The sequence below is a fragment of the Urocitellus parryii genome, chromosome 4 (assembly GCF_045843805.1).
Source record: "Urocitellus parryii isolate mUroPar1 chromosome 4, mUroPar1.hap1, whole genome shotgun sequence".
NCBI classification, from domain to species: Eukaryota; Metazoa; Chordata; class Mammalia; order Rodentia; family Sciuridae; genus Urocitellus; species Urocitellus parryii.
This window is the reverse complement of record NC_135534.1, coordinates 9782920-9927098: the sequence shown is the minus strand read 5'-3', so window position 1 is coordinate 9927098 and position 144179 is coordinate 9782920. Positions and strand designations below refer to the sequence as shown.

At 37.1% G+C, this 144179-nt stretch overlaps 2 protein-coding genes across 2 annotated transcripts; one reads left to right on the top strand and one right to left on the bottom strand.

Annotated features, from left to right (window-relative positions):
- The first annotated feature begins 33560 nt into the window (after positions 1–33560).
- LOC113189233 (solute carrier family 25 member 33) lies at positions 33561–34396 on the top strand. Its single transcript, XM_077796900.1, is given in 2 exon segments — positions 33561–33738; positions 33741–34396. Coding segments are annotated over 2 exon segments (834 nt in total).
- A 35381-nt stretch (positions 34397–69777) lies between these two features.
- LOC144254482 (steroid transmembrane transporter SLC22A24-like) lies at positions 69778–108572 on the bottom strand. Its single transcript, XM_077797693.1, has 10 exons — positions 108171–108572; positions 107242–107345; positions 100319–100473; positions 100051–100219; positions 98199–98322; positions 87089–87204; positions 73102–73316; positions 71380–71488; positions 70740–70943; positions 69778–69838 (listed from the first exon to the last, which is right to left on the bottom strand). Exons 1-10 carry the CDS (start codon positions 108570–108572, stop codon positions 69778–69780), a joined length of 1659 nt encoding a protein of 552 aa, XP_077653819.1.
- Between the last annotated feature and the right edge of the window lie 35607 nt (positions 108573–144179).

Below are 144179 nucleotides of genomic sequence, written 5' to 3'. Positions count from 1 at the left end.
TAACCAAAAACAGAATAAAGTGTAACACATAACTGGTTTGGCCTCATTATTCTCTGAAGTGGAAAATCCCATGTCTTCCACACTTGTACTTCTCTTTTTCCTTAAATTTTAAGTTTTATTTATTGCTTGTTTTTAAGGTGTACTACACAATGTGTTTGATGCATATAGTGAAATGATTGCAAAATAACATATCCATCACTTTCCATGGGTACTTTTTTCTTTCCTGGGATAAATCCCACTTGATCATGGTGAAACTCCCTACACTCTGCTATTGGATTTAGTTTGCTATCATTTTGTTGAGGATTATTGCACTGATGTTAATCAAGGATGTTGACCTTAACCTTCTCTCTTGTATTCTTGTTTTTCTTTGGTGTAGAGTAATGTTGACATTGTAAAATGTGTTTTGGGGTATTCTCTTTTCATCAGGTTTTTGAAAAGTTTGAGAAGTTTTGGTATTAGTTCTTTAAGTGTTTGTTGAATTTAACAATAAAGACATCAGGTCCTGGACTTCTCTTTGATGAGATGTCTAAAAACATTTTTATTTCAATCTCCAAATTCATTATTGGCCTATTCACACTTCCCATTCTTAAATGAATCAGTCTTGGTAGGTTGCACGTGTTTAGGATTTTATTTCATTTATTTAGGTTATCCAACCCTTTTGTCTGATGATGTGAATCTTCTTGACACCTGTGCAAAACCACAAGGGTTTTTTTGGGGGGTGGTTGAGTGGGGATTTGACTAGCAGGAAAACTGTCAGATTGGATGGAAAGGAACAGGAGCAGAAAACAAAAGAGAAATGAACAAAGGGAGAGCCACTCTTGTAAAAGCTAGAGTTTGGACTGCTGCAATGAAGGGATCAGAGGACAGAGGACTGAGCCCCAGATAATTATTCTCAGGCCTTAAAACCTAGTAGAACTTACTCTTCTCTATCCCAAATATATTTTAGACTAGTAATACCTTCATTCCTCTCATTCTCTGCCTTTAAAAATGTTTTAGTTGTAGAAGGACCTTTATTTTATTTGTTTATATGTGGTGCTGAGATTTGAACCCAGTGCCACACAGATGCTAGGCAAGTGCTCTATCACTGAACTACAATCCCAGGGCCTCATTCTGTTCCTTTTGGAATGAGAATATCTATCCTATGTTTGGTCCATCATTTTATTTTGGAAGCACATAACGTTTCCCCTAGTCTTTCAGGTCTCTCTCCCATTTCTAAATTAGATGATAAGATGATAAAGTTTGGGACACTTTGAGTTGATATTTAGTTAAAATTTTGGAATTAGAGTTCATTCTGTAATGAGTTATGACATTTGTGGAAGTCAATATGGGATGAATGCACATGTAATGTATATGAATTTGGGGATGTCAGAGGGTGGGTTATTGTGAATTTAACTGTACAATCTAAAGATATATGTTGAATCCTAAACCTGGGGACCCATGAGTGTGGCCTTGTTTGAATATAGGTTTTTTGCAGATATAGTCAAGTTAAAAAGTCAATACTGATTTGATTGTACCCTTCTAATGACTGGTGTCCTTATTGGAAGGGAACTTTGGACACTGATAAATAGGTAGAACATCATGAGATGATGGAGGTGGAGATTTGAAGTTTTTTTTTTTTTCACAAGCCAAAGAAATCCAATAATTTTCAGCTAAGAAGAGGCAATGAGTGATTTAAAAGCCTCTAGAGCTTTTAAAGGGAGCATTGCCCTGATGACTCCTCGATTTTTGACTACTCAACTCCAAAATCATGAAAAAATAAATTTACATTCTTTAAAGTCACTGAACCTGTAGTACTCTATGACAGCCATAGGAAACTAATATGGCCCCATTTCTTCCCATTCTTTTCATTGGCTGCTTTCTTGAGAATGCCACACTCAAAAATTACTGAAATTCTATCCGTTTTTAAACTGCTCCAGACTCTTTCTCACCTACTGGGTTTTAAGCAATGTTCTGATCTCATCTGAATAGCATATTTTTTAGTTATTACACAACCAACTCTCAGTAGTTCAACAATTGATAAATATCCACTAAGTGTCACCTGAAACATAACTTTCTCCAGGATGCTCTCTTAATCCCTGTACATTATAGTAGGACTCCTGCTTCACCATCCTTTTACTCTCCTTTCATCATTTAGCACAGTGGCTCTTAATTTTGGCATATGTCAATCACTCAAGTAAATTCCCAAAGTGCAAATTCCTGGGCCATGCATAGAATTACTTATTTAGCTGGTCTGTGTGGAATGATCTGGTTCCTTTTACTCATTCATATGTGTGAAAAATCCTCAGCTGGCCTGGGGTTGTGGCTCAGTGGTAGAGCACTCATGTAGCATGTGGAAGCCCTGGTTTCAATCCTTAACACCACATAAAAATAAATAAATAAAATAAAGGTATTGTGTCTAACTACAACTAAAAAATAAAATATGAGAAAAAATATGTAGGAGCTGCTCCTGAGTGTGGAGGATATTATAATAGTCACATGACTCCAGTTTTGTATTGAGTGTGATGCAAATTCACTTGAGGGCATTTGAGATTATGATCCCAGTGACATTAGCAAAAAGAATAAAAAATCATGGGCCAGGAAGTGAATTCTGTCAGAAATAACTAGGAAAATTTTGGTGCAGTTCTTAAAAAAAATGTGAGGGCACATTATCTTGATAGAGGTAAGAAGAAAGCCATATGAAGGGTTTGGAATTTTCCTATGCTTCCAGCTTGATTTAGGGGCTCCTTAAAGACTATCAGGTTTGAACAGGTTATTGTTGGCAAAGAATGTCTTTATGGAGATAGAACATAGCTTCTGCCACGAATTCACACACCCAGCTTTATCCTAACATCACTTATCCATCAACATTTCCTTCCCCAATTCTTTAGAAAAGTAATATTAACAGTATCTTAGGGGTTTTGTTAGTTCAGGCAGAGACATTTTTCATTAGAGTCAAAAGGGGAATTATTTAAAATGTTTCTTCTAATAACTGATAAATGCACATATTAAATTCCCCTTCTGTAAATGTCCCTGACTTCAGGGACAACTATAACACCAGAAGGAACTTGTAGTTTAATAAAATAAGTAAACAAAAGTATACCTGCTAAAGGGCCTAGAGTAGTATCTATCCTTTTTGTGCCAGGTTAAGAACTCCAAGGTCAGCCCTGGTCCTAACAGATTCTCCTCCTTCCCTGCCTGCAACAAGTCTTATTTGGGCTGGAAGCAGGCCTCCAGCTTTCACAGCAGCTTCTTGTACTCCAAATTCCAAGATCATAGAGGAAAATAAAGCCTGTTTCTGGCTGCTCTATGACATGAAACCAAGAAAGCAGACAGGCAGAGTTCTCCACAAGGTCTTGCCTAGGTAGAACACAACACCACAGAGAGTGTGAGAAGACCCCTATACAGTGGATTTGAGCAGAAATCACCAGTGCTACAACCATCTGCACAGAAATCAGAGCCTCTGGGCTCAAGTAAGTCTCCAGACTCCACACCCACATCCTGCAGTTCTGGCTCACACAGGACTCACAAGCAGATTAGCAGAAACACCTGTCAGCACCTCTGCAGAATTCCAGACTGTGCTCAGCTCTCATGCAGGTCACTCGGATGCTACCTATCCATAGCACAAGTCCATCGTCCAACTCCTCACACTTCACCAGACACCTGGCCACATAAACAAATCCAAGAAGCAAAAGATCACCTCAACAGGGATATAGAGGTTCTTAAAAAAAAAACAAACAGAAATCCTTGAAATGAAAGAACTAATAAACCAAATTAAAAACTCAAATGAAAGCATCACCATTAGAGTAGACCACTTAGAAGATAGGACATCAAACAATAAAGATCAAATAGATTATTTTGAAAAGTACATAGACCACGAAGATAGGACATCAGACAATAAAGATCAAATAGATCATTTTTGAAAAGTACATAGACCACACAGCCAAAATTATAAGGATCTATAGCAATTTTCCTCTAAAGTAACAATGTTTATATATGTTCAAACTTTTTTTTGTTTGTTTTTTAGAAAGAATACATGCTAGGTTATTTAGCATTACATTTTGGTTAAAAAAGTTAAAACAATCAATTATGTTAGTGTTATATTTTGGTTAAAAGATCAGTTAAAACAATCAATTATGAGTTAAATTAAATCCAGATGGAATGTTCAATATAAAATATTAATTTTATTAACTAATGATTTACCTCAATGGACATCTAACCAGGAGTTGAGAGTGATTTTAAATTTATAAAATTTGGGAAATGGATTTGGGGCTGAGTGGTGGCATGGGAGAATTAGTATTCCTTCTGACAAAGCAGTTTACTTTCTTTATCTTATTTTTCATTTATTTAAACATATTTTAAGAACATCATCTGTGCTTGCTAGGAACACAGAGTTCAAAGAACATAATAAGGATTTCTAATGGTCTCATATTTCTTCCAAAAAGGAAGAGTTCAGTTTGTGAGGAAAGGATGTACAACATGCTGTAGAAGAATCGATAAGATGGTGTTTGTAGTACTTAGTAAATGCAAAGTAGTCTCAGCTGTAGAGATGAGGTTTCAACCAGGTATCCAAGGATGAGTGAACCCTCCAGAGTTAAAGAAGGGTAGGTGGAATTAAACACTGGGAAAATATCATTCCAGGCTGAGTAATAACAAGCACAACTATGAACAGAGGGGCAGAGGAACATGGGATCATTGTGCAATCAGTGCTTTCTTAACATAGTCAGATATTAAAGAGGGTACATAACTAGAGAAGAGATTTTAAATGAATAAACAAAAGAATCAACTTTATCCTGAAGATCAAATGTTGATTCCTCAGTTGCTTAATAACTACCCTTGAAGAAATGATAATGAGACTTTGTTCTGGAAGTGATCATGAGGCAGGTGGCTCAAAACTCAGACGTGAAGAATCTTGTATCATGGATCGGCAGATGTTTCCTGTAAGGTCTAGGAAATGACCTTTAGATAATAAATAATTTAAGATCTGTAGACCAAGATGCAAAGTTGAAGCTATTACATAGGTATTTATATAAAAAAGAAAAAGAAAATTTCCATATTTTTTGTTATTTTCCATAATTCATTTCCCAAATTACTTTAAAAAAATTATTTATTTAATTTGTAACATAGGACAGCAGAATGTATTTCAATTTATTGCACATGTATAGAGCACAATTTTTCATGTCTCTGGTTGTACACAAAGTAGAGTCACACAATTTGTGTCTTCATATATGTACTTAGGGCCATGATGTCCTTCTCATTCCACCCTCTTTCCTACCCCTTTCCCCTACCTAAAGTTCCTCCATTCCTCCCAAGCTCCCCCTCCCCTTCCCCATTATGGATCAGCATCCTCATATCAGAAAACATTCAGCATTTATTTTTTTGTGATTGGCTTACTTCACTTTGCCTAATATTCTCCAATTCCATTCATTTACCTGAAAATACCATAATTTTATTTTCTTTTAATACTGAGTAATAATAACATTGTGTATATACACCACATTTTCTTTATCCATTCATCTACTGAAGGACATCTAGGTTGGCTCCACAATTTAGCTATTGTGAATTATGCTGCTATAAACATTGATGTGGCTACATCATTATAGTATGGTGTTTTTAAGTCCTTTGAGTATAAACCGAAGAGTGGGATAGCTGGGTCAAATGGGAGTTCCTTTCCAAGTTTTCCAAGGAATCTTCAAACTGCTTTCCAGATTGGTGGTAATAATTTGCAGTCTGACAAGAAATGTATGAGTGTGCCTTATTTCCCACATCCTCACCAACAATCATTGTTGCTTGTAGTTTTAATAACTGCCATTCTGACTGGAGTGAGATGAAATCTTAATTTTCATTAGCATTTCTCAAATTGCTAGAGATGTTGAACATTTTTTTCATATATTTGTTGATTGATTGTATATCATCTTCTAAGAAGTCTTTCTTCAATTTCTTAGCCCATTTATTGATTTGGTTATTTGCTTTTTGAGTGTTAAGATTTTGGGGTTCTTTATATATCCTAGAGATTAGTGCTTTGTCTGATGTGTATGTGGTAAAAATTTGCCCCCATTCTCTAGGCTTTCTATTTACCTCATTGATTGTTTCTTTTGCTGAGAAGAAGCTTTTTAGTTTAAATTCATCCCATTTATTGATTCTTGATTTTATTTCTTGCACTATTGGACTCTTATTAAGGAAGTCAGGGCCTAGTTAGACATGATGAAGATTTGGCCTTACTTTTTTTTTCTATTAGGCACAGGGTCATGGTCCTTGATACACATTGATTTAATTTTTGTGCATGGTGAGAGATAGGGGTTTAAATTCATTTTGTTGCATATGGATTTCCAGTTTTCCCAGCACTATTTGTTGAAGAGGCTGTCCTTTCTCTAATATATGTTTTTGTTGGCTTTGTGTAATATGAGATAACAGCATTTATGTGGGTTTGTCTCTGTGTAATCTATTCTGCACCATGGGTCTAAAAACCTATTTTGGTGCCAATACTGTGCCATGTTTTTTTTTATTATTAGTTGTTCAAAACATTACAAAGCTCTTGACACATCATATTTCATACATTTGATTCAAGTGGGTAATGAACTCCCATTTTTACCCCGTATACAGATTGCAGAATCACATCGATTACACATCCACGTTTTTACATACTGCCATACTAGTGTCTGTTGTATTCTGCTACCTTTCCTATCCTCTACTATCTACCCTCCCCTTCCCTCCCCTCCCCTTCCATCTTCTCTCTCTACCCCATCTACTGTAATTTATTGCCACCTCCAGAAGCCCTAGGACTCTATTCCTGTCTGTAGCATGGGATGGTATATAAGTTTTTATTACCCAATCCTTCTTTGAATCTCATATTTTGTGTTACTCCTATGTATATGTACACAAATAAGTATGTTTTTCTCACAATCTGTCTCATGTTAACCAAAAAAAATATATTATAGTGGAGAGGAAAGCCACTGGTTCCTCCCCAACACAGTCAATTCTGTGAGGCTTCTGGGGGAATCCCTGACTTAGTACCTGCCCATCCTTAAGAGCAGTGCTGTGGTTTTAAAACAAGTCCAGAAATTCTTTAATACATTTTCTGTCTAAAGGGAAGCCTAATTTTCTTTCTTCTTTTTATTGTTGGTCGTTCAAAACATTACATAGTTCTTAATATATCATATTTCATAGTTTGATTCAAGTGGGTTATAAACTCCCAATTTTACCCCTTATACAGATTACTGTATCACATCAGTTACACTTCCATTGATTTACATATTGCAATTCTAGTGTCTGATGTATTCTGCTGTCTATCCTATTCTCCACTATCTCCCCTCCCCTCCCCTTTTCTCTCTCTATGCCCTCTACTGTAAATCATTTCTTTCACTTGTATTATTCTTCTCTTACCCCTCCTTTCCTCTTATGTGTAATTTTGTATAACCCTGAGGATCACCTTCCATTTCCATGCGATTTCCCTTCTCACTCCCTTTCCCTCCCACCTCTCATCCCTGTTTAATGTTAATCTTCTTCTCTAGCTCTTCATCCCTACCCTGTCCTTGGTTACTCCCCTTATATCAAAGGAGTCATTTGGCATTTGTTTTTTAAGGATTGGCTAGCTTCACTTAGCATAACCTGCTCTAATGCCATCCATTTCCCTCCAAATTCTATGATTTTGTCATTTTTTAATGCAGAGTAATACTCCATTGTGTATAAATGCCACATTTTTTATCCATTCATCTATTGAAGGGCATCTAGGTTGGTTCCACAATCTTGCTATCGTGAATTGTGCTGCTATGAACATTGATGTAGCAGTGTCCCTGTAGCATGCTCTTATTAGGTCTTTAGGGAATAGACCGAGAAGGGGAATAGCTGGGTCAAATGGTGGTTCCATTCCCAGCTTTCCAAGAAATCTCCATACTGCTTTCCAAATTGGCCACACCAAATTGCAGTCCCACCAACAATGAACAAGTGTACCCTTTTCCCCACATCCTCTCCAGCACTTGTTGTTGTTGGACTTCATGATGGCTGCCAATCTTACTGGAGTGAGATGGTATCTTAGGGTGGTTTTGATTTGCATTTCTCTGATTGCTAGCGATGGTGAGCATTTTTTCATGTACTTATTGATTGATTGTATGTCCTCATCTGAGAAGTGTCTGTTCAGGTCCTTGGCCCATTTGTTGATTTGGTTATTTGTTATCTTATTGTCTAATTTTTTGAGTTCTTTGTATACTCTGGATATTAGGGCTCTATCTGAAGTGTGTGGAGTAAAGATTTGTTCCCAGGATGTAGGCTCCCTGTTTATCTCTCTTATTGTTTCTTTTGCTGAGAAAAAACTTTTTAGTTTGAATAGGTCCTATTTGTTGATTCTAGTTGTTAACTCTTGTGCTATGGGTGTCCTATTGAGGAATTTGGAGCCCAACCCCACAGTATGTAGGTCGTAGCCAACTTTTTATTCTATCAGATGCTGTGTCTCTGATTTAATATCAAGCTCCTTGATCCATTTTGAGTTAACTTTTGTGCATGGTGAGAGAAAGGGATTCAGTTTCATTTTGATGCAAATGGATTTCCAGTTTTCCCAGCACCATTTGTTGAAGATGCTATCCTTCCTCCATTGCATGCTTTTAGCCCCTTTATCAAATATAAGATAGTTGTAGTTTTGTGGATTGGTTACTGTGTCCTCTATTCTGTACCATTGGTTCACCCGCCTGTTTTGGTACCGGTACCATGCTGTTTTTGTTACTATTGCTCTGTAGTATAGTTTGAAGTCTGATATCGCTATACCGCCTGATTCACACTTCCTGCTTAGTATTGTTTTTGCTATTCTGGGTCTTTTATTATTCCATATGAATTTCATGATTGCTTTATCTATTTCTACAAGAAATGCCGTTGGGATTTTGATTGGCATTGCATTGAACTTATAGAGAACTTTTGGTAATATCACCATTTTGATGATGTTAGTTCTGCCTATCCATGAACAGGGTATATTTTTCCATCTTCTAAGGTCTTCTTCTATATCTCTCTTTAGGGTTCTGTAGTTTTCATTATATAAGTCTTTCACCTCTTTTGTTAGGTTGATTCCCAAGTATTTTATTTTTTGGGGGGATATTGTGAATGGAGTAGTTGTCCTCATTTCCGTTTCAGATATACAGGAATGCATTTGATTTATGCGAGTTGATTTTATATCCTGCCACATTGCTGAATTCATTTATTAGCTCTAATAGTTTCTTTGTAGACCCTTTTGGGTCTGCTAAGTATAGAATCATATCATCTGCAAATAGTGATAATTCAAGTTCTTCTTTTCCTATTTTTTTATGCCTTTAATTTCTTTCGACTGTCTAATTGCTCTGGCCAGTGTTTCGAGAACTATGTTGAACAGAAGTGGTGAGAGAGGGCATCCCTGTCTTGTACCAGATCTTAGAGGGAATGCCTTCAATTTTTCTCCATTCAGAATGATGCTGGCATGTGGCTTATCATAGATTGCTTTTACAATGTTGAAGTATGAGCCTGTTATCCCTAATTTTTCTAGAGTTTTGAACATAAAGGGATGCTGTACTTTGTCGAATGCTTTTTCTGCATCTATCGAGATGATCATATGGTTCTTATTTTTAAGTCTATTGATGTGGTGAATAACATTTATTGATTTCCGTATATTGTACCAGCCTTGCATCCCAGGGATGAATCCTACTTGATCATGGTGTATAATTTTTTTGATATGTTTTTGAATCCGATTCGCCAGAATTTTATTGAGGATTTTTGCATCTATGTTCATTAGAGATATTGGTCTGTAGTTTTCCTTCTTTGAAGTGTCTTTGTCTGGTTTAGGCATCAGGGTGATGTTGGCCTCGTAGAATGAGTTGGAAGTTTTCCCTCTTTTTCTATTTCCTGAAATATCTTGAGAAGTATTGGTGTTAGTTCCTCTTTAAAGGTTTTGTAAAACTCTGCTGTATACCCATCCGGTTCTGGGCTTTTCTTAGTTGGTAGTCTTTTGATGGTTTCTTCTATTTCCTCTATTGTTATTGGTCTGTTTAGGTTGTCTATATCCTCCTGACTCAATCTGGGCAGATGATATGACTTAAGAAATTTATCTATGCCTTCACTATCTTCTATTTTATTGGAGTATAAGGATTCAAAATAATTTCTGATTATCTTCTGTATTTCTGAAGTGTCTGTTGTGATATTACCTTTTTCATCCTGTATGCTAGTAATTTGGGTTCTCTCTCTTCTTCTCTTCGTTAGCATGGCTAAGCGTCTGTGGATTTTATTTATTTTTTCAAAGAACCAACTTTTAGTTTTGTCAATTTTTTCAATTGTTTCTTTTGTTTCAATTTCATTAATTTCAGCTCTGATTTTAATTATTTCTTGCCTTCTACTTCTTTTGCTATTGTTTTGCTCTTCTTTTTCTAGGATTTTGAGATGAAGTATGAGATCATTTATTTGTTGGTGTTTTCTTTTTTTAAGGAATGCACTCCAAGCAATGAATTTTCCTCTTAGAACTGCTTTCAATGTGTCCCATAGATTCCGATATGTTGTGTCTGTGTTTTCATTTAACTCTAAGAAGTTTTTAATTTCCTCCTTGATGTCTTCTAAAACCCATTGATCATTCAGTAACCTATTGTTCATTCTCCAAGTGATGCATGATATTTCCTTCCTTCTTTTATCATTGATTTTCAGTTTCATTCCATTATGATCAGATAAGATGCATGGTATTATCTCTACTCCTTTATATTGTCTAAGAGTTGCCCTGTGACATAATATATGATCTATTTTTGAGAAGGATCCATGTGCTCCTGAGAAAAACGTGTAACTACTTGATGTTGGGTGGTATATTCTATATATGTCAATTAAGTCTACGTTTTTAATTGTGTTATTGAGTTCTATAGTTTCCTTATTTAACTTTTGTTTAGAAGATCTGTCCAGTGGTGAGATAGGTGTGTTGAAGTCCCCCATGATTATTGTATGGTGGTCTATTAGACTCTTGAACTTGAGAAGAGTTTGCTTGATGAACATAGCTGCACCATTATTTGGGGCATATATATTTATGATTGTTATGTCTTATTGTTGTATGGTTCCCTTGAGCAGTATGTAGTGTCCCTCTTTATCCCTTTTGATTAACTTTGGCTTGAAATCTATTTTATTAGATATGAGTATGGACACTCCTGCTTGTTTCTGCAGTCCATATGAGTGGTATGATTTTTCCCAACCTTTCACCTTCAGTCTATATATATCTTTTCCTATCAAATGCGTCTCCTGTAGGCAGCATATTGTTGGATCTTGTTTTGTGATCCATTCAACTAGCCTATGTCTCTTAATTGGTGAGTTTAAGCCAGTAACATTTAGGGTTATTATTGTGATATGGTTTGTTCTTCCAGCCATATTTGTTTATTAATGTTACTAAACCTGATTTGTTTTCCTCTTTGATTACTTTCCCCCCTTTACTGTCCTACCTCCCACTGTTGGTTTTCCATGTTATTTTCCATTTCCTCTTCCTGTAATATTTTGCCAAGGATTTTTTGAAGAGATGGTTTTCTAGCTGCTAATTCTTTTAACTTTCATTTATCATGTAAGGTTTTAATTTCATCTTCCATCCTGAAGCTTAATTTCGCCGGATACACGATTCTTGGTTGGAACCCATTTTCTTTCAGTGTTTGAAATATGTTATTCCAGGATCTTCTAGCTTTCAGAGTCTGTGTTGAGAGATCAGCTGTTAACCTGATTGGTTTACCACCAAATGTAATCTGCTTCCTTTCTCTTGTAGCTGTTAAAATTCTCTCCTTATTCTGTATGTTGGACATCTTCATTATAATGTGTCTAGGTGTGGATCTCTTATGATTTTGCACTTTCAGCGTCCTGTAGGCTTCTAGGATTTGGGATTCTGTCTCATTCTTCAAGTCTGGGAAGTTTTCTCGTATTATTTCATTGAATAGATTGTTTATTCCTTTGGTTTGGAGCTCTGTGCTTTCCTGTATCCCAATGACTCTTAATTTTATTCTTTTAATATTATCCCATATTTCTTGGATGTTCTGCTCATGGTTTCTTAGCAGACTTGCTGAGCTGTCTATGATCTTTTCAAGTTGAAATACTTTGCTTTCATTGTCTGATGTTCTATCTTCTAAGTGATCTACACTGCTGGTAGTATTCTCAATTGAGTTTTTAAGTTGGTTTATTGCTTCCTGCATTTCTAGGATTTCTATTTGTTTGTTTTTTATTACCTCTAACTCCCTGTGAAATTGACCTTTTCTTCCTGGATTTGTTTATGTAGTTCCTTGTCAAAGTGATCTTTCTTTGTCTGATTTTGCTGTCTCATGTCTTCCTTGAGACTCCAGATCATCTGAAGCATGTATATCCTGAACTCTTTATCTGACTTTCCATCTTTTGCAGCTATTACCTCTTCTAAAGTTGAGTTGACCTGCATTGCTTGTGGTCCTTTCTTTCCTTGTCTTTTCATACTGCTCGCGTTTCTTTCTGCTTGGTGAAACTGTTGTGTTTTTGAAATTTCTCCCCTATTTATTTATATTGCTCTTGTATAGTAGGGAAGTCTCCCTTGCACTGCGGGTAGTGGCTGTGCTCCTCTTCTTATTAGGGTGATCTGTCTACCACACTGGTCGGTCGCAGGTCTGCCCACCCTGCGGTTGCGGGTGGCGGCTCTGCTCTGCCCCCACTCCAATTGTGGTGACGTAACTACCATGCCCTCCGGTCGTTGGTTCTGATCTGGATGTGGGCGGCGGCTCTGCTCGGCCCCTACTCCAATTGGTGTGACGTGGTGTCTACCACGCCTGCAGACCTCTAGGCCTGGTCCGCCAGTGGGTCGAAGGTCTGCCTACCTTGCGGGCTCAGGCGGCAGTTCTGCTCAGCACGCCACGCCGGTGGGTCACTTGGCCTGCTCTGGGCGCAGGCAGCAGCTCCACTCTGACCCCTGGCCCCCACAGCGCCCAGCAGGACCCGGACCGAGAAGCAGTTCCCCAGCCCTGGGCCAAAGCAGCTTCGGGAGCCAGAACCCGGCCTCACCGATCCCGGCGCACGCTCCGCTAGGTGCAGGCTCCAAGGAGCAACCCCGTGGGTTCCCCAGCCCCAGGCCAAAGCAGCTCCGAGAGCCAGAGCCCAGCCGCTCCGAGAGCCAGAGCCCAGCCGCTCCGCTGGGCGCGGGCTCAAAGACACAGTCCCCGCGGGCTCCCCCGCCCCGGGCCAAAACTGTTCGGGAGTCAGAACCCAGCTGCCCCGAGTTCAGCGCAGGCTCCACTTGGAGCTGGCCTCAAAACGCAGTCTCTGCAGGTTCCCCAGCCCTGGGCCAAAGCAGCCCCGGGAACCAGAATCCGGCCGCTCAGAGCCTGGCATAAGCATTGCCAGGAGCGAGTCCGTGGGAGAATTCTCCACAGGTTCTCCAGCCCCGAGCCTGAGCAATCTGTCTGCAAGATGCAGTCAAATACCAGCCTGAAATCACCTGTTCCGTAGCTGAATGAGCTGAGATCATTAGAAAACAGGGATGATTACATCAGTTCTCCAAGATGGCGGCTGCTGTCCTCCTCCATGGTCAGACTGGTGTCGAGAATCGAACTGGACCGCTTTTCTCCTCTGTCTCAAAGCCGGAACTCAGCACTAAGCATGGCCATTTCACCCCTGGCAGAAGCCCCCAGAATCCGCATCGCTGAACCCCCACTCAGGCACCTCGCCACTTCCCAGCGAGCCGCAGACTCCAGCTGTGGGGCGGTCCGCTGATCAGGCAATGCGACCCTGTGCGGAGAAATCGCCCACAACCGAGCCCCCGCCGCCGAACCTCACGCGATGGAAATCTGTCCACTAGATTCTGGAGCACCTCAATTTCACTGGAAATTCCCAACAAGATAGCCTTCAGCTGTTTTACGTGGTCTTTCTCCTGCACAGTGACGCGGCGCACTGGGGTGATGCACTCCCTTCGCCGCCATCTTCTTCTCCCTCCTGTAATTCATTTCTCTCTCTTGTTTTTATTCCTTTCCCCTCACTTCATCTTATATGTAATTTTGTATAACAATGAGGGTCTCCTTCCATTTCATGCGATTTCCCTTCTCTCTCCCTTTCCCTCCCACCTCACATCCCTGTTTAATGTTAATCTTCTTCTCATGCTCTTCCTCCCTGCTCTGTTCTTAGTTGCTCTCCTTATATCAAAGAAGACATTTGGCATTTGTTTTTTAGGGATTGGCTAGCTTCACATAGCATAATCTGCTCTAATGCCATCCATTTCCCTGCAAATGCCATGATTTTGTCATTTTTTAGTGCTGAGTAATACTCCATTGTGTATAAATGCCACATTTTTTTTTATCCATTCCTCTATTGAAGGGCATCTAGGTTGGTTCCACAGTCTAGCTATTGTGAATTGTGCTTCTATGAACATTGATGTAGCAGTATCCTTATAGTACGCTCTTTTAAGTTCTTTAGGGAATAGTCTGAGAAGGGGAATACCTGGGTCAAATGGCGGTTCCATTCCCAGCTTTCCAAGGAATCTCCATATTGTTTTCCAAATTGTCTGCACCAATTTTCAGTCCCACCAAAAATGTACAAGTGTACCCTTTTCCCCACATCCTCGCCAGCATTTGTTCTTGTTTGACTTCATAATGGCTGCCAATCTTACTGGAGTGAGATGGTATCTTAGAGTGGTTTTGATGTGCATTTCTCTGACTGCTAGAGATGGTGAGCATTTTTTCATGTACTTGTTGATTGATTGCATGTCCTCCTCTGAGAAGTGTCTGTTCAGGTCTTTGGCCCATTTGTTGATTGGGTTATTTGCTTTCTTATTGTTTAATGTTTTGAGTTCTTTGTATACTCTGGATATTAGGGCTCTATCTGAAGTGTGAGGAGTAAAAATTTTTCCCAGGATGTAGGCTCCCTATTTACCTCTCTTATTGTTTCTCTTGCTGAGAAAAAACTTTTTAATTTGGGTAAGTCCCATTTGTTGATTCTTGTTTTTAACTCTTGTGTATGGGTGTCCTATTAAGGAATTTGGAGCCCGACCCCACACTATGTAGATTAGAGTCAACTTTTTCTTCTATTAGATGCAGAGTCTCTGTCTTGATATCAAGCTCCTTGATCCATTTTGAATTAACTTTTGTGCATGGCGAGAGAAAGCAATTCAGATTCATTTTGTTGCATATGGATTTCCAGTTTTCCCAGCACCATTTGTTGAAGATGCTATCATTTCTCCATTGAATGCTTTTAGCCCCTTTGTCAAATATAAGATAGTTGTAATTTTGTGGATTCGTCTCTGTTTTCCTCTATTTTGTACCATTGGTCCACCTGCCTGTTTTGGTACCAGTACCGTGCTGTTTTTGTTACTATTGCTCTGTAGTATAGTTTGAAGTCTGGTATCCCTATACCGCCTGTTTCATGTTCCTGCTTAGAATTGCTTTTGTTATTCTGGGTCTTTTATTTTTCCAGATGAATTTCATGATTGCTTTATCTATTTCTACAAGAAATGCCGTTGGGATTTTGATTGGCATTGCATTAAACCTATAGAGAACTTTTGGTAATATTGCCATTTTGATGATATTAGTTCTGCCTATCCATGAACAGGGTATACTTTTCCATCTTCTAAGATTTCTTCTATTTATCTCTTTAGGGTACTGTAGTTTTAATTCTATAAGTCTTTCACCTCTTTTGTTACGTTGATTCCCAAGTATTTTATTTTTTTTGAAGATATTGTCAATGGGGTGGTTGTCCTCATTTCCATTTCAGAAGATTTGTCACTGATATACAGGAATGACTTTGATTTATGCATGTTGATTTTATATCCTGCCACATTGCTGAATTCATTTATTCGTTCTAGTAGTTTCTTTGTAAAACATTTTGTGTCTGCTAGGTATAGAATCATGTCACCTGCAAATAGTGATAATTTAAGTTCTTCTTTTCCTACTTTTATTCCTTTAATTTCTTTTGTCTAACTGTTCTGGCCAGTATTTCGAGAATTATATTGAATAGAAGTGGTGAGAGAGGGCATTCCTGTGTTTTTCCAGATTTTAGAGGGAATGCCTTCAGTTTTTCTCCATTTAGAATGATGCTAGCCTGAGGCTTATCATATATAGTGTTTACAATGTTGAGGTAAGTTCTTGTTATCCCTAGTTTTTCTAGTGTTTTGAACATAAAGGGATGCTGTACTTTGTTGAATGCTTTTTCTGCATCTGTTGAGATGATCATATGGTTCCTATTTATAGTCTATTGATGTGGTGAATAACATTTATTGATTTCTGTATTTTGAACCAGCCTTGCATCCTAGGGATATATCCTACTTGATGATGGTACACAATTTTTTTGATATGTTTTTTTTTTTATCCAATTCACCAGAATTTTATTGAGTATTTTTGCATCTAGGTTAATTAGAGATAGTGGTCTGTAGTTGTCTTTCTTTGAAGTGTCTTTGTCTGGTTTCAGGATCAGGATGATGTTGGCCTCATAAAATGTATTTGGAAGAGCTTCTTCTTTTTCTATTTCCTGAAATAACTAGAAAAGTATTGGTATTAATACTTCTTAAAAGGTTTTGTAAAACTCCGCTGTATACCCATCCGGTCCAGGGCTTTTCTTGGTTAATAGTCTTCTAATGGCTTCTTCTATTTCTTCCTTTGTTAATGGTCTTTTAAAATTGTGTGTATCTTCCTGACTCAATCTGGGCAAATCATATGACTTAAGAAATTTATGGATATGATATCTTCACTATCTTCTATTTTATTGGAATATAGGTTTTCAAAATAATTTCTAATTTTCTTCTGTATTTCTATAGTGTCTGTTGTGATATTGCCTTTTTCATCACGTATGTTAGTAATTTGAGTTCTCTCTCTTCTGTTCATTAGCATGGCTAAGAATCTGTCGATCTTATTTATTTTTTCAAAGAACCAACCTTTAGTTTTGTAAATTTTTTCAATGGTTTCTTTTGTTTCAATTTCGTTGATTTCCACTCTGGTTTTAATTATTTCTTGCCTTCTGCTACATTTGCTGTTGTTTTGCTCTTCCTTTTCTAGGGTTTTGAGATGAAGTGTGAGCTCATTTATTTGTTGTTTTTTTCTTTTTTTGAGGAATGAACTCTGGGCAGTGAATTTCCCTCTTAAAACTGCTTTCATTGTGTCCCTTAGATTCTGATATGTTGTGTCTGTATTTTCATTTATCTCTAAGAATTTTTTGATTTCCTCTTTTATGTCTTCTGTAACCCATTGTTCATTCAGTAACATATTGTTAATTTTCCAGGTGATGCAGGATTTTTCCTTCCTTCTGTTATCATTGATTTCCAGTTTCATTCCATTATGATCAGATAAGATGCATGGTATTATCTCCACAACTTTATATTTACTAAGGGTTGCCCTATGGCATAATATATGGTCTATCTTTGAGAAGGGTCCATGTACTGCTGAGAAGAACATATATCCATTCATGATGGTTGATATATTCTATATATGTTGGTTAAATCTATGTTATTGATTGTGTTATTGAGTTCTATAGTTTCTTTATTCAACTTTTGTTCGGAGAATCTGTCCAATGGTGAGAGCGGTGTGTTGAAGTCACCCATAATTATTGTGTTGTGGTCTATTTGATTCTTGAACTTGAGGAGAGTTTGTTTTATGAATGCTCCAGCACCATTATTTGGTGCATACATATTGATAATAGTTATGTCTTGTTGGTGAATGGTTTCTTTTAACAGTATATAGTGTCCTTCTTTTTCCATTTTGATTAACTTAGGTTTGAAGTTGATTTTATTCTATATGAGTATGGCCATCCTGCTTACTTCCAAGGACCATGTGAGTGGTATGATTTTTCCCAACCTTTCACCTTCAGCCTGTGTATGTCTTTTCCTATCATATGAGTCTCCTGAAGGCAGCATATTGTTGGATCTGGTTTTTAATCCAAGTTACTAACCTATGTTGCTTGATTGGTGAGTTTAAGCCATGAAGGTTTAGGGCTACTATTGATATATGGTTTGTACTTCCAGTCATGTTTATTTATTTATTTATTATAATTTGGCTTGTTTTTCCTCTTTGGTTATTTTCCCCCACTTTACTGAGTTACTTCCCATTGTTGGTTTTGGGTGCTGTTTTTCATTTTCTCTTCTAATAGTGTTTTACTCAAAATGCTTTGCAGTGCTGGTTTTCTGGCTGCGAATTCTATTAATTTTTGTTCATCATGAAATATTTTAATTTCATTGTCAAACCTGAAGCTTAATTTTGCTGGATACAATATTCCTGGTTGGAATCCATTATTTTTTAGCATTTGAAATACGTTGTTCCAGGATCTTCTTGCTTTCAACGTCTGTGATAAAAAATCAGCCGTTAACCAAATTGATTTACCCCTGAATGTAATGTGCCTCCTTTCTCTTGTAGCTTTTAATATTCTCTCTTTGTTCTGTATGTTGGATATCTTCATAATAATGTGTCTTTCAGTTGGTCTATTATGGTTTTGTATGTTTGGGGTCCTTTAGGCTGCCAGGATTTGGCAATCCATTCCATCTTTCATGTCAGAAAAGTTTTCTAAGATTATTTCATTCAACAGATTGCTCATTCCTTTGGTTTGGACCTCTATACTTTCCTCTATCCCAATTACTCAATTTTGCTTTTTTTATGACATCCCATATCTCTTGAATGTTTTGCTCGTGATTTCTTACCAGCGTTTCTTCGTTGACTATACTCTTTTGAGTTGATAAACTTTGTCTTCATTATGTGATGTTCTGACTTCTATTTCATCTAGTCTATTTGTAATATTCTCATTTGAGTTTTTGATTTGGTTTATGGTTTCCTGCATTTATACCATTACTCTTTGATTTTTTTTTAAATCTCTATCTCCTGGTAGAGTTCATTTTTTGCTTCTTGAATCTGCTTATGTAATTCATTTTCAAAGTATTCTTTCATTGTTTGGACTTGCTGTCTAATGACTTCTTTAAGATTCCATTCCATCTGAGTCAGATATGCCTTGAGTTCTTTCTCTGTCCATTTTTCTGATGCTTCTAGGTTCTCCTGTAAATTTAAGTTGTCCTGCATTGTTTGTAATCATTTTTTCCCTTGTTTTTTCATGGTGTTCACGTTACTTTCCAACTCTGTTTAACTGCTGTGTTTCTGTTTTCTCCTATAAATTTGTTTTGGTTTTGTATATCTCTGGTCTCTTCTTTGTGGTGGAAGTCTATGTCTAGAGGTGTTGGGCTTTATTGAATTTAAAGCTGCTTCATTCAATTCATAAAAGGCTTACAGATTCTGTAGGCATACAGTGATCTGTTATTTGGTCTTGGGACTTTATGTTTAGGTTGGGTGCTATGATATTATGAAGGTTAGTATGTCTTGTCTAGTTTGGAAGATTGCTCTAATGAAGGGGGATATTAACAGGTGAATGGATCAGGGTATTTGGTAATAGCTAGATGTTTAGAAGCCCTATAGATAGCCTCGGAACATTCACCTACTTGCATTTAGAAAATTACACATAATGAAAGTTGTAATGCTTGAGATGAAAGTTAGAGGGAAGGGGAAGGAGGAGTCCTTAAATAGAAAGAGGGAGAGAAAAATAGGTGGAATAAAAGAGAAAGGAAAGAACAATAAAAATTGAAAAGGGAAAAGAAAAAAAATGATAAATGAATTCTTAGAGTTCTAATTTCTTCTCTTCCAGTAGGTGGAGCTGTGCCCTCTGAGCCAAGCTTCTGCCCTCTATGTGCTGGCAGCAAAATTTGTAAGGTGGCTCCTCTTCCCCTACTGGGCGTCTCTCCAATTCTGTTAGTCCAGAGCCATTTCTCTTCTCCGCCCCTCCCCCCTTCCTCCTGCCAGCCAGCCCTGCCCGCTCCCCAGAGGCGATTTCCACAGACCTAGTTACACTTGCAGCCCCCCTGAGTGCCCTATTTCCGAAACGACTGAGCACTCTCTCTGTTTGTCATTCATCCAGACCCCAAGGTTGTTGAGTGGGTGATCTAGGAACCATCAGTTTAATTTGTCTGGACCCCTTCGGTGGCCATGCCTCCAGGAACTGGCAGCTAAGGCCTTGGGTGTCACCGCTGGTGGTAGAGGGAGTTGGGGGTTGGGAGTCCCCTCTGCTTCCCTTGGCCCCTACAGTCACGCCCACGCCACTGGTGGTAGGGGGAGTTGGAGGTCTGGAGTCTCCTCTGCTTCCCTCAGCCCCTACAGTCATGCCCACAGAGCTCTGGGGTGAGATTTTTGAGGTTTCCCAGCTGTATGCCTGGTGGGGATGGGAGTCACACACCTGTTGAAGCGATTCCGCTGGGAAGGGATCCCATTCACCAAACTCTGTGACATCAGCTTTCTGCTATGGCGGGCCCCAGACTCCTTGCCAGAGTGCCTGATGGAAGGGGTGGGTCTGGCCTGTCTCTGGTCTGTCCCAGACTCAGTTTCAGTTCTGGTACGCTGTTTCATGAAGGATTGGTTAGCAACCTCTTCAAAGGGTCTCTACGCCACACACGATATCCGGCAGTGCTGAAATGCCTCCTTCTGTGCTGGTCGCCAGGTAGTGGCAGCCCTGACCTTCATGCATGGTGGACAAGATTCACCCGTCCGGGGCAAGCTGTCACCTCCAATAATCCCAAATTCCCCATCTAGGTATCACTTCAGTGGAATTATCCTGGGAGTTTCTCAGCAGGTAGAATCCAAACGTTCTGATGTGTCTTTCTGTCCGCGTGGCTGAGGAGGTTCTGAAAGCGCTTCTCCCTGCCCACCACCATGTTGAGTCAGTTGTTTTAATTTTTATGTGGTGCCAGGGATTGAACTCAGTGCCTCATCCATGCTAGGAAAGTGCTCTACCACTAAGCCCCAACTTTTCTGTCCTTGGAAAATCTAAAACCAAGAAAGTTTTCTCTTAATCATATGGTACTGTGCCAGAGGTGGGGATACTGGAGAGAAGGTGTTCCTAATTTACCTCCTAACTTTGATGTGTCTGGTTTCACAGTTGCTTAAGGAGAAGAACCTTCTCAATTAGTTTCTAGATTTTTCAGAAAAGAAATTTTCCCATAAGTTATTGTTTAATTGGTGTGCTGGGGGAAAGGAACCCATGGTTTCATATTCTTCCAGCTTACGGATGCAACTCAATATTGGGTTCTGAAGAAAGATCAAACTGAGGCTATTACCAAGTATAACATTTATATATAAATATATATATATAACACACTCCAATCACTCCAAATAATTGGTATATATGCATGCATATATATACATATATATACATGAATATACATCACACATTTGGAGTATGTAAATTATTTGAGAAGATCTCAGATTGATCAACATATTGCCACAAAAGACCATCCAAGAGATTAAATGTGTGTTCTCAAAACAAACAAACAAACAAAACAAACAAACAAAAAGGCCCCACAAATACTATTTCAGTATTTTAGAATTTGTTTGTATGTGTGTTGAATTTGGCTTTTAATATGGACATAGGCAAAGAACTTGTATGTAAAAATTAAGTGTTACTTCAATGTGTCTTTACACTTTTAATGAACCAGTGTCCTGCCTGAGATGAGTTTATGTCCTCCAATACATACCTGTGGGTTGAAATATTGGAGGCTATGACTTCCCTTCAGGACATTGCAAGTTCTTGGTCATGGACCTCCTAACAGAAAAGAACAGATTCCATGATGAGCCATTCTCTTATGGTTAGATGAATCAGTTTGTTCAACTGGGACCACAAGACATTATAACTTCTCCTGAAGTCTAGATAACTTTATATTCTCTTATATTTCTGGAAAATGGCCCAGGCCATGGCAATAAGATCAACTAAATTGACATCTGAATATGAACTAAGCCCAAAGCCCTTTAGGCTGTGGGGCAGTTAAACAGACCAATTAAGAACATCCATGCCATAGGAACACACATACCTGACTATTATATCAGGAAATACCTAAAGAAGCAATTGATTGTTTTCTCCTGAGGTTTATTCTGTGTTGATATAAGGACAAGAAATGGGCACAAACTTTTAGAAACAAATTTAACTGGGGAAAATTTTTAAGCACCCTGTGCATTTATAATGCACAATCCAAGCTGCTTCCATAAATTCTTTGATGCTGTGTGGGCTGGTGCTGAACCAGTTACTTTCACATGAGCTCTTGCTTTTCCACTTCCTCGAGTTGCATTGTCAGGTTGGGTATCAGAGATCATCTATTTTTTGGGGGTAGGAGTAAGTAGATTCTTTAAGGGTCCATATTGATTCTTTTATTGATCCATTTGTTATTCATAGATATGCTGTTTAATTTTCATGTATTTGTACAATTTCTAAATTTTTTCTGTTTAATTTTTAAAACCTTTTTAAATGTTGAGTTGTGATTGTACATATTTTTGGGGTACAGTGTGGTATTTCAATACATGTTTGTTATTGATTTGTAATTTTATTCTATGGGGGTCAGAGATGATACATTATAACATTTTTTAAAAATCAGCTAAAATATTCTTTGTGTCCTAACAGCGAGTCTATCCTGAAGAATTTTCCATGCACTTATGAGAATAACAACATATTCTGCATTTTTTATTAAATGTTCTATAGATTCTGTTAGGTCCATTTGGCCTTTAGTATAGTATAATTCCTAAGTCTCTACATTAATATTTTTATCTGGAAGATCTATTGGTGAAACTGGGGTACTAGAATCCCCAAATCCTTCTGTATTGATGTCTACCCTTCCTTCTAGATTTAGTAATGTTAGTTTTATATAATTGGGTGCTCTGTTATTCAATGCATATATATTTACAATTGTTATTTTTGCTTATGGAATTGACAACTGTACCACTATATAGCCACTTGTCCTTTGTCTCTTTTTACAATTTTTGACTACTTTATCTGATACAGGTAAGCTCACTTTTGGTTTCCGTTATCATAGAATATCATTTTTCATCACTTCACTTTCACTCTGTGCATGTCTTAGCTATCAAGGTGTTAATTGTAGCTAATGAATCATTAGGTATTTTTTCCAATTTACATTTAATACAGACAGTTTACATATTTTAATTTAAGATCTTAATCCATTCATTTTCAAGATTGTTACTGACAAGTAAGAACTGTTGTGATTTTGTTGACTTTTTTCGGTTGTTTTGTTTTTTCTAATTCTGTGTTCTTTCTTCCTCTCTTATTGTTCGATTTTGTGATTTGATGGTTTTCTATATAGACATTGCCTGATTCTTCTGTTTCTCTTTTGAGTTTCTGCTCTTCTAAATTACACCTTTGCATGCTCATGATGATGGTTATTATCCTTTGTCTCTTGATGCTGAATTTTTCTGACGCATTTCCTCTAAGTCTAGCATGGTGGTTAGTAGATCTCTCAGCTTTTGCTTGTGCTGCAAAGTCCTTATTTGTCCTTCATTTCTGAAGGACAGCTTTGCTGTGTATAGTTTTCTTGTTAAGTAATGTTTTGTCTTTGAGGATTTTCAATATATCATGTCATTCTTTTCTGCTATGTAAGGTCTCTTCTGAGAAATCTGCTGTTAGTCTAATGGGGATTCCCTTATATGTGCTGTATTCTGAATTCCTTTTTTTTTTCTCTTATATTTTGGATAACCTGATTATAATATGCCTTAGAGAAGAATTTATTTTTTTGCTGAATATAATTGGAGTTCTTTGAGCTTCCTGAACCTGGATGTCCATATCTCTCATAACATTTAGTAAGTTTTCAACTACCATTTCATTACATATGGGTTTTATGCATTTTGCCATTTTTATCTTTCTGTAACAAATATTTGTTCACTTATTAGTGTAATATAGTCTTTTTATAATTTCAAATAATAGTGTAATTTATTGTGACATATGTATATAGACACATAATATAATTTGTTCAATTACATCCTCCACCCTCCATTCCTCTCCCCTCCTCCTTTTCCTTGATCTCCATGTTCCATGATATTGGTTCTTCATTCTATTTTCATGATGTTACTTTTTCCTACTTTTTTCTGTCTAGTTTCCACATACAAGAGAGAATTTATGATCCATTATATCTGACTTATTTTGCTCAACATAATGCTCTCCAGTTCAATCCATTTCTCTGCAAATGACATAATTTTGTTCTTCGTTATAAAGAAAAAAATAAAATCTATTGTGTACATATCCCACACTTTTTTTATTCATCCATCAATTGATGGACACATAAACTGGTTCCATAACTTGGCTTTTTAAATTTGTGCTGCTATGAACATGGGTATGCACATATTGCTGTAGTATTCTGACCTTATTTATTTTGGAAATTTTATGAGGAGTAGTAGAATTAGATCATATTGTGGTTTCATTCCTAGTCTTTTGAGGAAACTTCATACTGATTTCCACAGTGTATGTACTAATTTTCAGTCTTTCCAATAATGTATATCTGTACATTTTCCCAAAAGTTCTGGTAAGCCATTACTATTACGTGTATTCTTTATGAGTCCATTGTACCTGAAGTGAAATAAAAGCTTAATGAATTTCACTGTTAGCTAAAGATATCAAACACTTTTTCATATACTTGTTGGCCATTTGATCTTTTTCTTTTAAAAATGTCTATTCAGTTTATTTTCCCATTTTTAATAAGTTATTGTTATTTTGGTGTTAAATCGGTTTTCCTGTGTGTGTTCTTTGTGTATTCTGGATATTAATTATTCAGAAGAATAATAGCAACAGTTTTGTCCCATATTGTAGGCTCTCTCTTCATACTCTTAGTTGTTTCCTTTTCTATGCAGAAGCTTTTAGTTTGATGCAATTCCATTTATAAATTTTTTGTTTTATTTCTTGACATTTAGGGGCTTTATTAAGAAAATTTTCCCCTATGGTTATATGTTGGAGTGATGCTTCTGTGTTTTCTCCAAGGAGTTCAAAGTTTGGCGTCTAAATCCTAGAGCATTAATGCACTTTGAGTTGACTTTAGTACAGGACTAGAGATAAGGATATAGTTTTAGTCTTCTACATGTGGATATCCAATTTTCCTAGCATCATTTTTTAAAATTCTCTTTTTTCCCAATGTATGTCATTGGCACCTTTATTAAGGTCACATGATCATAATCTGTGTAGGTTTTTTTCTGTCTTTTATTTTATTATATTGGTCCACTTGTCCACTTCTTATTGCAGTACCATGCTAGTTTTCTTGCCATAGCTCTGTAGTATAATTTTAAATCTCTTATTATGATTCACTAGTATTACACTTTTTGTTTAGATTTCCTTTGAGGAAAAATATAAGAAATTTTTAATTTTTTTTCTTCTCTAATTGCTCCAGCTAAAATTTCAAGCATTATATTGAACAGGACTGGTGAGATTTGACATCCTTGTCTTGATCCTGGTTTTAGAAAAAAATGCTTCTAATTTTTCCCCATTCCATATGATGTTGGTTTTTGCTTTGTTATGTATACATGTATGATGTTTAAGTTTCTTCTATCTTTATTTTCTTCACTGTTTTTAAAATGAATGGGTGCTTTATTTTTTCAAATATTTTTCATGCATCTAAATTGATAATCATATGATTTTTGTTCTTATTTCTTATGTGTTGAATTACATTTATTGTTTTGCATTTGTTGAATGATTCTTACATCTCTGAGATGAAATCCATAGAATCATCATGTTCAATTCTCTTAACTGTGTTTTTAAAGAATAATTACTAATATTTCAATGAGGGTTTTTGAATTCTTATTCATCAAGATTATTGGTCTGAAATTTTCTTTCTTTGATGTGTCTTTACCTGGTTTTAGTATCAGGGTGATATTGGTTTTATGGAATAAACTGGAGAGTGTTCCCCTTTTGGTTTTATAAAATTATTCAAGAGATATTGGCACCACTTCTTTCTAAAAAAGTCTGGCTTACCAGAGGCAAATCCATATAAATACAGTTATCTCATATTGTACAAAGGCACCATAAAAATACATTCAAGAAAAGATAGCCTCTTCAAGAATTGTTGGAGAAAAAACTAAAAATCATTGTAGCAAAATGAAAATAAACTCCTACCTCTCACCCAGCACAAAACTCAACTCAAAGTGGATCAAGGATCTATGCATTAGACCAGAGATCCTGCTTCTATGAGAGAAAAAGTAGGCCCAAATCTGAATCATGTTGGCTTAGGAACCAAATCCCTTGAAAGGCTCACAAAGCATAAGAATTAAAATCAAGAATCAACAAATGGGATTGTATCAAACTAAAAATTTCTTTACAGCAAAGCAAATCATTAATAACATGAAGGGAGAGCATACAGAATAGGAGAACATCTTTGTCACCTTTACCTCAGATAAAAATTTAATCTTCTAGATATATAGAGAACTCAAAAAACTTAACACCAAAAATCCAAATAACCCAATCAATAAATGTGCTACAGAATTGAATGGACACTGTACAGAAGAAATATGAATGGCCAAAAAATGTTCAACGTCTCTAGCAATCAGAAAAATGCAAAATAAAACTACACTGAGATTTCTTCTTTCTCTAGTTAGAATGGCAATTATCAAGAATACAATTAACAGTAAATGTTGAAGAAGATATGGGGACAAATGGACACTCATACATTGCAAATTGGTGCAACCATTCTGCAAAGCAGTATGGAGATTCCTCAGAAATCTTGGACTGGAACCACCATTTGACCCAGTTATCCCACTTCTTGACATATACCCAAAGAACTTAAAATCAGCATACCAGAGACTACCGAGGGAGGTCAAGTCCTGTGGACTAGATCAACCAACACCAGGTGTGTGGGTCCCAGGTGCTTAGCAGGCTCAGTTCACCCCTCCCCTGGCAGGGGAGAGTTTAGGCTCTGGTGAAGGACTGCCCCTTCCAATGGGCAGACCACTGAAGGAGGTCAAACCCAGTGACCCAGAACCACCCACACCAACTTGCACAGGAACCAGATTCAGAATGCAGTAGCGTTCATTGAGGGAAACCAGCAGGGTCTGGAAGACCAACATCAAAGTGAGATAGAGACAATCTGCATGGGTACTACAAGAATATGGAGAAGAAACTGTAATACCTCAGATCCACACTGCAAGAAAGGAAGACACACAGACAACATGAAAAAAAACAAGGGAGGAAACTGTCCCAAATAAACCAGGAAACTATAATAACAGAACCCACAGACAGCAAAGTTGATGAAATGTCATAGAAGGAATTCAGAAGGTTCATAATTAAAATGATCTGTGAACTAAAGAATGACCTAAATGAGCAAATACAGGCAAAAATTGATCACTCCAACAATGAGATAAGAGAGAAAATACAGGTAACAAAAGATTACTGAGAGAGAGAGAGAGAGAGAGAGAGAGAGAGAGAGAGAGAGAGACTCTGAAAGAAAAGCAGTCAGAAATCCTTCAAATAAAGGATATGGTAAATCAAATAAAAAACTCAATAGAAAGCATAACCAACAGACTAGATCACTTGGAAGAAAGAAATCAGATGATGAAAACAAAGTATAAAACCTGGAAAATACAGTTGATTACACAGTGAAGACAGTTAGAAACCATGAACATAACATCCAAGAATTATGGGACAGCATTGAAAGACCAAATATAAGAGTTATTGAGATAGAGGAAAGTACAAAGTTTCAAATCAAAGGAATTCACAATCTCTTCAATGAGATAATATCAGAAAATTTCCCATGCATGAAGAATGAATTGGGAAACCAAATACAAGAGGCTTACAGGATACCAAATGTACAAAATTACAACAGATATATACCAAGGCACATTATAATGAAAATGCTTAGCATACAGAATAATGATAGAACCTTAAAAGCTGCAAGAGAGAGAAAATAGATTGCATATCAGGAAAGACCAATTTGTATCTCAGCAGATTTTATCAACACAAACCCTCAAAACCAGGAGATTGTAAAACAACATATACCAAGCTCTGAAAGAAAATGGATGCCAATCAAGAATCTTGTATCCAGCAAAACTAAGCTTTATATTTGATGATGAAATAAAAACCTTCCATGATAAACAAAAGTTAAAATAATTTACAACTAGAAAGCCTGCACTACAGAACATCCTCAGCAAAATATTCCATGAAGAGGAAATAAAAACAATGATGAAAATCATCAGAAGGAGGTATTACACTAAAGGAAAATCTACTGAGAGGAGAAAAAAGTTATGTTAAATACGAAAAATAAACAAAAATGACTGGGAATACGAATCATGTCTCAATAATAACCCTAAATGTTAGTAGACTAAACTCACAAATCAAAAGACATAGACTAGCAGATTGGATATAAAAAAGACCCAAAAATATGCTGCCTCCAAGAGACTCATCTCATAGAAAAAGACATCCACAGACTGAAGGTGAAGAGTTGGGAGAAATCATACCACTCACATGGACTGTGGAAGCAAGCAGGGGTTTCCAGCCCCATATCAAAGAAAGCAGACTTGAAACTAAAGTCAATTAAAAAGGATAAAGAAGGACACTACATACTGCTCAAGGGAACCATACAGAAACAAGACTTAATAAGTATAAATATATATGCCCCAAACAATGGAGCATCTATGTTCATCAAACAAACTCTTCTAAACTTCAAAAGTCAAATAGACCACAACACGATAATATTGTGTGACTTTAACACATCTCTTTCATCACTACATAGATTTTCCAAAAAAAAAAGCTGAACAAATAAACTATAGAACTCAATAATACAATCAATAACTTAAACTTAACTGACATATATAGAATATTTTATCCTTCTAGGAGAAAATAAACTTTCTTCTCAGAAGCACATGGATCCTTCTCTAAAATAGACCATATATCATACCACAAAACAACTCTTAGCAAATATAAAAATGTAAAGATACTACCCTGAATTCTATCAGATTAGATGAAAGAAAATTAGAAATCAATGATAAAATAAGAAATAAAATCCACTCCAACACCTGCAGAATAAATAATATGTTAATGAATGAACAATGGGTTACAGGAGACAGCAAGGAAAAGATTTTTAAAATTTTAGAAGTGAATGAGAACACAGATACAACATATCATAATCTGTGGAACACTATGGAAACAGCTCTAAGAGGAAAGTTCCTTGCATGAAGTTCTTTCCTTAAAAAAAGAAAAAGTCAACAAATAAATGACTTAACATTACATCTCAAAGTCCTAGAAAAAGAAAAAAAAATCAACACTAAAAGCAGTACAAGACAGGAAATAATTAAAATTAGAGCTGAAATCAATGAAATTGAAACAAAAGAAACAAAAAAAAAAACAGAACAAAAAGTTTTGTTCTTTGAAAAAATAAATAAAATTGGTAGATCCTTAGAAAGCTAATGAAGAGATGGAGAGAGAAAACTCAAATCACTAACATTATGTGATGAAAAAGGAAATATCACAACAGACAGTACAGAAATACAGAACATAATTTGAAATTATTTTGAAAACTTAAACTCCAATAAAATAGAAAATATCAAAGGCATTGACAAATTTCTAGTCATATAATTTGCGCAAATTGAATCAGGATGATATACACAATTTAAACAGATCAATTTCAAAAGACAAAATAGAAGACGTCAACAAAAGTCTACCAACCAAGAAAAGCTGAGGACTGGATGTATACATAGCCAAGTTCCACAAGACCTTTAAAGAAGAACTAGTACGAATACTCTTCAATTTATTTCAGGAAATAGAAAAAGGATGCAGCACTTCCAACTTATTCTATGAGGCCAATATCACTCTGATTCCAAAACCAGACGGACACATCCAAAAAAAGAAAACTTTAGACCAATATCTCTAGTGAACACAGATGCAAACATTTTCAATAAAATTCTGGAAATTTGAATACAAAAACATCAAAAAGATCGTACACCACAATCAAGTGGGATTCATCCCAGAAATGCAAGGTTGGTTCAACATACAGAAATCAATAAATGTAGTTCATCACATAGATAGACTTAAAGATAGGAATCACATGATCATCTCAATAGATGTAGAAAAAGCATTTGACAAAATACAGCATCCCTTCATGTTCAAAACACTAGAAAAACTAAGGATGACAGGAACATATCTAGACATCATAAAGACTATCTATGCTAAGCCCCAGGCCAACATCATTCTAAATGGAGAAATATTGAAGTTGAATTGAAATTCCAAAAACAGGAACAAGACAGGGATGCCCTCATTCACCATTTCTATTTAACATAGTTCTTAAAACACTAGCCAGAGCAATCAGACAGATGAAAGAAATTAAAGGGATACACATGGGGGAAAAAACTCAAATTGGTACTATTTGCTGATGATATGATTCAATATCTAGAACTAGTAAATGAATTCAGCAAAGTGGCAGGATATAAAATCAATATTCATAAATCAAAGGCATTTCTGTATATCAGTGACAAATCCGCAGAAAGAGAAATGAGAAAAACTACCCCATTTACAATAGCCTCAAAAAAATAAGATACTTGGGAATCAACTTAACAAAAGAGGTAAAAGATTTATATAATGAAAATCACAGAACCCTAAAGAAAGAAGTCAAAGAATACCTTAGAAGATGGAAAGATCTACCTTGCTCTTGGATAGGAAGAATTAATATTATCAAAATGATCATACTTCCAAAAGCACTATACAGATTTAATGAAATTCTAATCAAAATTCCAATGACATTTCTCACAGAAATAGTAAAAGCAACCATGACATTCATCTGGAAAAATAAGAGACCCAGAATAGCTAAAGCAGTCCTTAGCAGGAAGAATGAAACAGGTGGCATCACTATACCAGACCTTAAACTATACTACAGAGCAATAGTAACAAAAACAGCATGGTATTGCCACTAAAATAGACTGATAGACCAATGGTACAGAATAGAGGACACAGAGACTAACCCACAAAATTACAATCACCTTATATTAGATAAAGGTGCCAAAAACATGCATTGGAGAAAAGATAACCTATTCAACAAATTGTGCTGGGAAAACTGGCAATCCATATGCAACAAAACGAAATTAAACCTCTATCTCTCACCATGCACAAAACTCAGCTCAAAGTGGATCAAGGACCTAGGAATTAAACCAAAAACCCTGTGGCTAATAGAAGAAAAAGTACACCCTAATCTCCATCATGTGGTATTAGGCCCCAACTTCCTTAATAAAACTCATATAGTGCAAGAATGAAAATCAAGAATCAATAAATGGAATGGAATCAAACTAAGAATTTTCTCCTCAGCAAAGAAACAATCTGTGAGGTGAATAGACAGCCTACATCTTGGGAGCAAACTCCTCACATATCTGATAGAGCACTAATCTCTAGGGTATATAAATAACTCAAAAAGCTAAGCACTAAAAAAACAAATAACCCAATCAATCAATGAGCCAAGGACCTGAACAGACATTTCTCAGCAGAGGATATACAATCAATCAACAAATATATGAAAAAAATGTTCAACATCTCTAGCAATTAGAGAAATGCAAATCAAAACCACTCTAATATTTCATCTCACTCCGTTCAGAATGACAGGTATTATGAAAACAAACAACAATATGTGTTGGTGAGGATGTGGGGGAAAAGGTACACATTCATACACTGTTGGTGGGACTGCAAATTGGTGCAGCCCATAAGGAAAACAGGATGGAGGTTTCTTGGAAAATTGCGAATATAACCACCTTTTGACCCAGCTAATCCTTTCCTCTGTCTATACCCAAAGGACCTAAAAACAGCATACTACAGGGACACAGCCACCTCAATGCTTATAGCAGCACAATCCACAATAGCTAAACTGTAGAGCCAAATTAGATGCCCTTCAATTAGATGAATGAATGAAAAAAAATGTGGCATATATACACAATGGAATATTATTCAGCAACAAAATGGAATAAAATCATGGCATTTGCAGGTAAATGGATGGAGTTAGAGAAGATAATGCTAAGTGAAGCTAGCCAATCCCAAAAAAAACAAATTCTGAATATTCCTTTAATATAAGGAGGCTGATTCATAGTGGGATAGGAAGAGGGAGCAAACTCTAAATAGGGCAGAGGGTTTGGAGGGGAAGGGAAGTGGAATGGGGTTATTAATGATTGTGAAATGTGATGATCATTATTATCCAAAGTACAGGTATGAAGACACAAATTGGCATGAATATACTTTGTATATAATCTGAGATATGAAAAATTGTGCTCTCTATGTGTAATAAGAATTGTAATGCATTCCATTGTCATATATAAAAAATCAGCATACCATAGTAATATGCCACATCAATGTTCATAGCAGTTCAATTCACAATAACTCAGCTATAGAACAACCCTAGGTTCCCTTTAATAGATAAATACATTTCAAAATGTGGTATATATACAATGGAATAGTACTCTTCCATAAAAAAGCATAAAATCATGGAATTTGCTTGGAAATGGATGGAACTGGAGATTATCATGCTAAGTGAAACAAGCCATTCTCAAAATCCAAAGGCTGAACATTCTCTCCAATATGTGGATGCTGGCTCACAATAGGAAGGGGTTGGGTGGAGAAAGGAGGAATTAAGAATTACTAGATTGGACAAGGGTGAGTGGGAGCAATGGAGGAGGAATGAGAATGCAAAGTGAATAGAATGAATCAGACATAACTTTCTTTTGTTCAATAATGAATACACAACTAGTGTAACTCCACATCATGTACAACCACAAAAATAGGAAGTTGTACTCCATGTATGTATGATATGTCAAAATACATTCTACTGTTATGTACGACTAAAAAGAACAAATAAAAAACAATACAATTAAAACTAAAAGGTCTGGTTGAACACAGCTGGTAATTCATCGGTTTCTGGACTTTTTTGGGGGGGAAAGCTTTTTATTATTGCTCAGTCTTGTTGCTTGTTATTGGTCTGCTGAGGTTTACTTTATCGTCTTCATTCAAATTTGGTAGGTTGTGTCTAAAAATCTTCCCTTTTCTTCTAGGTTTGCCATCATATTGGAACAAAAGTTTGCAAATGATTCTATGATCCATAATGATCCTCAGAAATGTCTGTGATGGTATCTTTTACTTATGGGTCTCTCATAAGCCTTGCAGGGTTTTGTTTGTTTGTTTTTTTGTTTGTTTTCCCCCCATTCCTTTCCAGGCATCGCTCTTTGAGTGGATCTGTTCAAAAGATTTGTCTTCAAGTTACATGTTACACTTGATCTCCTTTTCTCTCTCCATGGTTTTATTACTTGTGCTTATTAAGCTCTTCAGCTAGATTTCTGCTTAGTTCACTTTCATTGTCTCTACCCCTTTGCTGAGTTTTCATTTATATCAAGAATAGTCTTCAAATTTTCATTGTGTTGTCTGTCTTATTCTCTTATATGTCATTAAGTTTCTTTAAAAAAAAAAAACTGTATTTTGGCAGAGGCCGGTGAGGCACCTGCGGCGATGCCACGGGGGGGGGGGGGCGGTGCGGGACTGCGGAGCCCGCGGGCACGTGGAGGTCCAGTGGGCCTCCTGAGATCAGCGGGCGAGAAGACCCGGACCTCGCGCATCCCTCCAGCGGCTGTGGCGGGCCGCAGAGCCAGGGAGGCCATGGCCAGGGCACTCAGCACCCAGCAGAAGGGGAACACGCTGCTTCCCCTCTTCGCTGGCAGGTGAGCCTAAGGCCAAGCCCGAGTGCCCTGCCGCCCAACCTCTCAGCCCCCCAACGCGGCCTCCTCGGTGGGATCAGCATGGGGGGGGAGGGGTGGGGGCCTCTTCCCCCACCCCCCTCTCGCCCCCGCCCCCATGCGTCGCGCAGGGTCGGTTTTACCCAGTGCGCATGGACTGGGATGCCAGGCATCTTCTCCTTAACAATTAGTGGCTGGTGTGGGAGCACAGTTGGTGCTATTTTCACTTGCCCACTAGAAGTCATTAAGACCAGGCTACAGTCTTTAAGACTCCCTCTCTGGACAGTCTATTATCCTCAGGTTCATCTGGGGAGCATTAATGGAGCTGTAATGGTGAGACCGACTTGGTGACACCTGGACTCCTACAGGTTCTGAAGTCGGTCTTGGAGAAGGAAGGACCAAAGTCACTCTTTAGAGGATTGGGTCCAAATTTGGTTGGAGTGGCACCATCAAGGGCTGTGTACTTTGCATGTCACTCCAAAGAGCAATTTAATGACATTTTCGTGCCTAATAGCAATATTGTGCATATTTTCTCAGCTGGTTCTGCAGCTTTTGTCACAAATTCCTTAATGAATCCTATATAGATGGTTCAAACTCAGATGCAGCTAGAGGGAAAAATAAGGGGCTCCAAGAAGATGAACACACTCCAGTACACTGGATATGTTTACCAGACAGAGGGCATCCATGGCTTCTATAGAGGACTAACTGCCTCATATGTTGGAATCTCAGGAACTATCATCTGTTTTGCTATTTATGAAAGTTTAAAGAAGTATCTGAAAGAAGATCCATTAGCCTCTTCCACAAGTGGAACTGAGAAAAATTCCATAAGTTTTTTTGGACTCATGGCAGCTGCTGCTCTTTCTAAGGGATGTGCCTCCTGCATTGCTTATCCACACCAGGTCATTAGTCTCGGCTCCAAGAGGAGGGCACCAAGTACAAGTCCTTCATTCAGACAGCTGCCTGGTGTTCCGGGAGGAAGGCTACCTCACCTTCTATAGAGGACTCTCAGCCCAGCTCATCATAAAGTGGCACCCCCTTTCTCCACAGAAAAGCCCTCTTCACCATGGCTGATTTTAAGACTGTCAGCAAAAGAGTCCAATGTAGACAAACTTCCTATTTTCATGTCACCCTATTTACTTGGCTACTGGCCGAGAAGATACCAGCATTCCAGATACTGGACTCCCCCTTACTAGTTTTTCACAAACATATCCAGTATAGTACCTTGAAGAAATGTGCAAACAAGGCCTCTGGCCTTGAGCTGGGCATCACAGAGATGGTCTACATTTTTAAGATAAGTTACAATTGGACTCCATGGTGACAGCTGGCAGGGGGAGGAAAGAGAGGGGAGAAGAAGCTCTCCTCTTCTCAGATGTTGTCCTTGAAGAGTTAACTTGCCCAGAACAGTGAAAGAAAAAGCTGCTTCTATGTGAATTTCTGCAGACTGTGAACTTCTAAGCCCCTCCCCTTACATGCTGGGTATAAAACTCTGAAACTCCCTGAACTTGGGGTTAAGGGGATTGATTGATTACAACAAAAGCTGTGCCCTCTGAATCTGGCTGCAGCCAAATAAAACTGTTTCTTGCTGCCTTCAGTGCCTTGCCTCATTTGTCCCTACAACATTTTTGGCATCTCAGATGGGACAGAAGAGGTAAGGAAGGCTATTCTGCCTCTCTTATCTCCTGGGACTGGCTTCCCTGGGGTGGTGGGAGAACAGTGGTTCCCTTGGTGCACCCAGGCCACTCTTGGCCTGAAGGGTGATCGACTCACCCAGCACCCTGGGGCTGCCACCTCGGAGCACAACAGAACCCAAAGGCAGCAGGAATCAGAATTAGGGTTCTGGAGCATGGCCCAGCTGAACAGGTAGGACCCAGGTCCATTTGGTTTTGCAGCCCACCTGACTTCCCCTTTGAGGCCTAAGTGGGTGGAAGAGAGGCTTGATCAACCTCCTTTGGGTCCCGAGTACCCTCCAAAGTGGTTGGAGCTGAAACAAGGAGTCGCCTGAGTAGCCCCTGATCAGGGTCAGCTAGCAGAGGGGAAACCGTGGTGCCCTTTTAGTTTGGTTTGGAAATGTTGGAATTGGGGTGGTATAGAAATTTTGTTCTGGCCATGTCTGTGTGAAAGTGTGTGAATGAGATGGACAAAGGGAAGGGTTCCGATCCAACCCAAGGGCCGAAGCAAATGCAGAGTCCTGATTTGCGGGTTCTGAGGCACCTCATACAGTCTATGGCAGAATTTCACCAACCAATGTCTAGGTGAAAGCTCCAGGTCAGGGGTTGATACCGACCCACAAGGCTAAGAGGGCCCTAAGTCCCTATGAGGGGAGTGGCCGGAGATGGACAAAGTGAGTCTTGTCCTAGGTGTGTTTTGTTCTAACTGTGTGACACTGATATAGGGTGGAACATGGGAGGCACACTAAGGAAACTGAGCCTTCTGAAATGTGTGTTAGAAACCTTTAGGATGGTTTTTCTGGTAACTGTGGGGTGAGACTCACTCCACAAATGTTGCAGTGGCTCACCCAAGATGTGGGCTGGCCACCAGAAGGATCTTTAGATGAGAGAGTCATTTCCGAGGTCCATTTGATTGTTGTTGGAACCCTTGAACCAATTCTCTTATATTGATTGCTGGCAAGAGATAGTACAGAAACAGCCCCCTTGGTTGAGAGCCTGTCTAGATGGACAGTCCAAGCTGATGTTAGCCAGGTGCATAGTGGTCTCTAAGACCCAGCGGAAAGCAGCTAAACAGAAAACCTGACTAGGAAAGACAGGAAAGGAAACAGTTTTCCCCTGAACGAGAAGAGGAGCCAGGATCTTATGTGCCACTCTACCCAAGTTTTCCAAGACCGCAGGGACAACAGACTGTCCCCTAGCCCCCTTGTCCTCAGAGGCAACAAGTGATGGCCCCCCAATACTAGCTATTCCATTCTCTGTGATGTCCTCAGAGCCAAAGGCTTCCTAGAACCAAAGACTCTTTCACCTCCCAAGATTAAGGTGGGAGATTTGTCCCAAGACTAGAGCCACAACTCAGATGAGAACTCTCCAGATGCCCATGCAAGGGACTAAAGGACCTGCCCATATTGACCAGAGGAAAACACCTGAGAGAGACAAGGCAGTTTTGTGAGCCAGCCTTTCACCACCATTGAGCTCATAAGCTGGAAAAATCATACTCCCTCCTACACGGAGAAACCCTGGACCGTGACTGATCTGGTGCAGCCCATTATCCAGACCTAGAATGGGCCCCAACAAAGAAGAAGGTCTAAAGATAAAGAGATGTCAAGAAGCCCTTATAGAAAGTCTAAAAGAATAGAAAAAAAGAGAGAACAAAACACTGTGCCCAAGAGTTAGAAGGAATCAGAGCCATCCCTGAGCCCTAGCCTAAGCTGAGTGCATCTGCAGACAAACAGAGCTGAGATAAGCCTCCTGCTGCTCCAGCATCTCCCTCTCACACCCTCAATAGCTCTGAACATTTCTCTCAGCCCCACATCTGCCTAAGGCCCCTCTGCCCTATGAAACTGGCAGCAATGACCAAAAGAGATGTGCCCAACTGACTTAGAGCTAAATGTCCAGGCCACCACCACTGCCACCCCTCTCCCTGCCCAGAGGTGCCCAGGAGAGGAGGGGCACCATACAAACATTGCAGCCATAGTGCAAGTTAGTCAGTGAAGAAATGCACAGGCACAAGCAACAGGTGATCAATGCAGCCTTTGTGGGACAGGCTCAGAAAGCCATTTGCCAAAAATTACAATCCTAGAGGGCTTTACTGAGAAGTGTAACCTGAGCTGATTAAGGTGGCCACCACTGTTTTCGTCAATCGAGACCCAGAGACTCAAAGACAGGCAGACCAGCAAGATAAAGAGGAGGATGGATCTCATTACAAACCCAAAGGTCACTCAAAGGGGCATCTCACTAGAACAAAGCCAATGGTCCAAATGTGTCTTGACCCCCAGCCGGCAAAGGAGGACATGACTCAGGATTCTTCTTTCAGCAGTTTATTCAGGCCTTGATTCATTTATCATTTGTTAGCGCCCACACCCCACACACCCAAGCACAGCCTAATAAAGCTCCCCGCATCCCAATCCCAAGCCGCCACGTGGACCTTTCTCATAGGGTGATAAGGGATTGCGCGCCAACTCTCCATATCAGGAGTTGTTTATCACAGGCTACAGTGGAAGCCGGTGCCATCTTCTAATGGTGGCCACGGTCTATAAGTACGGCTCATCACACAAATGTTTATAAGGAAAAAAAGCATGGCAAGACAAAAGGGGAAGTCTCCAGTGGCCCCGGCAGACAAGTACCCACTGCCATGCTCAAATGGTAAGCCTTGAACAGAGAAGGAATGAATGTTTGGGCCCCAGCCTCTTCTTTCAGTTTCTTCCCACTTGCTCGGAAGTCTGTGATTGACGAATATGGCAGGGGTCCCATAGACACACACAACTGCATCTGATGCATGGGACCCAGCACCTCAGGAGGGCTCAGCTGCTGCAATCCCCCAAATGAACCAGGAATATGTTCATGTTAACAGCCAATAGTGGGCCATAGGATGCTCACTCCAAAAGGACATGCCACCCTGGCTCCAAGCCACATGCTGTGAGCCACCAACAGGGAGGGCCACAGATCCCCATGCACCCAGGCTTACTGAACAAAAACACAAGTGGGGCAGTCACTATATACAATCAGAGCAGGCTCCCACCTGACAGGAGGATAAAGCCATGCAAACAAAGAGAAACACCTAGGCACAAACAATGTGGCTGCCACACTGGTACCCGCATGGGACCACACTGCTGCCCTTCAACCTTGGCAGATGACCCACGGTGAGATTGACATAGGTACCTTTTATACAAATAATGTCTCAGGTCATCAGTCTCTTCTAGGATTTACATTAGATTTAAGAGTTGGAGAATCCTAACAGCCAAGATCCTGCACTAGGAGATAACAACAACAAAAAAAAAATCCTGCATTTAAAGCACCTGAGGCTCTATGTATGCCTCCCTTCCCTAAATGACAGTTCCTCCCAAGGACTTCAATACACCATCCTTGGGACAGCACTGGACTCTGACTTAAAAGCCCATATCTATCAAGACAAAAGGTCAAATACCTTGGTTACCATCTTACTTAACAACAGAACAGAACAACTGGGCCTCAAAAAAAAAAAAAAAAACAGGAGATCTGCTCAATTCCAGTCCCTTCAACCTTCCATCACATTAGAGAATTCTTGGGGGCTACTGGATTCAGCCATATATGGATCCCTAACTTTTCAGTCATGGAAAAACCCCTTAAGGAAGCCACAAATGGGGGAGAATGAAATCCTCTGATTTGGGGGCCAACTAAGCAAAAGGCCTTTGAGGACATTCAACAAGCACTCACCAGTGCACCTGGATTAGGGCTCCCTGACCTCACAAAGCCTTTCTTTCTGTATGTCCATGATCAGACTGGAGTGGCTGTGAGAGTTTTGACTCAGATGCTGGAGACATGGCACCATCCAGTGGCCTATTTGTCCAAACAGCTGGACTCTGTAACCCAAGGTTGGCCACCTTGTTTGCGGGCCCTTGCAGCCACAGCTCTTCTGGTATTGTAAGCTGATAAACTGGCCATGGGACAAGAATTGGTTATCAGAGTTCCTCATTCAATTTTGACATTGTTAAAATATAAAGGACATTATTGGTTGACTAATGAAAGATTGATCAAATATCAGGGCATGTTATGTGAAAACCCATGTATCTGCATTGAGGTTGTCAGAACTCTAAACTCAGCAACTTTGCTGCCCATTTGGACCTAAAAAACCTGATCACAAATGTGTTGAGGTCATGGGTGAAGTGTTCTCCAGCAGACCAGACCTCTCAAGGACACTGATACAAACTGCTTCACAGATGGAAGCAGTTTTATAAAAGATGAGGTATGTTTGGCTGGATATGCATGGACTCCATTGTCAAGGCAGAACATCTGCCTCAGGGAACTTCAGCACAAAAAATAAAACTTATTGCTTTGATTTGAGCACCTCAGTTGACAGCAGGAATCTGTGTGGATATTTACATAGACTCAAAATATGGGTTCACTACTCTTCTTGTTCATATGGCCTTATGTAGGCTAATTAACTCAGGAGAGAAAAGAAAAGGGACATGATGTATGGGCAAGAAATTCTTAAACTTTTGGATGCACTGTGGGCTCCCAAGAAGGCTGTGATTATATGTTGCCAAGGTCATCGGAAGGGAAATACTATGGTTTCTGAAGGCAACCAGAGAGCTGACAGAGAGGCCAGGTTAGTTGTCTGCAAGAAATGGAAAGAAAATCCAGTCCCAGTTTTAAATGCTGTCCTTCTGCCTGGCTGACTAGCTAACAGAATGGGAACCAATATATTCCCAACATGAAAGTAAGTGATTTAAGATTGAAAAAGAAAATTTTCTCCCAGGTGAATGGTGGAGATGTTCTGATGGCTGGAATAGCCATTCCGGAGATTCTAGCCCATCCTTTTATCAGACAGTTCCGCAGGAATACATTTGGACATACAGCACTTGAGACAGTTCTGAGTTGACATTTCTATGTCCCCCAGCTCACAAGCAAAACCTGGATGATCTGAAAACAATGTGAGGTTTGTGCTCACAACAATCCTTGTCAGGGGCCAGAGCTCCCACCAGGAATCCAAACTATAGGAGGAGCACCTTTTGAAGACTTGGAAGTAAACTTCACTGAACTACCACGCTAACGGGGCTATAAATAACTTTTGGTTCTTATGTGTTCATATTCTGATAGATGGAAGCCTTTCCCACCTGCACTGAAAAGGCTAGGGAGATACTAGGATGCTTCTCTGTGAAATTATTCCCAGATTTGGTGTCCCAATAACTATTGGCTCAGAAAATGAGCCAGCTTTTGGGCAGAGGTGATATGATTACTGACAAGAGTTTAAACATCAGATGGAAGTTACATACTGTCTATAGGCTGCAGAGTTCTGGTAAAGTTAAAAGGATGAACAGGACTTTAAGACTCAATTGGGTAAGCTGTGTCAGGAGACTCAGTTATATTGTGATGAACTTCTCCCTATTATACTGCTGAGGATTAGATCCACTAGGAGGATTGGATTCTTTTCTTTTGAAATAATATATGGGAGCCCCCCCTCTTATTAGGGGACTACAGGGAGACTTAAGAGAGGTAGGGAAATTAACCCTGAGATGACAGCTTCAGGCCTTAGGGAAAACTTTACAGGTTCTCAACCAATGGGTTAGAGAAATTTTGCCACTAAATTTGACCACAGGTGCACACTCCTTCAAGCCTGGAGATTGAGTCTGGGTCAAAGAATGAAATATTCAACCCCTGAACTTGTTTGAAATGGCCCTTTCACTGTTATTTTTATCCACCCCAACTGCAGTCAAGTTTGCAGAGAGAGAGAGAAGTCCCTGGATTCACTACACCAGACTCATGCCTGCAGCTGCAGACTGGGCATGCTCTCCAGATGTTGCTATGCCCTTGAAGCTGACCATTCCAAAGAAAAAGGAGCACCAGAGAAGCTTGAGGATCAGAAGGACAATAGCCCTGCTCCAGTCACTCTGGAAGCTGACTGGTCTACCCATGGCCGAAGTTTGAGGAGTCTGCGGCCCTATTTTAGCCATACAGGAAAAACTGACTGGCCAATCAATGTACGGTAAAAGATAAACTTCCCACAGGCCTAATAAACTCTTCTAACTTCTAAGATAGTTCTTATACTATAATTTATTCCCACCCCTTGCTTCTAGATATATACATAATTCTCTGTTTGGTTTTTGCTACTGGTTTGTTAACAGTAACATCTACTGACTGGACTCTGGGTAACAAAATTTCACTTACACTTTTTTATCTTGCTTATATAAGTTTTCTAGAATTTGTTTGGTGTTATTAGTTTGGCATTGTTAATTCATGCTGTTTAACCTATGCTAACCAAAATGTTAGTATATTATTTAGTTTGGTTTCCTTAGATAACCTTAAGGGATTCTGCCCTACTCCTATTCCAACCATGGAGATCATATGAACCATGTGTCAAGACAATCCACTATAACCAAGAGGTGGAAAAACATATATTTAGGACCTGTCCCACCAGAGGAATGCTATAGATGAATGGCTGTTTGGAAAGGAAAAAGAGGTCCATTGGAAAGAAACTTGATTTAGGAGGTCACCAATCTTGGGATGAAGGTAACAGGCAAACCCAGAGGATTATTGCCACTTATGCTCCAGCTACCTGGGCACAAAATGACAGTTGGAGATATAGAACTCCTATTTACATGTTAAATAGAATTATTCACTTACAAGCTATACTAGAAATTATTATTAATCAGACTGCCACAGCCTTTGACCTCCTAGCCACACAAAGACCAGATGCGAGTGGCTAACTATCAAAACCGCTTGGCATTAGATTACCTACTGGCTGAGGAAAAAGAAATATGTGGGGAGTTCAAAAGCTCAGATTGTTGCATACAAATGGATGACAATAGACAAACAGTTAAGAATATAGCCAACAACACAAGAGAATTAGCACATGTGATAGTTCATACCTAGAAGGGAATTAAAGTTTAGGTCCCAAACATGATTTTGGGAAATGGTTTTCAATTCTTGGTAGATTTAAAAGCTTAACTAGTGTAGTGGATATTCTGCTGTTAACCTGTTCATTGCTCCCATATTTGGCTTCACTGTGCATTAAAACTATTGGGTCCACTAAAGCAGTTGCTGTTGAAAGGATGACAACAACTAAGGTTTTGACTTTGTATAAGGTTTTAAGCCAATATAATGGTAATGATGCTCTTAAATTTAAAGGATTAAATTGTGGGGAGCATCATTAAAGGGGGGAATTGAAGTGGCACCCCCTTTCTCCACAGAAAAGCCCTCCTCACCATGGCTGATTTTAGGACTGTCAGCAAAAGAGTCTCTGAGAAAAAGTCCAATGTAGATAAACTTCTTATTTTGGTGTCTCCCTGTTTACTTGGCCACTGGCCGAGAAGATACCAGCACTCCAGGTGCTGGACTCCCCCTTACTGGTTTTTCACAAACATATCCAGTATAGTACCTTGAAGAAATGTGCAAAGAAGGTCTCTGGCCTTGAGCTGGGGCTTCACAGAGATGGTCTACATTTTTAAGATAAGTTACAATTGGGCTCCATGGTAACAGCTGGCACGCGGAGGAAAGAAAGGGGAGAAGAAGCTCTCCCTTTCTCAGGTGTTGTCCTTGAAGAGTTAATTTGCCCAGAACAGTGGGGGGAAAAGCTGCTTTTATGTGAATTTCTGCAGACTGTGAATTTCTGAGCCCCTCCCTTTACATGCTGGGTATAAAACTCTGAAACTCCCTGTACTCGGGGTTCAAGGGATTAATTGAATACAGCAAAAGCTGTGCCCTCTGAACCTGGCTGCAGCCAAATAAAACTGTTTCCTGCTATCTTCAGTGCCTTGCCTCATTTATCCCTACAACAATCAGGCAGATACCCAATACTGCCATCCTGTTGTCCACCTATGAGTTAATTGTGTACCTGCTGGAGGACAGTATGCAGTAGCAGGCTACACACTGTGCTCTAAGAGAATAAAACTGAGAAACTAGAGATTTTTTTTCCATTGATGTTTAGAGTGTCTGATACAAAAATAGGAAAGTCCATAGAGCATCTGGCTCCTGTCACCTGCTGGACATTTCCTTTTGGATTCATGCTTTCTGGAAGGTTTAAATTTATTAATGTTAATAGTTAATTATATTTTTTTAACTTAAGAGGATTCAGGATTAAGAGGCAACTAAATTAAATCATGCTATCTAATTTTTAAAAAACTGTATTTTTATATCTTTTTTAGAAATTTCATTAATTAAGAAAAGAAAAAGAAAAAATACTGATTTTCTTTTCCTTGGCATCTGTTCTGGAGAATTGTTGTATTCCTTTGGAAGCATCATTACATCTTTTTTTTTTAAGAGAGAGAGAGAGAGAGAAAGAGAGAGAGAATTTTTTAATATGTATTTTTTTTTAGTTTTCAGTGGACACAACATCTTTGTTTGTATGTGGTGCTGAGGATAGAACCCGGCTGCACGCATGCCAGGTGAGCACGCTACCGCTTGAGCCACATCCCCAGCCCAAGCATCATGATATCTTGCATGTTTACATTTCTGTGTCCCTAATTGGTATTGACAGATCTAACAGTTCAGTGGCCTCTAAAATTTTTATAGAATGGTTGTGTATTAAAATTTTTATTTTGGCAATAATTTTATGGCATTGGTTGGGTTGATTTCATTGGATTGCATTGGATATACCAGGTGGCCACAGTGGTATAGTCTACATGTACATTCTTCACCAGCCATCCATGTCTGTGAGGTCTGTCATTGTCTCAGTGGCCCAGAATACAAGAATTTGGGGCTTATTCACAAGGTTGGATATATCTCTCTTAGTGGGGTGTAGCTGAGACTCCTCAGTGGCTGTGTGTGTGGTTCATGCAGCTTCAGATGTGAGGCAGCTCTCAATTTCCACAGGTTGTGTGGATGCAGGGATGCTCTGGTGGATTGGGGCAGGTAATGTGTGTTTCCCATGGCTGAAGGCAGGTGGGCAGGTCTACCTGTCTGCCTCTCAGGATGTTGGTGGAATGAGCTGTTTAGGGTTACCTGCCTGTTTACCTGAATGAAGATAGTTAGATAAGATCACACATACTCCCCTATACCACAGAAGTTTGGTCAAGATTACGCAAGGGTATGCAGATTCACTTGTTTGCTCCATGGGTCCTCTGAAGGATGGGTGCAGCTGCCTAGGTACTTCATAGGCTGAAGATGGGTGAGTATAAGCAAGTACTTGATTTATGGGACCACAGGTTTGTGGAGTCTTGAGATGTTACTATGCAGCAGAAGCTTGGTTTTAGAAGGGCACAGCATTGGCAAGGAATGCTGTCTGAAATAATACACCTAGACTGAGGTCCTATGAGGGCTGCAGCCCTCTATAGAAGCAAATACTTCAGGTTTTCATGAGTGTTAGTTGGGACTGTTAGGGGATCTCCTGCTTGCCATTTTGCTTGTGCTTATTCACTCTTGGAGTCAGAAAAGATACATTCTGTCTTTTATTTCCTTCTTTATAAGACCATGCTGGATCTCTAATATCCACTGTGTCTCTGTCACATCCTACTGTGTTATGGTACTATACTTCAAATAATCCAGTTATGTTTTCTTGTTTCTTCCTTTTTCAAAGACAAAAGTATGCCAGGCACCTCTACCCAACCTTCTTGCTGATATCACTTAACTAAAATCTTTAGCATGATGTCTATGTTCAGAAATTAACCAATTAAAGGTCATTTACAACTAGAGAAGTCTAAAATCCAGTGGTCTTTTCAGAGTTTGAGAGATTATATACTGACCAAGGGGTATAGGGAACATGATGGTAAATGTTGTGATTTAGATATTAAGTGTCCACCAAAAGCTCATATGTGAAACAATGCAAGAAAGTTCAGTGGTGAAATTATAGTATTATGAAAGCCTTAAACTAATCTGTGCATTAACATACTTGAATAGATGAAGTGGATGGTAACTGTAGGCAGGTAGATTATGGCTGGAGGAGATGAGTCATTAGAGTTCTGCTTTGGGGGCTTATATTTAGTCCTTATAGAACAGATCTCTCTCTCTCTCTCTCTCTCTCTCTCTCTCTCTCTCTCTCTCCTCACTTCCTCACTATTCTTCATCTCCTCCTCCTCCTCCTCCTCCTCCTCCTCCTCTCTCCTTCTTATTCTTTCCTCTTGGCTTCCTGGTGCCATGTTCTATTTTTTTTAAATTTTTATTGTTGATTGTTCAAAACATTACATAGTTCTTGACATATCATATTTCACACTTTGATTTAAGTGGGTTATGAACTCCCACTTTTACCCCGTATACAGATTGTAGAATCACATCGGTTACACATCCACTGTTTTACATATTGCCATACTAGTGTCTGTTGTATTCTGCTGCCTTTCCTATCCTCTACTATCTATCCCCCCTCCCCTTTCCTCTGCTCCCATCTTCTCTCTCTACCCCATTTACTGTAATTCATTTCTCCCCCTTGTATTTTCCCCCTTTCCCTCACTTCCTCTTGTATGTAATTTTGTATAAGCATGAGGGTCCCTTCCATTTCCATGCAATTTCCCTTCTCTCTCCCTTTCCCTCCCACCTCTTGTCCCTGTTTAATGTTAATCTTCTTCTCATGCTCTTCCTCCCTACTCTGTTCTTAGTTACATTGCTTATATCAAAGAAGACATTTGGCATTTGTTTTTTAGGGATTGGCTAGCTTCACTTAGCATAATCTGACCTAAAGCCATCCAATTCCCTGCAAATTCTATGATTTTGTCATTTTTTTAATGCAGAGTAATACTCCATTGTGTATAAATGCCACATTTTTTTTATCCATTCGTCTATTGAAGGGCATCTAGGTTGGTTCCACAGTCTTGCTATTGTGAATTGTGCTGCTATGAACATCTATGTAGCAGTGTCCCTGTAGTATGCTCTTTTTAGGTCTTTAGGGAATAGACCAAGAAGGGGAATAGCTGGGTCAAATGGTGGTTCCATTCCCAGCTTTCCAAGAAATCTCCATACTGCTTTCCAAATTGGCCACACCAATTTGCAGTCCCACCAGCAATATACAAGTGTACCCTTTTCCCCACATCCTCGCCAGCATTTGTTGTTTGACTTCATAATGCCTGCCAATCTTACTGGAGTGAGATGGTATCTTAGGGTGGTTTTGATTTGCATTTCTCTGACTGCTAGAGATGGTGAGCATTTTTTCATGTACTTGTTGATTGATTGTATGTCCTCCTCTGAGAAGTGTCTGTTCAGGTCCTTGGCCCATTTGGTGATTGGGTTATTTGTTTTCTTATTGTTTAATTTTTTGAGTTCTTTGTATACTCTGGATATTAGGGCTCTATCTGAAGTGTGAGGAGTAAAGATTTGTTACCAGGATGTAGGCTCCCTATTTACCTCTCTTATTGTTTCTTTTCCTGAGGAAAAAAAAATTTAGTTTGAGTAAGTCCCATTTGTTGATTCTAGTTATTAACTCTTGTGCTATGGGTGTCCTATTAAGGAATTTGGAGCCCGACCCCACAATATGTAGATCGGAGCCAACTTTTTCTTCTATAAGACGCCGTGTTTCTGAATTGATATCAAGCTCCTTGATCCATTTTGAGTTAACTTTTGTACATGGTGAGAGGAAGTGATTCAGTTTCATTTTGTTGCATATGGATTTCCAGTTTTCCCAGCACCATTTGTTGAAGATGCTATCCTTCCTCCATTGCATGCTTTTAGCGCCTTTATCAAATACAAGATAGTTGTAATTTTGTCGATTAGTTTCTGTATCCTGTATTCTGTACCATTGTTCCACCCACCTGTTTTGGTACCAGTACCATGCTGTTTTTGTTACTATTGCTCTGTAGTATAGTTTGAAGTCTGGTATCGCTATACTGCCTGATTCACACTTCCTGCTTAGAGTTGTTTTTGCTATTCTGGGTCTTTTATTTTTCCATATGAATTTCATGATTGCTTTATCTATTTCTACAAGAAATTCCGTTGGGATTTTGATTGGCATTGCATTAAACCTTAGAGTACATTTGGTAATATCACCATTTTGATGATATTAGTTCTGCCTATCCATGAACAGGGTATATTTTTCCATCTTCTAAGATCTTCTTCTATTCCTTTATTTAGGGTTCTGTAGTTTTCATTGTATAAGTCTTTCACCTCTTTTGTTAGGTTGATTCCCAAGTATTTTAATTTTTTTTAGGATATTGTGAATGGAGTGGTTGTCCTCATTTCCATTTCAGAGGATTTGTCACTGATATACAGGAATGCCTTTGATTTATGCCTGTTGATTGTATAACCTGCCACTTTGCTGAATTCATTTATTAGCTCTAATAGTTTCTTTGTAGACCCTTTTGGGCCTGCTAGGTATAGAATCATGTCACCTGCAAATAGTTATAATTTAAGTTCTTCTTTTCCTATTTTTATGCCTTTAATTTCTTTCATTTGTCTAATTGATCTGGCCAGTGTTTCAAGAACTATGTTGAACAGAAGTGATGAGAGAGGGCATCCCTGACTTGTTCCAGATTTCAGAGGGAATGCCTTCAATTTTTCTCCATTCAGAATGATGTTAGCCTGAGGCTTAGCATAGATAGCTTCTACAATGTTGAGGTATGTTCCTGTTATCCCTGGTTTTTCTAGTGGTTTTGAACATAAAGGGATGCTGTACTTTGTCGAATGCTTTTTCTGCATCTATCGAGATGACCATATGGTTCTTATCTTTAAGTCTATTGATGTGGTGAATAACATTTATTGATTTCTGTATTTTGAACCAGCCTTGCATCCCAGGGATGAATCCTACTTGATCTTGGTCCACAATTTTTTTTGATATGTTTTTGTATCCAATTCACCAGTATTTTATTGAGTATTTTTGCATCTATGTTCATTAGAGATATTGGTCTGTAGTTTTCCTTCTTTGAAGTGTCTTTGTCTGGTTTAGGAATCAGGGTGATTTTGGCCTTGTACAATGAATTTGGAACTTCTCCCTCTTTTTCTATTTCCTGAAATAGCTTGAAAATTATTGGTATTAGTTCTTCTTTAAAGGTTTTGTAAAACTCCACTGTATACCCATCCAGTCCTGGGCTTTTCTTAGTTGGTAGTCTTTTGATGGCTTCTTCTATTTCCTCAATTGATATTGGTGTGTTTAAGTTGTCTATATCCTCCTGACTCAATCTGGGCATATCATATGACTTAAGAAATTTATCAATCCCTTCACTATCTTCTATTTTTTGGAGTATAAGGATTCAAAATAATTTCTAATTATCTTCTGTATTTCTGAAGACTCTGTTGTGATATTGCCTTTTTCATCCCGTATGCTAGTAATTTGAGTTCTTTCTCTTCTTCTCTTCGTTAGCATGGCTAAGGGCCTGTCAAACTTATTTATTTTTTCAAAGAACCAACTCTTAGTTTTGTCAATTTTTTCAATTGTTTCTTTTGTTTTGATTTCATTCATTTCAGCTCTGATTTTAACTATTCCTTGCCTTCTACTTCTTTTGCTGTTGTTTTGCTCTTCTTTTTCTACGATTTTGAGATGAACTGTGAGATCTTTTATTTGTTGTTTTTTTCTTTTTTTAAGGAATGAACTCCAAGCAATGAATTTTCCTCTTAGCACTTCTTTCATTGTGTCCCATAGATTCTGATATGTTGTGTCTGTGTTTTTATTTATCTCTAAGAATTTTTAAATTTCCTCCTTGATGTCTTCTATAACCCTTTGATCATTCAGTAACCTATTGTTCATTCTCCAAGTGATGCATGATATTTCCTTCCTTCTTTTATCGTTGATTTCCAGTTTCATTCCATTATGATCAGATAAGATGCATGGTATTATCTCTACTCCTTTATAATGTCTAAGAGTTGCCCTGTGACATAATATATGATCTATTTTTGAGACGGATCCATGTGCTGCTGAGAAAAAAGTGTAACTGCTTGATGTTGGGTGGTATATTCTGTATATGTCAATTAAGTCTAGATATTAATTGTATTATTGAGTTCTTTAGTTTCTTTATTCAACTTTTGTTTTGAAGATCTGTCCAGTGGTGAGAGAGGTGTGTTGAAGTCTCCCATAATTATTGTATGGTGGTCTATTATACTCTTGAATTTGAGAAGAGTTTGTTTGATGAACATGGCTGCACCATTGTTTGGGGCATATATATTTATGATTGTTATGTCTTGTTGTTGTATGGTTCCCTTGAGCAGTATGTAGTGTCCCTCTTTATCCCTTTTGATTAACTTTGGCTTGAAATCTATTTTATTAGATATGAGTATGGACACTCCTGCTTGTTTCCGAAGTCCATATGAGTGATATGATTTTTCCCAACCTTTCACCTTCAGTCTATGTATGTCTTTTCCTATCAAATGTGTCTCCTGTATGCAGCATATTGTTGGATTTTTTTTGATCCATTCTACTAGCTTGTGTCTCTTAATTGGTGAGTTTAAGCCATTAACATTTAGGGTTATTATTGAGATATGGATTTTTCTTCCAGCCATATTTGTTTATTTATGTTACTTAACATGGTTTGTTTTTCCTCTTTGATTATTTTTTCCCTTTACTGTACTACCTCCCACTGTTGGTTTTCATTGTTATTTTCCATTTCCTCTTTCTGTAATGTTTTGCCGGGGATGTTTTGAAGAGCTGGTTTTCTAGCTGCAAATTCTTTTAACTTTTGTTTATCGTGGAAAGTTTTAATTTCATCTTCCATCCTGAAGCTTAATTTGGCTGGATACACAATTCTTGGTTGGAACCCATTTTCTTTCAATGTTTGAAATATGTTATTCCAGGATCTTCTAGCTTTCAGAGCCTGTGTTGAAAGATCAGCTGTTATCCTCATTGGTTTACCCCTAAGTGTAATCTGCTTCCTTTCTCTTGTAGCTTTTAAAATTCTCTCCTTATTCTCTATGTTGGACATCTTCATTTTAATATGTCTATATTTGCATCTCTTATGATTTTGCACATTCAGCATCCTGTAGGCTTCTAGGATTTGGGATTCTGTCTCATTCTTCAAGTCTGGGAAGTTTTCTCCTATTATTTCTTTGAACAGATTGCTCATTCCTTTGTTTTGGACCTCTATACCTTCCTGTATCCCAAAGACTCTTAAGTTTGGTCTCTTTATGTTATCCCATATTTCTTGGATGTTCTGCTCATGGTTTCTTAACAGTCTCGCTGAGCTGTCTATGTTCTTTTCAAGTTGAAATATTTTGTCTTCTTTGTCTGATGTTCTATCTTCTAAGTGCTCTACTCTGCTGGTAGTATTCTCATTTGAGTTTTTAAGTTGGTTTATTGCTTCCTGCATTTCTAGGATTTCTGTTTGTTTTTTTATAACCACTATCTCCCTGTATATTTGATCTTTTGCTTCTTGGATTTGTTTATGTACTTCATTGATGAAATGATCTTTCATTGTTTGATTTTGCTATCTAATGTTTTCCTTGAGACTCCAGATCATCTGAAGCATGTATATCCTGAATTCTTTATCTGACATTCCATCTGCTGCAGATATTACCTCTTCTAAAATTGAGTTGACCTGCATTGCTTGTGGTCCTTTCTTTCCTTGCCTTTTCATACTGCTCGTGTTTCTTTCTGCTTGGTGAAACTGATGTGTTATTGATGTATTATTGGACTATATATTTATATTGCTCTTGTATAGTTGCAAAGTCTCCCTTGCAGGTGTGGGTGGTGGCTGTGCTCCTCCTCCAATTGTGGTGATCTGTCTATCACACCAGCGGGCCACTAGGCCCCTTCTCGGGGTTGTGTGGTCTGCCTACCTTGCGGGCAATTGCTGGGATCCTCCTCCAATAGGGGTGATCTGTCTATCACGCTGGTGTGCCACTGGGCCTGTTCTCTAGGTTGCAGGTCTGCCTACCTTGCGGGCAGTAGCTGGGCCCTTCCTCCAAGTGTGGTGATGTGTGTGCCAGGACAGTGGGCCGATGGGCCTGTTCTGTTGGTCGGTCGCAGGTCTCTCTACCTTACAGGCGCTGGCGGCGGCTCTCCTGGTGCCATGTTCTAAACTTCTTTCTTTCTCTGCTGTGCCCTTCCACCATAATGTTCTGCCTAGGCTCAAAGTAATGAAGTTGGCCATCTATAGACTGCAACATCCAAAACCTTAATTCCCAAATAACCTTTCTCTTCTACTGTTGTTCCTGTCAGTGGCAAAAAAAGTTGACAAAAACAGCAACCAGAGACACCCTCCAGATCTCAGGCCTTGGTCCAGGACTGCCTTTCCTGACCTATGGGAGCCCAGGCCCAGGGTAGGCCCAGGTATGCCCCCTGACCCCTGGTAGCCCAGGCCTAACCCACTTCAATCTTAGGTCACTGCAGCCATCCCTAGAGCTTTCCCCACACAGTAGCCTCTACTGTGTGACAACAGACAGAGCCTAGAAGCAGCTATATCTTGAAGCATGCATCCCAAAGCCATTGTAAGGCCCACCTATTAAGCCCAAACTCAGAAAGATATTGCATCCATCTTGGGGCACTTCCACTGCCATCTCAAGTGACCTCTGCTATTGCCGCCATCACTTTTAGTTACAGTAGCATACACCCTGGGACACCTGAAGGGTCTGGAAGACTAACACCAAGGTGTGGTACAGATAATATGCACAAATACTACAAGATTATATGGTAGAAACCATATTATCTCAGATCCACATTGCAAGAAAGGAAGATATATAGACAACATGAAAAAACAAGGGAGGAAAGTGCCCCAAATAAGCCAGTTTACTACAGTAACAGACCCATTGTCAGTTGATGAAATGTCACAGAAGGTGACTGTTCATAATTAAAATGATCTGTGAATTAATGAATGACCTAAGTAAGCAAATACAGGCAAAAATTGATCACTCCAACAATGAGATAAGAGAGCAAATACAGGTAACCATTGATGATACCAATAAACAGATAAGGAAGCAAATACATATATCCACTGATCACACCAACAAAGACATAAGGGAGCAAATATAGGTAGCAAAAATTACTTCAAGAAAGAGATAGAGATTCTGAAAAAAAACATCAAAAAATCCTTGAAATGAAGGAAACAATAAACCAAATTTAAAAACTCAATAGAATGCCTCACCAACAGACTATATCACTTGGAAGACAAATGTCAGGTATTGAAGATGAAGCATACAATCTAAAAAATAGTTGACCACACAGTAAAGATGATTAGAAGCTATTATTATAACATCCAAGAATTATGGGATAGCATAGAAAGATCAAATCTAAAAGTTATTGGGATAGAGGAAGGCACAGAGTTTCAAACCAAAGGAATGCACATTCTCTTCAGTGAGATAATATCAGAAAATTTTCCAACATAAAGAATGAATTGGAAAATCGAGGCTTATGTGACATAAAATGGACAAAATTATAATATATCTATACCAATGCACAGTATAATGAAAATGTCTAGTATACAGAATAAAAATAGAATCTTGAAGGCCAAAAGAGAGAGGAATCAGATCACATATATGGGAGACCAATTCATATCTTAGCAGATTTTTCAACGCAGATTCTCAAATCCAGGAAATCATGGAACAATATATTCCAACCTCTGAGAGAAAATGCATGCCAACCAAGAATCTTATACCCAGCAAAATTTAGCTTTAGATTTGAGGAGGAAATAAAAACTTTTCATGATAAACAAAAGCTAAAAGAATTTACAACTAGAAAAGCCTGCACTAAGAACATCCCCAGCACAATATTCTATGAAGAGAAAATGAAAAAACAACAATGAAAATCAGCAAAGGGATGTATTACACTAAAGAAAAAGTGAATCAAAGGAGAAGCCAAGTCAAGTTAAATACCAAAAATAAACAAAAATGCCTGGCAATACAAATCATGTCTCAAAAATAACCCTGAATGTTAATGGCAAAAATAAATGTTAATGGCATAAACTCACTAATAAAAACACATAGATTGTGGTGGGGTTGGAAGCCCTGTAAACATCCCTTAATATAATGATGTGTCAAACTGTGAGAGTGAAGGTGAAGCTGCTGTGGAGACTCCAAGAAGTTGGAGGGTCCAGAAGTACAGAACACTCAGAGAGAGTGAGAGAGGAGAGAGAGAGAAAGAGAGAGAGAGAGAGAGAGAGAGAGAGAGAGAGAGAGAGAGAATTTTTAATATTTATTTTTTAGTTCTCAGTGGACACAAAATCTTTGTTGGTATGTGGTGCTTAGGATCTAACCCGGGTCGCACGCATGCCAGGAGAGTGCACTACCACTTGAGCTACATCCCCAGCCCCTATAATTATACTCTTAAGAGTATTATTAAGTAAGAAGACTCTTTGTATAAATTCAGAAAGAAAAATGTTTTAAAGCTAATTCCATCTCCCTATTCAGAAACATTTTAGGTATCTACACTATATAAATATTCTCTCATGTATTTAAAAGTACTGTAGTTTCTTTCAACTTCTTGTGATTCATAAAGTATCTTGTATACAATAATTGAGATTCACCATTATAAATGGGAATTTTCTGTTGCTTCTATTTATTTTAACTTTTTGCTGATGTCTTGGAGTAATCTTTATATTTCTTCTTTTTCTTGCTCTTGATCAGTATCTCATTTGTGAAATTTCTTAGAAGTGTGTCACTTTGATCTTCCTGCTCGGTTTTTCTTGAGCCTTTTCCACTAGAACAGATATGGAAAAAAATACATGATGAAAGAAATACAAACAAGAAAGGACATGGAGAAAGCATTATCTCCTGCATTCTTTACAGCAAGCTGATCCTTTCCCCACCATCCTTGGTAAAAAAAAAAAAGTGACACCTGCCCATGGATTTCAGTAAATATTGTAAAGTAAAAGTCAAATATTCCTATAATATTTGGAAGGCAGGTTTGATGGTTTCTATTCCATCCTTGGCCACCATGTCATTGTCCACAGAAGTCTTTGGAAAAACCAGGGAAGTACAAAAAAATTAAAAATATTTCCAATCATTCATCATTTTAAAATTCCTTTATTTACCATTGCATTTTTCTCTTTTCTGAACATTTTCATTCCTGGTGAAAACAAGATAGTCTGAATCTCACAGGCAACACAACAAGACTCCTCCCCTAAAATGTATTGTCAGCTATGGAAGGGACCCTAGTCCTGTAATGATCACCCCTGGGTTCTTCAGTGACCAGGGAAGAACTCAAGCCTATAAGAAATGACAGTGCCAGACAGCTACCAGCTGTCATTGGGCTACAGGATAGTAGGACATAGAGAGTGAGATTTGTCATTTGTATATGTGCATGTTTGTGAAATACCTTCAGTTACACTGTAGCAGCAAGGACTGAGTAGGTCTAATTGTGATTTATTTACTACTAAACCTACTGGGGCAGTTTGGGAAAAACTGGCTGGCATGATCTAGAAATCTTCAGGGGAACATCCGAGATCACTGGTTAAAGCCTATTGCTTTTACTAAACCAATGGTACTGACCACATGGAAAGAGAGTAAGTCTATAATTTCCAGAGACATATGGCCCCAGTAGAATCTGTCTTCTCATCTCAGATATATGGTACATAACTCTTCTAAGGGACCATGAAAGGGTTCACTCACCCATTTTCTATATCTTGGAGGGAATCAGGCAGTCGATGATTCCTAGTTTCTGGAAGGAGGAAGACAACAAGGCCAGCAAAGAAGCAGGAGGCTCCATAGATGATCCAGGGTAAGGGTTCAGCATATGTTTCCAGGGTCATCAACAGGGGAGCCACAGCTGCCTCCAAACTACTGCAAACTCCAATGATTCCAAAAGCTGATGCCCTTGGAGCACAAACAAAAAGGCATAATAAATCTGTTGAGAATGCACATGGGTTTGTGTCACCTTCATGCATTAATTATGGGAGAAAATAAGGGATGTGCTTTGTCATGAGAAGATTGATGATATGCTCTTGTGATATACCCAACTGATCTTTTCTTAAAATTGGGAGCCATCTTGCCACAAAGCCATGGAAAGATAAATTTTGGCTTTACTATAAATTACTGCAAATTCTGAACCTACTTGGAATACCTGCCCGTGCCTTGAACTCACCCATGCCTGGCTCTCTGACCAGATAGCAGCCCTCTCTAAAACTTTAGTGATGCCTCACAAATCTTGGCCTTCCCTGGCTAGATAAAAACCTTCTCTGAGACTCTAATGATCTTCATAAATTCTGATGTTGGGGCCAGCAAAAATGTAAACTAAGATTAGTGTTATGCTCCTTAGGGTTTTGTTATCTGGAACCCCCCTTTGTGTAACTTTCAGGGCTATAAAGCTGGGCTGCAGGAAAGATGCAGCTGCTGTCTTGTTCCCACGGTTTTTGTTGGGAGAGGCAGCCCAGCCGGTCAAAATAATAAGCTTGCTTTAATTTGATTTTAATTGGAGTCAGTGGTCTTTTCTTGTGTCATGGTCTAACACTTGCTTTTGAAATTTTTGTTGGTTTGCTAGCAAATTTTCTCAAATTTACAGAGTATTAAGACATGTTTTATCATTTAGAAATACTATTGTTCATTTATTTAATTTTGCTTTATTTCTCATTTATTTTATTTTCTTATTAATTTACTTTGGTTTTTTTGCTACTTTTCAATTATACAAATTATACTATTTGTTTTGAAACAATTGTATATGAACATAATTTTGTCAAGTTCATTTTACAGTTCCTCCTGTATCCTGCCTCTCTCCCATCCCCTATTCTAGAAATTTTGATTGGCATTGCATTAAACCTATAGAGAACTTTTAGTAATATTGCCATTTTGATGATGTTAGTTCTGCCTATCCATGAACAGGGTATATTTTTCCATCTTCTAAGATCTTCTTCTATTTCTCTCTTTAGGGTTCTGTAGTTTTCATAGTATAAATCTTTCACCTCTTTTGTTAGGTTGATTCCCAAGTATTTTTTTTTTTGAGGATATTGTGAATGGAGTGGTTGTCCTCATTTCCATTTCAGAAGATTTGTCACTGATATACAGGAATGCCTTTGATTTATGCATGTTGATTTTATATCCTGCCACTTTGCTGAATTCATTTATTAGTTATAGTAGTTTCTTTGTAAAACATTTTGGGTCTGCTAGGTATAGAATCATGTCACCTGCAAATAGTGATAATTTAAGTTCTTCTTTTCCTACTTTTATGCCTTTAATTTCTTTCATCTGTCTAATTGCTCTGGCCAGTATTTTGAGAACTATATTGAATAGAAGTGGTGAGAGAGGGCATTCATGAATTGTTCCAGATTTTAGAGGGAATGCCTTCAATTTTTTTCCATTCAGAATGATGCTAGCCTGAGGCTTAGCATAAATAGTTTTTCATTGTTGAGGTAAGTTCTTGTTTTCCCTAGTTTTTCTAGTGTTTTGAACATAAAGGGATGCTGTACTTTGTTGAATGCTTTTTCTGCTTCTGTCGAGATGATCATGTGGTTCTTATCTTTAAGTCTACTGATGTAGTGAATTAAATTTATTGACTTCCGTATATTGAACCAGCCTTGCATTTGAGGGATGAATCCTAATTGATCATGGTGCACATTTTTTTGATATGTTTTTGTATCCGATTTGCCAGAATTTTATTGAGGATTTTTGCATCTAGGTTCATTACAGATATTATTCTATAGTTTTCTTTCTTTGAAGTGTCTTTGTCTGGTTTTGGAATCAGGGTGATGTCGGCCTCATAGAATGAATTTGGAAGAGCTCCCTCTTTTTTCTATTTCCTGAAATAACTTAAAAAGTATTGGTATTAATTCTTCTTTAAAGGTTTTGTAAAACTCTGCTGTATACTCATCTGGTCCTGGTCTTTTCTCGTTGGTAGTCTTTTGATGGCTTCATCATTTTCCTTCATTATTATTGTCTGTTTATATTGTGTGTACCATCCTCACTCAATCTGGGCAAATCATATGACTTAAGAAATTTATTGATGTCTTCACTATCTTCTATTTTATTGGAATATAGGGTTTCAAATAATTTCTAATTATCTTTTGTATTTCTGTAGTGTCTGTTGTGATATTGCATTTTTCATCCTATATGTTAGTAATTTGAGTTCTGTCTCTTCTTCTCTTCATTAACATGGCTAAGGGTCTGTCAATCTTATTTATTTTTTTGAAGAATCAACTTTTAGTTTTGTCAATTTTTTCAATAGTTTCTTTTGTTTTAATTTTGTTGATTTCCACTCTGATTTTAATTATCTCTTGCCTTATGCTAAATTTGCTGTTGTTTTGCTCTTCCTTTTCTAGGGTTTTGAAGTGAAGTGTGACCTCTTTTATTTGTTGTTTTTTTTTTCTTTTTTTGAGGATTGAACTCCAGGCAATGAAGAGGCTGTTCTTTCTTGAATATATGTTTTTGGTGGCTTGTCTACTTTGAGATAACTGAATTTATGTGGTTTTGTCTCTGTGTCATCTATTCTGCACCATGAGTCTACAAACCTATTTTGGTGCCCATACTGTGCCTTTTTTGTTACTGTTTCTCTGTAATATAATGTAGGTCTGGTACAATGATGTCACTGGCTTCACTCTTCTTGCTATGAATTGCTTTAGCTATTCTGGGTCTCTTATTTCTCCACGTGAATTTAATGACCACTTTTTCTATTTCTATGAGAAATGTCTTTGGGATTTCAAGTGGAAATTCATTAAATCTGTATTTTGGTCTTGGTAGTATGGTCATTTTGACAATAGTAATTCTGCCTGTCTTTCATCTTCTATGAATTTCTTTAATTTCTTTAATTGCCATTCTGTAGTGCTCATTGTAGAGGTCTTTAACCTCTCTCATTAAGTTGATTCCCAAGGTTTTGTTGAGGCTGTTGGAAATAGGGTGTTTTTTTTAGTTTCTTTTTCGGAGGGTTTTTTTTATTGATGTACAGAAATGCCTTAGATTATGGGTATTGATTTTATTATTTTCTGCTACTTTGCTGCATTTATTTAACAGTTGTAGAGGTTTTCTGATGTAACTTCTTGGATCTTCTAGGTATAGAACTATATCATTAGAAAATAGTGATAATTTGAATTCTTTTCTCATCTGTGTCCATTTAAGTTTTTTGGGTTTTTATCTGTCTAATTGCTCTTTTCCCACTTCTATTTAAAATAGAACAATGTGACTTTTGCAACACATTGTTCTATTTTAAATAGAAGTGGGAAAAGAGGGCATCCCTGTCTTGTTCCAGTTTTTAGAGGGAACACTTGCAATTTTTCTCCATCTAGAATGATGTTGGCCTTGGCCTTATCATAGGTAGCTTTTACAGCATTGAGATATGTTCCTGTTATCTCTAGTTTTTCTAGTGTTTTCAACATGAAGGGGTGCTTTATTTTGTCAAATGCTTTTTCTGCAACTATTGAGATGATCATATAGAAATGATCGTATATTAATTCTATTTTCTTATATTTGCTAGGAGTTAATTTGTGGCATAAAATATTGTCTATTTTAGAGATTAATTCATGTGCTGCTGAGAAAAAAAGAGTACTCACTTGTGGATGAATGCAATTTTCTATATATGTCTCTTAAGTCTAAATCATTGATTGTATTATTGATTTTTATCATTTTTTGTTGAGCTTTTGTTTGAAAGATCAATCCAGTAGTGAAAGATGTGTGTGAAAATCACCCAGAATTATTGTGTTGTGGTGTAACTGACCCTTGGACTTGAGAAGCCTTTGTTTGATTAATATAGATGCTCCATTGTTTGGGGCATATATATTTATAATTGTTATGTCTTGTTGATGAATGGTTCCCTTGAGCAGTGTGAATGTCCTTCTTTATCCCTTTTGATTAACTTTGGCTTGAAGTCTACTTTATTTAATATAAGGATGGAAAACCCTGCTTGTTTCCACAGTCTACGTGAGTGGGATGTTTTTTCCCAACTTTTCACCTTCAGTTTGTGGATTTTTTTTCCTATGAAGTCAGTCTCTTGAAGGCAGCATATTGTTGGGTCTTTTTTAAAATCCAGCCTGCCAGTCTATGTCTTTTGATTATTGAATTTAGGCCATTAACATTCAGGGTTATTATTGAGACATGATTTGTATTCCTGGATATATTTGTTCATTGTGGGTATTTAAGTTGACTTAGTTTCTCCTTTGATTAGTATTTCCTTTGGTGTAATACATACCTTTGCTGATTTTCATTGTTGTTTTTCGTTTCCTCCTTATGGAATATTTTGTGAAGAATGTTCTGTGGTGTATGCTTTCTAGTTGTAAATTCTTTTAACTTTTGTTTATCTCAAAAGGTTTTTATCTCATCATCAAATCTAAATCTTCATTTTGCTAGATATACGATTCTTGGTTGGCATTCATTTTCTTTCAGAGCTTGGTATGTGTTGTTCCAGGATGCTTTCTGCATCTGGATTGACAAATCTGTAGATATCCTAATTGGTTTTCTCCTCTATTTAATCTGATTCATTTTTCTTGTGCCTTTTAAAATTCTCTTCTTTTTCTGTATGCTACTCTTTTTCATTATAATGTGCTTTGGTGTGGATCTGTTGTGGTTTTGTACATTAGGTGTCCTGTAATCCTCTTGTATTTAATTTTCCAATTCATTCTCCATTTTTGGAAAATTTTCTGATATTATTTTATTGAACAGATTGTTGATTCATTTGTTTTGGAACTCTATGCCTTCCCATATCCCAATAAGTCCTTTCATTTGGTCTTATTATATTATCCCATAATTTTTGAATATTCTACTCATGGGTTCTTACTATTTTCACTGTGTGGTCTACATTCTTTTCAAGATTATATATTTTGTCTTTATTGTCTTTCTGTTGAGCTTTTAATTTTGTTTATTGTTTCTTTTATATATTTTTCAAGAATTTCTGGGTTTTTTTTTGTTTTGTTTTCAGAAGTTCCAACTCCTATTAAAGTAATCTTTTGCTTTCAGTCTTGACTTATGTAGATGTTTATTGAAATGATCTTTTGTTTCTGTATTTTCTCTTACATTATCGTTTAATTCAGAGAATATTTTAATTATGTACATCTTGAACTCATTCTCTCTCATTTTTTCTGTTGTGCTGGCCTTGGATTCTAATAATGTAATATCTTGGTTTGTTTAGGGCACTCTCTTCCCTTGCTTTTTCGTGATATTCTTGTGTCTTCCCTTGTGACACTGTGCATCTGAAGTGTAATAGTGTCTGAAGGCTTATAGTGTTCCTTCGGGTTTCCAATACCTCTCCTTCATGGAGGGAACAATGCAAACAGACCCCAATACAAAGAATACACAGCCTTAAACCAGATAGCTGCTATTAAGACATTTACAGTTTTGTCACAATAAACAAAAATGGTAAGTTCAAATATTATCTATAATAAAAACAGTAGGTTTGCAAAAGGATCTACAGATTCTGATGGAGGACAAAGAACCATGGATGAGGTGTAGTATGAGATGCTTAGAAGGAAGGAGGTAAGGATATAGAGTTATTAGATCTTAGAAAGCATGAAACATATTTTGTGTTCATTGTCTGAGGTACTGCCTTCCAAGTAATCTAAAGTGTTGGTGATGCTTTCTATTGAGCTTTTAATTTGGTTTATTGTTTCTTTCATTTCATGAATTTCTGTTTGATTTTATTTTCAGAACCTCTATCTCATTATTGAAGTAATATTCTCTGTCATTTCTTCTATTGTGCTGGCCATGGATTCTAATAATGTAATATTTTGTTTTTAGGGAGCACTATCTTTCCTTTTTTATGGATTGTTCTTGTGTCTTCCTTTCTAGCACAAAAGAAGTTAGTTAAAAGCAGAAGAATATAGAAAAATAATTTGGGGGAAACAAGTAAGTGGGAAGACAGTAGAGTACTAAAAATAAATAAACATAAATATTTTAAAACATTTAAAAATATAAACATAGGAGATAAAAGAATATAGAACACCATTGCAGTATACTATTTTGATATCCCAGTATTCAGTAGCCTAATTCATGAAAAGTATTTTGTTTCAGAAATTTTGGGGATATTAGGGCAGGAGGAAAAAAATCTCAAAGGAAGATACTAAGATTGTTTTTGTTGGAGATCAGTATCTTTCCAGCTTCCCTTCTCATCCAATAGGTGGGGTTGTCTGTTCCTTGCTGGTTTCTCCACACTCAGGATGGTGAAACTTATTAAGGTGGGAGGATTGCTTTTGGGGGTATGGCTCCTGGTAGGGTATAGCACTTGCCCATCCCTGATAGAACACTACACCCCAAGGATCTCCTTTAGGACCACTCTTGTGATGTGGGCGCCTGATCTTATCTCCTTATATTGCCTGTAGACCTCATAATTCCTGGTCTCTAATTATGTCTCTAAACTGTATCTTTCTTACTCCTACCCTTTCTACTTCCCAATCATGAACTTTTCTCTCCAGAGGTCTTGTGGACCGTGTTCTGGGGGCTGCACACATGTTAAGGAGAGATGTTTTATACTGGACAGTTCAGGACCCAGTTTTGTGAGCTACAGGATCAGCCTCATAGCTGAAAGCACTGTGACAGATTAGCAGCTGCCAATGAGAGGGGAGTTGAGGATTTTGGTACCTTTATATTGCTTCTAAGCCCTAGCCAGTGTTCCAAGCTGGGAGTTTACACAGGCAAATATGGTGATTAAGGTGTCCCAGGATGCAGGTGGTTGCTTTCAGCAGTAGGGTGTCAGGTCAGGTGGGGCTGGGCAGTAACATTGAGCAGCATGTTCAGAGATGCAGCTCTGTGGCAGTATTCTGACTGGCAGCTGTCTCCAGACAACAACTCCGCTTGCAGTGTTCCAAGATGGAGGCAACCAGGGGATCCTGACATTAGTAGACAGGGGTCCACACAGGAGTAGTGGCCAGAGTTCCTGCCCATGGGCTGTGGCCAGGTGTTTTGCATGGGTGCTAATGCAGGTGGTCCTACTTGGTCACCCAGAGGTGCTCTATAGACAAGTAGCTGGGAGTCCTGCACTGACACTGAGGCCTAGATGTGACACATGGCAGATATGATTCCTTCCTAATTAGTTTTTTGACAAGACTAAACTATAACAACAATTGAGTAAATTTTTTGCAATAAAAGCCTGCCAATGAGAATTAAATTATTTTTCCTTTGAGACATTTTATTTATTTGAGTTCAAAATTAGTGCTACCTCTGAAAGCCAATTGTACATATTCATGTTTTAATGATGATCCATAAAGAACTTGTGCATATTTAATCTTTGCAATTGTCTTTTTACACAGGTAGGTAATACTAAAAACTGATATTAATTCATGAGCATACAGAGCAGGGAGGAAGAGCATGAAAAGAAGATTAACATTAAACAGTGACGAGAGGTGGGAGGGAATGGGAGAGAGAAGGGAAATTGCATGGAAATGGAAGGAGACCCTCATCATTATACAAAATTACATATAAGAGGAGCTGAAGGGAAAGGGGGGGAACAAGGGAGAGAAATGAAGTACAGTAGATGGGGTAGAGAGAGAAGATGGAAGGGGAAGGGAGGGGAGGGGAGGGGGAATAGTAGAGGATAAGAAAGACGGCAGAGTACAACAGACACTAGTATGTAAAAACGTGGATGTGTAACCGACGTGATTCTGCAATCTGTATACAGGGGAAAAATGGGAGTTCATAACCCACTTGAATCAAATGTATGAAATATGATATGTCAAGAGCTATGTAATGTTTTGAAGAACTAATAAAAAAAGAATTCTATTAGAGTTTTCTCTAGATATTAGGTTACACAAAAGCTCCTGGATTGCAAAGCAGCATATTATTTGCATAAGAACAGACACATTGATCAATGGAACCAAAAAGAGCTCAGAAATTAATCAATGCATCAACAGTTAACTGATCTTTTCAAATATGCCAAGAACACACATTAGTTTAAAAAAAAGGAAAAAAAGAAAACAAATTATTCAATAAATGATGCTGAGAAAATTAGATGTTTACATGTAGAAGAATGAAACCAGATTTCTGACTCCTATCACACAAAAATATCAATTCAAAATGAATTACAGACATAAATGTAATACCTAAGACTAGGAAGTTTGTAGAGGAAAACATACATGAAATCCTTAAATATGGGGTTGGGGCTTTAGCACAGTGGTAGAGTGCTTGCCTAGCATGCATGAGGCACTGGGTTTGATCCTTAGCGCCACATAAAAATAAACAAATAAAATAAAGGCATTATGTCCTTATACACTACAAAACAAATTTAAGAAAGAAATATTTAAATATGATGGACAGGACAAGAAGTTTTTTAGATATGATCCTCAAAGCACAGGCAACAAAAGCAAAACTAGACAAACAGCATTGCATCAAACTTTAAAGTTTCAGCACAGCAAATGGAGCAATCAACAGCCTAAAGACAACTTACAGAATGGGAGAAACTCTTCTCAAGCTATTCACTGGGCAAGGGGCTGATGTCTATACCACATTAGGAACTCCAACAACTCAAGAGCAAAGCAAACAAACAAATAACACAAACCGAAATAAAAACTGGTAATAGATTTTATTATGGTTTGGGTGTTGTCTGTCTCTCCAGAGGTTCTTCCATTAGGAACTTGGCTGTAGTATTGGGAGGTGGTGGACCCTTTAAGTTGTGAGGTGTAGTAGGATGTCGTTAGCTCACTGGGAACCTATCCCTGGAAGGGAATATTGGTCACCCTTGAGTGAATTCTCACAAGAGTCAAAATGCTTTTTGTTGAAAATTTGTGTGGTATTAAGGTTCTTGCCTTTTGCATGAACATTAGACAGTACAGGAATTATATAAAGCAGCTGACATTGCTTGTTATTCAAAAAACATTATTTGTCATCTGAGTGAGTTTGATGTATTATAAGGTTCATCCCTCAGTGATTTGACTTGTAATTTTAGGCTGAACTCATAAAGAAACATTATAGAGTTAAAAGCACAATCTAATTTCCAAGCCATTCTTTGTATGATATTAGAGGATATTCTTTACATTCAGAAAAACTTTAATCCTTCCTCTGACTTCAAAATAATTGTAATAAAATTTACCATGGATTATATTTGAAATTTTAAAATTCTTAATAAGACAAAAATCACTATACAAGAATTAGACAATATTAATAGCCTCATATATCTACTAAAAATATAGTTTGTAGGTAAAACAATACTAATTCTATCTTTAAAAAAACAATGAAAATAAAATAAAAACTACAGCGGCACATAGATTGACTGATGAATTCTATGAGAAAAAAAAAAAACCCAAAACATCATGACCAAGTTTGTGTTATTGTAGAATTATAAGGGTGTTTCAACATTTAAAAAGTCATCACTGTACTTTTCCATAGTTGGAGAGTAAAAAGAAAGAAAATAGATTATCTCAATAGATCAGAAAATTATAGCTTCTGTTTTTTAAATACTAATTTTATTTTTTCTAATTGGCATGTATTTGTGCTCATTTATGGAGTACAGTATTGTAACTCCATAAAGATATATATATATATATATATATATATATATATATATATATATATACACCGTATAACAATCAAATTAGTCAGTTAGTATTTATGTATTGGGTCCTACAAATCCTTGTTCTCTAGCTATATTGGAATAAGTACCTAATTGCCATAGACTGCATAGACTACAGTTCTCCTATCTCACTACAGGACATTAGAGCTACTCCCCCAGTATAGTTCATAACTTAGTTGTTCCCCCACAGCTCATGTGTTGAAGACTTGCACTTTAGTAGATGGAGGGGTGGAGAGGTGGCTATTGGGATGGTGGCTTTGGGAGGTAGAACCTAGTTGAAAGCTATTAGGTCACTGGGACTGTGCTCCTAAAGTAGATATTGGGAACCCAACTCATTTCTATCACTTTCTGCTCACAGTCACCAAGAGATGAGCAGCTTTGCTCTACCAAGCACTCCCTGCCATGGTGAACTGCCTTGCTGACAAAGCAACAGGAACAAGCAACCATGGTAAAATTGTCAGTCAAAATAGACATTTTACCCCCTTAAATTGATTTTCTCAATATATTTTCACAATTACAGAAAGATGACCAAATATCCCCTTCCTAACCTTTAGTGACTTCTACACTCTCTACTGCTATATGATTAACTATTTTTGGTTTTTGGTTTCCACAAATGAGTGAAAACATTCACAAGTTGTCTTTCTTATTCCAGTAATTTCCTGACTTATTTCACATAACATCATTTTCTCTACTTGTTGAAAATGACCAGAATTCATTCTTTTTATGGCTGAATAATATTCCATTGTGTATATATGCATCTTTTTCTTAAGGTTTTTTCTTTTTATTTCCTTATTTTTAAAAGTCACTAAGTGATTTTGGGTTTTGATTGGTATATTATGGAAAGCCTGAGGAAAATAACAAAATGGAACTTCCCACCAATGCCAGTACCTATCTTTTTAGGGTTATAAATAAAGAAGTTCTTAATATTTTTGTTATCCACTTTTCTTTGTAACATAAATCAAAGCCATTAACTTGAATTTGAGATGTATACACAATACATACACAATAGTGTGTGAAATACTTTATATAAATAATTACAACATTTTCAAGTACTAGAAACAATATCTGTGCTGATTTATTTGGACTGTATGGAAGAAGAAGGGATCAACCTTCAACTACAGAGGGTTATACTGATAACAAAGCTCTTAATGTCAAAAATATATTCATTTCAATTTTTATTTGTTGCAGGCTACACCATGTCCTGAATAGATTCATTATGGGGAAACTGTCAATCACAGCTTTACTATCTTACTTTGGAAGGAAATAAGAGAAAATAAATTGGAAGGTAAGACTTCATCTTTGTTTTCAAATAAGTGATGTTGATTTTTCTTTCTGTCAAAAAATTTAAATCAACTTATATTAAATATATCTACCAAAAAATTTAGATCAGTTTATGATAAATATATCTAAACCATTAGATAAATATCTTTAATTTTGTTTGTTGGTGGAGATTGAACCCAAGGCCTTGTGCATGTGGGGCAAGCACTCTACCAACTGAGCTATATCCTCAGCCCAGATAAATACATCTAAGCCATTCATCTATATATATTTATCAACTTCTAATAAGAGTCCCCATTGACATGGTGATTCTTGAATGGATGATATCACAGACAAAGATGAGAAGATCTCTACTATCCTATTTCCAAAGCCTTTTTTTGTGCAGTGCTGGTATTGAACCCAGAACCTTGTGCATGCAAGGTAAGCACTCTACCAGCTAACTTATATACCCAGCCCTTTCCATAGACTCTTTATCAATAAAAGGCTGGGCTTTACCAACGGGCTGCAGAAGTTAATAGTTTAGATATATTTATTTAAACTGATCTAAACCTTTTCAAAAGGAAGAAAAGTTAACCTCACTTTTTTTCAAAAAGTGAGAGATTTTTGCTACAGCCATGAATTCTTTAACATCTTGATTATTAACAAAAATTAATAATCCTAGTTTTTTTAGGTTTTGATGCACTGAACATTTTTATGGCGTTCTTCTCTAGTTATAGAAGCCCTCTTTATGTCCACAACAGCTATTACAAACTCTATGTTAGCATAATAAGTGCTCCAGGGAAAATGAATTGATCATCTGGTCATCAATATCCAACATTGTTAATGTGTATTTTTCACCATCCTCTCTTCTACATTACATTTTATGGTATTATTTACAACTTAATTCACAGAAAATTTGTAAAGAATATTGGTTTTCTCTGCATTATCCAACTCAACAATGATAACTTTGTGCTCTTGGAAATTAACTCATCTCCATGTCTGAGTGAACAGAATTCTCATTCTTGGGCAGTGGACCCTCTCCGGCCACCCAAGTTGCCTGTCTTCCTCTGGCTTAGGCTGGGGTTCAGGAAGAGACACCTCTGGTTTTCTGCTTCAGTCTGGGTGCAACCTGCTTCTAGGGAACTGGAGGGAGGCAAAAGCCCAGGCCCCCTTGCTGCTGGCCAGGCCCCATCTGTGGCATTCACCTGATTCAGAGACATCCTACCACATTGTTTGTATTGTGAGCCTCATAGACCACCACACTCCCCCAGATCCCCTCATTTAAAATTCCATTCAAATGATTATCTTTGAATCTTGCTAAGTCCATAACTTGTCTTTGTGAATAGTGTTGCAGTAAACATAAGCACGCAGATGTCTCATTGATAGAATGATATCCTTACCTTTGGATATATAAACCTATTGGTGAGATTACTGGATCATGGTATAATTCTACTTTTAGTTTTTTGAGCACTCACCATGCTATTTTTCACAATGGCTATACTAGTTAATATTCCCATCAACAGTGTATGAAACTTAACCCTTCTCTGGATCTTGGCTAGCATTTGTAATTTTTGTCTTTTTGATAATATCCACTTTAACTGGGATGAGATGATATCTTATTATAGTTTTGATTTGCATTTCCTCAGTGACTAGTGATGGCCATTCGAGAAACATCTATTCAAATCATTTTCGTATTTTAAAATCAGTTTTTCTTTGTTATTGAATGGTTATCACCCAATCATCACTGTTGGGTGTGCAGGAGATTCCCTGCTGAAGTTAAGTTTCCCTCTTGAGTAATCCCTTACCCCTCTCCCTCCTCTCTGAAGGGTGAAGGGCGCCAAGCCAGAGAGTGCCAAATTCAAATGTTTTCTCTTACAATCCCCATGGGTCACAGTGTCAGCTAGCAGTTCCTGAGTCACCCTGCCAATCAGCACTGGCCATGTCTCCTACACAACCCTTCTTAAGACGAAGCTTGCAAGCTCTTTTTTTCTCTCCTCTCTCTACTCTCTTTCTCACTCTCTCTGCTCTCTTCCTCTTCTTTCTGCTCTCTTCCTCTCTGCCCACCTCCCCTCCTCTCTCTGCTCTCTGCCTCTACTTTTCTTTCCCTTTGGGCAGACCCCAATAAATCTCTGGGTTGAATCTCCCTCTGGGGTGAGTTACACACCTTTCAATCACCACTTTTCTGATGAATAGTTTATAAATATTTTCTCCCATTCTGTAGGTTGCCTTGACTCTGTTGACTGATTCCTTTGTTGTGCAGAAACTTCTTGGTTTGATATTATCCTGTCTAGTTTTGTATTTACTGTCGGTGCATTGGGAGGTTCTACCCCAAATTTTTTTTTTTTAATTTCAATATCTTGAAGTGTTTTCCTTAAGACTTCTTTTAGTAGTTTAGTTTCATAGTTTCAGCACTTACATTTAGATACTTGATCCACTTTTAGTTGATTTTTGTGTACAATGAGTCGTAGAGGTGTAGTTTCATTCTTCTATGTGTGTATATCCAATTTCTCCAGCATGATTTGTTGAAGCAATGGTCTTTTCTTCAAGGTATGTTCTTGGTTCCTTTGTAAAACATCAGATGTCTCTAAATATGAGAATTAATTTCTGGATTTTCTGTTCTGTTTCAGTGCTGTGTGTTTCTGTTTTTATTCCAGTACCATGCTCTTTTGATCACTATGGCTTTGCAATTTGTATTGAGATAATGTGTTGTATGAATTTTTATTTTACTGTATCAAAAGTATCAGGAGAATAAAAATAAGAAGTTTAAGAATTTTTGTTATTTTGGCAAATAAACGTTGGTATTTCATTTTAGTGTATATTTATTTGATCACAAATTTAGAAATCTTTTCTTCTACATATTTTTATATGACTTTTTCTGTCTGAGAATTATTTGCTCTTGCTTTTGCCCATTTTTGTATGGAAGTATCATTTTATTCCTAATTATATATGAAATACATATAAAAATGTATATGTTGAAGTCATAAATCATATCAATAGTGATTTAGTATCTGATAATAATTATAATATTTTTAAGTGATTCATATTAGTTGTTTAAAGTGTGAAGTCAGAAAGAATCCAGGGGAAAAACAATAAAATATTATCATAAATAGAGTCATTGCAAATATTTTTGTAAATTTATTCCCAGATATCTAATTAATATTATTATAGAATATTTCAATTGATAAGTGTTTTTGGTGCCAAAAATTCATATATTAAGTGTTTATTCATACACAAGCATGTTTTTTGGAATTATTATGATTTGTGGTGGCATTTACTCTTTAGATCTCTGAAACTTGATAAAATGTAGCACATGATTCATGATATATGAGCCAACCTCATTGTTACTCCAATTGCTTTTCTTGCTTTCAAATTTTATCTTTTTTATTTTTATCAAATTTTATTTTGTGACATACAAAATTATATGTATTTATTTTGTGCAGCATGTTGTTTTGCAGTACATGTGCATTGTGTAATGGTTAAATGTAGATTATTAACCTATGAATTACCTCACACAGTCATCATTTCTTTTGGTGATAGCACTCAGCCATCCTTTAAGCATTTTTCAATAATAAAATATGATGTCATTAACTATAGTCAATATGTTGCACAATAGATCTCTTTTACTTACTTCTATTATCTAGTTGTAATTTTGAATCTTTTGATCATCTTCCATTCACTCCCCCTACCCAAGTGCCCTAGTCTCTAGAGATCACCATTCTACTGTATTTTGAGATCAAAATTTTCAGATTTCACATATGAGTGAGTTATGTGGTATTTATCATTTTCTGTTTGTACTTCCTACATCCCTTAAAATAAATTCCTCCCCGTCCATTTTTGTTATTTCAAATGGCAGAATGTTCTTCATTTATATGGTTGAGTAGTGTTACATTTCGTGTAATATAATATACTTTCTTAAACTATTCATCCTTTGAAGGACACTGAGGTGTGCTACAATTAACATGGAAGTGCAGGTATCTCTTTGGCATATAAACTCTCTTGGATGTATACCAAGTAATGGGATTGATGGATCATGGAAAAAAAGGCTTCTTTTTCTATTATTAATTTCAAGATCAACTTCAAACTGTTTTTGCAATGTCTTTCTTCAAACGAACAATTGTTTGGTGAAATTACATAAACTCATAAATTATTTTGAGAAAATTTATATATTGAGTGATTTTAGGTAGCATCCATTTGTCCATTAAATTTTTGACTAGTTTTATTGGCCTAAAGAAGAATCTTGACTTTTTAATTCCTTATTTTTTTCTTTCCTGAATCAACTCTTGGAAAGTTGTTAAAACTGTGTTACTTCTGTGGAAGTATCTTCCTGCTTTACTTTTCTTGAATATTTTGTGCTGGGAAGAAGAAGAAAAAAAGAAGCAAAGATGTAGAATAAGTGCACACATCCTCCATGCTAGATGATGAGCTTTGTATCAAGTTCTACATGATATTGTTCTATCTCAAGACTCCCTAGACACCATTGTGCTGGGAAAGGCCTTGATATCTAGGAATGCCTGGGAAGACAGATTTGAGTATTGCTACTCTTACCCTTGTCAATTTAGACATTTGGTCAATGACATTTTTTTGGGGGGGGGAATATCAAAGGGAAATTAAAAATTTCTGAGGGCACTTTTTCATTTTTCCTCATTTCAAATTCTGTCAGCCCATATATTCAGTTTCTCTCTCTCCTTAAAATTTTCACTATATAAGCTATTAAATTAGATTAAATCTTATAGAATCCACTTCCTTTAGATATAGTGTTATCTTTGTAAGTAAGGTTGTTCTGTTTTAGTCCCACAATCCTTCCTGAATGATGCAGTAATCAAGTTTGTATCTTTGAGGCATGCTCATTTCCTCCCCATAATATATTGAGCACTCATTGGACTGATGCCTGATAATACCACAAGTATGCGAATTAAGTATTTGAGCCTTCATATATTTACAAGAAAACACCAGCACTGTGCTTTCCATAGGGCAAAAAGTGTGTGCCCTTCACAGTAGGGCTAATTGTGACCCTTTCACTGCTAAAGAACTGGTGCAAGTTGGTCTGTGTGTCTAGAATCCCACGAGGAGAGATACAGCTTTGTGGGTAGAGGAGAGCTGCCACTGAATAAAAGACATGGGGTTAAACAGAAATAGCTCAGATCTGAGCCTATGTGTAGGAAAGATGGCTGAAAATGGTCATTAGCTTCCTCATAAGAGATCTATAGAACATAGCCACTTCCTACTCAGGTGATGATCATGGCATCTGCTTACTTATTTTCCACATCCTGGAGGGTGTTAACAAGAGGCTGATTCCTGGTTTCTGGAAGGGGCAAGATAACAAGGCCAGCAAGGAGGGTGATGACTCCATAGATGATCCAGGGCAGATGGAGAGAATACCCCAGGAAGGTCATCAGGAGAGGAGCCAGTATTGCCCCTGATCTCTGGAATCCTGAAATGATGCCTGCAAGTGTGGACCTTAGGATGACAATAACAAAACAAAGAAAATCTTGTACAAATCTGTATATATGTTTTCACTTCTCAACCCTATTTCATTTTGGGAGACAATACAGCATAGTTATAGAATGCATGGACTTTGATAATGCATTGTGACATTGACCACTATTGATTTCTAATTAATCAGTTTTATCATAATTAAAATAAGAATATTCATAGCATCAATCCTGTAGAGTGGCTCTTCAGATTAAGTGAAAAACTGCAGTAAAAGACTTGGCACATTACAAGGCACAAAGTTTGTTTTAAATAATTGTGAATTATTTTTTGCTTTTAAAATTTGTATTACAATTCATGTCTTGGACACATAAGCAACCTCAATTTTATCTTTGCAGTAAGTGTTAATTAGTTCAGAATGTCCTGTTTGGAAAGCAGTCAGAAGGTCCTTTAGCACTTGTACCTGAATACAGTGGGGAGAAGCTCAATTTGGTGGAGAGTAGAACCAGTGCGGGCAGCAGAAACACATCCAATTCCCAAAGTTGCTAAAACCACACGCAGAGTCTGCATTTCTGGAGAGAAGAGACCATGGAGAATAAAAAAATCTTGGTTGAAGAAATCTGTCTTTCCCTAACTAATTGTGGGGTGATTCTGTTGTAGGGTTTGCAGGTGAGAAACAAATGACAGACAAAATGCAACCCCTCAGAGATGACGGAGAGGTTGATGAGCTGCTGAATGCTGGGCTGAAACACTGAACCAAAGGATCTAAATCTTTTGCTTCAATTTTCTCTGCACATTTGAGTATTGCTCATAATAGTGGGAAAAGAGAAATCAGGAAATATTTGTTTTATTAATTCCATCATTTTTTCAGGGAATTTTCTGAAGGGCCTAGAACTATATGTGAACAAAAAACTGAGGAGTTTATAACCCACGTCTTGAAAGACTTATAACTAAGAGTCTGGAAACAATGTGTAATGTGGGGCAGGTCTTCCTCCACATAGTGACAAAGGGATTGGACAATGTGAATAGAGGTGAGTTCTAGGCAATAATTCAGGATTTCAAAGGCCTGACATTAGAAATTCTATACAGAAATTTATAATGCCATCCTGGATATTAATCACATACTTTTGAATTACAGAATTAACAGAGGTTAAACAGATTATTTTTAATTCACTAAAATAATCAAAATAGGACTGTAAAAGAATACAGATTGTTCTCCTGTAAGGCAGGAAACTTCTATTGGGGAGAAGAATGGAGACTTCCAGTCAGAAATCCTACAAAATATGTTCCTGCTCTGGGAACACGATGGAGCATGGTGACCACTGAAATTCCCACAATCATTAATGAGATCATTTGGGTAAGTTAGTAAAATAGGTTGAGTTGTATTCTTAATCTGTTTCTAGTGTTTTTCCTAGTGCATTATTGCTATACATTATAGTGGGGTTCATTTTGATTCATTCATAAGTGCATATGACATAATTTGTTCCATTTCAACCCCTAGTACTTCCCCTTTCACTCTCTTCCTCCATCTCCCTGATCCTCTATTCTACTGATTTTCCTTTCATTTATTTATTGTTTTTAATTGATGCATTATGATTACACATAAAAGTAGAAGTCATTATTCTTTTCTTCTCTAAGGACAAATTACAAAGCCCATTAGAAGACATATTAAGATTAAATGATTCCCTTACTCCTGCTGTGCTCTTGCTTTCTGTCTAAAGACAAGGGACTTTTATTTCACTGCATTCAAGAAGCCTTCCCTAAAAATGTATTGAGTTAGGGAGGCCTTAAAAATCAGGAAGAGTCCCAAGGAGAGTATCACAAGCCCACTTGGAGATGCAATTGCAAGGCCTACTCCCTCCAGGATTGTTTTGAAAAGTGTCATTAGCCAGAGGCATGTGGTTAGCTCCTCTTCTAAAGACACTGTTTGTACCATTGGCTGATATTCAGTTTCATCTTGGATGTGGTCAGGGCAGCTTTGTGTCTGAACCATACCTTAAGGACATAGGCACAGTTGGAGCCTAAGTCCTGCCAAGTGCTTGCCATAATCCATTTCAAATCTTCATATTAACTGCAAAGAATCCTTGGCTTTTAATGACATTCTTGTGCATCAGGCAGGTAAGATGATGTAATTCCTAAGGAATGAGGGAAACACTTTCTTTCCCCAAACCTTGGTTTCTCTCACCTTGGGGCAAAAATGTGTTGACCAGAATGGAAATTCCTGCCAGGAATGAGAACAATATCTGGTTTGTCCGATGACCCATGTAATTCAGAGTCCAAAGGGAAACAAATCTGGCTGTGAGCGTGATGGCTCCAAAGAGAACCTGGAACAGGAAGATATTGCTCCCCAGGTGCTGCAGGTTGAGGATGAGGCCATAAAAGGATACAGCACTTGAAAATCTGAAGTGAAAGGAGAAGAGACATCTAATAACATTTAGAGCCTAAGGAACATTCCGTAAGATTTTGATGGAGATTCTACATGATGATTATACTGGCCCAAGATGGCAACTGTTCAATGATAATTATAGAATGGAATAATAGAAAAAAATGTTTTTAAGGCAGTGATCTTAAATTACCATAAAATTACCATGAGCTCTTTATTGCTATAATTTTTACTGAGGCCATAAAATAATATATAGCAAATACACAAATATTCCAGTAAAAGTTAATTTTTGAACTGCTTAATTCTAGGCAGAAAATGGTAATTTGAAATCTGAGGTTATTGTTCAATTTCAGGGGATAAAGGAATGAACATAGATAAGGTTAGACATTGGAAATTAGGGAAGTTGTTTCTTTGCAACAGTGAGTCTCTCTTCTTTGATTCCTGGTGTGGAGTCCTTTTTTCACCTTAATCCTAGTAAGTAAGGTTGCAAGGCACTAGGGAGAAGAGTTTTCCATGTGTTTCCTGGTTTTTAAGAGTACAATGACCTAGTCAGGGGCAGTGGTGCCCACCTAGCAATCCCAGTGACTCAGGAGACCAAGGCAGGAGCACTGCAAGTTCAAGGCCACCTTGGGCAACTTAGTGAGAGAATTACATTTATTGATTTGTATATGCTGAAACTAATTTACATCCTGGGATTAATTCAACTGGATCACAGTGTACAAATTCATTTTTCTAATATTTTTAGTAAGGATTTTTGTGTTAATATTCATCAGTGATGTTGTCTGTATTTTTTTCCACTTGGTTTTGGCATCAGGATAATACTGATACTGGTTTCAAGGAATTAATTTGGAAGTGTTCCCTCGCTTTCTATTTTATGATATAATTTGATGATGATTGATATTAGTTGTCTTTGTTGAAAGCTTCCTTTATGTCTTCAATCTCATTCCCTGATATTGTTCTGTTCAGGTTTTCTATATTCTCTTTTCGCAGCATGAGTAAGTCATAGATGTCTAGAAATTGTCATTATCTTCTGGATTTCCCAATTTATCAGAATATAAATTTTTAAAGTAGTCCCTAATGATCCTCTTGATTTCAAAAATGTTTGTAGTGATATCACCTTTCTCATCTATAGTTTTATTGATTTGGGTCTCTAAACTCTTTCTTTTGGATAGATAGATTTATCAGTCTTTGAACTTTTCAAGGAATGAATTATTTGTTACATTGATCCTCCCCCCACCCAACCCCACACTATTTCATTTGTTTTGGCTTTGAAGTTTCTTTTTCTCATTTTGGAGTTAGTTTGTTCCTGCTTTTATGGCACATTGAGATATAACATTAGATAATTTATTTGGGACTTGTTTCTCTCTTTTTTTTTAATGTAGGCATCTCCTTCTATAAAATTCCTCTTAGCAACATCTCTGCATAATGTCCCAGAACTTTTTAATGTTGTATCATTATTCTTGTTTGATTCTAGAAATTTATAAACTTTCTCTTATTATTTCATCTAAGACCTATTTCTTTTCAGAAGAGAATTATTTATTCCCCATGTGCTTATGTAATTTTGTGTTTATTTCTAATTTAATTCCATTATGATCTGATAATATAAAAGGAATTATATTGATTATTTTGTATTTTCAAACACTTGTTTTGTGACTTAAAATATGGTCTATTTTGGAGAATATTCTGTGAGCTATAGAGAAGAAAGTGAATTTGCTTGTTATTGGATGAAATAGCCTATAATTTTCTGTTGTGTGCATTTGATTTATGGTATTATTTAGATCAGAAGTGTTGTGTTGTGTTGTTTTTGTTGCTGTAAGAAACCAGACTAGAAAAATTTAGAGAATAAAAGTTTACTTAGTCTCATAGTTTCAGAGGTTCAGTCCATGGTCAGCTGTCTCCATTGCTCTGGGCCCAAGATGAGACAGAAAGATCATTATGAGAGAGGAATATTGTTCACATTGTGGTAGTCAGGAAACACAGAGAGACAAAGAGGGGCCATGGAAATCAGATATAGTTTCCAAGGTCACACCCTCAGAGACTCATCTGCCTATAAATACCACCCAGTTAGTCCATTCAAATTATTACCCAGATGGCAGTGGTGGCACATGCCTATAATCACAGCTGCATGGGAGGCTGAAGCAAGAGGATCATGATTTCAAAGCCTGCATCAGCAAAAGCAATGTGCTAAACATCTCAGTGAGACACTGCTTCTAAATAAAATACAAAATAGGGCTGAGTATGTGGTTCAATGGTCAAGTGCTCCTGAGTTCAATCCTCAGTACCCCCCAAATAAAAAAAAAATTATTAATCCATCAAATGGAAATATCCGATGATATGGTTATAGTTTTCATAATTAAAACATTCCACCTCAGAACATAAACACAAGAGTTTTGTCAGGACGCCTCATCCCCAAGCCATAACATATCTGTTGATTTTACATCTTATGAGGGGGATGTGTTGAAATCACCAGTATTTTTGTATTGAAGTCTATCTTAGTCTTAATGTCAAGAGGAATTTATTTTATGTAATTAGGTGCTGTTGGGAGTCACCCTGTCTCCAAAGACTAACTTCCCCATCCCCCGAGAAGAGCCGTCCAATGGTCAGCCCTGCTTACTCACATGATCCTTACCCACCAATCAGACTAGCTCTGCTGGCTCACATGATCCTTACCCACCAATCAGACCAGCACTGCTGGCTCACATGATCTTTACTCACCAATCAGACTAGCCCTGCTGGTTCACATGATCCTTACCCACCAATCAGACTAGCCCTGCTGGCTCACATGATCCTTACTCACCAATCAGAAAGCACCCCATGCCAACTGTCAAACCGTTGAACCATTAAACTGTCATAACTGTCAAACCACCCCTGGCTCTATAAATATGCAGAGCCATTCCTCAATAAATGGGCATTTTCTCCAACGACAAGCCATGTTAGTTCTTTCATTGGTGCCAAAACCCAGGATGGGGAATGCCTCGCTGCTCGAGGGCCCTTCTCTCAAGGCTTGCCATCCTTGTCCACTCTTTCAAACACTGCTCACAAAACCAGCTCTTCAGTAGGTGAGTTCCCCTATTGGGTATCCAACTTCAGAGGGGCTATATGCAGGGGCTTTGACCATGATTTTCTGGCAAACCTCTGACACCAATCTGGAGGAGAGAACGCACCCCACCACGACCTTCATGGTCATGGTGGACTCTCTGGAGCCCAGTTCATGAGCGGGAGATACTGAGGGGTGAAAGAACAGGCACTCCTCTCTCTCTCTCTCTTAACCACCCTTGTCCCTCTCCTGACCTATGGGGGCCTCTTCTTCCCTCCCTACAGACTCCCCCTTATTAAATTCTGCACACAAGATTGGCTTTACTATCAATTGGACAATCAAAGTCAATGGCCCCCAGGAGGATCCCTAGATCCTGCAGTTCTCAGAGATCTATTTAACTTCTGTGAGCACTCGAAAAAGTGGAAGGAGATCCCCTATGTTGAGGCTTTTTCTCTTCTTTATTCTCACCCTGACTTATCCTGCAGATGAACCCCCTCTCTACAGACCTCCCCTGTCAGCTTCATCCAGCCCCTCAGGTGCTCCCTCTGACTCGGTGGACACATTTAGTCCCCACCAAACTAGGTCCCGGAGTCTTAATGTCCTCCAGGCTTATAGCTCCACTCACCATGATATATATATGTTATTGGCTAATACTCTCCTTCTTGAGGAATATACCAGAGTCTGGGAACTTGCCAGAGCCCATGAGGATGAAACTCACTGAGTTAATCCCAATCACCCTCTGGGGCCACTTGCTGCCCCAGAAACTCCCGACTGGGATTAATACACAAGCTGGCATACAGAGTAGGGACTGATTCTCCGCATATATTATTGCTGGGATCAAAAAAGCAGCACATAAGGCCGTCAATTTCCAAAAATTACAAGAGACCCCATCGGAATTTCTGGGTTGGCCTATGAAAGCCCTTCAGAAGTAACCTAGATCCCAAAACCCCAGAAGGCCATCATGTCCTTATGATATATTTCCTCTCACAGAGCTACCCTGACATGCATGCGGGCCAAACTAAAAAAGCTCAAACAAGGTCCTGCCACCCCCCCTCCCAGACTGAGATCTCAGTGGTAGCCTTTAAGGTTTTTGTGCTTACCCAGGCCCTGCAGGATGCTTCCTTGAGTCGCCACCCATCACCAAAAACCGCCCTGGGCGCCTGCTTCAAGTGTGGCTAGAAGGGACATTGGGCCAGGGCATACCCCGCACCATGCACTCCACGTACCCCATGCCCTAAATGTCAACAACAAGGTCATTGGGGCTGACTTTCCTAGATCCCATAGGAAGCCTATGTCCAGGGAACCCTCCCACCCAATACCACCAACCAACAAGCTAAACTCATAGCTGCTACAAGGGCATGCAAACTAGTGGAGGGAAAAACCCTCTCCCTATGTAATGCATCTTCCATATCCTGATCTCCCACACAGCCATTTGGAAAGAAAGGGGGCTCTTGACCATCAGAGGGATGGCAGTCAATAATTCCACACTTATTTCTGGCCTACTACAAGCCTCCAGGCTGCCTTCCCAACTGGGAATAATCCATTGCAAGGCCCACCAAACTGACTCCTCCCTTACTACTATGGATAATTCAAAGGCCAATCAAGCAGCTCAATCAGCCACTCTACAGAGCTTTACCTCCTCTCTGCTACTCTTTGTTACCACCAGGAATCAGCCCAAAGATTCCCACAACTCTTTCAGTTTCTTCACTCTCTATTCCATTCTAGTCCACAGAATCTCACTACTTTCTTTCACTCTTTTTTCACCCTTTCCCCACACAATAAGAAACTTAAAAACTTTCCCTTCTCATCAGGCCCATGGTCATACCCCGGCTGCAGACTCACAGATTGATTTCACCAACATGCCCCAAGTAAAAACCATAAAGTATCCTCTTGTATTGGTAGATACTTTTTCAGGATGGGTTGAAGCCTTTCCCACTTCTAACAAGTGGGCCTCTATGATAGTTGATCTGTTGCTTACTCACATAATCCCTTGTTTCGGGATGCCCTCTTCTATCCAATCAGACAATGGCCCAGAATTCACCTCACAGATAACTCAGGGACTGGCTCATGTGCTATCACTACCTTGGCATTGCCCTTACCGCCCCCAGGCTTCCAGAAAGGTTGAAAGGACCTATCTATTGGTCCCTTAAAGAGACCCTCAACAAGCTCACCAAGCTCACTGGGTAAAGGTGCTCCCCTTGCTTTATTGCGCATTAGAGCCTTGCCAAAGAAGTCTTCTAATCTCTCACCTTATGAAGTCATGCATGGCCATCCCCTCGTTCCTCCCAAACTGCCTACAGAACCCCTACCCATCTCCAAAACCTATGCCCTGCCCCTCCTCTTCCATCTATGCTCTGAATTCTGGCGTTATCAAGACTGGCTCCTTCCTGACCGGTCTCTCTCAAAACCCTATCTCCTTAACACCTGGTGAACTTGTTTACTATTGCTCACGGGGGGATTAGCCCCCTCTAAAACCAAAATGGGAGGGTCCTGCTCAGGTGATTATGTGCACTCCCTTGGCAGCCAAATTCAAGCTGTCTAATAACCAACTTACCCCATGGATTCACATTTCTAGGCTTAAGCCTGGTGCTCCTACACCTTCATCAGAAGAGCCAAGGATCATTACCTGTCATTAAGTACTCTTGTCAATGCTCCTCCACATTTCGGGCCCCTCTTGGGTCCTCTCTTCACCCTAATCTGTAGATTCAAGGCAAATGACCCTAAAGGCCTCCTCAAGCCTGACCCCTCCCCTACTTGCTTGAATCTGGCTGGTAGTGGGACTATTGTGTGTTGTCCTTCTGACAAAACACTTAGGTGTCCAGAGCATAGTGACCCCTGAATAAGTGTGAACTACCTTTATCATAAGAGAGCACTTTACCAGTTGCCTTCTGGGCCTAAGGAGAAACATGTGTGTTTTGTTTGTCCTCCCAGTTTCATAAGAATTTCAAGTATCAGTATTTAAGTTTGAGGTGTTTCACATAAAACCTGGAGAGATCTGACTGCTCTCTAAGGGAAATCTGGTAAAAATGGGCCACTGTCCTCCCTTGGCAACCTTCATTCAGCGAGTGGGAGAAGCTTCCTTCTTTATTACAAAGCCCGTGCTTAATTGGTGTGACTAGGGAAAGCTGGGAACAGTGATAAGTGAGAGAAGCAAGCTGGTTTGGAAAGCTGGGATATTTCCAGAAAGGTAAAGAGAGAAGCAAGCTGGCTTCAGAGACACCCAGGTAGGAGAGAGTTTGAAGAGCAGCCTTAACAGAGAGGGAAGGGAGCTAGATTGGACTAGGAATGAAGAGTGGAATTGAGGGTGTTAGGTGCAGGACAGGCTGGTCTTCAGGGCATGCCAAACAAAGTTAGCTGCAGGATGACCTGGCTTCTCAAACTCTCTGTCTGGTTCTTTATCACCTCTTTGCTTCAAGCCCAAACGCCCAAGCCCCCACTCAAGGCTTAACACTTAATCCCCTTTGTGCCAACAAGGCAGCTTGCAGACCCAGAGACCTCATTATATTTGGGTATAAAAACTCACTGTGCCTGTTCCTCCCCATTATCATAAAGTTCATTCAGACTTGGGTGGGTAAAAAATTTCTAATCAAGCTTTTAACCAGCTTCTCCTCAGGAATTACCACTCCTAGCTACTAATGATACCTCCAGTCAAGACCTATGCCGAATGGACTGAAATCATGATGGATCTGTGGTGGCAAGGAACCTTCGTTGATCTGGTTCCTGAAGTTATACCAGTCCTCTCTGCCCTCCTTGGGAGCTCCTTATTTTCCTCCTCTCCTTATCTGTAATTTCTTCTGCTATACTGCCCATGGATTCTAATAATGAGGTATCTTAATTTGTTGAGACATTATCTTCCTTTGTATTTTCATGTTGCTTGTGTGTCTTCCATTCTAGCACTGTGGATCAAGGCATTACCATTTTACCCTATAATCTTATAGTGCCCCTGTAGGGTTTCAATACCCCTCCTTTGATGGGTAGCACAATGTTAACAGATGCCAACATAAACAATATACCACATAAAAACAAATAGCTGATAATAGATGTTAACAGTTTGGTCATAATTTACAGAAATGGTGAATTCAATTAATATTTACAATATAATCATAGGTTTGTAAAAGGGTTTACAGATTCTGATGGTGGACAAAGAACTGGAGGTGAGGTGTAGGATGATATGCTGAGGAAGTATAAAGTGAGGATATAGAATTATTATATCTTAAGAAGTGTGAAAGAGAAATCTAAGTAAGAAGTTAGTAGCAGGTGAGTAGAGAGGAAGTAATATTTGGTAGACAAGTAAGTGGGAAGACAGTAGAGTACATGAAACAAACACACACATATATATTAAAAAACATAAAAATGTTAAAGTAGTAAAAATTGGAGAAAAAGAAAAGGAAAAGAATATACAACATAACTAATATTCTACTATTCAGTCGTCTCATTTTTCATATCCTAATTCATGCAAAGTACTTGGTTTCATATATGTTTGGGAAATGAGAGCAGGAGAATAGAGAGAGAGAGAAGAAAGAAAAAATATTGAAGGAAGGAACATAGATTGTTTTGGTTGGAGATTATTATCTTTCCTGTTTCCCTTCTCATCCAATAGGTGGTGTCTTCTGTTGTTAGCTGGTAACTCCACCTTTGGGATAGTGAAGGTAACCAGGGGAGGTTGAGTTGTTCCTGGGTGGAGGACACCTGGAAGTGGGGTGTGACACGCACTAGTCCCCAAGGGGAGACTGCACCAGAAGGATCTCTTTTGAGGCCTGCTACTGTGATGTGAGCACCTGGTCTTATTTTCTTATCTCACCTAAAGACCTCCCAGTTCCTAGTCTCTGTGTCTCTAAACTTATCACACTCACTCTCTCCATTACTGCTTCCTAATACAGGACATTTCTTTCTGGGGCTCTTGTGTGTGATGCTTTTGGCATTCTGTGCACCTGCCCTGCTGAGAGCTATCTTGTGTTGGGCAGTCACTGTGCTGGGTAAACAGCTGCTGGGGAGCAGGAGGAGTTAGAAACTGGGAACCTGGCTAGCTGGAGTTCCAAAATGGGAGTTTTCCCCACTAAAGATGCTCATGTAGGCGACCCAAGATGGAAGCATTTGCTTTTATCCATGGGGTGTCGGGTTTGGTTGGGGGGGGAGCCAGGTGATGGTGTTGGATGATGAGTTCAGAGACTGGATATGTGGCATGCAGTGTGTGGCTGTGGCTTTCTTCAGAGTCTATGTGAAGTTCTCTGATGCAGGCAGGCTATGGTGCATAGGGGACTATCTCTGTTGCTGCAGAGTCCCAAGATGGAAGTGACTTGGGAGTCCACACAAGAGTGGTGGCTTCAGATCCAGTGTGTGGAAAGCTGTCAGGTATCCTGTGTGGGAGCTGCATCTGGGACATCTGCTCAGGTGGGTGGATGAAAGCTTCATGTGGGTGCTGATGCCTATGGTCCCTCTCAGGCACCAGGTAGTCCTGCATGGGTGAGTACTGCATGGCATAGTGCTGTGATTCCTGTGCAAAAGCAGTAATATTGCTTGAGAGAAGAGGTATTCTCACTTCTTGAATCACAGGTCACAGAGCAACACAGAATGCTTCCTCCGTCTGGCCCACCATCTTGTATCCCTAGTGTAGTACTTCTTTAAGTATTTCCTGTAGTCTGGGATAATGAATTCTTTTATTTTATCATTATCTTGAGAAGTTTTAACTTTTCCTTCCATTGTGACTGATTGCTTTGTTGGCTATCAGCAATCTTGATTGGCAATAGAGTTTGTATTATTTAATGCCAAGCCCTCCTGGATTATAGGGTCAGAGCTAAATCATAATTATCCTTATTGGTTTACCTCTAAATGTGACTCAACATTATTCTCTGGAAACTTTTAAAATTCTTTCTTTTGTCTGTACTTTTTAGCATTTAACTTATAATATGTCATGAAGAGATTCTTTTCTGGTCTCGTTTATTTTGGTCTCTACATGCCTCCAATATCTGGATATTCATCTCATACCCAAAGTTTCAAATATTTTCTGTTATTATATCACTGAGTAGGTTATCAATGCTATTAGACTCTATCTTTTATCATTACTCCATGTATATAGGCCTTATATTTACTCTCATAATGTCTTAGAGATATTGTATATTGTTATTGTAGTTTCATTTTTTCTTAAATACTGTCTGAATGATGACATTATCTCTGAGGTTTGAGAATATATCTTCTACCTGCTCTAATACATTAAAAAGGCTTTAATTCAGCTGGATTTTTTATTTTACTTACTGTGCCTTTTATTTTCAAGATTTCTTCCAGTTTTTTCAATGTCTCTATATTTTTTGTTGAATTTCTCATTCATCTTCTGTAATGCCTTCCTTAGTTTATTCAATTTTCTTGACTTTTCTTGGTATTCAATCCTCTTTCTAAATACTTATTATTTTGAATTATTTATCCAGCATTTTATATACTGCAATATCTTTGGAGTCATTGTTTGTGAGTTATTAACCTTTGGATATTTCATTTTACCACAATTTTTCATATTTCCAGTTTTAAGGTTAGTGCTTCTGTTGGGATGGATTTCTCTTCCAATTTTATGTCAAGAAATTTGTAGGGTACAATCTTTTCTTGGTGAAGTGTTTTTGGATATCATGTTGCTGTAAATTGTTGAATATAATTCCAGGTGTGTTTAATAGTATATCTTTCCTGATACTTGTTTTGTAATGTATTTTATCACATCCCCTCCCCTCAGTGGAGGTAACCCAACACAGTAGCTGCCCAAAACAGGTGTGCAGTGTGACCAGGGCCCACCTATGGGAGTCCTGGGGTGAGAGTTTCTTCAATTGGGAACTGATAAGGGAGAGGGAGGTGGGGCTAAATTTGGAGCCTAACAGAGAGACAAGGAACTGGGAAAACTCCAGGCAAGATAGGGAGATAGGACCACACGCTAAAGTCATACAAGCAGTCCCAAAAGGAGACCAGTGAGGTGAAGTCTCCAGGCAGGGACTGGTGGGTGCCACTCCCCACTTCCAGGTGCCCTGCATCAGGATCAGTCTTCCCACCCAGGTTACCTCCACCCTCCAAAGAGCAGAGACACCAGCTTACAACAGACAACCCCACCTATTGGATGAGAATAGAAGAAGGAAAGATACAGATCTCTAAAGCTAGCAACAACCCTGGTTTCTTCCTTTAGGTTGTTTTTTTTCTTCTACCTTTCTATTCTCTGGCCCTCACACCCCAACATATATGAAACCAAGAACTTTGCATAAAATAGGATTTGAGGATTGAGTCATCTGAATAATATAATACAGAGGTGTTGTATATGCCATTTTTCTTCTTTCATTTTCCCCCTTCAAAATTTACTATTTTAGCATCTGTATTTTTCTAAATACATATTTGTGTTTGTTTTATGTACTCCACTGTCTTCCCACGTATTTGTCTACCGTAAATTACTTCCTGTCTATTCCCTGGATACTAACCCTCTTCATTAAATGTCTCTTTTGCACTACCTAAGATATATTACTCTATATCCTCACATCCTACCTCCTCAGCATATTGTCCTACACCCCACCTTCAGTTCATTTTCCATTGTCACAAACTGGAAACCTTTTTACAAAACTACTGATTATACTTTAGATAATAATTGAATCCAACAATTCTGGACATTGAGACTAAACTGTAAATGTCTTAATAACAACAAATTGTTCATAAGTGGTATATTGTTGATATTAGGATTTGTTAACACTGTCCTTTCCCACAAGTGAGAGTCTTGGAACCCTACAAGAGCACTAAAAACCTATAGGGTAAAAACAATAACACTCCAGACCCACAGAGCTGGAAAGGAAGACACACAAGCAGCATGAAAAGACAAGGGAAGAAGTGCCCCAAACAAATTAACACACCACATCATTAGAATCATTGGCAGCCCAGCAGAAGAAATTACAGAAAAGGAGTTTATGATTCACATGGTTAAAATGTTCTGTGAACTCAAGGAAGACATAAGAGAGCAAATACAGGCAGTGAAAGATCAATTTGACAAATACAGGAAAAAAATTACCTCAACAGGGATACAGAGGTTCAAAAAAAGGAACAGAAATCCTTGAAATGAAAGAAACAATAAACCAAATTAAAAGCTCAAATGAAAGCATCACCAGCAGAGTAGACCACTTGAAAGATAGGACATTAGATAATGCGGATAAAATATATAAAGTTGAAAAGAACATAGACCACACAGTGATAATGGTAAGAAACCATGAACAGAACATTCAAGAAATATAGGATAGCATAAAAAGACCAAATTTAAGAGTTATTAGGATAGAGGAAGGCATAGAGGTACAAACCAAAGGAATGAACAATCTATTCAGTGAAATAATATTAGAAAACTTTCCAAACATGTAGAATGAATTAGAATTCCAAATTAAAAAGCCTACAGGATGCTGAATGTACAAAATTAAAACAGATCCACACCAAGTCACATTATAATAAAAATGCCCAACATACAGAATAAGAAGGGCATCTTAAAAGCCACAAGAGAAAGGAATCAGATTGCCTACAGGGGAAAACCAATTAGGATAATGGCAGATTTTTCAACACAGATCTTGAAAGCTAGAAGATCCTGAAACAGCATATATCAAGCTTAGTATAATCTAATAGTGTGTATTGCATTGGAGCTTGAGAATTCCAATTTCTATGAGATCTCAAAAGGGGGGGGGTCTTTCTGGTAGGTCAGGCAATTGTGTTATATATAGAAGGGCTTAAGGAATATACCCTCTGTGATTGCTTTTCTAGACTTGATAATTCTGTATATATTAAAAGAGTATGTGAGCAATCTATTTTGAAACCCTTCATAGATGTGGTATTCACAGTCTTAGTGTTATTTCTCTTTGCTGTTTCTATAAGGAAATATGATCATGAGTGAGCACTGAGTCCCTCTAGCCATTCCTGGTTGTCAATTTTGGGGTTCTTTCCTACTCTTTGTGATATTGTGTTGCTGAAGTTTGAGTGAGTTAGGTAGTATATGGAGGAAAATGTACTGTCTCCTAAATGAGTAGAGTGTGTGGCTCAGAAGCATAATATCTACCACATGCAGGTAAAGTGTTAAAACCAGATCTCCAGCATCTCCCAGAAAAAGAAAAATAAATAACAGTAACAATATTAGTAAATGATATATAGCATTAAAATGAATACCAGAGGCCAACTATGACATTTTCAGCACTAATAGCCACGAAACAGAAATGGTGGGGTCAAAAATTAGCAACAGCAAAAATTATAATCAGCCATGAACTAGATATATCACTAAAGAAAATACCAGGTGTCAACTATGACTTCCAAAATAATAATAACTGTAAAAATATGAATGGTGTGGGCATAAATTACATAAAGTAGTGTTAAAATATGGGAAAATTTTGGTTCATTAAGAGAAAAAAATGGGAAAAAGTGAAAAAGAAAGATTAGAATATTATAAAGGACAGAAATAAAGCAGAAAAGAGGCATAAATTGAAGCCCCAAAACAAGAAGGAAAATTTTTTAAAAAATGAAATAAATTGGAGAGAGAGAGAGAGAGAGAGGGATGGGGGTGTGTGGGGGAGAGAGAGAGAGAACATAAAAATTTTAGTATTAGAAGAAGAATATGGGAGAAAGAGTCACAATAGAAAAAAAAAGATAAAATTCACTAACCCTAAAAAACAAAATAATAAAATAAAAATCTGGTAAAATATGAAAAAGAAAATGTATATACATATATATTATGTATGCATACAAACCACACTGCAAATGCAACTGGAAGAACAAAAAATTTGTTAATAATGAATGAAAGAATTGTCTTCATTGTGGTGGTTGCAACTGACCAAGGATGCATATTTACTACAAATGCCAGACTGCTCTTCCTTCCAATTCTTTCTGGGGGTATGTGCATCTTATAGCAAAGATTTGGGGATTATTAACCCTTTCTCCTTTTTCTTAATTGATATACCTAGAACCAAATATGGAGTGGTCTGACTCAAAGCTCATTGAAATGACTCTTGGGTTTTCAGTTCATCAGTACAAGGTAGTATGTATGAGAATTACCATCTGTTGGAATGTTGTCTAGAAAGTCTAGGTTAATGTATGCTTTTGGAAGAGATGAGGCAAAGATCTAAATGGAAAGTTCCCACAGTTGAAATCCATCCATTATTTGTCCTATTCTTTGTCATATTCTGGAGACATTAGTAAAATAAACCAATAAGACCAGGTAGATGGCAATCTATTCTGGTTGTCCCAATCCCAGACACTTCTTAATAATTTTATTCATAAGGTAACCAAGTTCCCTGGGTGAGGGGGCACAGCACACTTCACTATCCAGGACTATGGCCTTCCAAGGCTCAATCCTTGAATGTAATCATGCCTGCCTGTTTGGCTTCCTAAATATCTTCAGCTGATTAAATGAGTCGCCAGACTCCATGGGAAAGTAAGTCGCACTCCTCTCTGTATCCCTGAACTGTATTCTCCTGGATGAAATCTTCTGTGTGCCTGTTTTAACAGCATGTATTCTACTCCTTATGGTAGATGCCATCCAGGATTCTCTCCAAATCTTTGACTGTCCAGTATTGAATTTTAGTGAGTTCCCTTAAACATCTACGCCTCACTGATACACAGTATTCACTTGATTCAATTCAAAGCCATAGAGAAACTGGAAGGTGCAACCTTTCTCTACTTTACCATATTTGTCCCTCATGGCTAACATTTTTTGAAAGGAGGAATGTGGCTGCATCTTAAACATTTTGAAGTTACTAAGCATCAGATGGTACTTACCTGGAAAAGCACATGCAGAAGGTTCTCATAATCACTTTGGGTGCATGGAACAATTGAAAAATTGATGGTTTGGTCTGGACTGCATCCAGCACATTCTGTATGGTGGATTTCACATACTGAAACAACAAAAAAAAGGCATTTATAACATGTCAATAATGGGCAGGTATAGTAGTATGTACAAGAGGATGAGATAAATATGCTCACTATGTTTGAAACATCTGACTCATTGGGAATATGGATGCTAAATGATCTACCTCATGTAGCGTGAGCTACAATGTGATTGGGGAGAATGAAAACTACCTACAAATAAAGCCAGTTTAAACATTTATTGTATAATAGGTAAAAAGGATTAACCAAAAGATTTTCACTGTAAATCAAAAACAATGAAAAGTTACTTGTTTATGGATTTGACCTTTCTTTCCTATTCACTGGAAATGAGACTTTTCCCTCATTGTTAGCATTAGAGTCTATCTCTGTACATTAATGGATTTTATAAAAGCTAGGTCCACTTTATGATTTGGTCCCAAGTGGACCTTTTCTAGGTATTGTAGGCATGCTGTCTACACTCATGATTGGAGTGTACAGAGTTACAAGAGTGTAAATAGTAGGTTATCTGTCAATGGAGTATGATTTGCACTCAGGCCAGATGTTACAGCAGATGAAATTTGGTGAAATTCCATGTGAAATATAATAGTTGCAAAAACATTTGGTTTAAAGGTTAGAATTTTTAGACCTGACACTACTGTTACTTTTTATTTGGGGGAAGGTTGGTCATTAGGTACCTAAATGTTATATTCTGGTGTTTTATGGTACAGCACGGTGTCTATTGATAATGATAACATATTCTGTATTTCCAGAAATGCTAGAATAAAGAATTTTGAATGTTCTCAGTACAAAGAATAACTGTTTGAGATGATAGATATCCTTACTCCAAGTTGAACATTACACAATGTATCCATGCATCAGAATGTCACATAATATCATCAAGTATGTAAATTTATTACACATCAGTTAAAAAGTAAAAGTAGCCCCTCACATTATTACTGGAGTTATCACAATATAAATATCAAATGTATTCAACAAGAGAGAAGGCACTTAATAATTTTCAAAATAATAATACTTTATTTCTGATAATAAAAATACAGTGAGCTGTGCATGGTGGCACATGCCTGTAATCCCAGCAGCTTAAGAGGCTGCAGCTGGAGAATTGCAAGTTCAATGCCATCCTCAGCAACTTAGTGGGACACTAAGCAACTTACCTAGACCCTGTCTCAAAATAAAATATAAAAAGGGCCTGGAATGTTGCTCAGTGGTTAAGTACCCTGGCTTCAATCCCTGATGCAGAACAAACAAATCAACTCCCCCAAAGTAGCCCAAAACAAAACAAAAATAATCAAATGAACAAAACAAAACAAAAAAAAAAAAACACCCTCCCTACAACAACAACAACAAAAAAAATTATACTGACTCAGCACAGGATACCACAGACAATTGTTTCCCTGGAGCTCCAGTAAATAAATATTTTAGGCCATACAGGCAATGATTTTTATTGCAACTGCTTAATTATGATGCTGTAGCACAAAACAGTCATTCATAATACAAGACCAAATGGGTTTGACTATGTTCCACAATATTTTATTTACAAAAACAGGTGTTATTCTGGAAAGAGTTTGCTGATCTCTGGTTAGTGGATGCTATTGTATCCTACTCACATGTTTTATTCACTTCTCCAGCTTCTGGGAGTGTTGATGGCTGGTTGTTGTGGCCCCAACTGTGAATTGCCCTTAGATAAAGAAAATATCCTCACCCAATGCTATACCCTTGTTTTTATCCAATAACTGAAGAATTCAAGCATATTAGAATCATGCTTCCTTGCTTCAAGGCAGAGGAATTCTCATGGGAAATCCTAGTTCCAGTGTTTCTTGAAATATCTCTTGGGTTCTCTATTACAACGGCATTATACTCCGACTTTTATTTCTGGCTATTTCCATTTTTTCTCCTCATAGATAATGTTTTGAAAGAACACCTCAATAAACCTTCTGCACACAAATCTCAGATTTCCCAGTTTCTGAGAAGGCAGATCTATAATACTTGTGTGGTAGTAGTCAAATAAATTGATGCTATAATGAGAATCTAGAACTAGATCATCCAATGAATATCCCATAGTGGTATTAGCTGGTGCATGCAGTTGTAATTCAAGTATTAAAATTTTCACTGGTGGTAAACTGGGATGGGTTGTTTATGATCCCAGGATTTCAAAAGTTTTTTTAAAAAGGAATAATTGTGAGGATTTTAGAATTCAGTAGCTCTTGTAAAGTGCTATGAATGCATTTAAGAAAGACAATGGAATACTAGTAGTGATTGACTACCAATCTAAAGTGGAATGTGAAAACCAGAAGATGTATATAAAGATCAGTGTATAAGGAGACCCTCATCTTCCACAGGTAGAGGGAAGAAAACTATGAAGAACAAGTTCCAGGACTAAGTTTTAAGAATAATGTCAGGTTTATATGACATTATATGGTGTGGGAAGCCATTCTCGCACGTGATTGGGCACCTCCCTGATTGGGTGTGAGGCATTCTGGCTAAAGTGTGTTGGAACTAATCCCCACCCTTTCTAGGTGCAAGAGCCCATCCGTGTGGGGGTGTGACTGACCATCCACCCTGAGACCAATCACTGACCCTGACCTTGGAATGCTATCCCTTTTGACCTTCATTGGATGGAATTTTCCCCTGAATTACTTGTTCCCCAATAAAAGGCCACTACCTGGCATTCTCTCTCTATCTCTCTCTCTCTGTGTGTCTCTCTCTCTCTCTCTGTCTCTCTCTCTCTCTCTCTCTCTCTCTGTCTCTCTCTCTCTCTCTCTCTCTCTCTCCTGCTAGTCTGTGTAAACCTCGCTGCCCTATTGGGTGGCTCGAGGCAGGAGCCCGAGGGAGAGTTGTCTCAGACCTGGTCAAAGAAAAAGCTAAATTGAGTTTTGTGTGTTTATTTTGATCTCACTAGTTAACTTCTATGCTTCGAACCTCTAGTATGAAGCCAACATGCTGGTTGTGCAGTAGAATATGGTTTCTTTTGTGAACAGACCTGGCCTTAATTGAGAAATAGGACTTATTTGGGGATGGTTATACCTGAGTTGAGGCATTTTATCCTTTTGAATCCCTTCATTCCCTAGTACTACTTGGCATGGAAATATATTGACCCCCCCCCTTCTAAAATCTAGTGCTATTGCCTGGTTTAAAGATAGTCTCAGTTTATGCTTCCAAGAAAATACATAATTTCCCTGCCATGATTTATTACTATTTTCCTCCTACCAGATAACTAAAAGAAAAATATAATCTGTTTGGGAGATGTTTTGTCTACTGAGAGGAAAAGTGCCTGTATGCTCAAAGTGCTCAAGTAGCAAGCAGAAATCAGCTTGAGAGCACACATGAGGAATGATTTTTTAATTTCAAAATTTTATTGGTGCAAATCGCAATCATACAGAATAGTGGGTTTCATTGTGGCTTATTCCTACATACACATAACATAATTTGGTTAATTTTATTTCCAAGTAACACCCCATTGAACTCTATTTCCTCCCCCTGATAATTTCCTTTACTCTGACAATCTTATTCAATTTTCATGACATTCTCCTTTTTTCCTTTTTTCTATCCAACTTCCACATATGAGAGAAAACATATGACCTTGAATTTATGAGTCTGGATTATTTCACTTAACATAATGATCTCACATTCCATCTATTTTTTTAGCAAATGACAAAATTTCATTCTTCTTTATGGCTGAGCACAACACTGTTGTGTATAAATATACCACTGTCTTTATCCCTTAATCTGTTGATGAATACCTGCTCCATTACTTGGCTCTTGTGATTTGTGCTGCCATAGATATTTATGTGAATGGATCTCTAGAGTATGCTAATATTAAGTCTTTTGGATAATTACTCACTCTAATACCTGGCAATATGGTGGTTCTATTACTAGTTTTAAGGAATCTCTATTCTGATTTCCATAGTGACTGTAGTAATTTACATTCTTACAGAGTTCAAATATCAAAGTTCCAATTCCCCAGCATCTTCCCAGCATTTATTGTAATTTTTCTTAATACAACTCTGTTGTATAATTTTAAATCAGATATTGAGATATATTTTCTTTGTTCAAAATTGTTTTGGCAATTATGGGTCTCCTGTATTTCCATATAAATTCTAGGACTCATTTTTTTTCTTTTTTTTTAGATCTATGAAGAGTTTATATGTTGATGGGTATTGCATTGAATGTGTAGATCATGTTGGGTCATATGGTGATTTTATCAATATTAACTCTCCCTATGAAAGAAAAGATTCTAAGATTAAGGTGGTCAGCTAGATATTAGACAGAAACACTGCACCTGATAGAAAACAATGTAGGCACAACACTCCATGTTGGCTTAGGAACAGACTTCCTTAACAAAATTCTTAAAGCACAAGAAGTAAAATAAAAAATCAACAGACTGGTTGGTATAAAACTGAAAAGCTTATTTACAGCAGAGGAAACAATCAAAAGTGTGAAGAGAGAGCTTACAGAATTGGAGAAAAATTTTACCACCCACACTTCAGATAGGGCATTAATTTCCAGGATATACAAAGAACTCAAAAGGCTTAACACCACCACGACCACCATCACCACTACCATAATCACCTTCACCCAAAACCAGTCAATAAATGGGAAAAGAAACTAAAAAGACACATATCAAAAAAGGAAATAGGAATGGTCAATAAATATATGAAAAAAAGGTTTAATATCTGTAGAAATTAGAGAAATGCATATTAAAACTACAATGAGATTCTATATCATTTCAGTCAGAATAGCAATTATCAAGAATACAAGGAACAATAAGTGTTAATGAGGATGTGGGGAAAAGGAAACACTCAGACATTGCTGGTGGGACTGCAAAATAGTGCAACCATACTGGAAAGTGGTATGATGATTACTCAAAAAATGGAATGGAAACAACAGTTATTCCTCTCCGCAGTATACATCCAAAGGATTTAAAATCATCGTACTATAGTGATGCAACCACATCAATGTTTACAACAGAACAATTTACAATAGCAGGCCTATGGAGCCAAACTAGATGCCTATCAACAGATGAATGGATAAAGAAACTGTAGTATATATACTATACCCAATTCAATATAAATCAACCATAAAATAAATGACTTCATGATATTTGCCACAAAATGGATGGATATGGAGACTCATGCTAAGAGAGATAAGCCAATCCCCAAAACCAAAGGTCAGATTTTTCTCTATTTCATGAATGTTAACACAAAATAAGGTGGGAGGAGGGGAAGAATAAAAATTCAGTGGATTAGACAAAGTGGAAAGAAAGGATGGGGGGAGAGAGAAATAGAAAAGACAGTCGAATTAATCTGACATTATTTCATATGTACACATATGAATAGAACACAATGAACCTCACAATTGTGTACATCCACAAGACTGAGAACCTAATTAGAATAAGATATAAACCATGCTTGTATAAATATACCAAAGTAAATTCTACTGTCTTGCATAACTAAAACAGAACCAATAAAAGAAAAAGAAAAACGATCAAGATGGCCAGAGTATAAACTTGAACAAAGGGGAATTTGTTTTTCATATGGAAATAATTGTTCGCAGCTTTGAATGACAGCCTGAACAGACTAATAACTACCAATGAGATAGAAGAAGTAATGAAAAGTCTTCAAACAAAGAATAGCCCAGAGTCAGATGGATTGTTATCTGAATTCTACCAGAATTTCAAAGAAGAAATAATGCTAATGGTCCTCAAATTATTCCACAAAATAGAAAGGGATGGAACACTTCCAAATTTATTCTATAAAGCCACTATCATCCTCATACTACAACCAGATAAAGACACATCAAGGAAAGAAAACTACAGGCCAATGACCCTGATGAACTAAGATGAAAAAATTCTTAATAAAATATTAGCTAATCATATTCAATCATATATTGAGAAGATTACACACCAGGACCAAATTGATTTTTATGCCAATCTTGCAAGGATGTCTTAACATTCATGAATCAATACGTGTAATTTCCCACATAAATAAATTTAAGAACAAAAATCACATAGTCATGTCAATAGATGCAGAGAAAGAATTTAGCAAAATTCAGTTCCTATTCTTGACAAAAAATGGAAGGAAGTAAGGATAGATGGAACTACCTCAATATTGTAAATAGTATATGCCAAAAACCCAAAGCCAATATCAGAGTGAATAAGGGAAAATTGAAAGCATTTCCTTTAAATTCTGGAACAAGACAAGGATTTATATCCTCACAACTTCTATTCAATATATATTAGAAATTGTAATTAGAGCAATTAGATGAGAGAAGATAAAAGGAATAAAAATAGGAAAAGTAGAAGTAAAATTATCACTATTTCCAGGCGATACAATCCTATATTTAGAAGATCTAAAACTTTGATCAGAAGACTGCTATATTTAATAAACAAATTCAGCACAGTAGCAGGTTACAAAGTCAACATACACAATAAATAGCTTTGTTGTACACCAATAATAAATCTTCTGAGAATTAAATCAGGAAAACAATTCAATTCACAATAAACTCAAAACAAAAAAGCAAACAACAAACAAATAAACAAAAACACATAAAAGAATCAAAATCAAAATAACACATTCCTAGGAATAAATCTAGCAAAACATATGAAAGATATGTACAATGAAAATTATACAAGATTGAAGAATGAAATTGAAAAAGACACAAGAAGATTGAAAGATTTCCATTTTTATGGGAAGGCACAATTAATATTCTTAAAATATCTATACTACAAAAATCATTATATAAATTCAATGCAATCTTCATCAAAATGCTAATGACACCCTTCACAGTCTTAAAATTCATTTGGAATAATAAAAGATCCAGAATAGCCAAAGTTATTCTAAGCCAAAAAAGCAATGCTGGGGGCATCACAAAGCCTGTCTTCAAATTATACTACAGAGCTATAGTAACAATGATTATACTGGTATAAAAACTGACACATAGACCAATGGTACAGAAAACACAGAGATGACCCAATACATCTACAATCATCTAATCCTTGATAACATTCCCAAAACATACATTGGAGAAAAGATACCCTTTTCAACCAATGGTGCTGGGAAAACTGGTTAACCAAGTGTAGAAGCATGAAACTAAACCCCTATCTCTTATCCTGCATAAAAGTCATCTAAAAATTGATCAAAAACCTTTGGAATTATACCATAAATTATGCAACTTCTAGAATAAAACAGGGTCAACACTTCAACATAGTCACTGACCCTTCAAAAGGACACTCAAAAGTCAGGAAATAATGCCCAGAATTAATAAATGGGGTGGCATAAAATTAAAAAGAATCAGCACAGCAAAGAAAACAACAATTAAAATGTGAAGTGAGTGGAAGAGAATCTTTGTCAGCTACTCTTCTGACACAGGATTAATTTCCAAAATGCATAAAGAACTAAACACACACACACACACACACACACACACACACATACACACACACACACACATACACACACACACACACACACCCCTAACCTAAATGGTAAATAGGCAAATAAATTGAAGAGACACTTCTCAAAATATTCACATGGACCACAAGTAAATAAAAAATAGTCAAAATTTTTTAAAAATTAGGTAAATGCAAATGAAAGCTACACTGAGATGTCATCTCACTCTTGTTACAATGGCAGCCATCAAGAATACAAACAATAACATATGGTGGAGAGGTGGCGGAGATAAAGGAAACTGTTAGGCTGTTGGTGGAACTAAAAATTAGTACAACCATTATGGAAATCAGTATGGAGGTTCCTCAAAAGTCTAGGAATAGAAGCATCACGTGCCCCAGATATACCATTCCTTGGTATTTATCCTAAAGAATTACTCACCATACTACAGTGGTACATGCATACACATATTTATGTCATCACAACTCACAATAACCAAACAATGGGACCAGCCTAGGTGTCCATCAACAGATGAATGGTTAAAAAATATTGTCTATATGCACAAGGGAGTATAAATCTATCATAAAGAATGAAATTGTGTAATTTGCAAGAAAATGGATGCAACTAGAGAAGATTATGTTAGGTAAAATAAGTCAAACTCAGAGGTTAGGGTTGTATGTTTTCCCTCCTATGTAGAAACTAGAGAGGAAGAAGGAAAACAAAGGTGGAGATGTACCTCCTAAAAATCAAAGAGAGATTAGTAGATTAGAAGGGAGGGAGTAGGAGGCTAGGTAAACAGGAAATACTGGGGAATGATATTGACTAAATTATATTGTTATATTTTGTTCTCATATGAGCCTCACCATTATGTACAACTATAATGCACCAATAAAAACGTGGAAAAATAAAGGTAGCCCTCATTAATCCCCACCTCTTGATTTTCATGATTCTGTAATCCCCTTTTCTTGACTGTGGATTGCAGATAGTGACTTGTTACCAGTAAACAGAATACACCAAAAGCAATGGATTACTACTTTCAAAGGTAGACAATGAAAAATTGTGACTTCTACCTTGCTGGATCCCCTATCCAGCTCTACATTTAAATTAAATGCTGTTATTTTGGTGAGACCAATATGACAGGGAATGAAGTCCTTATTCCAAGAGTCTGAGAGCAACTTAATCCTTCCCCAAATCATGTTACTGGTCTTGAAAGTGAAGTTTTCCTCCAGGGAGACTTTAGGTGATATTACACCCCCAATAAATATCTTGACCACAAACTACGAGAGACTGTTAACCACAGAACCCTGATAATCACTGCCCATGTTGCTGTTTTAAGACAATATATTTTTAGGAACAATTTACTCCATAAAAACAGAGAACTCATTTCATTACATGTTGGTACTAGGAGTGAAATGCCACTGTAAAAAAATAGCTTGAATTTTTGGAATGGATGTAGAATTGGGCAGTGGGTTGAAATATTCTGATTTCTTGATAATAATAAAAGCAAGGAGAGCAAGGTAAATTGAAATAAAACTAAATAAAAAGAACTAGGATTTTTCAGCCTTTCCATTTGGCAATTGAAACTACCATTGAGGAATAGCCTTGGAACATTTTCGGGAAAACATGGCTGGAAATGAATCATAATTTACAGATAAGGTCCAGTATGTGAAAGAACAATATTTCTTAGTACTTAATTATAACTTTAGTTGACATTTATAAAGCACAATGTATGTTTTGTATACATGAACAAATTGGGTAATAAGCATATACATCACCTCCTGTACAATGTTTCTCAAGATCTCAGGGGGATCAGATCTCAAACAAACAATAGAACTTCTGAGATAATTAGATGTGTTTTCTTTCAGCCATTTCAGGCACCCAAAGCCGAGAAGGGTTTATATCAAAGATATTTGTTAGAGTGTTACAATTTTTTGTAAACCCCAATGAAGTTCATAGGAGCTCCCACAATGTTTTTGAGAAATATTTGTCACAATAAACATTTCCACCTTGACTGAAGGGAACAGAAATACTATCAAATGAGAAAGGCTCCCAAAAATGCTACACTGATAAGCTAACTTAATACATCTTTTAGATGAAAATATGTTTATGCATTTTATGAGAGGGAAGAAATTCAGAAGTTGGAGCCAAGGGACAAGAGGTTGTGAGAGCCAAATTGCTTCAATTTTCCAAGCCTTTAAACCTACTCGAAGAATTTCTAAACTTTGCCTTTCTTGATTTCATAATTGCTATAGACTCTGTATCTCAAATCTCCTTTTTGAATGGGAATGTCTCCAGTAGTTATTCTAAACTTATATTATCAGTATATGTTGGATATGTTTCAGACATGTGTTTTGTCTCTTTAGTTTCATGTATTTACAAATACAGGTTCTATGATTAGAGAACAACACATAAGTAGTCTTATCCACATTTGGACCTCATTGAAGCATTTTGATTCTGGGGGTCAGGGTGTATCTCAGTGTTAGAGTGCTCTCCTATCAAGTGTAAAGTCTTTAGTTCAAATGATGGCAATTAAAAAATATTCTGGACTTCAAGAACATAGTATAAAAATAAGACTTTTGGGGAAATTGAGAATGTGTCAATTTATTTAGTGGGTAAGAAGGATAGAATAATTTTGTAGCCATAGAATCTATCCTTTGTGTTTTCCTTTAATAACAATTTCTTCTCTGGGGCATTTTACTCTCTTTCAGGGTTAATGTGGGAAAGTCTATTAGTTGTCCCTCCACCAAGCACTTTGTGTGATGCCTGAAATGCTTTTACCTTCCTTTTATCAGTTAACCCCCAATACTTTTTGGTCCATTAAAGCTGTGTTCTCTCAAAAATTCTTTTCACGTGACTTGTCATATCACTCTTTTTGTAATTGTCTCTTAATTTTTGTCCCAAATTAAAATGTAAGTTCCTTAAAGGCAGAAAATCTGATTTATTTGCTTATTAATATATATTAACCTGCTGGCACACAGGAGATGCATAAGTATTTTTAAATGTGTTAATGAGAGTATTTTTGGAATAAGCCACATCAGAATCTGGCTCCCATGAGGAGGGAACTTCAGGGAGAAAAAAAAGAAAAAAAGATTTGTCCAAAGATTTTTCACAGAGGTTCAATTTTATTACTCTCTAGTGAGAACAATGTTAAATGTCAAAAGAATTAGGAAAGGAATTTTATATATTTTACTGTCATGTTTATATTGTGTAGAAGAGTATGTGATTCATTTGTTGCACAATAAATATTTTTTGAATTGATAAATAAATGGATAGAATTAAAAAACAATTTTAATGCTATCTTTTTCATGGTCAACTACTCTTTGTCTTACTAGCTTTCTGATTTTCTTTAAAAGGGACCATGATTTATTTAAATAGTGAGAATGAATTATGGTACAATTTGTGTACTCCCATGAATGAATTGCAACATCTATGTCCAAATACCTGATACATTTTTTCAAGATCCCCTTTCTACAATGAATCCATGGAAAACCAGGACAGGAATGTAAGAGCTCATTCAGCATTCTCATTCAGACCCTTTAGTCACCCCCAGAGACCCAGGAACATAGCCTAGTGTGATTATGAGGTCATGTCATTTCATCCCAATCCCCCTTCTAGATCACCTCTATGGTCAGGGTCTCTTCAGCATTCATTTTTCCATTTATGTATGCAACTCTTCTAAGTTCCTTTACACCCTTTTCTAGCTGATTTGTGACAATCAGCCACCGGAAGGACTCCACCAACTTCCTGATTAAAGAAGACAAGAAAGGTACAATAAATATTCAACTACTTAATTTTCACACAACCTTGAAATTCATTTGCCTTTCCATTTATACATACTTTATTATTGTGGCTGTGTAATTTCTAACCAAATCTTCCTTTTCCACTGGACTTGTCTTTCACTAAGATCAGGGACATATCTGTCCATTAATGTGTGAAAATAATTATAGAGATCAGTAAACAAAGATCAAATGGTATAAATCATCCATTTGCATTCCAATTTTTTGATATATAATTTTTATCTATAATTCACATATCATAATGTTTTTGTAGGACCCAAGTCAGTGAACATCATACTCAATGGTGAAAGACTAAAAGATTTTTCTCAGAGATCAGAAATAAGGCAAGCATGCCCACTTTCACCACTTATTTTCAACATAGTGCTGAAAATTATATATGTACTAATTAGGCAAGAAAAAGAAATAAAAAGCATCTAATTAAAAAATGAGAAAGTAAAATTATCTGTTTGCAGATGATATGGTCTTCCATGTAAAAAAAATCCTGAAGATTCCAGAAAAAAAAGATATTTTAGCTAATGAATAGAAAATGCAGCCAAATAGCATAATACAAAGTCAACACAGAAGGTCAGTTGTATTCATATACACTAATAATGAACAATGTGAAAAGATAATTACAATTGTTGGTTGGTCTTTAAATCACAGTGACAAAAAAACTGAATAAAATAACATTAATCATTGGTAGGACTGCAAATTGGTAAAATCACTTTGGAAAACATTATGGAAATTTCTCAAAAAACTAGAAATGGGACCACCACATGACTCAGCTGTTCCACACTTAGGAAATTTATGCCAAAACCCCCAATTCAGTATACTCTAGTGATACATGAATTTCAATGTTTGTAGGAGTGCAATTTACAATAGCTAAGTTATAAAACCATTGTTAGTGTCCATCAACAGATGAACAGATAAAGAAAATATGGTATATACACACATAGACTTTTATTCAGCCATAAAGAAGAATGAAATTATGTTATTTGCTGGTAAATAAATGGAACTGGAAAGCATAATGCTAAGTGAAATAAGCCAGACTCAGAAAGCCAAAGATTGAATGTTTTCTTTCATAGGTGAGAGGTAAAGAGGAAAAAAGAGGGAAAAATAAAAGGAGCTCATGAGAATAGAAGGGAGAACAGTATAGCAGAGTAAGACAGGCAAGAATGAGGGTTGCCAAGGAGAGATGCTGGGCATTGAAATCAACCAAAGTGTGATATGTGCATGTATAAACAAATCACAATGAGCTCCATGTTTATATATGATAATAGTGAACCAATTAAGAAAGTAAACATGTAGAAGAGAGACCATAAGGAATGGAGTTAGAGGGCAGGGAAAAGGGAGGTAAGGGAAAATGAGACATAGGAAATTATATTATGTGCATTTATGAGTATGTCACAATGAACTCCACTATTATGTATTATCATACTGCACTCATAGAAGTATAATAAAATGCTTTATTTTTGTATTACAATTATTCATTGTCAATTTTCTGCCTATTATACAAAAATGATGATGCATAGTGCCAACCACCATTCAAATTGCCATCCTATTTCCTCTCTTGCACCTTGGATGGCTCAAAGGGTGTTAATAGGGACCAATATTGGAACCAAAAACATACCCAGTGACATAGCCCTTCTGTTATCACCTTGGCCTCTCTTGTAAAGAATGTGGAGATTGTTCATACCTGGAGGGGAAGAGGAGGACAAGCAAGGGTACAGACATAGCCAGATGCAGTGTGTGCCAGCTTCTAATGGCAAAAGCCAGTCCTCCAAGGAACATCTGCCCAATATTGTAGGAAGACATCATCAGGACTATTCCCACAGACTTCCTTTTGGATGTTGTCCATTCTGACACTGGAATAAAATATGTACATAATTGTCATTCCAGGCAAAGGGTAATTTCACAGTCAATTCAGGCATGGAGAAAATGAAAGTCTCAAATTATTGACTTACTGAGACAAAATGAATTTATCATAATAGTCATGACACTCAACCCAGCCCAGAAGCGTAATATGCAGTAAATGAGGAAGGTGGGGGCGAAGGCTGCTGCTGTGTCAACGATGCCCAGCTGGAGTAAGCACCACAGATAGACCACCTTCCGCCCAAACCTAAGAAAGATTGGAACAGGTAAGCTTATTTCAGAACAAAAATAATATGTGGAAAACAAGAAAAGATAAAATAACTAGGGTAAAATATTTAACAAATAGGAGATTGTACTTATGGTCTAGCATAATCATTATACTAGTCAACAACAAAAATCACAGATGTAAGCATCCCTGCTAATCTTAGAATGATGTCAGAATGCACAGCAAAGCACATGGCAGAGGACTCTGATGCCATATGGAGCCATATCAAGAAGAGGAAATAGGGGAGGTCATAACAAATGTTTGTTTTAAAAACGTTCACTTAGGAAAGTGGATTTATGTGTCATGTTCAGAGTGCTGAGGAGTGAAATCAAGAGATCCATACTTGGATCTGTGTAATCTTTAGGTAAATGCTGAAGAATTTGAAAGGAAGTGTGGGAAGACAATACATCAAAGTTGCAGATAGATGGCATAACCACTACTGTGGGCCATGTCAGTGTTCATAGGCCTCTGGAAATGTGTTTCAGAAGACGACCTGGCAACTGTTCCCTTTAGCACAGGAACTGATAGGAGGTCCAAGAGGAGAGACAGAGAATAAGAAACTGAAGGACATATCACACAAAAAGAACAGGGAAATATTTGTGTCTTGAAGCTCCAGGGAAGGGTCTCATTCTGGAGTTAACTTGGACAAAGTTCCATGAGCTGATACAAAGTTTTCAGTAATGTTAATTTTTATGGTTTAGATGTGGTGTCTTCAAAATCTCACATGTGAGACAATGCAAGAATGTTTGGAAAAGAAATGACCTAATTAAACTAATCAGTGAGTTAATCCATGGTGGGATTAACTGAGTGCTAAATGGAGGCAGGTGGGGTGTGGCTGGAGGAAGTGGTTTATTAGAGTCACAGTTATGATGAATATATTTTCATCTGGTGACAGCCATCTCTCTCTGCTTCCTGTTTACAATGAGAGATGCTTCCCTCTGCCACACACATCATATTCTGCCTTGCCTCCAGCTTCAAGGAATGGAGCTGTCTTTCTATGGTCTAAGGACCTCTAAAACGGTGAGCTCTCAAATAAACTTTTCTTCCTCTACAGTTGTTCTGATTGGATCCTTTACTCACAACAGTGAAAAAGCTGACTAGGACATTAATACCTGGACAAAATTTTACTTTTGAACATTTTCCCTATAACCTTTGTTACTTAGCAATCTAAGTCATTAAAAGTCTTATGAACTATGTTACCTTCTGTTACAAAATGTAGGTTCTTGCCACATACATTGTGTTACTAAACTTGAATAAGAGAATTCAAGATAGAAGTGTCTTTTTACAAGCCATGATTGAGGATGAAACAATCACTGGAATATTGAGAAATGAAACATAATCAGTAGACAATTAATAACAACTAAATTCTTCTGGTAATGGTTACCAGAGCTTGAGTGGAAAGGATGAACAGGTAGAGAACAGGATATTTTAAAAGAGATACTCTGTTGGTAGCTACATGGCTTTATACTTTTGCCAAAACCCCTAAAACCATGTAACACCAAGATTGTGTCCTGTTGTAAACCATGGGCTTTAGTCAATACCATATAAATATTGGTCTATCACATATAATAAACTCATTACACTAATGTAAGATGCTAATAATATGTGAGGTTGTTTGTGGGAGGGGATATTGGGAACTATCTGTACTTTGGACCCAATATTTCTGTAAACCTAAAACTGATGCAAATTTTTAAATCTCATTGCCAGGCATGGTGGTGACTCAGGATGCTGAGGTAGAATCACAAGTTTAAGGTCAGCCTCACCTGAGGAAAACCTGTTTCAATAGATAGGTGTGGTTTTAGGGATGCTGTGGGAATCAAAGAAACCAACACTGGAAAATAGAATAGGGAAAGTGTTGGGAGCTTATCATGGGGAGCTCTGGGTTACTTTGAAACAAAAGATTACATACATGGAAATATAAGTAGACCAAAAAGAACTTAGTGGTGAATGATAAAAAGTAATAAAGAGATTAGACAAAAAATATACATCTTATATACATTTGAAATCTTTCATACTAAAAAACATCACATATTTCATAGCATGTAGAAAGAGAAATAGTAAAAACATGGGACATTTCTCTGCCATGACAGATGGGAATGGAGATTAATGGAAATTCATGGACATGAATGGGAATACACAAGGAAAAGAGTCTTTTCCCAAACCAATAAGAACATTGTAGATGAGAATAATGACATTATCCTTGAGTACAAGGAAGAAGGGTATAGATGGATACTGAATTGTACATAATAAATAAATTTGTGTGCATTTGAAATCTGAAGAAGAAAGATGTCAGGACTGGAAAACTTGCCTGATCATGTGAGGCAACAACACCTGTTCAGTTACAGTGATGTAGAGTGGTGCACATGGTGAGTTATTGCTTTAGGCAGGTTTAAACTACTTTGTATCACTGTAGTAATTGATATTTTTTCCTATCCTCACTCCTCTAACTATACAAATATTTGTATGATAGCAAATTTCAAGATATTCACAGCCTTGAACTTTTCTATGGCCCAAATGTACGTGTACAACTAGATACCTGAAAAAAAAAAAGTATATATATATATATATATATATATATATATATATATATATATATATATATATTATGGTTTAGATGTGAACAGATGTAAGCTGTTCCCAAAAAGTTGATGTGTGTGAGACAATCCAAGAAAGTTCAGAGGTGAAATGATTGGGATATGGGAGTATTAACCAATTGGTGCATAAATCCAGTTGAATGGACTAACTGGGTGGTAACTATAGTTGAGTAGCATGTGGCTAACAAGAGGTAGGTCACTAGTGGTATGCCTTTGGAGTTTATATTTTGTCTTGGTAAGGAGAGTTTTCTCTCTCTCTCTCTCTCTCTCTCTCTCTCTCTCTCTCTCTCTCTCTCTCTCTCTCTCCCCCACTCCCCTTTTGTGCTATGTTCCTGGCTAATACTTTCCTCCACTATATTCTTCCACCATGATACTTCAAGGAATGGAGTCAGCCACCTATGGACTGAGACCTCTGAAACTGTGAGCCCCAAGATAAACATTTATCCTCTAAATTTGCTTTTTTTTTGGCTCTTTTAGTCACAGCACCAAAAAAAGCTGACCGAAACAATGCCAAATAGCTCCCACTCAGCAAGTCCAACACAACAGAGATTTCTAAATTTTCTCTACCAACATTTCTCCACTTCTTCTCTAGTTATCTTCCTTCTTCTACAGTGGCATTAATTCTAGTGTCTAGTCATTTTTTCAGGCCAGAAGCTTATATCCTCTTTGATTCTTCCATTTCTCTCACTAGTAAGTCTACAATAGTGGAAAATAATCTTAATCTCCAGAAGGTCTTGATGCCTCTACATTCCCCAAATCCAACTCCTTCTTTCCATCTCCAAGATATCTACATACTTTAGACTCCTATCATCTCTCCTCTGGGATACTTCGATAGACAGTTGATCCTTGCTACCACTCAGTGGAGAAATAAGACATTTAAAAGGAAAGTTATAAAATTCCCATTTGTGGGGATAAGTGCATGGAGTACTGCACACATGGCATACATTAAGGGCATCTGAGTGGCAGGCCACTCGACTCATGCTAGGCATGTGAGTAGCAGACTGCTTACCCTGTAAGCACAGCTTTGGGTGTGAGACCATGGGCGTGAGGCCTGTGCTTGCTCCACGGCTCACTCCTCAATTGCTTGCTACAAGGATAGTTATCAGAAATTGCATTGGTGTCTACCAGTAATCTGCTTAGCTATTGCCCTAGTATAAATACGTGGTAACTGTGTAATAAAATCAGACCTGCTTCCTGCTTGGCCTCCAGAGAACTTGTTTAGGGACTCCACAGCCACACACTCCTGTACCCAGTTTTGTGGACCTCCTTGCTGGACAAGAGAGAGTCCACACACCCATTAAATTTAAAGGCTGGGAATTGCAACAAGAATAACATGGGTAGAAGTACCACTAAATAGGGAATCAGGGAAGAGACGTTTCAGAAGGTAAGATTTGATTCTGAGTTGGGCTGACAAGTGCACAGGGGAAAGTATTATAGGCAGAAGGAATAGAAAATGTAAATGCCATGTGGTAGAATCCAGCTAGATGTTCTGAAGACTAGCAGAGAATGGAGAAGTGGGTAGACAAGGTGAGGAAGGGAGGCTGGGGCCATATGACAGAATGGCAAGACTTGATAAGAAACTCAGGGTTTTATTCTATGTATGACAGAAAATCACTGGCTATTACCTGTGTAAGAAAGGCAGAAAATTTTCAAGCTTGAGAAGACACAGGTCAACATAGTGTGTGGATAAAATGTGTGTTATTAATGCATGCCAAATGCTAGCTTCAAATGTGAGCTACACATACTCTAAAGTGTTCTAAGAAACTGGGTGGTTATTTGTCAGAAATGCAGAGGTCCCTTCATTTGATAGGGGGTTTGAACTCCATAACTTCTGGTATTAGAAGCAGGGGGAGGTGAGTGGGTGTAGAAGGAAGTTGAAAAATTGGCACCAAAGCACAAGTGGATGGCAGTAATAAATTCTAATGTTTTAGAGCAAAATTGGGCAACTATTATTCACAATGACCTATAGTATATTTTATGAATCACTAGAAGAGAGGAGCTTGAAAGCTCCAAACCAAAATAATGATAAGGAGATGGAAATGTTCATTACCTGGATTTTATTATTATATAAGGCATACATAAAATGAAATATCACATAGTACTTCATAGTACAATTATTATGTGTTTATAAACATTTTTTAAATATTTAAGGTGATGGAAATATTGACTACATTGTCGTGATAATTACACACTGTATGTATTTAATGTATATAAATATACCAAATTAATGTATTCCATATATTTGTGAATTAAAATAATTAATAAAGTAAATTTCTTTATTGCCTTCCATCATTTACTACTTTAGATCTGAAAGGGCCATCTTACAAATCTCTGTCATCAGTACTGAAGTTAATCCTTTTACAACTTGTTTCCTGGCTGCTACTATTGCCTTCTATCAAATTATACTTCTAATTCAATAGTTACATCCCTACCATTGTTACATCCCTTATTAAGTATTTCATTGAGGTTTGAATTACACATAAAAGTGTAGATATCAAACGTTTACAAGTTTAATTATTTTCACAAAACCATTCTATTTAACCAGTCCTAAATCAATAGAACATCAGTCTCATGAAGTTGTTCTTGGACATTCTCCTGGACACCATTCTCACCAAAGATATCTAAGATCATGAACTTTAACACCATATATTATTCTGTATGCTTTGGTCTTCATGGAACTTGAAATCATGTATTATATAGTCCTGGGTTATGTAATATTGCCCCTGTTATTGCATGTGGCAGTAGTTTGTTCTTTCTTGTGGCTCAATAGAAATTTATATGAATATAATACATTTTTATTCTACTGTTTATGGGTAGTAACCTGAATCTATGCTCAAAGAAAACTTACTTATTCATATATTTCTTTTTACTGTTTTGTTAATTCATTCTCCAATACAAATTGGTAGTACAGAGACCTGAAAACCAGGGGGAAATGAACTCTCTGATCTAGAAAGCCATACAGGCACCAATTATCTCTTGTATGCTCAAAGTCACAATTTTGAACTGAGAATACTAGGTGGATTTCAGAAACAGCACTCCCATCAGTGTTCTTGTGGGAGACATGTGTGGATGAGAGCCATGGTTGACTGCCTTCTGTAGCTCTGGCAGGGTGCTAGAAGCCACAAACTTCTCACCTCCAAGTTTCATCCTCCTAACTTCTTAATAATTAACATTTCTGATTACAAAAATATGGTTACAAATGTTACCTATTAAAGTCATTTCACAAGGACCAGCATCCAGGTTACAGGTCCAGTGACTTACCATCCCATCAGGGACACAGTGCTACTCAATCCTCAGATTCAGATTTTATAATGATGATTACCTCTGTATGTGTGCCTACACTGCATGTGTGAAATTATGGCCGGTATAAAAATATCTATGCTCATTTATCTTACAGAATCTAGGTGGTTCAGAATATTGCCAAGACCAGGAACATACTTTTAAACATGCAAGTGCCTTCTACCTGAACTCTACTTTCTTTCCCTTTGTTGAACTGTTAGTCATACACCTCACTTTGTAGATTTGCTCTGCAAATTGCCCCCTGAAATTAATATGATTAACATACCGTTTTCTGTCTCCTTAATGCAGAAAAAATAACTTTTCACAACAAGTTTTAACTTCCAGTGTATGTATTAAGCGCTAATACTTAGTTTGCTAGAGTCAGAAAGTGAGTCCAGTTCACAGTTCAGTGCAAAGCACAGAGACCTCGTCAAGATTTCTTAAATAAAGAAATAAGTATTTCTGCTACCTTTCCTATCCTCCACTATCCCCCTCCCCTCCCCTCCCATCTTCTCTCTCTACCCCATCTACTGTAATTCATTTCTCTCCCTTATTTTTTTCTTTTTTTCCCTTTCCCCTCACATCCTCTTATATGTAATTTTGTATAACAATGAGGGTCTCCTTCCATTTCCATGGTAGCAGAATACAACAGTCACTAGTATGGCAATATGTAAAAACGTGGATGTGTAACCGATGCGATTCTGCAATCTGTATACGGGCTAAAAATGGGAGTTCATAACCCACTTGAATCAAATGTATGAAAGATGATATGTCAAGAGCTTTGTAATGTTTTGAACAACCAATAAAAAAAAGAAATAAGAATTTACTGAATACTTAATTTAATCAAGAGTCCAAAAGAAAGAAAAGTGTCACTCACCTGTCTGAAAGAAGGCTATATATCAGACCTCCCAACAGTGACCCAGTCATAAACAGAGTTTGAACCACTGATTTTAATGACTGGGATTCACAAACCAGGTCCCACTGGAGGAAAATAAAAAAGCACAGTGGAGTTTTAGAAGGTTTTGAGCCTTTAAAAACTTTTCAGTCAGTGAAAACAGAGTGCAAACTCCCTCATATGATCTCTGCTATGTGGATCCTGCCCTGATGTCTGGCTTCACCTATAGTCACTCTCCCCTGGTCGCCCTTCCTCCACTTATTACAGCCCTTCAAGTGCACTTGCCTCTCTCTTGCCTCATATGCTTCCAATATTCTGCACCTTTTTTCTGCATGACTTTATTCAATTTTAGCTTCAGGCCACCAACTCTCTTTATTCTATTAACTTATACATATTCATTAGCTACTACAATTAAAACATATAAAAACACAATTACCAAAATTTTTTAAACTCTAACTTTTTTCCTTATCATGTAAGTGACTTAGGGTCCTGCCTTTGACTTTTCTCAGCAGTCCATACTTCAACTACTACAATATCTCTCATCCTTGGCCACACATTGAATCACTTAAAGAACATCAAAAACACTAGGTTTTGGATCCTATGCCCAGAGATTCTGATTTATTGGCTCTCAGGGTCAGTTTTTCAGCACTGAGAACCAGTGACTTAGTATAACATTTGAATACTTTTAAAATTATAGATGTTTCTCACTAGATTAAATGATAATTATAGGTATATGTTTTGTTTGTTCAGTTCATTAACTCCAATACTGTACATTCTCAACAGCATCATAGAGTAAGTAGATAAGCAATTGCTACCTGCAGAAGGACTAAATGTTTAAAGGAAGACCCTTCTTGGTATTACCTCCCAACTCTTTGATCATACAAACAGTATATTGGGATGAGGCACCTTACCTCAGTTATGATGGTGGAGGGGAAGTAGCTTCTGTCATACACCCAGCCATCCACACAGGGCTCTGTGTCTGCCTCAGCTGTGTTGGTGACAGTTTCATTCAGGTGAAGGAGCTGCCACTGGGGATGGATGAAGCGACGGCATTTCTCTGGTTTCAGGTTTGAGTCCAGGGGAATGGAAATCCTCAGGAGGGCATCTTGGCTGAGGGTCCCAGTGTCATTACCAGAGGAAGTGTCATTGTCCAGAATCTGGACCCAGCAGCGATGATCAGGAATTGCTGCAGTGAAATTCTCCAGTACAATATGTGGGTATGTTAGGATGTTGGTGATACAAAAGAGAACTAGCTGAAAGATTTGGAATCTCCCCAGGCCTCCAGCTTGATCCAGGAGCTCTTCAAAGGACATCGAGGCTGAACAGGGGATCACCTATAGGAATCACTTTATGAAGGCAAATTCAGAAAGAGAAAATGCTTCTTTTCCAAGACCTATAATATGTTGATCCTCATTCAACTTTCTCCTTGATGTTCTATTACTCACTGCTGCAGAATAATGGGTTTAGACAGGCAGATAGCTTCAATTTACAGAAATATTTGGCAACGAGACTTCTACTTGCTGACAACTGAACCTGCTTAAAAGATTACTCTGTGAATGATTCTGACCTTTGAGCTTTATGAGAAGTCAACAGTGGGCTTTCAGCGGGTGTAATCTCCAAATGACCCTAAACATACCTTTCAATGATCTGTCCTTTTTAGAAAAGGAATGTTGGAACCTCAAAAGTAAAAAGCTTTCTGATATTACTGTGTAAATGATAGAGCATGGCTTTTCTTAGTTAGGACTGAATTTTCACTAGAAGTTACTGATAAATATTCTTGGTTAAAATAAAGGAAAGAGGGATATTGAATACAAATGCTCACTATTGGTAACTGAAATTCTGTTTCAGTTTAAATAGTGACAGTGATTTTAAAGTTTTTGAAATACGGAAACAAGTATAAGGGACAGGGAGGAAGGAAACAGAACTTTTATGCCATAGTTTATTTTATTAGATGTATTAATTTATTCAAATAGCTTTTTGGTCTTTTATATCAATATAAAAGTGTACTTACTTACAAATTTGGAAATAGTATATGAGTTTGCTGTTATAAGGTCTTATGTTACAGTTAGTGAGAGATAAACACATAACCAATTTCGCAGAAAATATTTAATTATTACTTGGTAGAATGGGACAGGAGAGTCATCCCTCTAGAAGTAAAACTTTGAACTTGTGAAGGAGAATTCCTGAGAAAATAAATGATTAAAAGGAGAGTTTCTGATCAAGAAAGTACATAATTATAAGTACCTAATTATATAAAAAGGTTTGACATAACTGTACCTGCAGGATATTCCAAAGGTGAAGAACATGCAGGTTAATAATGGTAGGAGTTGAACTGGTTGAACAAAACCAAAACAGCAACCAAACAGAATATCTGGAATTAATTATGCAAACTAGAGGGTTTTATTCTTTAACTTTAAATCCATCACCTGTGCAACATCTTAAAATGCAGATTTCTGTCCAGAATGCACAAATTCTTTCAGGAAATGACTTTTTGAGAATTTAAATGAAATGTTTTTAAGTCATACATAAAAGCATTAAAAATGTACATATTTTGGGTACCCTTTTATGTTTTGACACATGTATACATTATATGGTATTTAAATCAGGCCAAACATCTGTTTCCTTAAATATATACCATATTTTTATTTAAAATATTTTTAGTTGTGATGGACACAATACTTTTTGTTTATGTAGGTTTTTTTTTTTTTTTTTTAAATGTGGTACTGGGCATTAACCCCAGTGCCTCACACTTGCTAGGCATGTGCTCTACCACTGACACAGAGTCCCAGACCTTATCATTTGTTTCATGGTGAAAATTATCAAAATTATTATTATAACTTTTAAAAATGTACATCACATTATTATGAGCTATAGTCTCCTCACTGTAAAATAGCACACCAATATTTTATGCTTCCATCCAACTATCATTTTGTACAAATTGATCAAACTTTTGCCATCTGTCCACTATATTCTCCTAACCTTTTGGCAACATCATTATACTCTAATTTTTTTTAGATTCTACATTTGTATGATATGCAATACTTGAGCCTGTTTTGTTTCACTTGACATATAGACCTCCAGATCCATCCATGTTGTTGCAAATGATAGGATTTAATTTCTGTTTTTCCATTCCACTAGTTTCTAGGCTCTTTCATTTAAAAAATTCAATGTTTTTCATAAGTGCCTTATACTTATACATTGTAGTGGAGTTTATTGTGACATATTCATACATGCATGAAATGTAATTTGCTCCATTTCAATCCCCATTACTCCACATTCCATTGCCTCCCCTCCCCCACCTTGCAACCCCTCCTCCTTCTCATTTTTCTTTATGAATATATATGTATATATATGAATATATATTTTCTTTATACATTCATTCATCTATGAAGACCTAGCTTGTTTCCACTTCATAGCTATTGTGAATAGGGCTGCAATGAACATGAGCACCCAGGTATCTTTTGGCAAACTGATTTCATGTTCTTTGGGTATATTCTCAGTAGTAGAATTGCTGGATCATATGGCTTTTCTTTTCAATTTAAAAAAAACGTTTTTATTAGTGCATTATGCTTATATATGATAGTGGAATTCATTTTCACAAAACCATAAATGCATAGAAAATAATTTGCTCCTTTTCAGTCCCTACTACCTCCTCTTTTCTTTCTTTCCACTGTCCCGTATTCCCCTTCCTTTGTTCTACTGGTCTTTCTTTGATTAATTTATGGTTTTTAATGGATGTTTTATAGATATACATAAAGGAAAACTCTACTGTGCTGTATTAAAAAAATTTTGGTGGGTGTACTGAGGATTGAACCCAGAGGTGTTTAAACACTGAACCACATTTCCAGCCCTTTTAAAAATATTTTATTTAGAAACAGAGTCTCACTGAGTTGGCTTTGGACCCTCAATTCTCTTACTTCAGTTTTCTGAGTTTCTTGGATTACAGGGGTGTGCCACCATGCTCAACCACTGTGTTGTATTCAAATACATACATAGAATAATGTGGTGCATTTTATTCCACAGTCTCTTACTTTTACTCTCTTCTTTCCCCTTCTATTCGTTTATACTACCCCACTATCTTGCCTTTTATTTTCAAGTAACTGCCTTCCTTTAGCTTCTGCATGTGAAGGAAAATATTCAACCTTTGACTTTATGAGTCTAACTTATTTTACTTAGTGTTATGTTCTCCAGTTCAATTTATTTCCTAGCATATTCCATTATCTCAGTCTTCTTCATGGTTGAGTAAAACTTTCATTTTGTAGGTATGCCATGTCCTATTTTTTCATTCATTTATTAGTGGGTATCTGGGCTGGGCCCATAACTTCTTTATTAGTGAATGGCACTGCTATAAATACTGATATTCTTGTTTCACTGTAATGGCTTTATTTATTTATTTATTTGTTTGTTTGTTTATTTATTTATTTATTTTTCATGTCTGACAAGGAACAGGATAGCTGGGTCATAGGGTTGATCTATTCCTGGGCTTTGGAGAAATCTACAAACTACATTCCAAAGTGGTTTTACTAGATTTCAGTGCCACCAAAAATGTTTGAGTGTATCATTCTTGCCAGAATTTATTATTTTTTGCATTCTCAATGATTTGACATTCTAAATTGAGTGAGATAAAATCTCAGTATTTCTTTGATGTCCATTTCTGTGATTGCTGGAGATATTGAGTATTTTTTTCATGTATTTGTTGGCTTTTTATATTTCTTCTTTTGAGAAATATCTGTTTAGTTTTTCTGCCCACTTTTTGACTGAGTTTTTCTCTTTTTGTTAAGTATTTTGAGTTCTTTATATATTTTGGACATTAATACCTCTATGAGGAGTAGCTGGCAAAGATTTCTATAGGGTTTCTTTTCATTCACATAATTGTTCTCTTTATTGTGCGTGAGATTTTTAATTTGATGCCATCCTACTTATTGATTCTTGGATTTTTTTTTTCTTTTTTGAGATTTAGGGTTCTGCTAAGGAAGTTGGTGCCTGCTCCAATATATTGGAGTCATGACTTTATGTTTCCTCCAACAGTGCAGTTTCTGGTCTAATTCCTAGGCATCAGATCCACTTTGAGTTGACTTTTGGATGAAATGAAAAAATTCTTAGAGATAAATGAGAACACCAATACAACATATCAAAATCTCTGATACAGTATAAAGGCAGTACTAAGAGGAAAGTTTATTGCATTGAGCTCATTCATTAAAAGAATAAAAAGTCAACAAATAAATGAATTAACATTACATTTCAAACTCCTACCAAAAGAAGAACAAATCAACACCAAAAGCAGAAGACAGGAAATAAAATCAGAGCTGAAGTCAATGAAATTGAAACAGAATAAAAAATTGACAAAGCAAAACTTGGTTCTTTGAAAAAATAAATAAAACAGATAAACCTCTAGCCATGCCAATGAAGAGGAAAAAGAGAGAAAACTCAAATTACTAAAATATGTGATGAAGAAGAAAATATCACAAGAGAAATGTCTAAAACACAGAAGATAATTGTAAACTATTTTGAAAATTTTTACAAAATATCAAAGACACCAACAAATTTCTAGAGACATATGACCTATACAAAGTGAATGAGGAGGTCATACATGATTTAAACAGATCAATTGCAAGTAATGGAATAGAAAATGCTGCCAAAAGCCTACCAATAAAGAAAAGGCCAGAACTAGATTAATTTGCAGCTGAGCTCTACAACACCTTCAAGAAATAACTGTTACAAAACTCTTCAAAGTATTCTGTGAAATAGAAAAGGAGGGAACCCTTCCAAACTCATTCTATGAGGCTAGTATCACCCTAATACCAAAACCAGATCAAGGAAAGAAAACTTGAGATCAATATGTATTTATTTGTGTCTTCTTCAATTTATTTCACAAACGTATTATAATTTTCATTATGCAAATTTTGCATATTTATAATTAAATTTATACCTAGATTTTTTTTGTATCTTCTATAAATGCAATTACTTTCTTGACTTCTTTTTTTACATACTTTATTATTATTTGTAGATATCATACTGATTTTTGTACATTGATTTTTATGCACATTTAATTAAGTGGTTTATGAGTTTTATCAGCTTTTTTGATGGAATCATTATGATTTTCTCTCTATAATTTCATATCATCTGCAAGCATGCAATTTATTTTTTTTCCAAATTTGGATGTTTTTAATTTTTCTCTCTCTTATTACTCTGAGTTCTTACAGCACTATATAGAATAGCATTACTCTCTTTTTTGAGACATTACAACCAAAACTATCAGCTCCCCAACACTTATTAGTGTCCTGATAGCTGTGGATTTCTCACAAATGGCCTTAATAATGTTGAGGTATGATTCTTGCATGCCTAATTTTTTAAGAGTTTTAATGATAAGAGGATGCTGAATTTCATCTGATGCTTTTCCAGTACCCTCTTATTACCCTTGTATTTCCCAAGTTGTTTTTATCTTATGTTTCTATTTTCTCTTGACTTGAAATATGTATATGTCTTAATGAAGACACAAATGACAAAACACTATGTGAAAAAATGCTTAGCATCACTAGACATCAGAGAACTAGAAATCAAAACCACATTGAGATATCACATTACAATTGTTAGGAGAGCTATTATTCAGTCAAAGATAACAAATGGTGAATACATGGAGAAAAAAGAACTCTTTTACGTAAGTTGATAATAATGTAATTTGATGCCACTACAGTGGATAATAATATGGAAATTTCTCAAAAACTTGGATAGAATTAATTGATCTACCAGTTCCACATCTTGGTGTATACACAAATGAATTCAAATTTGGATCTCCAGGAGACATTTGCCTTTCCATATTTATTGTGGAAATATGTAAGTTGAGTAACCACTAGAAAGCTACTGTTTGTCATGGAGAAAAAAAAAACAATAATGTATTATGTACTTAAAAATCTTTCTAAGAGAGTGTTTTGTGCTAACTGTTCTTATCAAAATAATTAATAAAAGTGAATACAGAGAGCAGAAAAAATTTTTAAGGGATTCAATATATTGATGAAGAGGCTTTGGTTACAACTACACAAGTAGGCATGCAGTTACTTCCAAAATCATTAAGTAGTTGCATGCTGTTAAATATGGGCAGCTTTTAAATATAAATCTTAAATTTAAAAAGTAATTTGAAAAGCAAAAATAGTTATCTGTGTGCTCAGTCTATGATCACATTCACTTTTTTCCAAAGCTCAGCTGATTTGTTTTATTCCAGAAATGGTTCTTGAATATCACCTTTCTCAGCTTCCAAACACATTCAGCCTTGGATCCGTGCCTTTTGCCCTCCTTCCCCACATCTTTTTTCCTTCCTTGCATTTTCTTTCTCAGCATGTTCCATGACTCCCTGTGACAAATCCTTTGACAGAGAGGGGCCAGAAACATGTACAGCTTCTGTCTTCAGAAAGATCACCAATCATCACCACATCAGTAGACATGATAAAGCCACTGAGCAGTCAAGTAAGAACACAAAGTGAATTTCAAGTATGGAAAACTAACCTCATTATATGGATTGAGCCTCACAATGCCATCTAGAAAGTTTTACTGTCTGAAATGTGCATTTGAGTTAAGGGTAGAACTAGCCAGGTTTAAACAGGCAGAGAGTTGTTATTTGCAGTTGAGTGTGGTGCAAATTACATATTGTAATATTTTAAAATAACAGTTGTTGTTTAACCGTAATTGTATAATCCTTAATTCCTTTAAGATTTCTTGCTCAAAAAAAGACTTAATAAACACAATGTTATGTATAAATCAATGTTTTATGAAATCCTCATTTTTAACATACAGATTAAACTTTGGTTTATATCAGTATATTAACATTTGACCTTAAGGAAAAACTTCAAATAGCCTTGACTAATCGTTTTACATACATAAAACCAACTCATATAGAGCTTTTATTTTTTTTATCTGTTATCCCCCTTTTGATCACAATATGAAACAATTCTTGTAAATTTTTGAGTTTAGACAAATTATTTCATTTTAATAAAATGAAATACTTTATGTTGCTTACATCACTCTTAATTGAAACAGTTAAAACTTTTGGGCCTTTGCACATAAAAATCTTCAATAAACCTTTGTATATAGAATTACATCTGTTTATCATTTTATGGAAACACAATGTTTACTTATGTAGAATTATGCCTATTGGGACTTTAAATTTTTAGTAAAACTTTTTTAGTGCTGACAAATTAACTTTAAACCCTTTCTTTCATTTACCAATTTATAAAAACATCAATAATATTACCCAATAGAATTGAAGGAGTCAAGAATACTTTATAGTATATTTAAGTTAGCATTTTAACCTTGTAAATTAATCAGATGTCTATCAAAGTCTATCAAACCAAATTACTGATAAACATGAGTAATCACATGTCAAATTTATTTTACTTATTTTACCAAAATATCAGACAAGTAAATTGAACAGTATTCACCATTTTCCTTGTTGAAAAAAATTTCTAGAACCAAGGAATATTAGACATGTTGTAGACATTAATATTTTATTATTAATTTTTTTACTACCTAGAGAGACTTGTGAATTGTTTAATTTTAAAGACATATTTATTTTAATCTGTTTACCCAATTTAAATTGAACCATTTTAACCACAAGAATTAAAGGTATTTGGATCCAATTTTTAATTTTGTGAGCACTTTTTATGTATCTGCTAATTTTTAAATCATGTATATGGTACATGGACATATGCACATATAGACGTACAACATATAACACAAATGTGCACACATAATAGTAAAGGCCTTGTAGCTTTTCTCAGGTAAAATTTAGATTGCACTGTTTAAAAACTCCATAGTTGAATAAAAGTAGGGCTGATTGGAAAAACATTAACATAGGTCTGTAGGATCAAAATCATGAGCTCAAAAAATACAGACTCTAAGAAAAAGCAAGAGACCTAAAAAAAGACCAGCCAGTAAATAGTAAAGTATCCTACAATTTACTTTTTTGGTTTAGTCTAATATAAGTTCAGGTAAAGGGCACTTTTACTTTCCTTTCTTAAGGTTTTGAGACCAGTCTCATAGTGAGCTTTCATTTGCATTTCAATGTAAGTTCTGGTTTAGGTCAGAAAGGAGCTAGGGAAAACTGCTGTTATGAGTGAAAACCTCATGCCTAAGGCATTTTAACCAATTTTCTTTTAGTTGGTAGATGGAAAGTTTTGGATGTCTAAAATTATGACACTTACTTTCTATTAATGTTGAGAACAAAGCTATGTTAAGTTCTTTACTAAGATAAGCCATTTTCTGTCAAGCAGGTCCACTTATTTGGGTGGCTATTCCTAGGTTTTGTCTTCCTCTTTCAGTGACAAACAGGATAAATCTTGCGTGAAATCCTGCTCATAACTCAGGGGGAGTAACCTTTTGGTAAAAAGCTGTTTAGATATTTTGTATACAATAATTTAGTGTAACAACAATAAATAGGATTCATTATTTCTATTCTGTATATTTATTTAAATATTATTTTTTGTTAGCATCTAAGAGTGATATGGTATTTGTTATTTTTTCTTGCTCTTTGATCAGTAATCAATTACTGAAATTCCTTAGAAGTGTGTCACTTTGATGGAGGTATCTTCCTGCCTTTTTTTTTTTTTTGGAGCCTTTTCCCTTAGGACAGATATGGTAAAAACCACAATCAAAGAATCACAAACACTAAAGGACATGGAGAAAGCAGGTATCTTCTGCATTCTTTAGAGAAAGCTGATCTTTTCCCCATCAGCCTTGGTAGAAAACCTGGCACCTGCCCAAGGGTTTGAGTAAATCTTTTTTTAGAACCTCCATCTCCCTGTTAAGGTGATATTTTGCTTCTTGGATTTGTTTGTGTAGCTCATTGTTGAAGTAATCTTTTACTGCCTATATTTGTTCTCTTATGTCTTCTTTAAGGTCCCAAAATATTTTAACCATGTATATCCAGAAATCTTTCTCTGTCTTTATTTTTCTGCTGAAGCTGCCAATGCTTCTAATGATGTGTTATCTTGATTTGTTTGTGGTACTTTCTTCCCTTATCTTTTCAGGTTGCTCATGTGTCTTCCTTTCCAGCTCTGTGTATCTGGTGTGTTATTATTTCTACCCTATAGATTTGTAGTGCTCTTGTAGGGTTCTAAGATCTCTCCTTTTGGGGGAAGGGCAATGTTAAGAGATCCCAATTTTAACAATACATTACCTATGAACAAATTGTTGTTATTAGGACAATAATATTTAAGATGTAACTTTCTCCTGCTGCAGGCTTTCTATGGGATAAAAAGGCACAGAAATGACCACCCAAAAAATGTGGAATGAGAGACAAGGGGGGAATCCTACAGAATTATCCATCATGAATAAGATTAGCTTATCCTTTTACTGCCTCCTAAATTGCCGCAGTCTGGCTGGGCACAATTCAGGAGCCACTTGTCAAAAGAAACTAACTTTATTTTTAGAACTACAAACGCCAAGCAAAAGAGCTCCTCAGGAAAAACCCGCAGAGCCCAACTGCCACCACCGGCTTCCACAAGCCTCTCACCCCCACACCAACAACCACCTCCCACAATCCTCCTGCTCTTGAGGCCGATTGGCTAGGTCGTGTGGGCGGAGCCAAAGAAGTCCCCCAATGAGCAGTTCCGTAGTCTGAAGGGCAGGGAAACAGCCCAATGAACATGACCGCAGAGGAGCCAATCAGCTAGATGTTGCTGGGGCCGCTGTGAGCCAATCATCAGCTGGCAGTCTGGAGGGCAGGGAAACAGCCAAATGAACATGACCGCAGAGGAGCCAATCAGCTAGATGTTGCTGGGGCCACTGTGAGCCAATCATCAGCTGGCAGTCTGAAGGGCAGGGAAACAGCCCAATGAACATGACCGCAGAGGAGCCAATCAGCTAGATGTTGCTGGGGCCACTGTGAGCCAATCATCAGCCGGCAGCTGGAAGTTTGCTGGCAGCTGGAAGTTTGTTGGGGCCCCTTTGGCTGTGGCTCTCAACACTAAATACATGTTAATGATCCATCAGGAGAAGAGCCAGGTGACATCAGCTGTTGTACACCACAACAAGAGTTAATGGCAAGTCCATGAAATCTGTCATTCCATAGTAGAGAAAATATCACAGGTCTTCATGGTCTTTCAAGGATATAGACAGAATGGGGTTTATGTGACCCCTTTTGCAACCTTGCTGAATTTCAGGTATCCTTGGGACTGAGAAGAAGAATTATGTAAAAACTAGACATCTATTACATGTGGGCCAGTCATAGAATTGATGTGTGGTGTGTGTGTGGGGGGGGGGGGTTGTGTCTCTGTGTGTCTATGACTATGTTTCTGTGTTATCCTGATTAGAATTCATCATTCTCATTTTCAGAAAACTCAAGTAGTTTAGTTGAGCATTTTTCACCAGAGCCCATTTTCTCCAAAGTCCAAGAGCATTAGCTCTTTCATTAATCACAAATGACAGGTGAAGAATATAATATTCACCATACAAAGTTATTGGTATAACATGTTTAACTGCAATATGAAATTACTCTCATACAAGAATTTCTAAATTACAGGGCTAGATTTTTTTTACTTATTTGTACTTCTTGTTGTGTATTGCTTTATAATTCAATTAAAAAGTTTTACATGGAGATAAAGCATATCAATTTTGACTAAAAATAAAGAATTGCTTTTCTTGGACTCAATTTATAGCACTAGTTGGAATTCCAAAGAGAAATTCTTTTGCAATACTGACTCTTGGAAAAACTAAATGGTGAATAAAACTGAAAATTGTGAGGGGAATATCTCACATTTCCATAATAGTATTTAGCCCATAAGTATTGTGCATGTACCCCAAACATGTTATTTCATTTAGTCACGTGGTATTGATTCATAGGTGAGCAAGAGTATGCTAAACAACCTCAATATTGAATGAATTCTTAGGCCATGCAAAACTCTCAATGTCATGTGGGAATACCTTCTTACATGATCAAAGCTGTAGGATTTACTTTCAAGATGAAACATATATCAGTAGAAAGCTGGCAAAAGTTCCTACCTGGGAATTTGAAAAAAGGCTCAATTTCTCACCATATAGTAGCTGCTTCCCCAGCAGAGGGTGATCTGTGATGTACTGTGGCATTGAGAGTGACTATCACTGCCTTGTTATAACCTTGTCTACAGAGAAGGGCATGTCCTCTCTGTTGCATTCCATTTATTAGTAATAAGCCATAATTGCAGCACACATTCATGGGAATGAAAATCGGACTCCACTTCCTGATAGCAGGAATAACAAACATCAGTTGGACATATGATTAAATCCCCCAGAGAGTCCCTCTGGACACCAACTGTTTAGACTTATTCTACATTTAAACTACACTCATCCTTCTCAAGATCCCTGAATTCTTATTATACATTTATCAAAGTATGTGATCTTGTCATAAGACTAAGATCTATGTGCAAGTAAGTCTGAGTACATAATTTCTTATGTAGCTCACGAAGCACAGTTTCTCCTAATCTACCATTACAAAACCAGTGTCCTCCTTCATGTACTTTTCACTTACATGATAACTTCCCATTAGTTCCTTCGTAGTTTACTAAAAGGATAGAATATTTTTAAAATTTCTTCAAACTCTTCAGATTTTCATTAACAGTTTCAAAAAAAAAGAAATAAAGCTTTCTTCTACCCACTAACTGGTTGAAAAACCCCAAACACATTTATGGTTATTAATTAGGACAACACCTCATTCCTGGGACTGAGATCTATATTAGAAAGTTATTGGCACAAAAGAAACCAGCTTGGTCTCCAGAGGTCTTGATTCAAGACTCTGTAGCTACAGTCTCCTCTACCTGTTCTGTGGACATTATTCATTGGACAAGAGAGCCCATGCAGCTAGTGTCCTAAAAGGGACTTGAAGTAAGCCTATAAAAAGGGTGTGGCCCCTCACAGAGCAATGAGAAAAGGGAAATGGAGAACCTACCAATTTCCATCAAAGACTCACAGCTGCAATTGCTGTTCACTCTCTCAGACACTAGAGGTTTAACCATGAATAAGAAAGAAGCCCAGAAGTTTTGGAATTTATTAATAGACATTAGCCCCTGTATTGCTGTGGCTGATGTTTTGATCCTAAGATATGGAACAAGATAATGGCAAATGAGCAGCAAGATGAAGTGAGACAAGGTTATACTCTCCCACTGCATTTTTTTTATTCTGACAGCCAATCACCAAAGATTAGAGGGCCCTACAGCAGAACATTTTCAAATAATGATAGCCCCAAGGAAAGATGAGGCTATGAGAGACAGACAAGGGGGAAAAAAGTGGGGGCAAAAATCTATTTCAAAGCAATAAACCACAATATATGCAGGAGGAAGAGAGACAGGAAATGGTACCACTAGCCTTCATGGTACAAGAGGAGGTAACCACAAGTGGTACAAGTGCACCTTCTAACTGACAGGCAAATGTTATATCCTTCCTCGAGTCAATGGCAAGTGCCTCCTTATGAGGCAATGAAAAAGCCAGAAAGGGACTGTGAAATAATCAGGCCACCAGACAGGCTTAAGCCATGATCTCCCAGAAATCCAATCCAAGATTCCAGAGACCCTTTTGAAGGTCTACATAAGAGATGAAAAGTGGAATAAGGGAATAAAAGCCTTCCTAGTTGACACTGCCCTCATGCCCCAGCACCTGCCACTTGGTATCTGCACACATTGGGATATACTGAAAGAGTTGAAGAAGGCAGTAAAAGAGGATGGGCCCCGTGGGCCATTTGCAGAGCAAATGCTCAAATCACTCAGTCTTGAACTTAATTGCCCTCAATACTGGAAAGACATAGCTAGAGTGGCTCTTGAGCCCACAACATTTTTGAAATGGGAGGCATTTTTCTATGATGAATGTGAACAGCAGTGGAATTGTAACCACATCACAAATGTTAACCTCATAGATGAATGCTTGCAGGGAGCAGGAATCTACAGTTCCCCTGTGTAAAAGCCACAGATCCACCAAATTATTTTGATAAGGTATGGCTCTGTGCTTTAAGAGCCTGAGGAAATTACCAGCTGTCAGAGGTATATTTTCTAATCAAGGTTCAAGACAAAAAGCCACTGAAGTCTTACCACAGTTTATTGACAGAGTAAGCAAGGTGGAAGAAGGGAACATGTCTCATGAAAAAGCTAGGGCAGCCCTAGCCAAGGAATTGATCTGAGATGGTCTAAATAAGGAGCATACAGCAGAAGTTGTGCCAGTATAAAATGGCACACTGGATGACTGGATTGTGGCCACCCAGGATATAGGGACAAAAGCAGCTCAAGCCTTTCTGCTGGCATCAGCCATGGCAGTTGCATAAAAGCAGGAATAAGGAGGCTTACAAACAGCTAGTAAGAAATTGGAAAAAATATGCACAATTTATTCCGATTGACTCTTTATAACCTGCTGGAGGGAATCCCCATGAGTTAAAATCTAATGCTTTATGACAAATAGATGTCCTTCATTATGCACCTTTTGGAAATTTAAAATATGTAGTCATTGATACCTATAGAGGCTGTATAATGGCCACAGCCTCCACTGGAGAAACCACAAACAAGGTCATTTTACATTTATCCAAATGGTTCTGAAAGTGAGGGAAGACATTACAGGTTTTCAGCTTTTCTCATGTTTGAACACATTAACAGAAAAACCAGCATGTTTAAGTGCAGACTGAGGTTCCTTTTAAGACTCTAAAGGAGCTCAAAAATGCTTGCAGTACTTAGGGTCCCAATTCAGCCTTCGTTCAAAGTCTGTTTGAATCCTTATGTAATGAGCCCTTACCCCCAAATGATTGGATTACTCTGGCCAAGTCTTGTTTTTCAGGGGTGACTATCTGCTTTGGTGATCCCACTGGACTGATAATTACACTGAACAGGCTGGGAGAAACCAGAGGAAAGGCTTTGATGCCTTCATAGACATGTTAAAAGGAATTGGAGATTTTGCAGATTTTGAAAGGCAGCTAAATTATGATCTGGCAATTTATGATCAAATTACTGCATGCACCAAAAAGGCATGGAGAGAACTAGTTAATAGAGATGAATTAGCTTTGGCTTTTAATCAGATACACCAGGGATCAAAGGAGTGGCTCTCAGATTTCATGGCATAACTCTACCAGGCAACAAACAGAACAATAGGAGTCTTGAATGCCTCTAAGTTCCTGGTCAAGCAGTTAGCATTTGAAAATGCTAATAAAGTTTGGCAGGAGATATTCTGACCCCATGGAAAAAGGGGACTGTTTCCAAATTAATTTGCCTTTGTGTGGATGAGTGTCCCATGCAGCTACAGGGTTTAACGCTTGCTGTGGCTCTGAAACAGGTACTATGACCTCAGTTTTCAAGATGCCATTCTCAAGGACAGTTTTTCAACTTTGGTAGAACTGGGCATATCGCTTGGAACTACAGGTCTCTGTAGAGATCTCTGTAGGGCAGAGATCTCTCCTGGTTTGTGTAGATATTGCTACCAGAGAGATGATCACATGGCATGGGGGAACTCCAACAGATATGGAGGGGGCAGCTCACCACCATTTCCAACTTCACTTCTGCCTTCTTTGCTGCCAGAAAACTGGGGGCAAGGCCTTCCCTGGCCCAATAAAACAGTAGGGGCATTACAGTATGAAGAAAAGTCACAGACTCAGACGTCATCAGGGCAGGCCATGTCAGATCGTCATTATTGCCAGCTGGCTCTGCAGAGACATTACAGTTACAGCCTGCCATGGGAATAACCCTAACCCCTGAAATGGGGCCACAATGAATTTCTACTGGGATTCACGGGCCACTACCACCACATACCATAGGCCTGATGTGGGGGCAAAACAATTTACAAAGAGAATCCAGGTGCTGCCAGGAGTGCTTGATCCAAAAATTGGAGGAGAAATAAAATCATTGTACAGTCAAATTACACTACTGAGCTCTCTTCAAGAGATATATATGGGTGCAGCTAATATTCTTTCCTTCCCACTACATAAATGGCCCAGGTAAGAGCTCAAATTCCAGGTCCCTGGACCAAATGTAATGGGTTCAGTTAGTTCAGCAAGAGTGCTGGATATTAAAATAAATATCTGCTGGATATTAAAATAAATCAAAAAATAATTCAGGGTATTGTGGACACTGGAAACTATAGGTCTATTCTATCTAGCAGATTATGGCCTAAGAGCTGCCCTTTCCATATTGTAGGGGATTAATCAGACCTCTCAGCCTGCACAAAGTGCTCAGTAACTTTGATGGGAAGATAAAGATGGTAACTCTGGAATTTTTAAGCCTTATGTCTTAGACACCTTTCCAGTAAATTTGTGGAGCCAAGATATTCTAAGAAGCCTAGGTTTGCTATTAATAACTCCAAATTCTATCATGCCATCTGAGGGACTTAACCAAAAATTCATTTCTAGAGAAATTGAGGGAAATTTAGAAGGATATTTTCCTATAACCCAGTCCTCCCAGGAAAGACTAATTAATTCACCCAACCAAAATTTTTTGGTAGGGGCCCGGACTTTATCCCTAACCCAGAGAACAGCAGAAAAAGTCAGTTGGCTCACAGAAGAGCCAATCTGAGTTAGTCAGTGGTCCTTAACAGGGGAGAAAATAAAATAGCCCACATGCTAGTTCAGGAACAAACATAGGCTGGCCATTTATCACCTATGCTCAGTCCTTGGAACACACCCATCCTTGTAATTAAGAAAAGAATCTGGCAACTGGAGGTTATTACAAGATCTCAATTAATTATGTTACTGAGCCCATGGTAGCCTTACAACAAGGGCTTTCTTCTCCTACAGCTATCTGTTGAATTATCATTTGATAGTAATAGATTTAAAGATTGTTTCTTTTCTATACTTTTGCACTCAGACAACTGTAAAAGGTTTGCCTTCAGTGTCCTGGCAATAAATTTAAAAGAACCAGTTAAAAGATACTGATGGAAAGTGTTGCCTCAGGGAATGTGTAACAGCCCTACTCTATGTCAAAATTTTATGACACAGGCCATTATGCCTGTGAGGAAGAAAGCTCCTGATGCATATATTATTGATTTCATGGATGATATACTTTTAGCTCATTCTAATCATATGTACTTTTAAAAGTCCTTTCCCAATTTGAAACTTCACTCATAGCAATGGGCTTGTGCATTGCACCTAAAAAGGTACAGAGGACATCTACTTTCCAATATCTAGGTCCTCTAATTGAAGGGCACATAATCCATCCTCAAAATTTACAAATAAGAGTCAAGGAACTACACACTCTTAATGATTGTCAAAAAAAATATTAGGTGATATTAATTGGCTAAGACTATCTTGGAAGCTAACTACTGCAGATTTAAGTCCCTTATTTCAAATATTGCAGGGAGATCCTTCTCCAACTTCTTCTCATCAGGTCACAACATAACTGAGAACCGCTTTTAGAAAAGTTGAAATTGCTACTAAAAAGGCTCAGCAGAGTAGAATTAACCTACAAGAGTCTATATATTTATTAATATTCCCAGTTGCTGATGCTCCTACAGGGGAGATATGGCAATCATTGGAAGTTATTTAATGGATTCGTTTAGTCCCCTCTCCTCAAAAGTCATTAACTCGTTTTCATGATTCTGTTTCTCCATTAGTTATTAGGGGTAGAATTTGAGTTTTACAACTGGTTGGATCAGAACCTAATATTATAATCATTCAATTTTCTGCTCAACAAAATGATTGGCTTTTCCAAACTTCTAATCTTGGCAAGTAGCATGTGTTAATATTCCTGGTAATACAGAAAGTCATTATCCTCATGATAAAATTATTCAATTTGCCTTGGTAGCTGCATTTGATGATGGGAGGATTTACAGAAACCCGTATTACTCCCATCCATGTGACTGTATTTAATTATTCTGGCTATAGGGCTCAACACATTAACTATGTGTTGTTTCTGTGATATACATGATGGCTGTCTAAAAGTATCCTTTGAGGAAAAGACAGCAGTTGGGGAACCTAGACCAGCTAATTGTGCTTTTCCGGAGACTCAAAGTCTTATATCAGATCAGTTATTAAAATGGGACTTCATCATAACAAGCAGTCATTTCAGCACAACATCCACTAATACCTCATTGTTCTAACCATTCTGTGATAGAAATCGGCACCTTTCTTAAGTGGATAGATTATATAAATTCTTTCCCAGAACAGCAAAAGGTGTCTAGAAATAGTGGGTACTTTTTGGACTGGTCTCCTAGAATTGACAAAAAGTAAGTATGCAAAGGTGCTGTCATGACCCTTGGAGGATTTATTAGTAACATGCTGACGTTCAGAAAAGGTGGCATTCAGAAATATGTCTGGTGCTTAATTGCTGCCTCAGAATTCTTACATTTTACTGACAAGACTTTACCGGACTTTGTAGGCAAAAACTCTAAGGAGGGTTTCTATTATGGCCTACAGGCCAGTGTTCAGTCTCCTATGTTTAAATTATTGGAAATGTGAAAGTTAAAAGAAAACATGATAGATATCTTGTAGCATGTAATAAATGCAATTTAACTAATTGTATCACCAGATATAATAGAGAGGGAACAAACACTAAGATTTCTTCAGCCCTCTTTTGTCTTATTGTCAGCTAATATTTCAGAGCTATGGTGCACTAATGCTGGTTTTCAAAAAATACATGCCCACCTAGTGAAATATAAATGTGCTCTTGGACTCATATGTAGTATTGGGAGTAGTTGCCTTAGTTTCCTTTATTTCTTCAATGGTCACAGCTTCAGTGGCCATATCTCAAGATACTTAACTTTCAGATTTTCTTAATAATTTGGCTAAGAAAAATTTCAAAGATCTTCATAATCCAATAAATATTAATGCAAGGATTGAGACTACACTAAATGTCTTAGAAGCTACTGTCACAAATATTTGTAATGAACTTTCACCTTTGAAATTCGAGAAAGACTCTAATGTCACACTGACTATAAGTATGCATGTGTTACTGCTGTCAAATACAATGCTTCCCAATGGGATTGGCAGAAGGTTAAAAACCATTTTTTAGATATTTAGCAGAATAATAATAACAGCTTGGATCTTTTGGAGTTACTTCATCATATTCAATATATACAAAAAAAAAGGAAGATTGATTTTTCAGATCCTACTTCTTTAGCTGATAAAATACTTAGAGAGTTAAATGGCTTTAACCCTGGAAACATTCTTAAACACTCTTCATGGTATATCCTTGAATTGTTCTCTTTGCTACTAATTTTGTCTTGTGTTTTAATTGTAGCATGTTATGCCTTACACACATACACAAGAATTTGGAGACTCAAGATTGTGACTCATCACCTGCTTTTTCAAAGAAAGAAAGGGGAATATGTGGGGAGCCAGACTGAATGAACACCTCTTCCAGCCCTGATGCCTCAGGCTCTGACCAACCATTGTATTCACTGTGGCTTGGGCAGAGACCCTCTGGGTTAGTAAGGAGGCCTTCTTTGTGGGTGTGTTCCTAGGGTTGAGTTATACTCACCTGTTCCCTTGTAGTCCTGACCCATCTGCCTTTTATGGTTAGAACCTTCTAAGAACAAAGTCCCTCTAATAAAAGCTTGTTTCCAAAAGTGCTTACTCTCAATATAACCTCATTCCTTAAGAAGATCACCAAATACTTTAATGTCAAATTGATTATGTTAGAGCCTGGCATAGTGTTGTATGCCTGTAATCCCAGTGGCTTAGGAGGCTGAGGCAGGAGGATCACATGTACAAAGCCAGCCTCCTGGCTTGAGGTGAGGAAGAACATCATGGCTATTTATGGTGGATAGGAGATAGGAGTCAGATATTTTTTAACTGGCACCTCTGAAAACATAAGATCTCAAATAAACTTTTCATCCTATACAATTGTTCTGGTCAGATCTTTAGTCACATCAATGAAAATGCTGACTAAAACAATTACCTATTATGCAGAAATATGTCTAACTCTGGGGCTCTCAACCACTGAACCACATCTCCAGACATTATTTTTTTACATTTTACTTAAAAACAGGGCCTCACTGTGTTCCTTAGGTCACTCCTCCTGGTATGCTCTTTTTCAGGCTTGTGTTATCAGGGGTCCTGAGAATCTGAGTTGTTGAGTTTTGTTTCTAGATGCTTGTATTCTCTCAGGAGAAAGTTTCAGGCAAAACAAAAAATATAGTAAAAGTTTAAAAATTTATTAGAAAGGAAAGAAAAGATGTTGTTATGGGATTTGATAGGTCAGCAGAAAGAAAACGGTGATGAAATCTCTTTTACATAGTTTTGTATTGGGATCTTGGTAGGTGCTAACTCTCAACTTTTGATGGACAGGAGGTTTGCCTTAGATTTTTAAGTACCTACTGTGCATATTTTTACCTAATATTACCCAAGCAAATCTCATGGAGTTTACCCATTATAATGAGACTAACATGACAAAATAAATAACTAAAGACAACTCTCAGTAATATTCCTGTTATGCATGTCTATCTGGTACCTATCAGTTTGGACTGTAATTTTCTCTAAGAACTCATGTCCTTGGTACCCAGAGTTGCAATGTTCAGAAGTGGGGCTTTAGGGAAATGATAAATCACAAAAACTTAAATATCTTCAATGATTGCTTAATTAATTGCTACCAAGCATTGAAACCTGTAAGCAGGTGGCATGATGAGAGGAAACAGGTCACTGGAGGTGTACACTTGGGGACTGTTATGGTTCAGATCTGAAATGTATACCTTAAAGCCTATGTGTCCAAAGTATGGTCCACAATGTAGAAATGATCAGAGGTGGGGCTTTTCAGAAATGTTTGGATCATGATGGCAATATTTCATCAAATAATTTGAATGGACTATTGATGATAACTGTAGACATGTGGAACATGAATGGAGGAAGCAGATCACTGGGAGCATGCCTTTGGGGACTGTCTTGTCCCTGGCCTCTCCCTCCACTTGGCTGCTATGTGTCATGCATCTTTTCTCTGTCTTGCCCTTATTCCATGATGTTTCTGCTTGGAACCAACTGACCACAAAAAGAAATCTTGGTCCAAAATAAATTTTTCCTCCTCAAAGTTCTTTATATCAGGTTGTATATCACAGCAATGAAAAACTGACTAACAAAGTCTACTAGACCTGGATTATGAGTACATCAAACTGATTTTAGCAGAGAATGATGATGAGTAACAATTACAGACTTGATTTCACCTTTAGTAGTGAGTATAGTAGTTGACCAGTCAAACTCCTCTTGGAAGTTGTCCTTGAAGGAGCCATCCCCTACTGAATTGAACATTCTATTCTAAGAAAATGCATTCTTTCCCCTAACTGCTAGCCAAAGACTGGCCCTATTCTGCTCTCTGCCTTCTTGTCTTACTATGTGACTTCTCCCACTGGCATGTGATTTTACTATGATGCCATCTGCATGAAGGGATACAACCTGAGGGATGATCACTAGAGCTGGAACCATTCAGTTAGGATTCTCATTCTCCAAATCTATTGAAGGGATCATACATCCTTGGGCATTTTGTTATAATGATGAAAAGAATTAATAAACTTTCATGGCCCAAAGCCCAAATTATACACCATTACTTTTAATAGGTAAGATATTTTGAAGAGGTACATCTCCCACAAAGCAGTAACAAGGCTCTCCTTTGCCTGGAATGGGGAGAGTTTGAGGATCCCAAATCACTGAGTTAACACTTCATTACACAAAATTAGAACCTGAATGTTATTTCTTCATTTTGTGTTGAAACCATATCAGGTCAAAAATGCTAGAAATTTTATTCTGATTTTACCATGGTTATGATATTTGGTAGACAGAATTAACTGATTTTGCTGGGGTAAATTTTTGAGTGAATAAAAGAAAGTTAAGGGCTCAACTCTAAGTATTTTCTTGGGTGCCTAGATTAACTGGAGTTCAATTTTTAATGATGTCAATAAAATCAAGCAATAATAAGGGACAGAATATCAAAAGAGATTAAAATCATTGGTGATGCTCTTAAAGTCCTCTATATATCTATTTTTGTCACATACATATGCATGCACACACAAGGATATGTGTACACATGTTAATAGTATCAAAGTACATTTATGTACCTTTACCTTACTGACCTATAAGTTCCTTGAAATTTCTCTTCTACTTACCATATTTCTGCTATTAGAACAGAAAAGAAGCTCATGAATGCTATCTGACTGAATCATCAAGGCAGTAAAACTGTGAGGTTACCACTGACTGACTCCTCTGGGCACAATCACCTTCTCCATTTCACCATTCTGAGAAATTTACTTTCAGTGGTTATTTGTAAAGTGATTTAAAAGTCAATTTATTTTCATTTTATTGTAATTATTAGTGTGTATTAATTATACAAATAATAGGTTTCATTGTGACACTTTCATACATGACTCTTAACATACTTGATCATATCTATCCTCACTATTATCTTTCCTTAATCTCCTCTCCCTGACTCCCTTCCCATTCTCTAGCAATCCTTCTACTCTTTATTTATTACACATGAGAGAAAACATGGGATGTTAGTCTGAGTCTGTCTTATTTCACTTTACCTGTTGATTTTCAGTACCATTTATTTTCCTACAAATGGCATGATTTTGTTCTTCTTTATAGTTGAGTATTACTCCATTTTGTAGCTACAAAATACAAACACATTTTTACCTGTTCATCTTATGATGATCATCTAGGCTGGTTCTGTATATCTTGAATATTTTGAGTAGTGCTGCAATAACATGGGTATGCACGTGTCTCTTTTGTATGCTGGCTTCATTTCCTTCAGATACACACAGGAGTGGTATGGCTGGATCATATGTTGGTTCTATTTTAAGTTTTTTGAGAAACCATCATAGTGGCTACACTGATTTACATTCCCAACAACAGTGTGTAAGTGTTCCTTTTTCAAGCACTCTCAACAAATTTTGTTGTTTTGAGTTTTATTTTTTACTTGTTCTTATTAGTTACATATTACAGTAGAATATGTTGATATATTATATGTATGTGGAGTATAACATTATTTTGGTTGTACATGATGTAGAATTACATTGATTGTATAATCATATGGGCACACAGGAAAGTAATGACCAATTCATTCTACTATCTTTCTTATTTCCAATCCTTCTCCCTTCCATGTGTTTCCCTTTTTCTAATCCAAAAAAACTTCTATTTTTCCTATTTCCTCCCTTATTGTGGACTCATTACTCCAATCTCTGCCTCTATAATTATATTACATTCTCTCCAGGTCTGTATCTAAATCTGAGATCTCAGTGATTTGGGCAATTTGATATGCAACCTTATACAAATTATTCCTTTCCTGAATGGCTAGTTCCTCTGGTAGTTGGCCTCTGCCTCTCTTTATAGCCTCATGCCACTTGTCTCTCAGCAACCCACACACTGGTAATACTTCTTTAAGTTCTTCACATGTACTTGGCTCACCCTCATCCCAGAACCTGCATCAGTCTCTTCTTCCCATGTGACTTTCACTTGTGTTTTTCATTATACCCACAACTACCTTGATTTCATTAATTGATACACATTCTTTTGGTTTTAACTTAAAAATAATTTCATCTAGGAGAGATTTTAATGAACTGATGTGTTAGTTAACTTTTCAACTAACCTGATGTGTTAGTCAACTGTGACAAAATACCTGATATAACTTAAAGGAGGAAAGGCTTATTTTAGCACATGGTTTCAGAGATTTTAGTCCAGAGTCACTGGGCTTTGTTGTTTCTGGGCCTGTGATGAGCCATGAATGTCATGGCTGTACACTTCTGATGAATAAGGAATTATTTCAGCATGTACATGTGAAATTTCAAGCCCTCAGTAGAGAATTATTCAAAATCATGAAGATAGCAGATTAAGGAAAATTTTTGATCCAGGTGTTAAACATATTAATTTTCACAATTACTTTGTATTCTTTTTAAGCACATCATTGTTTACTTTTTATTCTACCTAAAATAGTCTTTCCTCACTCTTTCACCCAACTTTTCTTTGTTTCAGGAAGTCACTTTCATCCTTCAATGCCTGACTCAAAGTTCACTTTTACAGTAGAATGTTTTGTGGCCTTTGTCATCTACACAGGAAACATTAAATAATTTTTCAAATACTCAGTGAAGATGGTGAGTTCTCCATATATAACCCTCATTATTATTATTTATCTTTCAATGGGTATAGCATTTGTAAGGACAATGAACTTCTTCTTCATGTTACTCTGTCTCTGAGTAGTTTAATATGTTCTTTGAATAATAACCTGGAGAATTAAATTTTCATACCAGTTGAGTTGAGTTGAGTTATTGTCTTACCATGACCTTACTTGGGATGACTCCTATTCATCTTTTCCAATTTATTAGAACTCAAAATCACTAGTTAGCAGTGGTTATATTGCTACTGAAACAGAAACTCTGTTACTAATTAAGTCGGTTTTTTCATTACTGTCTCTGCTCCATATCCATCCATCAGTTTTGATTTGTGATCCTGGTTCTGGAAATAAGCAAAGCAAGTTTCTGTTTTGCTGGTTGGGTCATCTTAGGCATCACCAGAAAGGAGCTCAGAGGGTTTCCTGACTTCTTTCTGTGGAGTTCCTTCCTGTCTGTTGCTCTTTGTTGACTCTTCACACAGTGGCTGTAGTTCTTTCTTCTAGAAGCAACCAACTCCTGTTTGTATATTTTCCCAACAAGTGCAGAGTCAGCCTCATCACCCATTATCCTCTCTTCTTCAGAGAGGTTAGTACCAGGTGTTAGAAATGCTTTACCTCATAGATCAGGTCATGGTGAGCTTCCTGCATGCTAAGAGGAACAAGCACTTTGTACAAGTGCCCAGCTTGGTAATTTCAGATCTTTCCATTTCAATTCTTAGACTTGGGGTGGTGGCATCTTCTCTAACTTGTTCTCTCTTTTTAACTTTCTGATTATGCATGACCTTTAACCTAAGAATTCTTCATGATTCTTCTCTGGAAAACCAACAGGAATAATTTCTCTCCATCTTTGGAACTTTATGAAAAACCAGAAATTTACACTGAACATTGTACTTTGCTTTATTTTAACTCAATGGTTTCCATTAACTTTAAAAAACAGAATAAAGTGTAACCAACAATTGGTTTGGGCTTGTTATTCTCTCAAGTGGAAAATCCCATGTCTTCCACACTTGTATTTCTCTTTCTTTTCCTTAAATTTTAAGTTTTATTTTTTGCTTGTGTTTAAGGTGTACTACACAATGTGTTTGATGCATATAGTGAAATGATTGCAAAATAACATATCCATCACTTTCCATGGGTACTTTTTTCTTTCCTGGGATAAATCCCACTTGATCAAGGTAAAACTCCCTGCACTATGCTATTGGACTTTGCTAGCATTTTGTTGAGGATTATTGCACTAATGTTCATCAAGGATGTTGACCTTAACCATCTCTCTTTTACTCTTGTTTTTCTTTGGTGTAGAGTAATGCTGACATTGTAAAATGAGTTTGGGGGTATTCTCTTTTTATCAGGTTTTTGAAAAATTTGAGAAGTTTTGGTATTATTTCTTTAAATGTTTGTTGAATTTAACAATAAATACTTCAGGTACTGAACTTCTCTTTGATGAGATGTCTAAAAGCATTTTTATTTCAATCTCCAATTTCATTATTGGCCTATTTAGACTTGGTAGGTTGCACGTGTCTAGGATTTTATTTCATTTCTTGTATGTTATCCAACTGGTTGGAATAATGTAGTAGTCTCTTATGCCTCTTTTTATTTCTGTATTATCAGTTGTAAAATCTCCTCATTCACATCTGATTTTTTTAAATTTTTTTTTAAAGATAGAGTGAGAGAGCAGAGAGAGAGAGAGAGAGAGAGAGAGAATTTTTTTAATATTTATTTTTTAGATCTCGGCGGACACAACATCTTTGTTTGTATGTGGTGCTGAGCATTGAACCCGGGCTGCACGCATGCCAGGCGTGCGCGCTACCGCTTGAGCCACATCCCCAGCCCCATATGATTTTATTTGAATCTTTTCTCTTTTTATTTGTTTTTGTCTAGTTAAGAGTTGTCAATTTTGTTTGTCTTTTCAAAAACCAACTCAAAGTCATCAATCCTTTCTATTATATTTCTAGATTTAATTTTATGTATTCGTATTCTGAACATGGTTATTACATGTTTCCATCACCATTAGCTTAAGTTATTCTCCTTTTTGATTCCTTTAGATAGAAAGCTATGCTGCTTGTTCAAGAATTTTCCTTTCTCTTTATTAGGAATTTATTGCTAAATCTTCCCTTTAAAAACGTCTTTTTTTCTGGGCTAGGGCTGTGTCTCAGTGCACAGAGTTCTTGCCTAGCATATCCAAGGCACTGGGTTCAATCCATAGCACCATATAAAAAGTAAACATATAAAATAAAGGCATTCTGTCCATCTACAACTATAAAAATAAAAATAAAAAAGAATGTCCTTTTTTGCATCCCACAAGTTTGGTATTTTGTGTATCAATTTCCACTTATCTCAATGTTTAAAAGATTTCTGGATTAATTACTTCTTTGACTCATTGGTTCTTCAGGAGCACATTGATTAATTTTTATTATGTCCTACCTCTGCACCTTGACATCCCAAAACTCCTAACTCAGATACAAAATCAACATACTAAAAATCAAGAGATTTCTGTATGCCAAATAGAAATTCACTAAACAAGATGTAAGGAAAGCAATTTCATTCACAACAGTCTAATGAAAAAACTAAAATAAAATATAAAGTAAAATAAGATAATCAAATTCTAGGAACAACTCTAACTAAAGATATAAAAGACCTCTATAATGAGAATTATGTAACTGAGGGAAGAAATTGAAAAAGAAGTTAGAATTGGAAAGATCTCCCTTATTTTTGGATAGTCAGAATTTATATTGTTAAAATGGGCATATTACCAAAAGTGATCTACATATTCAATGTGATTCCCATCAGGATGCCAATTACATTCTTCACAGAACTAGAAAATAAAACAGTTTTAATGTTCATATGAAAGAATAAAAGACTCAGAATAGACAATGCAATTCTAAGGTGGCCGGAGCACTGCTAAATGTATCCTAATTGCCTACTTCATATTATACTATAAAACTACAGTAACAAAACTTGCATGGTGAGACTGGAGGAGGAAGACTGGCCCCGGCCCCCACATTGCAGACCTGACAAGGAAGCATGGCCCAGCCCCATGCACCAGACTGGAGAAAGCCCATCAACCCTTAAAACCCATCAACCAAGGGCATGACTACCAGCACCGTTCTGTGGCTGATTCAGAGATTTTGGAGGTTTACAAGAGCAATATAAATATATAATGGGAAAATCATTAACAACAGTTTCACAAAGCTAGAAAGAAACATGAGCAGCATGAAAAGACAAGGAAAGAAAGGACCACAAACAATGCAGGTCAATTCAACATTAGAAGAGGTAATATCTGCAGCAGATGGAATGTCAGATAAAGAGTTCAGGATATACATGCTTCAGATGATCTGGAGTCTCAAGAAAGACATTAGACAGCAAAATCAGACAATGAAAGGTCACTTTGACAATGAATTACATAAACAAATCCAGGAAGCAAAAGATCAAATCTACAGGAGATAGAGGTTATAAAAAAGAAACAGAAATCCTGGAAATGAAGGAAACAATAAACCAAGTTAAAAACTCAAATGAGAGTATTACCAGCAGAGTAGAACACTTAGAAGATAGAACATCAGACAATGAAGACAAAGTATTTCAACTTGAAAAGAACATAGATAGCTCAGGGAGAATGTTAATAAACCATGAGCAGAACATCCAAGAAATATGGGATAACATAAAGAGACCAAATTTAAGAGTTATTGGGAAACAGGAGGGTATAGAGGTTGAAACCAAAGGAATGAGCAATCTGTTCAATGAAATGATACTAGAAACCTTCCCAGACTTAAAGAATGAAAAAGAAATCCAAATACTAGAAGCCTACAGGATGCTGAATGTGCAAAATCATGAGATCCACACCAAGACACATTATAATGAACATGGCCAACATACAGAATAAGGTGAGAATCTTAAAAGCCACAAAAGAAAGGAAGCAGTTTTTATTTAGGGGTAAACCAAACAGGAAAACAGCTGATCTTTCAACACAGACTCTGAAAGCTAGAAGATCCTGGAACAACATATTTCAAAAGCTGAAAGAAAATGGGTTCCAACCAAGAATTGTGTATCCAGCAAAATTAAGCTTCAGGATTGAAGATGTAATAAAAATCTTCCATGATAAACAAAAGGTAAAAGAATTTGCAACTAGAAAACCAACCCTTCAAAGCATCCTTGCCAAAACATTACTGGAAGAGGAAATGAAAATTAACAATGAAAACCAACAGTGGAGGTAGTACAGTAAAGAAAAACAAATCAAAGAGGAAAAACTAATCATGTTAAATAACATAAATAAACAAATATGGCTTGAAGTACAAACCATATCTCAATAGTAACCCTAAATGTTAATTTTGGGAAGCCGTTCTCGCACATGATTGGGCACCTCCCTGACTGGGTGTGAGGCGTTCCGGCCAAGCTCTGTCAGAACCTAACCCCACCCTTTTTAGGTGCGAGAGCCTTTCCATGTGGGGGTGTGACTGACCATTGACCCTGAGACCAATTACATCACCCTGAGAACATTTACCCTGAGACCTTGGAATGCTGTCCCCCTCGACCTTCATTGGATGGAATTTTCCCCTGAATTTCTTGTTCCCCAATAAAAGGCCATTCTGTGGCATGCCCCTTCCTCTCTCCTGCTAGTCTCTTGTGTAAATCTTGCTACCCCACCAGGTGGCTCGAGGCAGGAGCCAGGGGGTCCATCTCTGACCTGGTCAAGGAAAAGGTAAATTGAGTTTATGTGTGTTTATTTTGATCTCACTAGTTAACTTCTTTGCTTAGGACCTCTAGTATGAAGCTAGCATTCTGGTTGTGTGGCAGAGTTAATGGCTTAAGCACACCAAGCAAAAGACATAGGCTAGTAGAATGGATTAAAAAAAGATTCAACAATATGCTGCCTACAGGAGACTCATCTGATAGGAAAAGACATACACAGACTGATGGTGAAAGGTTGGGGAAAATCATATCACTCACATTGACCTTGGAAGCAAGCAGGGGTGTCCATATTCAAAACAAATAAAATAGACTTCAAGCCAAAGTTAATCAAAATGGATAAAGAAGGACACTACTTACTGCTCAAGGGAACCTTACACCAACAAGATTTAACAGTCAGTAATATATGTGCTCCAAACAATGGTGCAGCTACATTCATCAAACAAACTCTTCTCAAGTTCAAGAGTCAAATAGACCACAAAACACTATACTCATGGGAGATTTTAACACACTTCTCTCACCACTGGACAGATTTTCCAAACAAAAGTTGAATAAAGAAACTATAGTGCTCAATAATACAATTAATAACTTAGACTTAATTGACATATATAGAATATACTACCCAACACCAAGTGGATACACTTTTTTCTCAGCAGCACATGGATCCTTCTCAAAAATAGACTATATATTATGTCACAGGGCAAATCTTAGCAAATACAAAGGAGTAGGGATACCACCATGCATTTTATCTGATCTTAATGGAATGAAATTGGTAATTAATGATAAAATAAGGAAGAAAAATTCCTACATCACATGGAGAATAAACAATATGCTACTGAATGAACAAAGGGTTACAGAAGACATCAAAAAGGAAATTTAAAAATTCTTAGAGGTAAATAAAAACTCAGACACAAGATATTGAAATCTCTGGGACACTATGAATGCAGCACTAAGATGAAAATTCATTTCATGGAGTTCATTCCTTAAAAGAAGAAAAAGCCATCAAATAAATGACCTCACACTACATCTTGAAGCCCTAGAAAAAGAAGAACAAATCAGCAGCAAATACAGTAGAAGGCAAGAAATAATTAAAATCAGAGCTGAAATCAATGAAATTGAAACAAAAGAAACAATCGAAAGAATTGACAAAACTAAAAGTTGGTTCTTTGAAAAAATAAATGATTGATAGATCACTAGCAATGCTAACAAAAAGAAGGAGAGAGAGAACACAAAATACTAGTTTATGGGATGAAAAATGCAACATCACAACAGTTACTTCAGAAATACAGAAGATAATTAGAAATTATTTTGAAACCTATACTCTAATAAAATAGAGGAAAGTGAAGGCATCAATAAATTCCTTAAGGCATATGAGCTACCCAGATCGAGTCAGGATGATATACACAACATAAACAGATCAAAATCAAGTGAGGAAATAGAAGAAGCCATGAAAAGATTACCAACCAAGAAAAGCCCAGGACCAGACAGATGTAGAGCAGAGTTTTAGAAGACCTTTAAAGAAGAACTAATACCAATACTCTTCAATCTATTTCAGGAAATAGAAAAAGAGGGAGTACTTTCGAATTCATTCTACAAGGCAAACATCACCCTGATTCCAAAACCAGATAAAAATACTTCAAAGAAAGAAAACTTCAGACCAATATCCCTAATGAATATAGATGCAAAAATCCTCAATAAAATTCTGGCAAATTGGATACAAAAACATATCAAAAAAATTGTGCACCATGACCAAGTGGGATTCACCCCTTGGATGCAAGGCTGGTTCAACATATGGAAATCAATAAACATAATTCACCACATCAATAGACTTAAAGATAAGAACCATATGATCATCTCACTAGATGCAGAAAAAACATTTGACAAAATATAGCATCCCTTCATGTTCAAAACTCTAGAAAAATTAGGGATAACAGGAAATTACCTCAACATTGTAAAAGCTATATATGCTAAGCCTCAGGCCAGCATCATTCTAAATGGAGAAAAATTGAAGGCATTCCCTTTAAAATCTGGAACAAGACAGGGATTCCCTCTCTCACCACTTCTATTCAACATACTTCTTGAAACACTAGCCAGAGCAATTAGATGAAAGAAATTAAAGGAATAAATATAGGAAAAGAAGAACTTAAATTAGTACTATTTGCTGATGACATGATCCTATACGTAGCAGACCCAAAAAGTTAAACCAAGAAATTTCTAGAACTAGCAAATGAATTCAGCAAGGTGGCAGGATATAAAATTAATACCCATAAATCAAAGGCATTCCTGTATATCAGTCACAAAACCCTCTGAAATGGAACTAAGGACAACTACCCCATTCACAATATCCTCAAAAAAAAAATACCTGGGAAAAAACATAACAAAAGAAGTGAAAGATCTATGCAATGAAAAATACAGAACCCTAAAGAAAGAAATAGAAGAAGACCTTAGAAGATGAAAGGATTTATCTTGCTCATGGATAGCAGAATTAATATTATTAAAATAGCCATATTAGTAAAAGCACTTTACAGATTCAATGCAACTCCCATCAAAATCCCAATGGCATTCCTTGCACAAATAGCAAAAGCAATCATGAAATTTATCTGGAAAAATAAGAGACCCAGAATAGCTAAAGTAATTCTAAGCAAGAAGAGTGAAGCTGGTGGTATCGTGATTCCAGATTTTAAACTATACTACAGAGCCTGTTTTGGTACCAAAACAGGCAGGTAGACCAATAATACAGACTAGAGGACATGGAGACAAATCCACAAAATTACAACTACCTTATATTAGACAAAGGTGCTAAAAACGTGCAATGAAGAAAGGATAGCATCTTCAACAAATGGTGCTGGGAGAACTATAAATCTATATGCAACAAAATGAAATTGAATCCCTTTCTCTCACCATGCACAAAAATTAACTCAAAATGGATCAAGAAGCTAGGAATCAAACCAGAGACTCTGTGTCTAATAGAAGATAAAGTTGTCCCTAATCTTCATCACGTGGGGGGAGGCCCCAAATTCCTTAATAAGACATCTATAGCACAAGAATTTAAACCAAGAATCAACAAATGGGATGAATTCAAACTAAAAAGTTTTTTCTCAGCAAGAGAAATAATATATGAGGGGAATAGGGAGCCTACATCCTGAGAACAAATTTTTACCCCTCACACACATCAGATAGAGCTCTAATCTCTAGAGTATATAAAGAACTCAAAAAGTTAAACAACAACAAAAAAAAAAAAACAAATAACCCAATCAACATATGGGCCAAGGACCTGAACAGACATTTCTCAGAAGAGGATATACAATCAATCAACAAATACATGAAAAAATGCTCACCATCTCTAGCAATCAGAGAAATGCAAATTAAAACTACTCTAAGATACCATCTCAATCCAATAAGAATGGAAGCCATTATGAAGTCAGACAACAATAAGTGCTGGCAAGGATGCGGGGGGAAAAAGTACACTCGTACATTGCTGGTGGGACTGCAAATTGGTGCAGCCAATTTGGAAAGCAGTATGGAGATTCCTTGGAAAGCTGGGAATGGAACCATCATTTGACCCAGATATTCCCCTTCTTGGACTATACCCAAAAGACCTAAAAAGAGCATACAACAGGGACACAGCCACATCAATGTTTATAGCAGAATAATTCACAATAGCTAGACTGTGGAACCAACCTAGATGCCCTTTAATAGATGAATGGATTAAAAATGTGGCATTTATACACAATGGAATATTACTCAGCACTAAAAAATAACAAGATCATGGCATTTTCAGGGAAATGGATGGCATTAGAGCAGATTATGCAAAGTGAAGATAGCCAATCCCTAAAAAAACAAATGCCAAATGTCTTCTCTAATATAAAGGGGGTGTCTCAAAATAGGATAGGGAGGAAGGGCATGAGAAGAAGATTACCACTAAATAGGGAAGAGAGGTGGGAGGGAAAAGGAGGGAGAATGGGAGTTGCATGGAAGATGGAAGGAGACGCTCAACATTATACAGAATACATATATGATGTTATGAGGAGAAAAAGAAAAAAATGTGTCACATTAGATTGGATAGAGAGAAGTGATGGGAGGGGAGGGGAGGGGGAGGGGGGATAGGAAGAGCAGCAGAATACAATAGACATTATGATTGCTGTATGTATATAAGTGACTCTATGACCAATGTGATTCTGCAATCTGTACAATCAGAAAAATGAGAAATTATACCCCAATTGATTCAAATGTATGAATTGTCAAGATCATTGTAATGTCATGTGAAGCTAATAAAAAAAGTACTGGCATTTGGAAGGAAGGTGAAAAATACTTACTCTACAAGTAATAATATATGTTGGGAAGGATGTGGGGGAAAAAGTACACTCATACACTTCTGGGGAGACTGAAAATTGGTTCAACCACTCTGGAAAGCAATATGGAGATTCCTCAGAAAACTTGGAATGGAACCACCATTTGACTGAGTTATCCCACTTTCCAGCATATACACAAAGGAATTAAAATCAGCATACCACAGTGACCTGGCCACATCAATGTTTATAGCAGCTCAATTCAGAATACCAAAGATATGGAACAAACCTAGGTGCCCTTCAATGGGATGAAAGGATAAAGAAACTGTGGTATATATACACAAGGGAATATTACTCAGCCTTAAAGAGCAATGAAAATGTGGCATTTGCCTGTAAATGGATGAAACTGGAGGCTATCATGCCAAGTGAAATAAGCCAAACCCAAAAACCAAAAGGCCAAAGGTTCTCTCTGATATGTGGCTAACACATAATGAGGGTGTGGGGGTTAGAAGTTCACTGGATTAGACAAAGAGGAATAAAGGGGAGGAGTATGGCAATAGGAAGAGAGTATAATAAATTGGACATAACTTTCTTATATTCATATATGAATACATGAGCAGTATAGCATCACATCATATACAACCACAATAATGGGAAGTTATACTCAATGAATGTATAATATGTCAAAATATACTCTATTGTAATGTATATCTAAAAAGAACAAATAAAAAATACATTGTCATCAACAACAAAAAACGTGAGAGGGGCTGGGGTTGTGGCTCAATGGCAGAGTGCTTGCCTTGCACATTTGAGACACTGAGTTCAATCCTCAGCACCACATAAAAATAAGTAAGCAAAATAAAAATATTGTGTCCATGTAAAAAAACTTGCATGGTACTAGCACAAAAACAGACATGTATAATGGAATAGACTATATGACACAGAGACATACACTGATAATTATTTGATTCTTGATAAAAGAGCCACAATAACAGTTTGGAGAAAAGACAGCATTTTAAACATATTATGCTGGAAAATCTGAATAGCTATACATAGAAGAATGAAACATTATTCCTGCCTCTTACTCTGCACTAAAGTCAAGACCAAGTGAATCAATGACTTAAAAATAAGACTAGAAACTTTGCAACTGATAAAAGAAAAAAAAAGTTTCAAAGCTCCAACATATAGGTGCAGGCATCAACTTCCTCTAAAGACTCCTAAAGCTCAGGAAATAAACACCAGGAGTAATAAATGGGATAGCATGAAATTTAAAAGTTTCTTCACAGAAAAGGGGAAAAAAGCATGAAGAGAGAATCCACACAATGGGAGAAAAATCTTTTCCAGTCAGATGTTTCACAAGGGATTAATATCCAAAATATAAAAAGAACTAAAAAGAAAATGCCACCAGAAAACCATATAATCCATCAATATATGGATAAACTAAACAGACATTTTGCAAAAGAAGAAATACAAATAAGTGATCAAAAAATAAATGAAACTATGTTCAACATGGTTAGCAATCAGTGAAATGCAAATCAAAAGTACACTGAAATTTCATCTCACTCTAGTTAGAATGGTAATCATTAATATTACAAGAACTAATACTGATGAGGATACATAGACACAAAAGGAAACTTATTCAATGTTGATGGAACTTTAAATTAATATAAGCATTATAAAAGTCAATATGGAAGTTCTTTGTAAGGAAAATAAAAGGATACACAGAGACAAGATGCAGAGGCAGGAAAGGAAGGTGGCAGAGTGGCAGAAGGGCCAAGCTGCCAAGTATTATTTATGTCACTTGGATACTTTAGGTTATTGGCATCATTAGTACATATTGCTCATTGTATTAATAGGCAGATTACAGAGTTAGCAACATTATGCAGCTTATTGCTCAGTGACATACTAAGTTGCAATTTGCAATGTTAAGAGGTTTGTGTATCTCTCAAGAAAGTCCACTGTATAAAGTTCCTGTTATGTGGACAAATTTAAGTTCTGTGAAACATTGTGGTTTTCTAACAAGAGAGACCCTGTATTCCCAGAAGATGTGTGCCTGAGATCAAAGTTCAGGCTGATAGGACTCTAACATGGAACTTCATCATGAAGGACTTTGCTACAGCAGTCAGGCATCCTGTGTCTTTGCACAGAAGTTTTTCCAGCAGCCAGGGATTCTATGTCTTGCACAGAAACTTCCTAGCAGCCAGGCATTCTGGTTCTTTGCACAGAAACTTCCTAGCCACCATGCATGCCACAGTCATGAAGCTATCAGAGACCTCAATCCCAAACACAGAACCCCTATACTTCTTCAAAAGATTAGGAATGAAACCTCTGTGTAAGCCAGCTATACTACTTGATATTTATCCAGAAAAACTAAAGTTAGAATATTATAGTGATATTTGAATACTTATGTTTTAGCAGCACAATTCAAAAAACCAAATACCATAGCTTGGGATTGAGGCACAGTCCAAAATCAACACTGATACAATGCCTACAATATGATTTTCATTTCAGATAAAGGTGGGTCTTTAAAATTAATTTCAGTAGATGTCCACTTACTGAGCAAACTACTAATGGATATGATAGTCAAGGCCAAAAATTTTGCCAGAAAGAATAGAGAGCAGTAAATGTGAAGTGTGGAAATAAAGGTCTCAGTGATGTCCAGATGGAGAAAACACCTTTTAGACATCAATTTCTGCCCATTGCTAAGAAACAAGCAAACACAGTAATTTCAGTAATATTCTACCGGTTCTTCCTCTGTCTCTCTTACTCTTTATTCTCAATAAAGCAGCCAGAGTAATGCTTAAAACATTACATCATAAACTTTGCAGCAGAAATCTTTTGTCTTTCCAGTCTGCTTAGAATATAACTTGGACTCCTTATGCCCTACAATATCTTAGTATTCATGCATCTGGCCTCTCCATTCAATTGTCTCATCATCTCCTCTTCCCCTCTCCTCTAATCACACTTTCCCTTTCTGCTTCCATCATGAAGCTGGTCCTTTCCTTGGAGAATTTCCATCTGCTGTTTCCTTTGCCCCTTGGAGAATGTCCATCTCCTGTTTCCATTGCCCCTTGTTGTTTTAAGCTATAAAGTTAGTAGCACTTAGGAAATCAATGTTGAATTTAGTGGTGGGAATGCTGTTATAAAAAATTCCTAAAAATGTGAAGATGTAATTGGAATCCAGTAAGAAATAGAGGATATAAGAGTTTTGAGGTTTATAGTAGAAAAATCCTAGACTCTCCGGGAGAAAAACAAAGATATTAAATTTGGTCTTGATGAAGGCTAAAATAGATGTAAAGAGAACAAAGAAAGCTTCCGTCACCATAACCAGAATGTTGGTATCTAGAAATATGAATAGTAAAGCTTCTTCTTGGTGAGGTTTCTTCTTTACTTGGTCAGTCATGCAGTGATCCTGCTGGTAAAATTATCAAAAACCTTCTTAGGTCTCTATAAGTGTCAAGGAGTGACATATCATTAGACATTATCCATAGACACGGTTTGTATAATGCCATTTCTATTTCTGTATTCTGATGAATGTCTAATGGATCCATTAATCACACATTAATGCTGAAATACTACAAGGCAATCATTTTTATAAAGTGTCAGAAAATTTGGCCAAGTTGAGTTCTACTGTTGGGGTCAAAGTAGAATTTGTAAGGGATGGACTTGGATATTTAGCAGAAGAAATTCCCATGCTATGAGAAGCTTGTTTTCTTTTTGCTACTTAAGGCAAAATGTGAGAAGAAAGAGGCAAATCAAGGATTGACCTTTTAGATACAACATGGTGGCGGGCACTGAGAAATCAATTCTGTGACCTCTTTAACTGCGCAGGCAAAGGGAGTCTTTGAATGAATGAATTGAATGAATTCTGTTTGAATGAATGAATGCTGTTTGCTCAGGATCACTTGGCAATGCTGGGCTGAAGTGGACCTAAGGCGAG

Excerpts from the sequence above, each read along its gene's own strand:
- LOC144254482 (XM_077797693.1), bottom strand. The coding sequence starts at position 108,572 with ATGTCCTTTGAAGAGCTCCTGGATCAAGCTGGAGGCCTGGGGAGATTC. Across the intron at positions 100,474-107,241 it reads TATAGCCTTCTTTCAGACAG|GTTTGGGCGGAAGGTGGTCT; the intron begins GTGAGTGACACT and ends AATCTTTCTTAG. Across the intron at positions 87,205-98,198 it reads AAGAGACCCTGACCATAGAG|TATGTGAAATCCACCATACA; the intron begins GTGATCTAGAAG and ends TTGTTGTTTCAG.